Source organism: Neofelis nebulosa, chromosome 5 (genome assembly GCF_028018385.1).
Source record: "Neofelis nebulosa isolate mNeoNeb1 chromosome 5, mNeoNeb1.pri, whole genome shotgun sequence".
Classification (NCBI taxonomy): Eukaryota; Metazoa; Chordata; class Mammalia; order Carnivora; family Felidae; genus Neofelis; species Neofelis nebulosa.
In genome coordinates, this window is record NC_080786.1 from 16,084,506 (window position 1) to 16,206,401 (window position 121,896).

The 121,896-nt window shown below is 39.7% G+C and overlaps 1 long non-coding RNA gene across 1 annotated transcript; it reads right to left on the minus strand.

Annotated features, from left to right (window-relative positions):
• Positions 1-25,044: 25,044 nt before the first annotated feature.
• LOC131511726 (uncharacterized) lies at positions 25,045-112,949 on the minus strand. Its single transcript, XR_009261693.1, has 3 exons — positions 112,761-112,949; positions 106,397-106,476; positions 25,045-25,163 (listed from the first exon to the last, which is right to left on the minus strand). It is a non-coding gene; the product is annotated as an uncharacterized LOC131511726 (long non-coding RNA).
• Between the last annotated feature and the right edge of the window lie 8,947 nt (positions 112,950-121,896).

Below are 121,896 nucleotides of genomic sequence, written 5' to 3' on the forward strand. Positions count from 1 at the left end.
CATGACCCCAAACAGACCCCAAACCTTACTGGACAGAGGAACCCCTGGTTTGCTCTCCTGTACACATGCCTGAATGTGTGAAAGCAGCCTAAGGAGATCAAAGGAGGCAGAAAGATCTTGCAGTAAGACAGAGGATGTAAGAGAGTCTGAGTCAGACAGATGTATGTTCAAACCCTGACCTCAGTACTTACTTGTTGTGTGACCTTGGACAAGCTACTTAACCTCTCTGAAAAACAATTTGTGTGCTTCTAAATGGGCTTGGAAATACCCCTTCACAGGGCCATTTCAGCATTAAAAGAGGTAATAGATGTGAAAGTCTATAATGATTGGTCACGAAGCACATGCTTAGTACACGTAGGTTTCTCTTCTTGTTCCACTGGGTTTGTGATAACAGATCCTGAGTCAGAGGAGTTTTCAATAACCTAGTGATCTTTGGGACCTTGGGCCCTGAGGATGTTGTACCAAAAAGGTTGTGCCTTAAAGAGATACAGCTTGAACTTATTTGCCCACATTACTTGCATCTAGAAAGCTCCAAAAAAAAAAAAAAAAGTTCATTTTCTCATCTTTGCTCCCCTCTCTTCAAATCTGTCTTTTCAGTTTGTTTTTCTGAATTAGTACAATAATCTATTACCTTTTCTCACATGTCACTGAGTAAGAAAATACTCTACCTGAAATATTGATTGGGAAATATTGATTATACTTTTATTTTAATTTTTTAATAAGTAGTCACTTAGGGGTGAGATCTGAAGGACACAGAACTCTTCCCTATCCCCTCCCCGAAAACTTCCTTTAATCAACAGATAGGGTGATAAAGATTAAGATTCCCAATATTTAGGGGCACCTGGGTGGCTCAGTTGGATAAGCATCTGACTCTTGATTTTGGCTCAGGTTAATTTCTCACAGTTTGTGAGTTTGAGCCCCAAGCTGGGCTCCATGCTGATTGTGCAGAGTCTGCTTGGGATTTTCTTTCCCTCTCTCTCTGCCCCTCCCACCCACCCCCCCACCCCCCATTGCTCAAGCTTTTGGTCTCTCTTTCAAAATAAATAAACAAACATTTAAAAAAATGTTTTCATGTCCATTAACTAATTCAGTAAAGTCTTGTTTTCCTTCATCCTTTTAACCAATTATCTCCAATACCATTCCCACATCGATGGATTGTCACGAAAGACAATATAACATAGTGAGTAACACAGAAGCCTGGTTGATAGGAGAATGAGAAAGTATCATATCTGGGTCTCAGTTTCCACATCTCTAAAATAAGGCTATTAAATCAATGTTTGTTAAGACTAGAGTCAACATTTAATTCTGTATGCTTACACATTAAATGTTTCATTTAACTAACATTCTGGAAGATAGGAATCCTGATTTAACCTTATCAATATAGTAAAATATTAGTATAATTTACAGGCAATACAAGGTTTTAAAGTACGTTCAGAATTAAAAATAAAAGAACATATATGTATTTCACTGTTTGTGTTGATCATATTTTATTGTATTGATGAGAACCTGTCATCCATATATGATGTCACTTATGTGATACTCAGTGATGTTTAATTGATAAAAAATGTTTTTCATTTCAGAATAGCACACAATGAAGTTTATAAAAACAGTATGAAATTCTTATAAGTAGCCACCCTTTGGCTTTGTTTAGAGCCCTCTGAAAGTCCAATTTCTAGATGTGTCTATCACGTATTCGGTTACTATTTTCATTCTTCCGACCTTCAAATGCTTTGCAGTTTAAGGGGTGTTTAGAAACAGATGTAGTCTCATTTCATGGAATACGTTGACGTGCAAATAATGCATCTAATTCGTTTTGCTCAGAATCAATCAATTTCATCCTTTTTTCATATCTTGACAGATTCCTTCCCGAGTTGAATTACTAGTTTCCTTAAAAAAAGAAAAGAAAAGAAAAAGAGCCCAAGAAGGATAGAGCATACACTGCCTCTCCAAACCTTTACAATCTCACAATGGCAAATATTCAGGCAGCAGCAAAAGAAAAGTAGATGTGCTCACTTTCTGATGCTCATACTTTCTGTTCTCCCAGCAGAGATAGGAAAATACTTTCTTCTGATGACCCCCAAACATGTGTCTCTCATGCTCTTTCTGCCAATATTAAGTCTACTAGCAACAATGTTCTCTCCTGAGAAAACTCTCATCTTAATGGACTGGAGTATGGAGAAATGGCATTACTCGACAGGTCACTGTTTTTCAGAGCATGTGTGTGAATAAACTGCTTTTTGGAGAGAAAATCACCGAAAAATGTGTAACTAATTTGGCTTCCACATTTACTCCTAAATATTGAGATCAAAAGAAGCTCTTTGTGTTATTCTCTGCCTAGATTGGGATTGTAAAAAATAATAATAAAATAAAAATAGCTACTATGTTAAGAACTGCATGAAGGAAGGATACATCCATTCAAGTTTTGCAAGACGTGATTTGCATTGGAATAGAAATGATTTAATACCACTACAACCAAGTGAAAGAGAAGTGTTTTTATGGCAGTTCTTTATTCTATTTCTAACCACCTTTTCAGTGGAAAATAATTTCCCAAACAATGATCTACCAGGTGAAAATATTTTAGTTATTCTTGTCATAACTTTCCATTGCGATTTTATTCTATTTTTAATGAAGAAAAATCTTAATTAATTACCCTTCCTACCCTTTTACGCAGACATTTATAGAATGCCTTTCCAGTCTTTATTCAAAAATAATTCTCTGTAACATTTCTAATGAGCTTTGGAAACTTTTCACAAAGTTCAGTAAACCTTGGGAATTTAATTCTGTTTATTTCCCAGATTTCAAGCTGTAATCATAAATTAAGTTTGATCTAAATTTCAATAAACTGGAACAATGATTTATCCCATAAATAAGCCTCAAGTCATAAGTAGTGATTAGAATATGACTTTTTAAATTTTAAAATCATTTTTATCATTTTTAAGTTATAAAAATAAGATAGCCATATTAGGTTAGTTAAGAAAATACTTGAAAATTTCTAGTTAAAGCTGATGGTGTTTTGATCAATGATAATTTTATCCTATGTCTCTAAAAACTGAAAGGACAGAAAAAAGTAGAAAAGAAATTTCTGGATTAATTAAATGATAAAAAGTAACTGTCATAAACTCAAATCATATTTATAGAGTGCATCCCAATTAGAGTGAAGTTTGAATCCCAAAGAAGTACAATGCCAAAAACTGACACAAGCTTTCATGTGCCTCAAGAAAAACAAACATCTTTGTGAAAGTAAATGTTATAGTCCTGAAATCTATCTAACAAAACTTTGATTTCAAGAATAGAAAGGAGGGGCACCTGGGTGGCTCAGTCAGTTGAGGGTCCAACTTCAGCTCAGGTCATGATCTCGTGGTTCACGAGTTTGCATCCCATGTCGGGCTCTGTGCTGACAGCTCGGAGCCTGGAGCCTGCTTCGGATTCTGTGTCTCCCTCTCCCTCTCTCTCTGTGCCTCCCCCACTCGTGCTCATTCTCATTCTCATGTGCTCTCTCTCTCTCTCTCAAAAATAAGTAAACATTAAAAAAAAAAGAATAGAAAGAAATAGGTATGGGGCAGCCCAAAGAAGTAGAGATATAACTATACCGATCCAGATTTAAACCACAAAAAGAAATGAGTGGAGGAGGTGAAGAAGAGATATGATCACATCCTCCTTTTTCAATGACCTGGCCTCCAACGTAAATAAAATGGCCATTGGTTAAGTGAGGAAGATGGTGGCTAAGGTGAGATCACTATGTGACGTCTGTGACTTAAGAGGATTCGCTGAGAACCACTGTAGACCTTTGAAATGTCTAACACTAAAAGAAGACATGACCTTCAGAAAGATAATATATTTTTTAGAGGGGGAATAAAGGCCAAATAAAGCAGAAAGTTGCCCTCATCCTTGTCTGCAGTATGTCAGCAAAAACTTGCATGACTAGACTTTCCCCCATCAAAAATTAGTGACAACCAGAAAATAATGTGTAGCTTAGTCTTATAGACTGATAATGTTACTACCTCTTCCCACACCAAAGAAACTGAAGCATGATGGGAAGGGAGAGAGAGAGAAATAAGAAAAGGCAAGGCAGTTGGCAATGTATTAGAAGTGGAAATACTCACCTCCCAAGAAACACACAATTAAGATAGTCTCCAGAGTCTGAAAAAATGTATGGTAACTTATCATCTAGGAAATAATAGATGATAAAGAAAGGCTAAATAAATTGAAGAAGATAAACGAAAAAAAGAAAATTCCACTCATTTTATAGATGAAACACCCATTAGAAATTGCAACATGAAGGAAAGGAAAAAAAGAAAAGACAATGAAGATCTATCTTAGATTTCAAAATTGAGAAAAATCACACAAAAGGAAGGTATCAAGGAGATTTCAGATGATTAAAAGGAAGACAAAAGAGAAGATTAACAAGAAAAGCTGTTCCTAAAAAAAAAAAAAAGAAAGAAAGAAAGCAAGGAGCAGGGCAAATAGAAGTGAAAATATCTGTAACAGAAAGAAATAATTTGGAAAACTAAGTAAAATTTAATCATCTGATGAAAGCATTTACTGTGTAACTGTGTCATACGATAAAATTAACCGAATAATCAACAGCAACACATATTTGGTGAAATTGTTAAAAGTGATGCTTAAAATAATCATGTAGTAGGGGCACCTGGGTGGCTCAGTCAGTTAAATGTCCGACTCTTGATTTTGGCTCACATCATGATTTTGTGGGGGAGATTGAGCCCTGCATTCGTCAAGGCGCTGAGTGTGGAGCCTGCCTGGGATTCTCTCTCTCTCCCTCTGCTCCTCTCCACACCGCCCCCCTCAAAAAAAAAGAGAAATTAAGTTCTGAGCATCTACTGTATAGCAAGGTGGCTATACCTAAGAGAACTATATTCGATATTTGATTTGCTAAGAGAGTAAATCTTAAGTATTCTCACCATACACATACACAAAAGGTACCTATGTGAGGTGATGGATGTGTTGATTAATTTAAGGTGGTAATCATTTCACAGGGTACACCTATACCAAATCAACACACTGTACGCTTTAAATATGTATACTTTATTTGTCAATATTATCTCAATAAAGATGAAGAGAGAGAGAGAAAGAGATTTCTACCTGAAGATTTAAAAAGGGTGCCACTGAGAAAGAAGGAGGAGGAGGAGGAGGAGGAAGAAGAGGATGAGGAGGACGATGTTTGCTTAAAAAAGAAAGCAAAATCCTGTCTCTGCTCCCTGTCTCCACCTCTCACTCCTTTGCAAGCAATATCCCATTCTATTCATTCTTTTTTTAAATGGATTCATACAATATGTGGCATTTTGAGATGGGTTTCCTTCACTTAGTATATTTTGAAATTCAACCGTATTATGGCATGTATGAGTAATTCATTCATTTTTAAATTGCTGAATAATATTCTCTTATATATATAAATCACATTGTGTTTATGACCCCACCCCTAAAAAAAGAAGTGAAAAAGAAAATTGTGTGCAAGACTTATCCAAGTCATTAGTCAAGGCCATAAAACTATGTAGTCATATGTAGGAAGGTCACAGGAAAAGAAAATGCAACACAAAAATCTTATACTCACCTAACTTTGTCTTTAACTAGAAAAGAAAGTCACACTATCTCAAACATGCAGCAGTTCAGAAAATATAGGCTTCGTGGCTTTTTGTGAAAAGCTCCTTGAAGACAAAAACTTCGTTCAGTAAGAATAAATGATCAAAGATGAAGAAACTATGATAAAATAAAAAGAATTTTGATAAAAATGAATTCACTTAAATACAAAATTAAGACTAGATGACTGAAAACTATGGTTACAAAATAAAGTGTGCTATGAACCTGCGTGATATAAAATAAGTAACAGAAATCATAACAGAGGAAAAGAAGCACCAAAAATGAGGTAGGTACTAATTTTCCCATCTTTAAAAAACAGGGATTCAATACATACAACCTAAAAATACATGGGCCCCAGGGTGGCTCAGTCGGTTGAGGGTCCAACTTCGGCTCAGGTCATGCTCGCATGGTTCATGAGTTTGAGCCCCATGTCAGGTTCTGTGCTGACAGCTCAAAGCCTGGGGCCTGCTTCAGATTCTGTGTCTCCCTCTCTCTCTGCCCCTCCCCTGCTCACGCTCTGTCTCTGTCTCTGTCTCTCTCTCTGTCTCTCGGTCTCTCTCTCTCAAAAGTAAAAATTAAAAAAAATAGATATAAAAATAAAGTTTAACTTAAAAAAATTAAAATATGTGAGGATTAACAATCTCTTCGTGTGTGCCATAATTTTAAACTTTAGAGAAAACTTTTCACGACTTGCTTCACTTGATTTACAGAAACAAATGAAGTTCAACACGTCTTGTACCTTCAACTCAACGTCCTGTTTGTGTTACAACACAGCACACCACAATCTAATTCTTTGTTGTTTGCAGTAAAACTTGGGTACAATCCGTATTTAGAAAAACATTTCCATCTATACCACAGGCATATTAGGAAGGACTTTACTATTTAAAGTCATACAAATGAGTACGAAAAACATCTTGTCAAGGTGCATAGGTGGCTCAGTCAGTTAAGCATCTAACTCTGGATTTCGGTGAGGTCATGAATTGCGGTGAGTTCATGAGTTCCAGGTGTGGGGCTCTGTGCTAAGAGCACAGAGTGTGCTTGGGATTCTCTCTCCCTCTCTCTCTGCCCTTCCCTCACTTGTGTTCTCTCTCTCTCAAAATAAACTTTAAAAAAGAAAAAGGAAAACATTTTGTCCCAAGTGAGAAACAAGCCATGGTAGGAATAATTCCAAACTAAAGAATATTAAGATCCCATAAACAATGCAAACATTTTCAATTCGTTAATAGTCTAAGGAATGCAATTTTAAATGACATACCATTTTTGTCTCTCAGATTAACTAGATTTACAGATACACACAGACACACACACACACTCACACACATACACACACCATACCCACTTTATGGCCAGAAAGACAATATGAGACTCTTATATTTTCCTAGTAGCTATATGTGGTATTAACAGAGTCTTTTGGAAAGCAAGTTAGTAAGTTAGTATTTATTAAGTATTTATTAAATTCCTTCACATGCCCTATTGTTTGATCCACTAATTATATTTGTTAAAATATATCCCAAGAAAATATCATAATTAGAGAAAAACTCTAGGTGTGTCTAGAGCGTTTATTCAGATACAACAGAAAAAAAAGCACAAAGTTTCAAGTTAATTGAAATGGCCAATTTTATCTACTATTTAGTGACTGTGATCATTTATATATTTCAGTCATTGTTTAGGAAGCAAAGACAAATTTAAATCTTGTGTTTTATTTACAAACGTGGTCACGTACTCACATGTAAGTTAACATTTTCAGTTTCACAAGTTTACAATACAAAATGTGGTCCTGTTTCATATGATATTCGAATTAAAAGACTGGAGTCTCATAAGTATGGAAATGCTTATCTTTCATCTTTTGTTCCAAGAAAAGTACTAGAATGGAGTCTAATGGACTCTGATTGGCTTTGCTGGGTCACATCTCCATCTGCCTAGCAGAATGACCAAAACACTGTAATACTCACTCAATAAATGTTTAACCAAAGTGAGTTTCTTGAGATGGGTGACTTTCACATTTGAGATTAATTGATTTTCAATCAACATCACATTTTTCTGCCTCTACACAATTACCATTTCTCTCTCATTTGACACATGTCTACATACAAGAGCTTTTTTATAGTATGCTAATTATCCTAAATTAGATCCTAAACTTCCACATGTTCTTAGTTATCAGTTCACCGGTTGGTATAATAACCTTTTATTCTCTATGCACCTTTACTTCTAAATCTACCATATCCCAAGAAATAGTTTTAATGCTTATATCTGCAAAGGCATTCCATATTTCTTTTTATGCTATGGTCTCAGGATACCTTTTATCTACTTTGGTCTTATGTCTTTTTTTTTTTTTTTTAATTTTTTTTTCAACGTTTTTTATTTATTTTTGGGACAGAGAGAGACAGAGCATGAACGGGGGAGGGGCAGAGAGAGAGGGAGACACAGAATCGGAAACAGGCTCCAGGCTCTGAGCCATCAGCCCAGAGCCTGACGCGGGGCTCGAACTCACGGACCGCGAGATCGTGACCTGGCTGAAGTCGGACGCTTAACCGACTGCGCCACCCAGGCGCCCCGGTCTTACGTCTTTTTATGGATCCTAATTTTTGATCAAGCAATAATACATCTTATTATTTTCCCCATCCCTTCTCTCTCCCTTGGGAAAAAAGAGACATTTAATTCCTAAATCTGTTGTCTAACTTATGTGTTGAATTAATTATTCTTAAAGGAAAGGCTCCTCTTTTTTTAAGTTTCACTTTTTATCATTTTCACCAGATATTTTAATGTCATTGAGTGTTTTAATTTGACTCTGAAATAATTTTACTGAAGGAATAACATTTCCTAGAGTCAATTGTTAAAAATAAACTGTAGGAAATACAATAAAATTCCAATTTATGATGAGCTAAAGTTTCAGAAATAAGTAACCCTCTACTTAGTAACTATCAGTACTGCCCTAGTTGAAATAATGTCATTTATTATTTATCCTGATAAGAGGGTTCTAAGTGTACTTGAGGGGGAAAAAAGTGAAAATCTGGAGATCTTAACATAGAAGAAATGTTCTGTCATTTCTGCATTACTTTCTGAGCAAATAAAATACTTTTTTCCAAATACAATTCAATTATTTTAATTTTCAAAAAAGGATATTTTTTGAAATACCTAATTATTTATCTCAAGTCAAAAGAAAAAAGTTTGTGTCTTATAACAAATGCAAACTGCAGAATCAATTATAAATTCTGAAACCACAGCACATCTCCAGAAGATAAGGAAACCGAAAATCTGTCCCTTACTCGCAGCCCATGTATGGAACTCCTTGTCAACCCAAAGAAAAAGGGCTGTTTGCTGAGTGGACACTTGTATGTCATATGGCCCTCCAGGCAGGACTGAGGCACTGATTCCCCAGCTGCTGTGAGTCTGGGTTGCGATGGTACAATGGAGTTCCTCTCCACAAATTGCCCTTGGCCAAAGAGAATTGCCTCACCCATGTCTTCCCCAGCCTCACTCAAAGTTGCCTTCCTTTCAGAGAGGCAGCTCACATCAAATCAAAACCCGAGTTTATTCAGCGGGTACCAAGGCCCAGCCCCGGTCCTTTGAATCAAGACAGCTCTCAAAGGCCATCCCTGCTGCAATGGTCCATGGGATTAGGAGAGCCTTTATTGCTACCACATAACAGCCAGTGTTGAACCTTCACTCTCCCATAGGTACTAGTCGAAGGGAACATATCAGTTAACTTTATTATGCATGCTGATCTCTCCAACTTATGGTCTATTTTCCAGGGAACCTGACCTAAGACTCATTGTTACTTATCTTTCCATTCAATCACTCAAGACATATTTGTGCTAAGCACTCCACTGGGTGTGGAGACAAATCAGTGAGCAAAACCAACACTGTTCCTGCTTTAATAGAACCTACTGATTAGTGGAGTGAATAGACTTTGATCATAGAGTGTTCACAGTTCTAACAGATAAACATGACTCTCAGAAAGAAGGGTTTAGAGTGAGACATCTGTGCTACTATCTGAAGGCTCAATGGGAGTTAAATTGAGGAAGAGGGAAGGGGAGAGGAAGAGGATTGCTGTGGGCAACAGAACAATTGCCCCAAAATATGTCTATATCTTAATCCTTGGAAACTGTCAATATGTCACCATACAGGGCAATGGGACTTTGCAGATGTAATTATGTCAAGGATCTTGAGATCGGTGTATATCCTGTATCATTCAGGTGGACCCAATATCATCATCAAGCCTCTTTATAAGAGGGAGGTAGAATGGGCAGAGTTTATGAAAGAGATGTGATGAGGCAAGCAAGAACTGGCAAGGAATAGGCTAAGGAAGGCAAATGGTCTCTAGAAGTTAGAAAAAGCCAGGAAATAAATTCTCCCCCATAGCCTCCAGAAGGAATGTAGCCTTGCCAACACTGATTTTAGGACTAATGAAGCCCAGACGGTAAGATAATAAATTTGTGTTCTTTTAGGCTATTAAGTTTGTCATATTTTTTATGGCAACAATAGGAAATTAATTCAACACAAGTAGAGGAAAATAGCATGTTCTAAAAATTGGAAGGCTTTGTGATGGTTGGTGAAAGATTCACAAAGGTCAGGGTTGGGGACCTGGAGAGAGGTGGAAGAGGCAAACAATACAAAGGAGGTAACATCAACAGGGTAGAATGGATATGGTAAGGGTCTGGGAAGAAAGAGGAGGCAAGTCCAACTTTTAGCTTACTGGCTTGCAATCCCAAATGGATGGTGACACCATCACCCATAGAAGAAACAAAGAGGCAGAACAGGTATGGAGGAGAGGAGTTTCATTTAAAGCATGTTGTATTAGAGGTGTCTTTAAGATATACAGGTAGTTTCAGTAGATCACTCTACAGTGTTCTGAGAAATCTTGGCTGGAGATCTACATTTTGTTGTTTGAAATCGTGAACTTGGACAAGTTAATCTAGGAACAATGCTATAAAGTGAAATGAAAAGAGAGTCTAGGCAGTCTTATGAAACTGCAACATTTGGCTGACTAGAAGATGAGACTGAGGGGGTGGCCAGGAGCCAATTGAAGCCAAGGTTTCCATAGTCAACAAGTAGGATGTTGTAGAGATCAGGTAAGATGTTGACTGCAAAGATGTCCATTGGCTTGAGCAGTACTAAGTCACTAGTAAGAGGTAGTTTAAGACCAATGGGAATCCCAGCCAGAATGGAGCACACTGAGAAGTCAGATTTGACTTAGAGAAGTTTGATAATGAGCATAAGGGAAAGACGTGTGGAAGCTGGGTGGAAATTTGAAGGAAAACTTTTGAGAATATGGCTAAGACATGAGTATTGTTACATACCGATGGGGAAGATTCAGTTCAGAAGGGGAACCTGGATATACAAGAGACGTAACAATTAAAAGTGGATAATTCCCTATTGGGTGAGATGGGATAGAAGCAGGGAAACTGCCTCTAGGTTAATATCATCAGCTACAGCTGTTCTAAATGAAGAGGTGTCCCTAACAAGTTCCTTGTATACATCAGCTCAACTTTTAACTAATTAGTTCTGATGATCAATAATAGCATATGGGTTATCTCATTTCTGTCTCAAAAGGAAAGAATTCACATGTTATTCTGTGGGTTTTTTATATTGTCTCCTTTAAGGTACTCTGAAACAGTATGAACAATTCTACTCAAAGAGAGATGGATGTTGCCTACATACGTCAAAAGACCACAGGGAGCCTTTTGGCAATGAACACAGTAGGCCATTTGGTTAATCTGTAAGTGTTAAGAGCAATATAGATTAGCCACCTGTAGGACCCTAAGGACACCAAAAAACATAAATTAAGCATGCTTCCCTTAAAAGACTGGCAACTGACTGTGGAAATAAGTATCCCATTAAAATATAGCTGACATTAGGCAATACCAAGTACTGGCTAGAATGTGGGGAAATGAACACTCTCACATTGTACTGCTGGAGGAAGTAAAAATGGGTACAACTGCTTTAAAGGGCAACTTGGCAGGATCTAGTAATATGGAAAACGCCATACCCCACATCCCAGTAATTCCATTTTTAGGTATATACTCTAAAGAAATGTTCACACATTAGAATAAGAGAACATGTGCAAGAATGCTCTATGCAACCAAATATTCAAAACCATCTCAATGAGTATCACCAGGGAATTAGATAAATGAAGTATTTTACATTCATAAGATAGGATACTATCTGTTAAGAGAAATCAACTATGTAGTTATATCTCAAGAAGACAATGTTAAGTTAAAAGAAAGCAAATTACAGAAAATACGTAATGAGAGGACATTTATGTAAGCCAAAAACCACACACTGTGCCATGTATTATTTATGAAGAAATATATATGAAGTAAAAGTATAAAAGCATGAGCTAGAAAAACATATATCAGGTTCATGGTAATGAATGTTTCTGAGAATGGGCAGAGTGGAGTAGGACCAGAATTTGGGCACAGAGGGTCTTCAACTTTATTATGGCTGGTCCTTTATTTATTTTTTTAAGAGTACTATAGAAAGTAAATCATTGTCAACTCTGAGTGTTTGGTACACTGGTATGTTTTACATTATTCTCTAAACTTACCTGAATGTTTTAGGGTTTTTTTCCCAAAAAACACAAATTTAAAAAAAGAAAGCAGGCAACACAGGTAGGGTTAAAATGCAATGAATAAGATGGATAGACCCAAATCTATATGAATGTAGGAGGCAAAATCAACATAGGCTAGATGAGAACAAAAAGGCCTCTGGGAGGAGATGACATTTAAGCTGGTGTGTAGGATTCCAATAGACTAATGGAAATCAAGAAGGTGATTCTGGGCAGACACACTGCTTTGACGAGCATGGGACTTGGAGTTAGAATTCCTTGACCCCAAATTCAGCTTTGCTACACTGGCTGTGTGACCTTAAGGATTTGTGCATGTATCTGAGCGTCGGTTTTCTCCATACCTGTGTATGGGATAGATTAAATGATAAATGCATGTTAGATCACCTAACGCATTCTTTGGCACATGGCAGGTGCTTTAAGGCATTCTTTGGCACATGGCAGTTTCTTATCATGGGAGGAGGTGAAGAAAACCTAAAGAAACAATCTCTTCTTCCCAATCTGTTTTTTTAAAAGTTTATTTACTTATTTTGAGAGAGAGAGAGCATGAGCAGGGGAGGGGCAGAGACGGAGAATCCCAAGCAGACTCTGTGCTGTCAGTACAGAGCTCTATGTGGGGCTCCATCCCAGGAACCATGAGATCATGACCTGAGCTGAAATTAAGAGTTGGGCACTTAACCAAGTGAGCTACCCAGGTGCCCCTCTTCTTCCCAGTCTTCATTCCCAAACAACCATCATGAAATTGATGGCCTTTGGAAATCAAGATGGCAGGTATTTCCTGGGCCTCATACTTGTGTTCCCAGCATGCTTTTGCAACAAGGCCAGAGAGGCCTCCAAACAAGGCTGTGGTAACCTGATCCAGGGATATAAAAGTTGGCTATTGACAAACTAGACCAGGCCAAATGATTATGATTGTGTGTGTGTGTGTGTGTGTGTGTGTGTGTGTGTGTGTGTGATACAGACAAGTATACTTCATATCTATTTTCTTTGACACTGCGTACTCAACTACTTAAAGAGTAACCTTGCTGGTGGTCTTATAATTCTGAACATTTCCCCTGATACAACAGGAGCATCCACCTGAATGGTGATTAATCAGCCATGTCCTTCCTTCTCCTCCACCCTTGATGTAGAGTGTGCTATTTGTTCACCTGTAATTAATTTTTTATTTGCTCTTTTAATTGTCCCCAGTAAAGATGACTCTCAAGTGTCTTAAGAATGTTTATATCCAAAATGAACCTCTGCTTCTGCTAAGTCAGAAGCCCAAATAAACCCTGATGTGAAATGGCCTCAGCCCTGTACCTTCCATAAGTGCTCAGTAAGCATTCATAGACTTCAATCTCAAGCAAAGGTACAATCGGAGCCAACTGGTTTTCTTTCCAAACACTGATGTTGGCCAGTTATGGATGGTTCTTTGCCAACGTGGAACCCACATGCTGGAACTCAACAAGGAGGCTTCCTCTGGGGAAGTTTGGTCATCAATTTCCGGTGGCATACCAAGTATTTTTACAGTCCTCAATTACCTGATAGCAGAGTAAAAACTGCCATGGAACCCTTATGTAAAAAAAAAAAAAATCACTAACAAGAGCACTACAAGATATTTTAAAAATTAACTGAGTTTCTATTCTAGCTGCCAGAATTATTTCCTTTATCTTTCTTCGTCTCCTTTTCTCCATTTTAGAAAGATGATGGAAAAAACAAAAACCAAATTGGAAAGAAAATATTCCAAAGTGGCATTTTGATTGCCTGGGGCATTTTAAGAGCTCTATATATTTGGCACCTGGAAAAAAACAGAAGTTTATAATGCCAAACAGTACATCATCACGAGTTGTTTTGGAGGATTAATTGCAGATTTATGCTTCAGAGCGGTATGCTATTCTGGCAAACAAACACACAAAAAATGTTACCTTGGCTACCAGAAACTGCAAGAGTCAAGGCCCAGCAACTGAATTTCTCATTAACATAATAACTGACAAGAAGGCAAGTTGCAGTTTTCTTTGGGGCCATTTCAGGTAGGGATGAGTTAGTTGCCCCAGTGATATGAGCAAATGTGTGTATTGCTCCCAGTGGATTACTCTACATCATACTCTTTTTGGGGGGAGGCAGGGGCAAAGGGAGAGAGACTCTTAAGCAGACTCTGCACTGGGCACGGACACAGGGCTCCATCTCACGACCATGAGATCATGACCTGAGCCAAAATCAAGAGCCGGACGCTTAACTGACTGAGCTGCTCCAGGTACCCCTCGACTTCATATTCTCGCAGTCCCCTTAACTTGCCCACATGCCAACCTCTTTCTACAGCCCTGATTCTCCTTCTGGCACACCTCAGCCTCTTTGTAAGCAGCGTTTTTCTGGGCAGAAAGTGAGTTAGCAAGAAAGGTTTCTGTTCTTACCCATTCTAGGTCATAATCTAATCTCTAAAGTCTTAGGTTCCTCTTGGCCACGGCATTAGGGAAAATATTCTGTCTTTTTTACTCCACATTATAATATCTGAATTACTTAAGACAAGTTTCGCCTAGTAATAAAAAAAAATCACACAAAATGGACAAAAACACCCTGGGGAGTTTCCTTAACTTGTAGTCCATCTAGGAGATTCGATTTGCTTTTCCATTGTCCCCACTAAGATTGGAGGAGCTGGAGACTGTGGCACGTTCAGGGACAAAATCTTAGATACTCCTTCCATGAAAAAAATAGAGGCTCTGTCCTTTCCCCCTTCAATCTGGGCCGCCTTGTGACTCTCTCCACCAGTCAAGTATAGCAAAAGTGATGCTATGTGACTTCTGAGGCTGGGTCAAATAAGGCAATGCAGCTTGTGCTTTGTTTGCAGGGACATGAACTTTGGAACCCCGAGCCTCTGTTTTGAAGTCCAACTACCCTGAGGCTGCCAGGCTGTGGAGATGCCCATGTCACATGAGAAAACCCTATGCATGTGCTCTGGTTAGCAGCCTCTACTGAGTCAAGCATTTCCAAGTCATCAGAGCACAAGCGCCAGACTGGTGAGTCAAGATGCCTATAGAAGATCCTAGGCCCAGCTGTCGAGTCACCCCAAATGTTCGCTTCCCCATTTGAAGCCCCGGGTGTCCCGGAGCGAAGGCACATCCTCTCTCCTGGGCCTTGTCCAAATTCCTGACCTATAGAATCCATGAGCATAATAAAGGGGTCCTTTATGTTATTAAGGTTTTGGATGATTTATTGTGCAGCAGAAGTAACTGGATCGTATCTTCCATATCTTCCTTTTTATGCCTATGATGAGGCCCTCCTGCATCAAGCAGTCCCCATTGTATAATGAATAGCGGCTGCCAATGAGAAAGTCCAAAGCCAGTTGAAATAGCATCAGAAGAACATTATATCAGACTAACATATGCAGCAGGATCACCCTTACTAAGTCAGACAGACACATTGTGTTAATTGATGGGAGATAATAATGTCCTTTTTAAGAGATCAGAAAAACAAATGAAAAAATGCACAACACCGACCCACAAATTCACACAGATTTACTTAAGTACGTGGAAAGTAGAAAGTAATAGGCAGCTAGGCATTACACTATAAACAGCCATTCCCCCAGGATGGTGAAGTTACGGGCTATAGTTAATGCTTTCATACTCATTTGTATTTTAAAAAAATCTACCAAGGTGCATGCATTACCATTACACGTTTTTGAAGAACCATCTCTTTAACTCATTTAAAGTAATATGGACGCACTCTTGTCCTTCACCAGCACCCCCTGTTGTTTTCCTTGTTGCCAGTCAGCACCTGCCAACCCTCATCTATCTACCCTAAACTGAATGAATTAAATTAGAGCCTCACTCTAGGATCTGGGGTCATGGCTATATCATACCCTTGTGGTAGATCCATCTGAGTTAGTCAGACTCAACTGTAGCTCACACCTGTGAACCTCTTATTTTCTGACTTGCTGTATGTCCATCTCCTCTTATCTGAATAGAACTTGAGATGCTAAGAGACAGCCTACCTACTTAGAATTTACAGTCCACCTGCTAACTGGAAATGGCGAAGCATACTTGGAAAATGCCTTATCTGCGGGCTCCCCTGGTGTTAAGACTCAGCGCTGTCCTCTAGTTTTAAGGTGCAGGTAAATCGAACTTTGCTGCGAACGAGTTTTTACCAATCACACCCATTGTTATAACCTAGATTCGAGGCTCTGGTGCATTGCAGTCAACTCCATTTGGCTCCTTATATCTTCCCATCCATTGCCCCAGTCCAGTGATTCTCAAGATTACATTCATGCATAGGAAGTCACTATGGTCATGTGATTTAAGAGACCAGAAATGTTCATCCCCTAACTATTTCCCCCATTGGCTAATGAACAGTTGCTAAAAATACATCCTTAATAATTCACAACTTAGTATTCAGTTTTGTGTTATGTCCATTTGTTTTATTTTACAAAAGATGTGTTAATCTTTATTATTTTGTTTAGACATTTCTTAGAAAGTTAATTTATATTAAACTAACATTGTGTTTTTATTAAGATTTCCAGATCAGGTCTGCACTGGCGAAGAAAGAATGTGCACAGCACAAAAGCTCTGTGCAGCTGGGGACGGCACTGGCAGGGAAAGCTATTGAAAGAGAGCAAACAGATACAGAAAGAGGAGGCAAAGAACACAGGGGGCCAACTTGGCCTCCTCATCACGTTGCCTCCCTGGATCCAATTCATATATCAGGATCCTATCTGTTAAAGCTCTGCAGACTGCCTTTGGGGCAGAAGGTCTATCTTCTAACATAAAAATGCAGAGACTGATCTGAATACACTAGCATTTTCACAGTTCCGAATTAAGCAACATACCAAAGTGCTTGGGCACTGTTTTTGTTTGTTTGTTTGTTTATCTGTTTTGCCTTTTTTTTTAAGTTGAAAAAAAAAATGAACTCTTGTTTTAAAGTGGGAAATTCTTGGCTGCCAATGCAAATTGACAGACCAAGCAAAGAACAGAATGTTTTCATCAGAACATTCTAAGTTAATGTGGCTCCCTAAGCCTGTTCACAGAAAACTGTCTAGACTATTGGTCTCTAAGCAGATGTCACCACAGAACATAAAAATATGAAATAGTCATTGTCCTCAAGGAGCTAAAAACTGTCAATATGCACATTAAAAGAGTCAACGCACTGAGGCATAAGCACTTTAAATATGACAAAATTTTCACAATAATCAGATATGATCATAAAAATTTCCCTTGGTCTCTGATCTCCAAAAGACTGTCCAATTTAGACAGAGCAGGAAGACAGAATCCCACAGAAGCAGCCTACTGATCAGGGGCTCCACATGATGGCAGGCCAGGGGTAGCTGCCTCTATTCCCTTACATATCTGGTATGAAAATGCATAAGGAAAAATCATCCCATAATTTCTAGTTATTCAGTAAATGATAGGTTCCTCATGTTTGATTCCAATTCTATTAATCGTACTCTTGTGATCTTTGACATTATTTTATCAGTGTGAGTTTTGAAGGCTGGTTGCTAGAAGTTACTTGGTATCAGTGTAACCGTAAGTCACGCAACATTTTCTGGAACTGAAGCCTCAAAGATTCAGTAATTAAGTGAGAAAATGATTTTCCTATAAACTCTAGTGTAAAAATTTGAAGAACTCTTCCTTAAATGTAAATATTAATGGATATCATGTGCCTGAAGGGATGATACACTATTTAGATAGTGATTTAGAGCAGGGGCTGAGAAATTTCTTCTGTAGAGTCAGATTGTAGATATTTTAGTCTTTGCAGGCCATATGGTCTCTATTGCAACTACTTACCTCTGCTATTATAGCTCAAAAACAGCCATTGACACTTCATAAATGAATGGGTGTAGCTGTGTTCCAATAAAACTGCATTTGCAAAAATAGGGAGAGGGCTACATTTGGTCCATAAAACCACAGTCTGCCAAATTCTGATTTAAAGAAATAAAGCATTTATTTAGGAACCTCATAATTATGAAATGTGGTTCTTTCTCCATATTTTGGTCCTTGAGTTTAAGTCTTTCCACAGTAACTACTATTTTAAGAAAGGGATGCTGGTGGAAAGCCAGCTGAATGAGGAATCAGAGCCGAAGATTTTAATAAAGCTCTGGCCCATATCCACCATATGACCATGGGAACTCACATAACCTATATAAGCTTCAGATTTTTTATCTGTCACATGGCAACGGCCTTTCCTGTCGACCACTGTGCAAGATACCAAGGAGATGAAGTACGTGAAGGTGTACTATAAACCATAAAGTATTAAGTAAGCCCAAGCTAGTATCGATGTGTAACAGAAATGCTTTAACATGGTTGGTGCCAATAACAACCCATTAGATAGCATTACTTTATTTTTTATTTTTATTTTTTAAATATTTATTTCGAGAGAGAGACAGCACGTGCATACCTGAGCAGGGGGAGGGGCAGAGAGAGAGAGGAGAGAGAGAACCCCAAGCCGAAAGCGAGGAGTCCTACTACGTGGCGTTTGATCTCATGCTGATGAGAACATGACCAGAGCCAAAATCAATAGTCAGACACTTAACTGACTGAGCCACCCAGGCGCCCCAGCATTACTTTAAAGAAGACATGTTCCTTACGACAGCTTAATGCTAATACCTCATAAGACCTTGGGAATATTCTTCCATACTCAGTGCCTTATATCAATTCCCTCTCATGGTCCAGAACAGGAATGAGACATATGTTATGGCAACAAGTGCTCCAGGTTTGGCTAGCATCAATTCCCTCTGACTATTCTTCACCAGGAAAGATTTTTTTCCCACTTGGCCAGTTCACTGAATTTCAACTCCTTTTTTTTCAAAGCTAATCTTTTACAATTCTAATTTGCACAGAATGTGTAGATTTACCCATCACCCATTTCCTTTAGCAGCTCTGATTCATAGGTAGTCATAAGGCACTTTTCTAGAACACATATTTTGAAACAAAGTTACATAAATCACATGTACTTGATAGGCTGACCTCTCTATCCTCATTATTATTTCCGCACTGGATTCTCTAAAGAAGACTCTAATGTCTCACATCTCATTTTTACGTCCCCATTCCACAACGGGGTCCAGAGGTTTTTACAGTAATATTAATGGCTCTCAAGTTCAGATCCTAAAATGGCCATTATGGGTTTTTCCTTAGACAGACAGAGCCACGAGCCCATCTTATTTTTCATGGGTACTCTGCTACTATAGTCCAGAGTCCACATCCCTACTACAGACACATCAGATTCATCAAATTGTTGTCTTATAAATAAAATTAGGGATGAAAACATTACCTCTGAGTTAAACACAAGAGTTGCAGTTTTAGGACTAAAACAACTGATAAAGTTTTAAACCAGATTTTACGGAACTCTGAACACAAAGAGGCTATTTATAACTGTAATCAGCTAACCCTTTATTCCTCTTGCCAGATGTTCACCCAACAGCCCATTTGCGGATTAGAATCCCACCAACCAGCGTGGAAGGGCCACGCTGAGAAAAATACAAGAACAAGGTAGTGACATTTACATTTTACTGGAGTCAAGGAAAAGAAAACGGAAAGTAAACGAGTCGTAACTGAACTAGAAGAGAATAACAAAATGCAGGGATAGATGAGAGCAAAGGCTTATGCCCCCCACTCATCTCACCCAGGGCAGAAACGCTGTACAAATGAGAGGAGAAGCAGAACATATGTTTTTAAAAAGAAAAGAAACAAAGAAAAAAGCGCATTCACCTTCATGCCTCTTATTCAGTATTCTGACAAATTGAGCCAAAATTACAGGGGGGGAAGAGTTTTAAACTTTTCAAAGCATCTCCCAAGAAGGAAAACAATGCAGCTTAAATAGAAATAATAGAGGCACATCTAAGAGAGTGATCTAAACTCTGTAAGAATGCTGCCTGCTATTTTGTCACGCCAATTAGACTCAGGCGAATGTGGATGGGGATTCACTACAGGCAAAGGAAGCAATTTGAAACGGATCTAAAGATAGACCATCTTTTGGAAAAAGGATGAGGAAACTATCTGTGCATTAAAAGGGTCACCACTCTGAATCTGATGAAGTTGCATTGGGGGCAATAAATAGAAGCCTTGTTTCATTTAACGGATGATGAACTTGCGGAGTCATCATATGCAACAGTTAATGATGACTGAATATTAAAATATATTCCAAAAAATGTTAATGCCTTCAAAAAGTAGACCTAGACTAGGTTACGGAGAGAATTAGGATACTTTAAGCTCCAATAACTTAGGGACTGACAAATACAATAGTGAACAGGCCTGATATTTCAGTGCATGCTTCTTGGTTCTATTTCAGATGCTGAATGTGACAGTGTGGTAATAACAAGACAGCGTGGCATTTATTAGAGGTTGATGTTCTCATTGTTTCAAAAGAGAACACAGTACACTTCAAGAGGACATGGGCAATATGGGTCGGAGTAGAAACAATAGCAGGAATGGAATGTACCTATTGAGTGTGGGGACATTATTTATAGACATGATGGGCTTCATACTAAATTCAGAGGACTTGGCTGGAATGCAAGCGGCCAGCTCTCCTGAACACAAGACACACCCTTCAACTTGCCAGCTGGACTGGAGCTCCACAGCTGTGAAGCTGGGTCCTACCATTGAACAAAGATGAAAGAAGCCTCTGTCGTCTGTTTTTGCTTTTGTTTTTGAGGTAAAATCTTTTCAGTGGTCTCTTGTACAGTCATCGCTACCAGAATGTGGCTACAAAACAGCAGAAATCTAACAACTAGAAAATTCACTGAGGGGTGACAAAGATCCTTTCATGAGCCAAACCCTTAGCCAATTTTCTCTGAGCCCTCTTCTCCACTAGGCCTCCACCTTGGCCTGTAAAGACTTGAACAAAACACCAACCTAGTTTCTAACAGTTCAAGACTACATCCCTAAGGTATCCCTATCCATACCACCCCCCCCACCCCACCTTAGAGTGCTTACTGAGAAAAACTCAAGGCCACCAAAACAAACGTATTGTTTGTTTCAGCCAATACCTGGGGATGGTGCCTCTGTCTCCCAGTCTCTGTGGGAGGATGGAATCCTATTATGGATTATTGATGACTAGCAGGCAGCTGACCTAATCACATCTACACTGATTAACCCCCTCTGTACATTACCTCACTTCCCTGACTCTGCTGTGTCCCCCAGCTTGCCCCCCTCCCACCTTCTCATTCTTCCTATAAAATGCCCAGTCATGGCCGAATAAATAGAGGCTGAGTTCGGTTCATGGTGGATTCCCTCCCTACTGCAACAGTTGTTGCTAATTAAAATCCGTCCGTCCCCAATTATCTAGTCGATGGTTTTGTCTGTCGTTGATATGGATGTTGAGCAAGTCACATCATCTCCAGGAGCTCCATTTTCTTATCTGTCAAAAAGTTCGCCAGAGTAAGGCAAAGTAGCTGCCCTCTCCAATTTTTACACTCTAATTTCAGAAGAGATTTGTTTTCAGATTTCACTCCAAAGAACTGGTCACCATCTGAGTATTTTGAGGTTCACACCAGATTTGCACGTGTGTTTGTGTGTGCGTGTATGTGTACACATGTGTGTGTCTATTGCAAATTAACAAAGGAGCACCTTAAATCTCTACTAGTTTTCATATTCCCTTTTCTTTCTCTTCTTGATGATAGAAAGAGATAGACATAAACATAGAGAGACATACACACGTCTAAATACATACATAACACTAGTATGCTAGGTACTGGGGACGCAAAGATGGCTTCTATGCATAATAATAACCAATAGTTACTGGGCATCTCCTCATGTCAAGTACTGCTCTAAGCTCTTTATACTAGCACCTAGCACAGTGCCTAACACATAAGCCTTCAATAAATGTGCTGAATAAACCTTGAATATTTGAAATTCATCAAAATACCTTTCTCCCTTTGCATCTCCCCTATGAATTGTCAGCGAAGGTTTTTAATCACTGGGAGGAGTGGGTAAGAGCACAAATATCTATTCGCGGTCAGTTCTCTTTAATGTAGAATCAAACAATATAATAATACATTTCAAAACAATCTTACTTTGGTCTTCAGTATCAGCTTAAAAATCTGATTCCATTTAAAAATCTAGCAATTTTATGTGAGAGTAATTACACTTCCACTTGTGTTTTATTAATGATCAATTTATTTCTTAATTCTTAAAGAATTAAGATCTTAACAAGTCTTGTTTAGGAACAATTAATCCCATTTACTCACGTAGCTGAACAGATTTCCTTATATATCTCAAACTATGTTTATAGCTTACTATATCCTATTTTCTCAAACACTTCAAATTTCTGAAAGAAAAAACCTATGGCTTTAATAAGCAAAATATAAGCAGTTAAGAAATTTGAATAAATATAATATATCAAATTTATAAATGTAGTATAATAAGTTATTATCTTAAGTGTAAAAGAATCTTCTACATAGACAAAACATACCCAAAGCAGGACAATAATTATAAAGCTTTTAAACAAACCTACTGTGTAAATAGAATTGTTTTAAGTATTGATATTATATTCATCTCTCAATCATTGCCCTACTTAAGTTCAAGCCCTCCTAAGGTAAAGCATTTACTGAACAAACAAAGGGAGCATTATTACCACCCTTGAGCACTATCAAATGAGGTTATAAATTCAAGGTTATTGGCCAGTGATTTTTAGACAAAGACCCAAAAATCCAGCTGTTCTTTCCAGAAGACTATCATGTGAACCATAGTTCATTGATCTGAACTAATTATTGGAGAAATAGGACTTTTTCAGTCATTGCCTTTTTGAAAACATAGTTCATTTTATGTTTCCACATATTTTTTAAAGTAATAAATTTTGGGACACACCTGAGTGGCTCCGTTGGTTAAGAGTCCAACCCTTGATTTCAACTCAGGTCATGATCTCACACTTTGTGAGTTTGAGCCTCACATTGGGCTCTGCACTGATAGTGCAGGATCTTCTGTCCTTCCCTCTCTCTGTCCCTCCACTGTGTGCTCTCTCTCTCTCAAAATAAACTTAAAAAAAAATAAAGTAATAAATTTTAGAAGAGTATGATGCCTTTTTTCAGAAATTTTTGTTAACTAATTCAAGTTGATAATGTTGCGCGCGCACACACACACACACACACACACACACACACACACACGTTCCTGGTACCTTGAAAGAAGATTCATTTGTTACATCTTGTGAAACACTTTGCGCTTTGTGCCTTTGGGCTCATCACAGTACTAACTGTATTAATGACCAAAAGTTTAGAGATACGAATGGGTTCTTAAGGAATCATTGCATTTCCTCACACAGTTTTGTCTAAAGAGATGAGAGAGAGAGAGAGAGAGACAGGGGGAGAGAAGAAGGAGAAGGAGGACGAGGAGGACGAGGAGGACAAGGAGGAGGAAGGAAAAGTAAGAAACATCTCCCAGTAAGAAGTGACTTTGAAGTAGTTTTGCAAACTCAAACCCAGAGGTGTATGGGTCACCAGTTCATTTTGTTCCTCTCCATCTTCATATGCCCATGTTTCTATCTTGGGAGAACCATTATAACCAGGTGATGACCTAAAAGAAGACTGAGTATCTGGATGATCCTTAAAATCATCCCAGCATTTTCTTGGGTAATTGCTTCACTGTATGAAAGGGAAGAAAGAAGGCTTTAAGTAGAAATCATTTATCCAGTCACCCTCCTCCCAACCCTAAATTCTTATTATTGGAACCTTGTTACGAGAAAACCATTACCAAGACCATTCAGGTCTTATTAGAAGACTTTTCCTGTCTTGACTCCAAATCCTTGATATATCTTGTTCTTTTTTTCAAACAAAGGCAGTGAGAAAGGAAGAGCAGACATTCTGATCCTTTTTCTAACATAAGTAAAATGAAGCTAATGATGCCCCAATATGTAACTACATATTACTAAAAGTATCCTATGTTTAGCAAGTGATGGAACAGCAGTTAGGAAGAAAACTTACAGAAAAACTTTATTCCTCAGGGAAGCAAAAATAATATAAAAACAGGGAGGGGGACAAAACAGAAGAGACTCTTAACTATGGAGAACAAACAGAGGGTTACTGGAGGGGCTGTGGGAGGGAGAATGGGCTAAATGGGTAAGGGGCACTAAGGAATCTACTCCTGATGCTAACTAACTTGGATATAAATTATAAATAAATAAATAAATTAATTAAATAAATAAGAAAACCTTTATTCCTCTATTGCCCACTAGAAAATAAAACATTAAATGGTTTCTTATTCTCAAATTCTAGGTATACTTTGCCTTACCCCATGGTAAGGTATATCTGAAAAGCTGTGCATTAATCAACCATTAAAACCTAAATCATGAGTCATCAGAAACTTACTCGGTGATTCCCAATATTCTTTATCTTCATTTTGAAATATTAGTGATTTTAGCTTCAAGTCTCTGTCTTGTTCCACCTCTTAGTCAAATAACTAATGATCTATAAATAAAAATTGAAATGCAATACACTTAACCCTCTATTTATAGGAATATTTTTGTACTCAGAATCATTTTCAAAATGAACAATCAAAACCCAAATTCTCTGCTTCATAAAATTTCATGTTTACATAATGGGTTTTCTTCCAAGAATGTACACCTGTACAATTAAATAGAAATTGAAGTTACTTTGATGGACTATAATTCTATGATTTATATGGAACCTGGTACAAGGTTGGTGCCTAATAAATAACATCTCCTTTGTTCTATGTTTCTGTTTATTAACATATACTTACACTTTGTTTCCCATCTTTTCTAGACCAGGAACCCCTGCTGTGTCTTATACACTACAACTAAAGGCATATTGTTTGTCAAAAATATCTGCTACCTCAGAAAATCCTAGTGTTGGCACACTTTCCTTATATTGGTCATTGACTTCATCTCATTAAGTATTCCTGTGAAATGAAGCCCTTAACAGCTATGCCTCCATGGTTCTCCTTTCCTCCTCCTCCTCCTCCTCCTCCTCCTCCTTCTCCTCCTCCTTTTGTTCCCCTTCTTCCTCTTCCTCCTCCTCCTCCACCACCACCTCTTCTTCTTTTTCTCCTTCTCCTTCTTATTCTTCCTCCTCCTCCTCCTCTATCACCTATTAAATGTAATAAAGGCTTGAAAGGTCATTGCGGGAGGAAAGTATTTACAGCCTTTGTGCAAGGTGGAGAACAGGAAATCAACATTCATGATTCTGGCTACACAGAATTCTGTCCACTGCTTATTGTGGAAGCCATTCCACACCAGGCTTACTTTTCCTCAATGACTCTCAGTACTGTTATCTTTCCACCCTTTATTTGAGATGAACTGAGAAAGATTTGAAGGCATATGGCATATACTGTAATTTACTTAAAGAGAGTTTGGGGAATTAGTTACATATTGAGAAAAAGTCGAGTTGGGGAGGAGAAGTTTTTCTCTACCTCTCAAGATTCTTCCATCTGGTTTAAGAATTACATTGGCATGAAAGAGATCAATAGGGAGAAAAATAAAACAAAGTTTAATTATGCATGCATGGAGGTCCAATAATGAAATTCAGACCTAAAGAAATGGCCAAGGCAGGCAGTTTTGTTTTTTTTATAGAGAGATAATAAACTTGTTGAAGAATTGACAGGACAAAGAAAACTTATGTTCAGAAACTTCAATTAGGAAGGAATTCTAAAGAGAACTTGGGCTGGGATAGTAAATTCATAAAAGTAACAAGGGCTGTTTATATATCCTTCTCGGCTCTCAATTTCCTATCTCTAGTGATAAGAATGTCTTTTTACCTCCTGGTACAGGGAGGGTACCATTCACATGGGAGATTGATTTCCTGCTTTCTGGAGACAAAGGGCAGGGGGTCAGAGTAGTCTTTGCACTGGCTGTTTTTAAGTAATTTTTATTCAAAATAATAAATGTGCCAACCAAAGTGGCAATTTTGGGGTATGGCCCATCTTTGGCCCCTAAAGTAGCTTAAAGAAGCTTCCTTTCATAAAAGGAGATATGGGAAAATATACACACAGTGGAAAACGGCCAGGGGGAGAAAAAAAGCCAAATTATTTTTCTTGCTGTACATTCACTTTCTCCAGATTTCAAAGTGTGATTCTTCTGGATGATTCCAGCCATCTGTGTAGTATAAATAGATTAGCAGAAGATATGGACTTGGAATGTGATCTGTTGGAAATGGAAAAGCCCCTAGTTTTTAAATCTGACTGGGATTGGAAGCAGTTCAGGGTGCATCTGGACCACAGCCACAAGTTTATGGTCACCATGATCTGGGACATGGAAAGATATCATAAAAGAAGAAATAAATACATCACAAAAGTAAGGTAGGAAGGATGTCTTGTGTCATCAAGATCATCCTCCTGTCTTTAAGTCATTCCAGGTGGATGACTATTAACCCTGTCTCATGCCCATTTAATTCTCAATCCAGCTGGAAGAATCTTGAAGGGCGGGGGCAATTCCAGGAAAATAAAAGAAGAAGAAATATTTTATTTTGGTGAAAATAAGACATACCACTTTAAGAAAGATCAGGAAGCAAGTTACATAGGAAAGAACAAAAGGTGGCAGAAGACAGAGTATTTATTTTATCATGATCCAGTCCACAACCGTAAAAATATTTTCCCTACAGCACTGTTCACAAACTATTGTCCCAGGATCAGCAGTATCAGCATCAGCTGGGACTGCATTGGACACACAAACTCCTGGGCTCTTCCCAGACCTACTGAATCAGAAGTTCTGGAGCTGGGGCCCAGCAATCTGTGTTTTAACAAGTCCTCCAGGTGATTTTGATGCACAGTAAAGTCTGAGAACCAACGCTCTAAGCATTCAGTAAATGACCACTGAAATACAGAACTGTCACTTGAGACAAGTCCCTGCCTGCCTACAGACCGAACTCACATTAGATATACATCAGGGGTGGAAAGATCAGGGGTCTCAAATGCCTACAGCAGCTAAGGAGCTGCAGAGACCTGTGCAGGTTGCACTCAGAGGCCCTGCAAGACATGTAGCATAAATGAGGGTAGCAGGCTGAGCAAGGATGGTGAGAAAATGAAAAGAACATAGACCCCTCCATAGGACCTAGCCATTACTCAGCTCTGACTCCTTGTTGACATGAGGAAATGCAAGCCCAACATTGCCAGGTTTCCCAGTTTTTTTAATAAATTGGAAATCATCATTTGTATACATAACGAACACATTTTAAAATCTTGGCATCTAGTTCAATTTAAAATATATATATAATTGTTTGAGCAAAAGAAAACTGATCACTGGTCCAGATTCCACTGCAGAGGTTGGGCAATGGTGATAAGGGAAGAATGATGTGAGAAAAAGAGGCCAAAGTTGCTGAACTTGGCTCTTCCATTCCATTGTATGTTTCTAAAATTACATTTAAACAGGCAGCAATTATCTTTATACTGTGATTTTAAATACTCTCAAGCTATCAGTTCGCAACAAATCTCTCCACATCCATCTACCACAATGTCTGGAATGTTTTTTTATTAGAGATCATCTCTGTTCATTGAACTGTCCATACCTCAAGTATTTTTTTTTATCCTGAAAATACCTTAGAATGGTGGTCATGTAAACATGGCCTTCTGAGTCACATGATTTGGTTTCACATCCTAATGTTCTCATTTACTAACTATAACTTTGAACATGTTATAGAGGCCCTCTAAGCTTTATTTCTTTAGCTGAAGCTTAAAAATAAAACTCTGATAATCAGTGATACCTTATGGACCATTGTTCAGATTCAGCAAATGATATTTACTGTTCTTCTTGTTTCACTCATAAGCAACTTCCTGTGGAGAGTTTATTAAACTGCTTTCCTCCAAGGATTTGAGAGAAAGTTTAATGGTGAATGAAATATAGTTAACTTGAGAACAGAGCAACAGCTAGAGTAAAATGATTATACTTCCAGATGTTGTAGAAATTGCCTCGACACCCAGCAATTACAGGAGAATTTCTTGGTCTCTATGTCAAATCTGGGAGATGGCCTTGCCCCTGAAGTCTTCAGGGGTGTGGAACAGGTAGAGACATGTTATAGGTTCCCTGCCTGCAGACCATCATCAAATAATCCTCGTTGAAGGGCTTATCAGTCTTTAAGACTCCTTGATAGCAAATGACCAAAATATGTCTTATATCTTTTTTTTAATGTTTATTTATTTTTGAGAGAGTGATCGAGTTGCATGCTAGAGTGGGGAAAGGGCAGAGAGAGAGGGAGACAGAAGATCTGAAGCGGGCTCTATGCTAACAGTAGAGAGCCTGCCCAGTGTGGGGCTTGAACTCATGAACCATGAGATCATGACCTGAGCTGAAGTCGGACACTTAACTGACTGAACCACCCAGGTCCTCCTGTCCTACATCTTTTTACATTAGCCTTAAAAAATATCTTGAAAATATACCCATGCCTCTCGTCACACTTTATGTCTCCTCCCCTACTCTGCCACTCTGCTATGAATAACTGATAAGAGCAAAATTCATTGTGATATATTTTCAGTTGTTTCACATTTTTCTTTTCGTGGATTAATAATGAAGAACAAAAAAATTACCTGACCAGTGAAATGCATTATATAGTAAGCCTCTGTCCAGATTTTTGTTTTGAAAGTTGCAAGTTAGAACCCTTTGGCTATTTGAAATGGAATATAAATGGAAAGATGGAAATGTTGAAATTTTCTGGAGTCGTTTCACCTTTCTGTTCTTACTGTTGACATGGCCAAACAAGTCGACTATTTATTCTTTCAAATGAAACTAGTGATTTTTAACATATAGGAGTGGCATTGTGAAAAGATAAGCTAAAGCCAGCAAAACAAAGATACGCATACTAGAAATTACTTATGTTTGACATTGAGACGTCTGAATGCACAATCTACTGTCATAAAAGTACTGGTGGCCAGGCAGCCTGGGAAGGTTAGTCGGTTAAGTGTCAGACTCTTGATTTCGACTGAGATCATGATCTCACTGTTTGTGAGATCAAGCCCTGCATCTGGCTCCACACTGATAGTGCGGGAGCCCGCTTGGGATTCTTTCTTTCCCTCTCTTTCTCTCTCTCTGCTTCTACCCCACTTATGCTCCCTCTCTGTCTCTCTCTCTCTCAAAATAAATGAACTTAAAAAAAAGAAGTACTCGGGTCAATACAATGCATTAGAACTCTGTACGAGGCACAGTTTAGTATCAAAACTTTCTATACCATAGAATTTTGTGAAAGTGTTAATGATATCCAATGCTAAGCATTTAAGACACCTTTTTTTTTTCTGCTACCACATTAGGAACTGTTGACGGACAGTCCCTTTCAACTTTCTCCAACTCTTGGTAAATTCTTACTTTAATAACTCTTTTATCACAATGGAAGTTTGTAAGCAACATTATACTTTCACATGAGAAATCTAAGTAACTGAGGTGAGAATACTCAACTCTCGCTGACATTAGGTACACAACAAATTCACAGGTATAACCCAGTCGGTATTCTCTGGGGTCTAAATTAAGAGTTAGCAATCATCCAGAAACGTGATGCCAGGTTTTTGCCAATTTTCTAACATGTTTGGTGTCTTGACAGCCCTACTCTGGGTGGTGCACTTAATCAAGTAAAAGCGTTGCTTTGTCAGGGACATAAATGACACAGGCATTTCCATAGAGGGGCCTGTAAAGAGAGAAGGGAAAATCTAAAAGAAGTGTTCAGAGGAGGGGAGAAAGAGAGATGGAGAATATTTTTTTTGTCTCACATGTTTTTCCTATCACAACCCTCTGCATGGGGTCCAATAAACAAATACATAGTGTTCTTGAGCAAAATTAAGTTTTGCCTTCAAGCTGTTTAATCCTGTCCTGCTTGCTTATGAATAGTTACAGAGAATACCAATAAAATTGTTAATTCTCATGGTTGTGATTCTATAGATGTTTCAATAAAGAGAAACTAGGAAAAAAAGACAACCAAAGAAAAATATCAACACAGAGCCTCCAAGATTCAGCAGCGGACAAATAATTTAAATTATCTTCTGATAGAAAGAAGCACGTTTCCATGTGAAGGGTGAAGCCATCCCTGGTCTCAAAACAATGAGGCATAGAGAATGTCTCGAATTAGTCTATTAAATATCTGTTGAATACTATGTGCCTAGCATAGGGCTACAATGATAAAAATGAAAACTGAATTCTCTTCCTGCCCCTGAAAAGAGTTGACAATCTAACAAAGAAGTATCTACTATAAAAAACTCTCTAAGCATATTTTAGATATTTTTATTATTAAGTTTTTATTAAATGCTGAGGCAGCGCTGCATAGTGGCTTAGCCAGTCTGGCGTATCTGGGATGGTTTTCTGGAAGAGAAAATCTCTAATATAATTTGTGGGCAGCTGCAGGTCTGGATGGGTGGGTGTGAGAGCAGGGTGGGGAGGGGGTTGTATATATTAAACTCACTCACGGCATTTCATCTCACTTTCAGTAGCCTAGTGCATGTCACTGACATCTTTGGCCTGGAAAACTCAAACGACCCCCTGATGGTCTCCCCACATGCTCTCTTGCCCCATCTGATCCGTCCTGCATGCAGCAGTAGGGGTCATCTTGTCAAAGCACGCATTTTGCTACGTTGCCCCCCTGCATCAAACTCTTCAAAGGCATTTCCACTGTAGTTAGAGTAACATCAGAGCCCTTCTACACGGCCTGTAACACCTCGTGTGCCCCAGTCTTGCCTCCTTTTCCAGTGCGGTCTCCTCGTGGTCATCTGCTGCCCATCCCTCCCGTCTTTGCCTCAGAATCTTCTCCTCGAGAGGTCCCCTCTGGCTCTGGCTCGGCAGCTGACTTCCCATTTCCTTCGCCTCCATTGTCATCACGATCATTTTCCCATCTCAGCCTTTCCCTTCAGTGTTTTCCCAAGCACTTAATGCAGCTTGTCTAATTTTTAAATATTTTTTCCATTAAATTATAAATTATGACTAAGTTCCTGTTTAAGTTGGCCTCTTCCACCAGGACATTAGGCTGCAGTCACATCTGTTTTATCTCCACTGTTTCCCAGCACCTAGCAAATTCCTAGACAGTCAATAAGTGTTTGCTGAATGAGTGGAAGAGATAGCATATGTATGATAGCATGTGCATTAGTTATGTATTTCTGTGACACAAATGACTCCAAAATTTAATGGTTTAAAAAAACAAGCATACATTATCTCACAGTTACTGGAGGATCAGGAATCTGGGTACATCCTAACCAGGTCCTCTGGCTTGGATCTCCTACAAATCTCTAATCAACATGTCAGCAGAGACCACAGTCGGTCAAGGTTCTGCTCAGGGAGGAGAACCTTCCAAGTATGTTCATGTCACTGTCAGCAGGATTTAGGCCTCTCCTGAGAGCTCCTCGTAACACAGCACTTTGCTTTCCCTAGGATGAAGGCTCATAGAAAGAAAGAAAACAAGAGACTGTGGGCAAGACAGAGGTCACAGTCTCTTATAACCTAAGCTCTATAGTGATATCCCTTCGCTCTGGCTGCATTCCATTTATTAGGAGGGAGCCGCCAGACCTCTGGACCAGCATCCTCCGGACAGACTCTCAGGCCCCGCCCTACCTCCACTGAATATGACTCTGCCGCAGAACAGCATTCCCAGGGCATGTCTCTGCACACCAAAGTTGGAGAGACTGTCTTACATGATAGAAACAGGCAATCAAGCACAGAACTGACTCTGGAGTCTGCCTTTTAACTGTTCTACAGTCTGTGTCTCCAGCGTTGCAGTGCATAGGGTAACAAATGATTTTTTGAATTTGTAGAATCCATAAATTAGAGCAGAATTGGGGTTATTCCTCTGATAATCATAATCTCTCACATTGGTATTCTAAAATACCTTTTGTTGGGGGAAAAGGTTGTGGTTACAATCAGCATACTGGAATTGTGTAGAGTGTGAGTATAGACGTCAGCCTTCAGGTGAGCTACCGGGGGAAAAGCACTGAGAATGTAGCCCTAGAATATATATACTGTATATCTGACCTCAAGTGGCCTCCACATTGCATTGGATTAACACGAATAGGCTTATCAATATGCATCACTTCCATTATATGCCAATAAAATGGACCTGAGTTGGAAGAAGTCCTAGGAGTGGGATGCTGAGGCCCCACCAGTATTTCTTTTCTGCTGTCTCCCCGAAGCTGTGAAATCCAGCAGCAGTAAGTACAACCACAACAGAAAACCTGGCCATATTAAAAAATAATAATAATTTGCAGTAGTCCATTTCCTCTGAAACTCTGGGGCATAACACCTAAGTATCCTCTGAAACCCAAATCAGAGCTGACTGCCAGGCAATGACTCATTGTCATACCAAGGAGTCTCAGGAAATCCTGAACACCTGCTCTGCAAAGAACACCTATCTGAAAAAAGCTGCCAGGAGGATTGCTTTCGGTGTAGATTTTCATGTTAATGTGGATTTCCTGGTGGCAATTCCAGCCACCTTTGCCATAGTTGAGTGGAGTCAGAACCAGATTTCTGCCTAAGAGAGAGGCAGTTGCCTATGAGTTGGCTGGCGGCCTAGCATGGGTACTCTGCCCCTCAAGAGTGGCCCCCACTTGGTAGTGACAAATGTAACTGTCACAGTGTGCCAGTCACAATTGTGGACCCAATAAACAATGCCTCTCAGCCTTCGCTCTTGCGCAATACCCTCCCTTTGAATCTGGGCTGGGCCCGTTGACTTGCTTTAATCAACAGAAGGCAGTAGAAATGAAGCTCTGGGGGCGCCTGGGTGGCTCAGTCGGTTAAGCGTCCTACTTCAGCTCAGGTCACGATCTCGCGGTCCGTGAGTTCGAGCCCCGCGTCGGGCTCTGGGCTGATGGCTCAGAGCCTGGAGCCTGCTTCCGATTCTGTGTCTCCCTCTCTCTCTGCCCCTCCCCCGTTCATGCTCTCTCTCTGTCTCAAAAATAAATAAAAAACCTTAAAAAAAAAATTAAAAAAAAAAAAAAAAAAAAGAAAGAAATGAAGCTCTGGAATTCGGGGTCTAGGGCTTAAGAATGCCGGGCAGTGAGAACTACAAACTTCTGAGCACTTAGCGGGCCCATCCAGACCCCTGCACTGTAAGACGTGCTCAAATGATAACATGGCTTCTCGCAGCATAAAGTCATAAAAATGCCAACCTGAGGGGTGCCTGGGTGGCTCGATAGGTTAAGCAGCAACTCATGATTCCAGCTCAGGTCATGACCTCACTCTTCGTGGGTTTGAGCTCTGCATCGGGCTCCGTGCTGATAGCACAGAGGCTGCTTGGGATCCTCTTTCCCCCCTCTCCATCCGCCCCTCCCCTGCTTGTGTACTTTCTCAAAATAGATAAACTTAAAAAAAAAAAAAAAAAAACACGCCAGAAAGTTCAACACTGTCAGGAGAGTTTACTGTCTGTTCCAGCCAAAACCTGGTGATAGACAGGTAGGCCTGAGAAACTTGTCTTAGTATAAATCCTTTCTCTGCCTTTTGAGACGTAAATCTACTGTCCAGAATATTTCCTCAAGAACCTGAGAGCCAACATTCAGGGAGATTACTGTTGTTCTTGCTCCTAGTTTCTGGGGAACGATAAGGGCCTAATTTCAGTGGATCCCTTGCTTCAACTTCCAGCACCGCCTCTGGTTGCAAAGATACAAAAATTCTGCTTCTCCTCTGGATAAGTGCCAGTTACAACACACGTGAACTCAGTCACACAGACTAACCGGCATTCACCCTTCAGCGCCTTTCCCCTAGCACACCCCAGCCTCCAAAGTCTCCTGCCTTTGCTCTGGTGAGGTTGAGTTCAGTCCATGCCGGACTCTCTTCCCTTCTGCAGCAGTGACGACTGAATAAATCTGTCCTCACCACTTTAATGTCCAGCTTTGTTTATCTCTGATGGCAGCGTCAGCCTTTGCTCTCTGTGCCACTGAACCACCACAGAAGTCCAGACGCCCTACTGGACAAGGAGAGAGAACCCACAGGAAGAGAGAGATCCTGAGGCTGCTTGGGGAGAAATAAAGAACTCAGCCAACAGGGGAGAAATGGGTCCCTACAGACAGGACTAGGACCCCAGGCTGTCCCCCACCAGCCCGAACCTAGGGAACTGTCCTATCTCAGACTTCACTTGCATTGAAGAAGCACCTTCCCATTCCCATGGACATCAGGGAGGACACAAGGGCCATCTCTACAGACCCCGTGTGAAGTCCTGACCCACACAACCACAAGTGAATAACATAGTTCTGGTTTTAAAGATAGTTTGATACACATCAATAGATAACCAAGTAGTAACCAATCAACTCTTCTCTCCTGGAGAGGAGAGAAGGTAGTCGGAAAAATTCCACGAGTCAATAACTGAAATAATGGGTGAAGAGGAGAGAAGAGAAAAGACTTCAAGTAGCAGCAAAGTAAATAGATTAAAAAAAACAACCAACCAACCAAACAAACAAACAAAAAACCAGAGGCACCTGGGTGGCTCAGTCAGTTAAGTATCTGACTCCTGATTCCAGCTCAGGTCATGTTGCAGGGCTCGTGGGTTCGAGTCCCGCATCTGGCTCCACACTGGCAGTGCAGAGCCTGCTTTGGATTCTTTCTCTGCCCATCCCCAGCTTGCATTCCCCCTCTTTCTCTCTCTCTCCCTCTCTCTCTCTCCTTCTCTATCTCTCAAAATCAATAAAGAAACTTTAAAACCAAAACACTCAGTGGGAAGCTAAATCATGCTAAGCAGGGAGCACCAGAGTGCCCTGAGCCATGAGACTGCTCCTTGGTCCCCAGGAACATTCCACTTCTCCACTGACCAGCAGCTGAAATATGTCATGAGGTTACCTGAGTTCTCTCTGTTTCTTGCATTCTTGCATTCTGATATCAACCACTGAAATGGATGAGCTCCTTCCAACCTCAGAAGTGCCTGGGGCAGGTGCCATTCAATCCCCAGGAAGGTAAAGACTGAGGGTGAGGATGAATTGTTAATATTTCTATTTCCATTCTCAAATCCTTCAGGAAACTGCTCTGACCAGTGTTTTCTCTTTCGTCAGAACTTCAAGCACAAATTAATGACATCACTTATTTACCACTAACTATATGCTCTCTGGGATTTTCTCTTAAATGACCTGCTGTTTTTTTTTTTTTCTCTTAAACTATTACTTCTATTTTTATGTATGCATCTGTGGATGGAAACAGATTCCAATCTGCCTGTAACTGCCTTGAGCAGGGAGACTAAGGTTTGGATCATTTTCTATGATCTACAGAACATAGCAGCTTCAATACACATTTGGCTGAACAGAAGCAGGTATCAAGCTTTCAAATTCCAACCTGGAGGGGCCCACAATAAAGAGTAGAAGCCCAGTGTAACTAGTGTGTGACTGACCAAGTAGAAGAACATCCAAATCTGGCACCTTTGGCCTCAGACAAACCTGACATCTGTCAAAGGGACTAGAAGCAAATTCTCAAGCTAGTAGTTCACTTTTTAAAACATTTTTTTAATGTTTATTTGTTTTTGAGAGAGAGAGATAAATAGAGAGACAGAGACAGGGCAGGGACAGAGAGAAGGAGACACAGAATCCAAAGCAGGCTCCGGGCTCCCAGCTGTCAGCACAGACTGCGAGATCATGACCTGAGCTGAAGTCTGACGCTTAACCAACTGAGCCACCCAGGTGCCCCACTAGTAGTTCATTTTTAATTGAATTCATGAGAAAATGGGAAATAGTTTATCGACTTGTTTTAATTTGTTTATTAATGGAATTAATTAATTAATTAATTAATTATTTTTAAATGTTTATTTATTTTTGAGATGGAGAGCGCCGGCGGGGGAGGAGCAGAGACAGAGAGGGACAGAAGATCCAAAGCGGGCTCTGCGCTGACAGCAGCAAGCCCAATGAGGGGCTCGAACTCATGAACCGTGAGATCATGTCCTGAGCTGAGGTTGGACGCTCTCAACCGACTAAGCCACCCAGACGCCCCTGATTGATTTTATTTTTAAAATTTGTATGTTTTTTATATACTTCAGCCAAAGATTTGAAGCAGAAATGTACCCAGGACACCAAGATTCTTCTTCCAGAACGTGACGAATGAAACTATCAAAGCAACCAGCATTTTCTTTCAAAACTATTCGTGAACCTGGGCCCCACTGAGCATTATCGCTGATGTTATTCATGCATCATTCATCTCTTACAATGAACTACAGTTTCTGAGTGAAATTGTCAATACATGCTAGTTCCTCGGGGGAGAAACAACTTAGAAATGCAGCCTGAGGCAGAACGCGCTGTTCCCACATTGGCTTCCTCTCCCCTTTCTCTCAAGCTCCTAACAAACATATACTTTTTGCATCCTTTCCCCCCGCTCCAAAGCAGATGATTAGATTACAGATTAAAATCATAGCTTCCCACCCCATTTCCACATGACGCATGGCAGAGAGTGGGCCAGAACTTTGGTCATTGTTACATCAGGCATTTTCATCAGCAAATCCTCGAAGTGAGGAGGAAAGCTATCTCCCAGCATAGACATATATGATGCTTTGAGTGGTTCAGTTAGATAGATTCAGCTGATTGTTGAAAGTGGGATAGGGCTGGTGTTTCCTGCTCTCCACAAAGATGTTTCTCTTAATTGGGCAGTTTAATTGCCAGCCACTTAGGAATGAATGCATGTTAGGCCCTGTCAGTAATCAAGTAGCCTTTGCCCAAACCGGCTTCCCCTCTGAAACAGCTACCTTGACCTGTTAAAGCTCCCAGTGTGCTCCAGGGAATCAACCTTTCTCTCTTCCACTTTCGAAGAAATTTATCGAGCAATGAGCAAGTTGTCCATACAGAGAAAATCCATCTGCCAATAATGCCATGAAAGGCTTAAATAAGCTTCTTCGTTATAACGTGCAGATTTAATATCTAAGGCAATTATTCCTATCCACCTCGGATTCCTATATGTAGCCAGCACCAGTCTGGGGAGACAACAGACATCCCTGGGAGCCCAGCTTATCTGATAGAACAACATAACCTTTAGGTCTGATAACCGTGCCAAATATTGAATACTTAAAAGCAAATGTTATTCTAATTAACTGCATTCACAAATGACAGCAAGCTTCTCTTTCTAAAGTTGGTTTGAAGACTTTCCCTCAAGGCTCAAATCAGAAGCAAAGCAAAAAGGTAACACGTGAACACAAAGCCAGTTTGCGCTAGGTAACAGGAAGCAATCCATGACCTTCAAAGTTTAGTAGGTATTGTAGTCCGGTGCGTTTTACAGAGCCCGGTAAGAGCATGGTCACCAGGGAATGCTCTATTCCACAAAGCCAACCACCCTGAGCTGGTGGGGCAGTTTCACAGGATAGGATTATGAGAAAACAGGAACAGGAAAATTGCTGATTTAATTCAAACACTATAAATAAACTTCTGTTCTTCCTGAAATGGGTTTTCTAAGAGGACTCAATGCTATGGTGAGTTACCCATAATTATTCTATCTATCTTCTCTTTATTATTATATTGATCATACAAGCAATACGTACTTGTTGCAGACAAATTAGAAAATACTGCTGAACAAAGAGAAGCATAATTTAATTTATACATATACACACAAATCCTACTACTCTCAAATACCCCACGTTAATATCTTCATATAAATATTTCCTGATTTTTTCTTAGGACATGACATATATATGAATAATAACTGAGTTTTACATGAAACACTTGTAATATTCTTTTGAAAACTGATGTATCATGTTTCCATATAATTGAATATATGTCTACATCATCATTTTAATAACGTTCATTATAAAAGTGACCTATAATTTGCTTACTCACCTTGCTGTTATCAGATATTTGGGTTACGTCTAATGGAAACGTTCCTGATGCCTTGTACCAACTTCCCAAAGTTAACACTTTCAAAGATTCCTGTACATTTCAGTGTCAGCACTACAGGAAGCTATCCATTTATACCAGCCATGCTCTTGGTGAGCAACTTTGGGCATTGTCTTTCAGAACTGCCTCCAGGCTCTGCAGGGTGTGACTATGAATGCTCACACTTTTCCACTATTAGGCACGCTGGCAATCAGAGAGAAGAGAAAGCACAGTGCTCCAAAATATGGTAGGGTAGAACAAAAGATTCCACATGAACATTGAAATTTCTATAAAGTTTTGTTGTACTTCAAACATGCAAGTGAATTTTTACTTCTTTGTTTTCATATTTATTGTTTTTAGCCAGTATTCTTATATTCAACCACTGCTCTTGTCTGTACCGATGCATCATGAATCGAAAACTCATGTACCAGTACTATGATTCCTGGGCTACCTGCCAACAAAGTTTGGATTTGGGTCACGACTGGACTTATGAAAACAATCTCAGGCCACAATGTGAGTAAGAAGGGTAATTAACATAGGGGATTGAATTTAGGTTCAATATCTTCAACGTCTCTTAAGTTTGTGTTCTAGCCATGTATTTTAATATTTCCTATCTCATCTGTCCTCATCCTACACCTGGTTACCTCCTACAATCGTCCTCCCCGTAAGTTCTTAAATTTCACAGTTCCACATGCTTCCCCATAATTTCCCATCCTTCTTCCTCATTTATTACTGCATTTCCACCAGACATAATAGTGGTATCCTTAATTCCACCCTTTTCTCTCAGTCTCTTAGCTCTTCTGAGTTGACTCCTTCCTTTCTCTACCTGAATTTGATGATATGTATCCCTTCACCTGTGCTCTGGACAGCATCCTCAGCCCCGCAGTGCTTTGGCCTGCTGCCTTAGTTGTGCCACAAATTCACACCTAGAATTTCCCATGGGAATCTCAACTAAGTATATCCAAATGAAATTCCTTTCAGACTTGTTAATTTTCTCCTTCTTTAGTTTCTGTACCTGAGTGAGGGGCCCCACAGTCTACCCAGTAACTCCAACCAGAAATCTAGAAGTCACGCTCTATCCCCAAGTGGCCCTCACATCTTGCATTGTACATCTTCAAACTCTCTCTTGAATCCTTGTTCTTTCTCTTTACGTTGCCAGAGCCACCACTCTGGTATTGGCCTTTATTATCTCTACAAATGACAAAGAAAACCCCCTAACTTGTTTCCTAGGCTTGAGTCTCAATCAGTCCTCCTAATTATGCTAGTGATGAAAATATCCTGCCTCTCTCCTTTCTACTCTCCCTTCCAAAAACACCAAACCATGCAGAATGCTACAAAAATACTCAGTTCTTCCTTTTGCAATTTGTTCGCAAGGAATTGAGATGATTTATAGAGAACTATACAAGAGGATTTAAAAATAGACGAAGAAAGAAAAAGAAGATGTGGTCAGAGAGAAAAAGAGATTAAATCAGAGGTGAAGATACATGCCATAAAAACATGTACAGTTGGGGCGCCTGGGTGGCGCAGTCGGTTAAGCGTCCGACTTCAGCCAGGTCACGATCTCGCGGTCCGTGAGTTCGAGCCCCGCGTCAGGCTCTGGGCTGATGGCTCAGAGCCTGGAGCCTGTTTCCGATTCTGTGTCTCCCTCTCTCTCTGCCCCTCCCCCGTTCATGCTCTGTCTCTCTCTGTCCCAAAAATAAATAAAAAACGTTGAAAAAAAAAATTTTTAAAAACATGTACAGTTGTTTGTTGGGACCCCAATCTGCATGTGTACCTCTTGTCAGCCAAAGCAAAGAAAGAAACTTAGTCAGTTGTATGCTTCATCATTATCAGTGGCGTAAAACCAAATTAATTGCTGGTTGTGAGACCTTAGAGAAGTGTCTCCCGTGGTAGCCCAGGCTTCCATGCCCCAAATCCTTACTGTTCAATACTCAGGTCTAATCTTTATTTGGTGTGGATTCTTCCCTGATCCCACCTCCACACCCACCCCTCAGAGTTAATAATTCATTCTTTGTCTCCACTTCAGCACCTTGGACCTGCCTCTCTGTTTGCACAAATCATGTGCACTAAGAATGCCCGCCTCCATCCTATGCAATGGCCTTATTGAGGGAACAGACACTGCCAAGCTCACCTTTGCATCCCCATCAGTATTTGGACTGGTGAAAAAACATCTGAAGGCTTTAAAGTTGTACTTAAAGGATAAAAGACTTGTGCCTTTTAGCATTCCTTTGTAATCCAAATAGGACTGGGACTGACTTTTGTGAGCTAATTCTAATAGTTTGCAACATAACTTTGGCATTTCCCAGCTGATCTGTGAAGTTCAACTGAATTCAGCTTTATTTATATCAAACGTGGACGTCAAAAAGCAGCTTATTCAGTGGGTTTGTGGGCAGAGGGGAGAAGACAGAAATAGGGCCAACCAGCCTTTCCTCCAATACCCTGCCCCTGCCCCCAGTGTGGATGACCCTTAGGTCTCCAAATGCCTCCTGATAGGCTGGGCATGGCTTAGGGCAAACTTGATGGGAACAGATCCTTCCCACTCACACCACAGAGTATCAGACAAATAGGGGTGGGTCTCAGAATGACCTTCTAATGAAATGGCTGTAACACAGTCTGAAACAGCTTTACCTGTAAGCTGAGCTCATATCTGCTAGTGCTCTTTCCCCACGTCTGTTTATAAGAGCTCAACAAGCTTTCTTTTCTTTTCTTTAATTTATTTGAGAGAGAGAGAGAGAGGGCAAGTAGGGGAGAGGGTCAGAGGGAGAGAGAGAAAGAGAGACAGAGAGAGAGACAGAGACAGAGAGAGGGAGAGAGAGCGAGCGATTCTTAAGCAGGCTCCATACTCAGTGCCAACCCCGATGCAGGGCTCGATCCCATGACCCTGGGATCATGACCTGAGCTGAAATCAAGAGTCAGACACTCAACCAACTGAGCCACCGAGGCTCCCCAAGAGCTAAACAAGCTTTTTATTGGTTCATCCACCCAAGATTATAAGAGCAGAAAGGGATTTAAACCCCTTTGGCTTATCTCCACCGAAGTTTTAGCAAGAGTAAGGGAGAAGCAGCAGATATTACCTCACTGATAGTTCAGTTCTCCTTCCCTCCCAGGATATATTACATTTCTACTCCCCTCTTTGCAGTAACTAGGTCTGCATGCGCGTAACTAGTTCTGCCTATCAATTTTGGTGGCAAGCTGATTTTTTACCTATTCTTCCCCTGCTACATTAAACATGTGAGCATATGTTCCGACGGAAGTGACATCAAACCAAAGTATCCTGGAATGCTGAAACACTCCACGCCAAGGTGGCTGCCTGCGATTCACCGCGACTTGCAGACGATTTTTCAAGAGCAAAAAATAAACATCTGTTTCATAAGGCCACTGAGATTTCATAATACTTGTCACTGCAGCATTGCCTACGCTATCCTGACTTAAACCCAGGCCTTTCAACCGCCACCACGGGCTCAATCACTTTACCTTCACTAAGGGAGAGAAACTTAATTAATCAGGACACCCTCTGGCTGAGTCTTCTTGAGAGATACGAAACTATCATTTCGTTCAGCATACGTTTTGAGCCCAAAACAGATTCACTATCTAAACGCTGGCTTTTTGGTCTTTGGTTTTTGTTTTACTCTGTTTTTGAGGGAAGGAAGCACGTCGACATGAGAAGACTGTGTCAGTTTAACGCTGAAAACAGTTTTACCATTTGGATTCCAGTATTCCCAATAAGAAATACCCTTCATATGCCATTACTGATGGTACCTATATAATGATTCATCGATGGATAGATCATGAGGAAGACACTAAAACCAGGTGCTTAGGGTCTTGCTGGAAAGTGTGCATTTTCACATGTCATTCATTTGGAAAGATAATGTGATTTGGGGGTAAAAATGGCAAATTATTATTTTTTTGAAAATCGGTATTTTTTTTCACCCTAGGACTAATAAGGAAACAAACCCTGAAAGCAGGCCAGAGGGCCTAAAGAGCACTTTTGACATCATGAGACGGTGGGGATGACAAATCCTCGGTTTCAGGCAGTCACGGACGGCTTGTTCACAGAGGCAGAGCTGAAAAGGGCCACTTTTGTCAGACGGACCAGTCCGAAGGTGACCTGGACCCCAGGTTTAGACGTGGAAGGGCTGCTGGCCTTTTAATACATTTAATAAATTCTCAGCCTGTGGCAGGTTCCACACAAAGTGTGAGAAGTATTGAAACGGGCGGGATGGCAGACATTTGTGTTTAACTGCCTCTCTCACTTCCTAAGGCCTCCTTCAAACAGAGGCGTTACATGCCTTTCACCCAGCCTGCCCAGCAGGGCTACTTGCCGGTGAGATGGTGCTGAGCAGAGTAAAAACTGAAAGCAAGCAAACAAAACAAAAGGAAGAAAGGAAGAAAATCCTCTTCGAAGAAGGTTCTGAGGAGACAGCCTCTTGGACAATTCAAATGATAAGCCTTTCAAACAAAGGGCTCCTTATTGCTGAACACAGGTCTCAAGACCCATACTGACAGTCCTCACAGCAAAGTATGGGCTGTCACGTGACTTAGGCAGAGCGAGTAATGATTTTACCTAACGGAGTTAGAAAGGGGGATGTTATTTGTAATGCCTGTACATGATTATTTTCATATTTGCCTGAAATAATGGTTTCCAGGAGCTAGCGATTCTACATTTTAGGCCCTTAGACTTATTATATTTCCCCAAGCTAATGTAAGTATATCTAACCTCAAAAATCTGGAGTCGAGATGCTTAACTACCAATAATAACTGCTAAAATATACCGAACACTTACTTTACGTCAAGCACAACTCTAAGCACTTTCTATGCATCAACTGTTCTAATCCTTCACAAAACCCTATGAGGAACTCATTTTATAGATGAGGAAACTGAGGCATCAGTGGAATACCTTTCCCCAGGGCATACTGTTCGTAAATGGCAGGAGTGGGATTCAGTTCCAATCAGTCTGGTTCCAGAGCCTACACGTCTAGCTTCTGTGCAAAAAGATCTCCTATGTCAAATACGCTATGGAGCAATTAATTTTGTGTGAGGCTCCGCACGTAATATACCCCATTTATAGAACATGAAACTCAGGGCTCAAGAAAAAGATTCAGAATTTGTTGAAACCCACTGAAAAGTAGAGAGGGAACCTACACCGGGGTCATCAAATTCTAAAGCCCAAAGAATCCCATGAATTAATTTACACCATTCCACTTGATAGCGATGTTGCCTTAAGATAGAGTATAAACAACTCTTTAAGGCGCATTTTTTTAAAGTCACATGCTATGTAGGAATTGACATAGATGAAAATGATGTAGAATGGAAGAGAAGCACAAAGATATACATATTTACAAAAGGTTTAGTGAGACGCACTGCTGAGTCTAGTGCCTTGCATCACAGGATGAGCCCAGGGACATGACACCCTTTACATCCTACCGAGAAGAAACACATCCTTGCTCCTTGTCATTTTCCTTCCCACCTGGGGATCCAACTTGGTAAGTGTCCACTCAGTGACTAGAAGGATACCAATGGTGGAGAAGTGCTCACAAAGCATTACCTTTTTTGTGAGCTTTGTCTCTTTCTCAGGGTTACTGGATTCACAATGACATAGTGGATGTGAAAGTATTTTATAAAATACAGAGTGCAAGGAATGTAAAGTGCCACTTTCCAGTCCCTTGTCTTGAAGATGATGATCACAGGCAGTTGGCTGTGTAAGATGTACGTTATTGCAGACCTTCTGCCTCCCTCAAAAGAAATCAGAAGTCCGTGAAGATTCAAGGAGTCCCGATGTGTGAATGCCAAATTATTCTGTCAACTATAATCCACAAAGTCATTTTCTTAAGTCCATAGACATATAAACTTTGGAGACTCAGTTCACGCAGGGAACATGAGCTTTGGTGACTGAACACAGAGTACCCAAAGAGGCAAAAGAAAACCCATACTCAGGTTCCTGTTGTTGGGAAATTAGATCCTTAAGGAAACTTTCTAAATGGTCAGGTGGGTTGCAAATGTCACTTTCCTATCACAAATGTAGGCACTGTGCCTTCTAAAGTATGGGAGCAGAATTAGATGGGCTCTAGTGAATGATTGATGGACGAATAAAGAAGCATATGCTTTACATTATTAAAAAAATATACCATCGAAGAGGCAAATACACAAGATATGTTCCCAAAATGTCAAAACAATGGTAGGATGTTAAAAAAGTGTAATATCTGAGACATCCTTAAAAAGAAATTTGTCTATGGTTGGTGTTACACACAAAATGAGAACTAAAACAAATGTTGAACTCTGGGCTGGGAACCATAGAATGGCTTAGAATGTAATACAATATTGGCATTATAGGAATCTTCACAACAACATTATTATTAGTTTATTGATCACAGAAAGGTTATGGAACTTCCTTAAAGCCACAAAGCAAGAAGGTGGTGGAGGCCAAGTTTAAAATCAGACAATCTGGATCAAGACTCTACTGTTGGTATACTATCATGCCATCTTTTCCCACCTACAAGTTTAATCCCACCAGTAAAAATATTTATGAAGATACTATAATAATTCCTATTTCATAAATGAAGAAATTGAAGATGAGAGTGGGTTCAATAGTTCACCCAGGACTGCACAGCTAATACAGATAGTAATCAACATACATGTCGACGTGTCCATGTACACTTATGTACATATATGTGTTTCCTGAATAATATCATTATTCTTTTCATTCTCCTATTTCTTCAATGGCTCCACATGACCTATAGGATAAAATTTAACTATTTCATGAGACAGGTGGGACACTTAACGACCTAGTCCCTATATGTTGGATAAAAAGGGATTAATTTTTTTTTTAATGTTTATTTATTTTTGAGACAGAGAGAGACAGAGCATGAGCAGGGGAGGGTCAGAGAGAGAGGGAGACACAGAATCTGAAACGGGCTCCAGGCTCTGAGCTGTCAGCACAGAGCCTGACGCGGGGCTCGAACTCACGGACCGTGAGATCATGACCTGAGCTGAAGTCGGCCGCTTAACCAACTGAGCCACCCAGGCGCCCCTAAAAAGGGATTAATTAAAGAGAGAACACAGTCACCACATGGCAGATAACTTTGGGTTATTTTCCTAAGGAAGGGATCTTCTTTCTAACGCATTCTGTGGAAAGTTTGCAGCCTTCTCTGCTTATGACCCTAGAAAGGACTCTCTCCAACCTGAATGATGCATCATGCCAGCATAATTTTCATCTCTGCAAGCTAAGTGTGCCACCTCTGTGTGCTATGGGCTCAGTTTCATCAGTATGCTCAATGAGAGAGCTGGAAGGAAAAAATAAATTCCTTCAGGTAAAAGAAGTGATTTCTGGATTGAGGTCCTAGAAATGGAACCCCTCTCTCCACACTGTCACTTCTTTGTACCACTGCTGAATATCTCACTTTCGTTACCTCTAAATATATTCCTGTTACCCTTGAAAATGTCAGCTATTTGCCTACTGGAAACCCTGTGTAGTAGGTTGAATTACTCATGCTTCTTTTTCCTTCCTCTACAAAGGGATTGTGGCAGCATGCCCTTGTCATTCCTTATGGGAAGAGTCCATTTCCCTAACCTACTTGACCCTGTGTCTTGCTTTGGCCAATGTGACAAATCTGCCAAGAAGAAGCTTTCAATTTGATTGTGTATTTATGCTTCTCTGCCCTCCATCATGAGAAGGACATGTGCTAGACAAGGGTCCTTGAGACTGGGTCCTAGAACGTGGAACAGATCAAAACTCACAGCTGGGAGAACACCACAGCAAATAATCCAAAGCCACCAACATGTAAAGTGAATGAGAAAAAAATACTTGTAAGCTATTGGCATTTTAAGGCTATTTGTTATACAGCATCACATAGCAAACAATTAATATAGCTCCAATGACTTCCCACATCTAATAAACTTTTTAACAATTCAACCACCCCTTACATCAGCTGATCTCTTCATCTCCAGATTCTATCACTCTGCCTCACCTCCTATCTGCCACTATTTTCAAGATGCACGTTGCCTTGCCTTGTCTGTTCCTTTGCTTCTGATGTCTTCTTAATCTGGAACATCGCCCATACATATTTTCATCTGATTAACTCAGTCCATACTTTCTTAGGTACCTTCCACCAGCCCCTTACAAATGGGCTTAGATATTCTGCCTCTATACCTGCATAATATCTTGTACTGTCTTGACTATTCAACCAGCATTTATTGTGCTAAGCACTGAGTCTCTAATGGGAAAAAGACAGTATCATTTTTTCCTAGTGAAGTATACAGTCTATTAATAATCATCAAACTGACTTCACCATAGGTAATCAGCTGTAAACATATGTCTACCTCTTATGCTAAACTAAAGACTTCTGGGGGACAAGGACTATGCAGGACACTCCAGAGTGGCCTAATTGCTTCACATACTATGCCCTCAGTTCTACTTGTTGAATGAATGAAGTAATGAATGGCTAAACAAGCATACAAATAAACATATGGGTAAATAAGTAACAAACAAACAAACAAACAAGCAGCTCCTGCCATAAATTAGTCTTGTAGATTTGGGTAATGTCATTAGATATCACTAAGTCTCCCTTTCCTTCTGTGAAAAACATGGATGCTAATTTATATAAATGCTGTGTATTTTTCAAGTACAAACATTCAAAGAAACAGTATTGTCCAGTAAGCTAGTTTATCTACAAAATTACTTTAGCAAGAGAAAACAAAGCAAGGAGAAACTTTTACCTTGCTCACTTGATCAAGCAGACAGGCTTGCACATATAGATAATTCTAGTTATTATTACTTCACAATGCTGTGATATCTTAGTGCTAAAGCCTTCACCAAAACCCCGAAAGTGACGATCTTCCATTTTCAATGATGTGTTAAAGTTTATAGCTGAATCTATTTATTCCACTGTATTTAGCAGTATTTTATGGTTTATTTATCACTGTCTAAGAAAATACATAGCTCCATTGGATTTTTCCAAGCTTGTCTACTGAAACTAAAGGAATAATTATTCCAAAATCCTCTGAGTTTTAATAAACATTAAAAGATTCAAGCACTAACTCAAATGTTTATGTTATTTTGGCCGCTGGGTTTTCGTTTTTGTCACTGGTTGATTGATAAGTTGGTGACTTTAGAGTTTCCTTGAAAAGCTATTCTGAAAAAACTTTAAAGTTTATCTCAAAAGCAATCTGCCATAGCGTGACAATTTATAATCAGCATTATATAACCACTTTCTTCTTCTAACAGCTATGGTTGGTAATCAATAGTTAAGGTATCTCTTGGAATTGAGGGAATAAAGAAAACAATTATCTTGTTTGCATCAACTGTTTCTACTATTCTACAAGTTAGATACTTTTAAATTTATTCAATCTAATGGTGACATGATTTAAATGTAACTGAATGCACATGCACACACATACACACACATACACACCCCTTAAATTTCCCAATAATGGGAAGAAAAGGCAGAGAAGGTTAGAACACCACCTCCATCTCAAATAGAGACTATCATGTTAAAGTATTGTCAAATAGACACTATCATGTTAAATTTGACCTTTTGCCCAAGGGGTAAAAATACACTTTACAAAGAGAATATCATGGGTTCTAGAACAGGGTCCAACTTTTCCAGAAATGTTATTAAACACTTAAAGCTCCAGTGTCCTGAGATTTTACAGAATTGAAACCTAAATAGCATTAAGTTAATTAAAAACATCTTGTTGATGTTAATTATAACAAAAACTATTTTGTATAATAAGAGAATATTTTCCATAACAAGATCCTTTTCTTTTTTTTTTTTTCAACGTTTTTTATTTATTTTTTTGGGGACAGAGAGAGACAGAGCATGAACGGGGGAGGGGCAGAGAGAGAGGGAGACACAGAATCGGAAACAGGCTCCAGGCTCCGAGCCATCAGCCCAGAGCCTGACGCGGGGCTCGAACTCACGGACCGCGAGATTGTGACCTGGCTGAAGTCGGACGCTTAACCGACTGCGCCACCTAGGCGCCCCTAACAAGATCCTTTTCTTAAGCCCATGCCTGAAATGGACAATTAACCAAAAAACGTATCTTTTCACCTTCTAAAACCATGAGCAAAAATGAAAGCAGAGGAACTTAAAAAAGGTGTTACTGTACAGCCAACACAGAAGAACCAACAGTAGCTGAGAGAGCTCAAAGCTTGGATATGGGCAGACACTGGAAAAGTGCTGACCAGGGTAGAAGATGAGGCATTGGGAGATCAAGTGGCTATGAACCTAGTCACTAAGGGAAAAACAAAATTTATAAAGATGGGGAGTCATCTGGTTCATTATCACTCTAAAGAGCAAACATAAGGAGGGCAAAAAATTAAAAGCTATGAACCTGCAGGGAAGCTTCCTTGGTAGTTCTGAAGGAGTCTGTCATTTCTACTGATAACAGGGAAGATATGGCTAATTGATCACAAAATCGATAAAGATGAAAGAGACTAGTAACTTATTAAGTGTTGTTTGACATTTATTGGCAAAAACATTCTTGGTCGTCTAGGAAACAAATTAACTCAAGTTCTCATGGTAGAGATCCTGGTCTCTCACCAGTTTTCATACTAAATCAATTCATAGACCCCTAGCCCCTCAATAGAAAGGAAGGTCCATCTTCTTGTGAAAGGATCCTATAACCTGACCAAAAACATATTCTTTCTCCAAGATTTTCCAAATGAGACTGATTTGTAGCCACTTTCCAGGATGACTGTGCTCTGGAAAAAGAGAAAGAACCTGACCTTTGGAGGAGCTATTCGATATTGGCAATGAACTCATGCTAATTCCTGAAGGCCCTAAATACCACTGAGAAGGGGTTTGTGGAAATGTGGTGATAGATGGAAACTTGGCCCAATCCCACCTAACAGTGGTAAGCAAGGACACCTCCTGAAATTCCTCCTCTATTCCCCAAAAAGGAGATATACTTGGTAAATGGGCAGAATCCACATTGGATCCCAGACCCATGAAACAAGGGCTATTATGTTAGTAATGGCCAAATGTAAGCCAATGAAACTCCCTCTTCTTGGGAATTTGCAGATTAATGTCACCTCAAAGACCTGAGTACGTGGGGGTAACTGTTCATATACATACTCATTCAATTCATCAGTGAATAATCCAAGGAAAAGACCCTCAATATTTTCTGTCCTTTATCTCACCATATTCCCAATATTTCATATTTTTATTGGTTACCTATAAGAGATGGGCACCTGTGTGTTTATTATTCTTTATGCTTTAAAAAGAGCCCATGTTTAAAATTTCTCCATTAACTTTTAAAATAATAAAACAACATATTTTAGAAATAAATAAGAAAATTTGAACCTTAGTGAATTTGTAATTCTAAGGAAAACAAATAAAAAAGTATAAAAATAACATCAAACCGTAGTACACTACTCAGCTAAGCTATTCTTAGTTAAAATTGCATAATAAGTACTATTGTTTTCAAGTCAACATAGGTTTAAATATACCAGAGATACTCTGGGGAGAGACAAAAGCATAGCAGGAAAATAGTTGTGCTACAGATGAGGAAACTGAAGCACAGAGAGGTTATGCAGCTTAACGAGTTTGGAGCCAGGCTTCCAATTCAGGCAACTTACTCTTGCCTGACACAGAACAGACCCAGGTAAAATTGCATGCAAGTGCATGAAAATATTTGTTCTTCCACACATCCCTCCAGGAAATCTGGAAAGGAGATAGATTTAAGATTTTATACAGATGACTAACACTTTGAAAGCTGAGTTACTAATAATATTTATTCCTGGAACATTACTTTCAGCTCTTGGTGGATTACTTCAAGGAGAGGAGGGCAAGTTATTATTACAAATTATACCATAAAGTGGTAGTTACCACGGGAGTTCTCTTTGTTTTGTTTTGGTTCTTACTTTGGTTCCTTATTTTAGTTTTCACGTTGACTTCCTTTTTCCAGTGGACGAGTTCTCTTCAGCAATGCTAGCTGATATTCCTCGGAACACTAGAGACATATTAACCAAAAATTGGATATGCTTGTATTTTACAACAGGAAGCACATACATGCAAAGACAAGAACTGAAGTGGGGGAAATCCCTTGCTTTACAATGGTCACAGTTAAGACTGTGGTTAGTGTCCCCTAATTATAATTACATTTTCTGGCTTGACAAATTATCAAAACTGAAGGGCTCAGGGCAATGCAGCCTCATTACAAAAGGTGGGAATGGAAATAAAGCAACTATTCCATTAGCAGGAACACAGAATGCTGAGAAGTCCTTGGTCACTGAAATTTGTCATCACTAGCATGGAAATGGGGCAATTTTATCTTCTTTTTAGTGAATAGTTTTAGATGCTGAAGATTCACCGATGGGCTATAACCCTGATGATCTTCGTCTCTGATCATCTCGTCTCTGATGAGAAGATTCCTCCTCATCACTTTTTCCTCTCTCTTTTGCCTTCCTCCACATCAATAATTCTAAGGAAACTCAGAGGTAAGAAATAATAATATACAAGAGCATAAGTAACATAGTGCCACATAGAGATAAGCTTTCTATCCAAAGCAATGACAGGGTGAAGGGAAGATATAAAATGATTCAAAACAGATGTGATCCAGTTAAAAATTTTTTTCTTTTCTTTTTTTTTTTTTGCTCAGCTTGCATTCTCAGCTGTTTCTAATCCAATCACATCTAGATAATCTGATTACTCTTAACTTTGTTGACACATTACGTGGTCCACGTGGACAGTAGATACAACATCCTTTTGGTTTTTTCTTTCAGTGTTCAGAATCAGTACAAAGTACTATGGCAGGGATCACAAACCCACATCTCTACAGGGAAAAAGCAGCTAATGGGAATGATCAAAGCAGACTTGGCCTTAGAAAACAATAGCAGGGGCGCCTGGGTGGCTCAGTTGGTTAAAAGGCCGACTTCGGCTCAGGTCATTATCTCACGATCTCATGGTTCATAGCACTGGACCCACCACTTCTGTATTCAGGGAACATGATGGTGGGATGGGGACATGCCTGGAGTGTACATATCATCTCCGAAAGAGTTGTCCCACCTACCCCCCAGCTAAGTGTTCCCAGATCTCCTGATTCTTTTTTTTTATTTTTTTTTTAATGTTTATTTATGTTTCAGAGAGAGAGAGAGAGAGCACGAGCGGGGAAGGAGCAGAGAGAGAGGGAGACACAGAATCGGAAACAGGCTCCAGGCTCTGAGCTATCAGCACAGAGCCCGACGTGAGGCTCGAACCCACAAACCGTGAGATCATGACCTGAGCGGAAGCCGGACGCTCAACCGACTGAGCCACCCAGGCGCCCCCCAGGTCTCCTGATTCTTAAGAAGAGCCAGAAAATCTGATCGTTATATAAAATCTGGTGTTTACATGCTACATTGTTTTCAATCTTCTTAAAATAACACATGAGCCATAAAGAAAAACATGTGGGGGCACCTAATTGCACTTACAGGGCACAGGTTTGTGAACTCTACATGAAAGTGAATTCACCACGTTGAACAACAAACTACATATCTAACTCAAAAGTCAAATAAAATGTTAGACCATCTGGAGAACTGAGAAACCATCATGTCCTGTCTCATCATTTTACCTTTGAGGAAATGAGTCCCCACCTTTTTGTAGCCAGGTATGAGCAAATGCAGTCCAAGAATCCATATGAACTGGCCCACAAACCACACATCAAATTAAACGTATTTACTCAGTGTTTCCTTTGTGAATAGCCCCCCTCTCCTTGATCATTTTTAATATCCAGAGGAACTTAAAGTTTGTTCCCAAAGGAAAAAAATGGGATCTCCACACTAGAATAAAAACAGGCTGTGTAATAGCAGCTTGGTGAAAATATCCTGCTCCCCTGGGCACCATAATCTTTATTGGGTGGTCTGATAGAGCCCATCCAGTACAGATATCTATCATAATATCATCACATGGGTCCTTTAACATAAAGCGTTTTAAAGACGGCAGAGTGCAAAGGCCAGGGCCAATGATGAGAATCTTCAATGATCCAGCTCTGGTCGTTGCCACACTTCTGAAGGAAGGGAGTAGCAAGGACACTGCAGGTGAATACGCACCATTTATTCCTAGCTACTGCTTCAAAACAAGTTCATCTCTGATCTCATTAGTCCGCCCCACTTCCATGGATGTCTTTCCTCTCGAAAAGAAAGTATTCTAGCTGCCACCACGGCCTTTTCACCAAGAGCCTACTCAAATTCCCAACGGGCTTTCTAGCCAACATGATGTCATCTCTCGACACAACAGGAGGATTCTAACTGACCCAAAAGGAAGGATTCTCTGAGCAATAAAAGTATCTCAAAAGTGAAGAGGCATTTATACCAAAGAAAAGACAGTAAGCCACCTTGTTATTTCCACAGAAAGCACAAACTCCAACCTCAGAGTTAAATTCTGAGTGCTTACCTGAATCAGAACCTCTCTTATTCAATGTTAGGGTGAAGGGGTGGGTTTAAAGAGTAATATGGCTCTCCCCCCGCAGAGTTTTCCACTAACATTTTTTAAGACTAAAAATATAAAAAACCTACAGACCATATTGAAAAGCTAATTTAAATGTAAACTACAAAGAGAAACACATACAGATACACAGAAATATACATACAGAAACACATACACATCCATATATGTAGAAATGAAAATATTGTTGGTGGAAATATTAACTCCTACTATTTTTGAAGGCAGTTTGTCAGTATCTGCTAAAATTAAAACCACATAGTTCCTCTGACCAGGATTTTCCATGTTTGGGACTCTATCTCATATATATACAAGCACAAGTTGGTAAAGACATACATACCAAACAAAACATGGAAAAAGGTGAGTGGCCATCAATAGGCTATGGATATGATTACCTGAATAATCACATCAGATACATACAATTTATTACTATACAGTCATTCATAAAATCAAATAGAGCTATATTAGATGGCTTGAGAAATTATTATAATGTACAAGTTTCATGAGGACAGCAAGACACAGGGAAGTGTGTGCATGATCTGATCTCATGTGATCCCACCATTTTAACATTAATAATTACCAAAGGTTCTTTGCCTTCAAGTCTGAGTGTGCATATTCGTGTGTGTGTGTTTGTGTGTGTGTGTGTGTGTATAGAATTATATGAGTGAAAAGAAAAATAGGGACAGGTACAAAATAGGTTATTAATATGGATTATCTGGAAAAATGAGGAGGTTGATGGAGATCAAAGAAGGAGGAGAGAAAGCCAAATGCTCCCATGAAGAAAGAAGAGAAAGAAAAGGAAAAAAAAATATTGTCTTTATATGAATAATCATGCATTTAGGTAAAAGTATGTATATATAGATAGGTGGATATCACTATAACCTTTTTTTTTTAATTTAAAATCACACACAATGAAATAGATTCACTCATTCATATAACAAACATAATACAAGATCTGGGAAATGACACATTGGTATGGGCAACTGCAATCTTTGTTCCAATTTTCTCTCTGTTCTCAATCTGCAACTGTTCAAAATCTGCACTTCAATTACTAATTCTCTCTGAAGAAGATTTCTCTACCTTTCACACTCTCCTTTCTTCTTGGCATGCATGTGCTCGAGAAGTTTCTCCTTGATTGAAGAATAGGGACATATCCTATTTGCATGCCTATTTTATCTGGACATGAGCCTCCTTCAACTTACAGGACAATCCAGGAGTCTGTTCCTCTCCTTGTCGCTCTCTCCCCCTGAGCACTTTCTGTTCCTCCCCTGAGAGTCTCTAGCACACTATGACAATGCAAGAGCAATTTTAATGGTGCTTGCATATTTCTTTTGTTTTTTTTTTAATATGAAATTTATTGTCAAATTGGTGCTCGCATATTTCTGCCAGAAAAGTAGCTTCACAACTGGGTCCAAGCTGAAAAATACTCACAAAATGTGCCAGAGACTCCAGTTTCTATGTCATTTCATTAACCTCCCACTCCATAAGTCTATAATAATCTATGAACATTGAAGGTTTTGTGTTATATTTGTGGTAGGTTTCATAGGAACCAATCCTATTTCCAGCCTCTCTGGTGATGATTACATATGCCAATGGACACACAGACAGTAAGGCCCACCACGTTTTCATAGGACGTTTCAGTAATTATGAAACTGTTTCTCTACGCCATGCAGAATATTGTTAAAAATAAAGAAGTTTTTTTTTCTCTTTGAGATTATAGAGAAAAGGAAGGAGAAAATTGGGATGTGATTCACTATGGAGAATAGTTTATCTCTAGGATCCTCTAAATTCAAGCTGTCAGTATTCCTCTTCTCCAGTGTATGTGACACACATTTACTCACCTCTACATTGGGAAGAAGAAAATTTTACTATAGATACATAGATAAGTTTTTTCTTTACAAAATAGAGCTATGCTTAATTTGATAGTGCATCTGTTATAAAGTATAATAGGATAATACATGCCTAATTATTCATTCAAATAAGCAAGAATGTAATTTTCATCCATCATATAGACAAAATTAATTTTTTAAATATTTTATTTTTGAGAGAGAGTTCAAGCTGGGCAGAGGGAGAGAAGGAGACTGAGGGAGGATTCTAAGCAGGCTCCATACTCAGTGCAGAGCCCAATATGGGGCTTGATCTCACGACTATGAGATCACGACTTGAGCTGAAATCAAGAGTTGGACACTTAACCGACTAAACCACCCATATGCCCCTAGACGAAATTACTTTTTAAAAAGGCTCATTTTTGAGTGACAGGGGTGTTCTCATAAAGCAATAATGAGATTGTTTATCATTATAACCTTTCTAGAGGGTAATTTTGTAACATATCTTGAAAGTCTTAAACTCTCATACCCTTTGACCATTATACACTTAGATATTTATATTAAGGACTGATTCAAAGTGATCACAATAATTCATGATCAAAACAGTTTATGAAGAATTGAACCAAATATCCAATTATGGGGGGATGATTAAATAAAATATAGTATAATCATGTGATATTAGTCACAATAATTAAAATTAATATTTTATATCAGAAAATCATGCACAAGTAAGACACTATTCATGAATAATACTGATTGGAAATTATGATGTGCAAAACTGAACTAATACTGTTGGAGAAACTTCTCTATCTAATTTACCAAATAATTATATATATACAACTAAACATATATTTTTAGAAAAAATAGGAGATGAATCAAACTAAGAAATATCTCTGAATGGTGTCACTGATTATAGGAGATTCTTTATTTTACTTTTTATTCCAAAAAGTCTACAATACATATGTATTACTTTAACAACTTACTTTTTAAAAGGCAATCAAACATAAATAGAAGATGTTATAGATAGAGAAAAAGTTTCACTACCCCACACTTTCTTCCTCTCCTTTCCCACATTTAGGAAAGTTGATCTCCTCCACTGTTTATGAATTCCCTGATAGATGGACAATTGTTTCCTCCCACTTTTCTGCTACTAACAAGAGGGCTTCAATACCTATGACTGTGCAAGTCTCCATTGTCCACCATGTAATATTTTTGTAGCATGTGCTTAAAGCAAACATAGCAAAATGTTAATATTTTAAGGGAGGACTCATGGATTCCTGTCGTATGATTTTCTGACTTTTTGCTATGTTTGAAATATCCCATGAGTAAAAGACACATTAAAAGTAAAGCAGAGGTATGAAATAGTATTTTATATTTTTTGTTAAATTTGAAGTTAAATTGTTATTATTTGGTTAAAAGTAGAAATACATTTTAAAAGCAATGTGCCATCCTGGTAATGAAAACATCAATTAAATCAAACGCTCTCTTAGGAAAACAGAAGCTTTAGTGCTTGATACTATGTGTCTGGATTTATTACAATAGGACATAGGCAAAGGCCATCTCTCCACTTTAATTAAAGTCAATTACTTGGTAATTGCCCCGGAAATTTTTCAAAAAAACTTTAAATCACATATACCATATATACATATAAGCAACTACTGAACCTATGAGAAATGATTTCCTTCATTTTGTCCAAACATGAGAGATACTTTTCTTCATAAACAAGAAAATGTATTTCCAAAACTAATTCTTCAAGGCAGGAAATGGAAAATTAAAAAGAAGAGTGTTTAGACCAGGAATCAGCTATAGGAGACCCTTTCTGTAAATTTGCATCAGACTTAGCGTTTTGTTATTGGTTGTTGTGATAAGCTAGCCAAAATGTCCCACCAGGGGCCATAGAAGTCCCTGGTGTTGACAATCTAGCACTTATTTGCCCCCTTTCTCTAGGGTAAAGGAAAAACTAATAAACTGTAATTATTAAGCTGTTATACCAGGTTGTATGTGTCACCTATAATAAATTAATTATACATAATGCCAAAGAGGCAAGCTACAAGTGTAGTGTTTTAAAGTATTAGCCAAAAAACAAAGTTTATCAGAAATGCAGCTTACTGCCTGTTCAGTGTTCTAGAGAAAGAATTAAGGAGAACTGTCTCTTGGTGCTTCCAATGGGGTAAAAGAGTTATAACTGAATATCACCTCTCCTCTCTGCCATAACAGAGGTCACAAAGATCAGAACACCCCCTCACTTTAAAATCATCTAGTCATCATCTCTCCACACACTTTGTGACATAATTGTCCTGAGTAGGAAAAAGAGGGACAGTAAAGGTTATTTGACTAGGCTTTGTCTCTTGGTTTCCTTATACTTCCATATTTTTGCACTTAAAAAAGTATCAAAGTAAGGCTTACTTCAAAGAAGGCAGGTACTGGGGTGCCTGGGTGGCTCAGTCAGTTAAGCGTCCGACTTCGGCTGTGAGTTTGAGCCCCGCGTCGGGCTCTGTGCTGACAGCTCAAAGCCTGGAGCCTGTTTCAGATTCTGTGTCTCCCTCTCTCTCTGCCCCTCCCCCACTCGCGCTCTGTCTCCCTCTGTCTCAAAAATAAATAAACATTAAAAAAAAAATTGAAAAAAAAAGAAGGCAGGTGCTGTTACCTCTGACAAGTTTCTAAGAGAATGATGTAGTATCATGCACCCAGAAAGAGAATCATCTTAGTGAGAGAAACTTCTTGTACTCAGAATAATTGAATTGTAGAATTTTATAGCTCAATAAATGCATGCTGAATTGAATTTTTGAGCTAAGAAGAACACATAACTTGGAATTCAGGCTCTAGGGAAGTAGCTTGCAAAAGTCCAGCCCTCTCACTGAGAGCAAGGAGAAAAGGTAAGCAAAATTCAAAACCAGGAAAAAAAAAAGTCTGAACATATTCAAAGAGTTAGTGCGGCAACCAGGTCTTGAGACATCAACAGCCCAAAGAGAAAAAAACTGCAGAGTGATGAGCTGTAATTCTGTGTAAGGTTCTTTTTCCTCAAGCATTTGCTGATTCTAGGTACAATGCTGAATTATGTAGAGCAAAAATAATTGGAAATATGGCAAAGAGCACAGGACACCTATTATAAACAGTGCGAAAGGTCCAGCATATATGTAATTGGAGGCCTTGAGGAGGAGGGGAGAGATCATGGGATGCTAACAATATTGAAGAGACATTGTCCCAATACTTTGCCAAACTGGTGAAAGATATTACGTTACATATTTTAAAAAGTGTTAAAAACTCTAAGCAAAGTAAATACAAACAAAACTATACCCCAAAATATCCTTATAAGACTACCGAAAACCAAAGACAAAGAGAAGTTCTTAAAAGCAGTCATAGATAAAAGAAATATTAGCTTCAGTGGAACATTAATAAGAGTATTACTGACCTTTCAATGAAATTATGAAAATTAAAAAGACAATGGAGTGGCATCATTTTTTGTTTTAATTTTTATTTAAATTCCAGTTAGTAAACATACAATGTAATACTAGTTTTTGCAATATAGTGATTCAACACTATGGAATGGAATCTTTAAAAGATTTGTAGACAATAACTGCCAATCTTGAATTCTGTAAGAAGTGAAATCATTTCCTTTTTTAAAAAAACTTTTTTAATGTTTATTGGTTTTTTAGAGAGATACAGAGACAGAGTGAGAGCAGGGGAGGTGCAGAGACAGAAAGGGAGACAGAGAATGCACAGCAGGCTCCAGGCTCTGAGCTGTCAGCACAGAGCCCAACACGGGGCTCGAACTCACAAACCCTGAGATCGTGACCTGAGCTGAAGTCAGATGTTCAACTGACTGAGCCACCCAGACACCCCAAAGTGAAATTGTGCTTCAAGGTAAAAGTAAAATATTGGGGTGCCTGGGTAGCTCATTCGGTTAAGCGTCTGACTCTTGATTTCAGCTCAGGTCACGATCTTATCGTTCATGAATTCGAGCCCTGTGTTGGGCTCTGCACTGACAGCACTGAGCCTGCTTGGGATCCTCTGTCTCTTTCCCCATGTCTCAAAAATAAATAAATAAGTATGAAAAAAGATCAAGGTAAAATATAGAAATATCCAAATAAGCAACATCTGGGACAATGTGTTGTCGGCAGACATCCACCACAGCCCAATAAAATGATGTCATGTGGAAACATGGAAATTCAAGAAAGAATAAACATAATGAAAAAAGTAAATATGTGAGTATGAAAAAAAAAATTATAAACAATAACCATATGGGCCCAAACAGTTATCAATAACAGAAGTAAGTACTTAACTATAATGACTATCTACAAAACTCCTACATCAAACATCCTACTTAAGAAAATATTGGAAGTATTTGCCCCCAAATTAAAAAGGAGATTTAATAGGTTCACAAAAATGTCACAGATTCACCTTATTATATAATGGTTCATTACAAAAGTTTTAGTGATCACCATTCTATCCATGCTTTCAAACCTAACGTGTTAAATGAGGTCAACGCTGGATAAATAACTTCTCTAAAATCAAATATCCTTGAGATGGCAGAGGGGGATTGTAGTCCAAAACTCTTGGCTGTGAGTAAAAACCACTGTTTACAAACACACCTGTCTGAACTCAGTGAACCTTCTAAAGATTTCCTATTAACATCTTAAATGACCCCTATAGTCCTGCAAAACATTTTCACTTATTGCTTTAAAAAAGAGAGAGAGAGAGAGAGAGAGAGAGAGAGAGAGAGAGAGAGAGAGCTTATTACTATTTTCATTGAACAGAAGGTCCTAGCCAGTATTGTTCGGCTAGGAAAAAAAGGAAGAACAAGAAAGAACAGGAGCACCTGGGTGGCTCGGTTGGTTAAGCATCCAACTTTGGCTCAGGTCATGATCTTGTGGTTCATGAATTCGAGCCCTGCTTTGGGCTCTGTGCTGACAACTCGGAGCCTGGAGCCTGCTTCAGGTTCTCTGTCTCCCTCTCTCTCTCTGTCCCTTCCCCCACTCGTGATTTGTGTCTCTCTCTCTAAAATAAATGTTAATTTTTTTAAAAAAAGAACACATTAAAACTATTATTTACATAGAAAAACCCAAAATACACTATAAAATATTTGAATTAGCAAATGAATATAGCAATGTGGCTAGATATAATGTCAATATGCAAAATCAATTGTATTTATACTCCTGAAAAAGAAATAGAAAATGAAAATATTAAAAGCTATTATTTAAAATAGTTTAAATGGGGCGCCTGGGTGGTTCAGTCGATTAAGCGTCCGACTTCGGCTCAGGTCATGATCTCACGGTTCGTGAGTTCAAGCCCCGCATCAGGCTCTGTGCTGATGGCTCAGAGCCTGGAGCCTGTTTCAGATTCTGTGTCTCCCTCTCTCTCTGACCCTCCCCCGTTCATGCTCTGTCTCTCTCTGTCTCAAAAATAAATAAACGTTAAAAAAAATTTTTTTTTAATAAAATAGTTTAAATGTCAACATTTAAAATAAGTCAAAACAAATACCTAGAAATAAACATAACAAAAGATATATACAAATCTACACCAAATATTACAAAATAGTATTGAAAAATTTTTAAGAAATTTTAAATTAATGGAAAAATATGCTTTGTATATGAATTTAAAAACAGTATTTAAAAATTTTTTAAAACATTTATTCATTTTTGAGAAACCGAGAGAGACAGAGCACTAGTGGGGGAGGGGCAGAAAGAGAGGGAGACACAGAATCCGAAGTAGGCTCCAGGCTCTGAGCTGTCAGCGCGCGGCCTGACGAGGGGCTTGAACCCATTGACCACAAGATCATGACCTGAGCCAAAGTTGGATGCTTAACCAACTGAGCCACCCAGGTGCCCCAAGAAACAATATTTTAAACACATCATGTCTCTCCAGACTGATCTATAAACTTAGGACAATTCCAGCCAAAATCTTAGCAAGTTTTTTTTTTTTTTTGAGTTCTTGAAATTTGATTCAAAATTGATAAATAGAAGAAAATGCAAAAAAAAAAAAAAAAGCCAAGACAAAGGTGAACAAAGCTAAAGGACTCACATAAGTTGTCATCAAGTCTTATTTTAAATAACTTTACCTTCTAGTATAAGATACAAGAATCACAAACCACAAATAGAACAATGGAACAATTGTTGGGTCAATTGGATATCCATCTGTAAAAAGTAAAATTTGAAGCTTACTTCACAATCTATGCAAAAATCAATTCCAAACAGGTTGGGGATCTAGATGTTAAAAGTAAAACAATAAAGCTTCTAGAGACAAAAAGCAAAACAAAAACATTTATCTTGATGAGGGAAACAATGAGTTTTTAAGCATGATATGAAAATCCATAGCCATAAGGAAAAATTATAAATGAAATATTTAAACAAAGAACTAATCTTCATTAAAAGACATGAGTAAGAGAATAAAAAACTTTTAAAAAGGGAGTATAAAAAATCAGCTCAGAGACTGGGAGAAGATAGGCACAATGTAAATATCTAACAAGAGAGTTATATCTGGAATATACTAAGAATTCTACTAATTAGTAAGAAAAAGTCAGAAGACTAAATACTAAAACAGGTAAAAGACTTAAACAGTCATTTTACAAGGAGTACATCTAGTTTAAAAGCACATGGAGGACTGTGTGGAGTGACTAGAATTCTCTTCTACCTACTTGCATACTGCTATAACCACTTTAGAAAACTATACAGTAGAATCTACCAAAGTTGAACATATTCATAACTCATGACATAATATTTGCACTCCTACATATATGGCCACAGAAATTCATAAACACGTTCACTAAAAATATGCGCCAAAATATTCCTTGCAGCACTATTTGTAATAGCCAAAAGAAATTTTAAAAAAGAAAAAAAAAACTGGAACTAATTCAAATGCTTATCTAAGAACAGAATGGGGAATTAAATTGTATTTTAGTCAAGCATGAAATACTATATGGCAATGAGAACCAGTAAATTGGTGTGTGGGGTAATTAAATGAATAAATCTCACAAACGAAATTTTGAACAAAATGAACGAGACAAAAGAGAACTTACTGTATGATTTGACTTATGGGTGGGTGGGGGATGGGAGAAAGAGGATGGAGATTAAAGAGTACATGTATCATGCTGAAAAATAAATAAGATGATAAAAAAAGAAAGAAAGAAACTTATGCTATGAAGAGAGAAATTAGATGATCTTTAGAAATATTTATCACCATACGATTTTGTTGCCCAAAATAATGTGTTAAACCAAGATTTTCAAAACAATGAAACATACTGAATTACATTGTTTTCAATAAAATAAACAGTTATCTTTCTTTACTGAGATAAATTAGGATTTTTTTGCTGTTAATAAGTTTTTTTTAAAAAAGTTCAGAAGCAAAACTGATCTATGGAATTAGGAGACAGGATGGTGGTTACCTTTTGGAAGTTAGTAACCCAAAGGGGCAGAAAGATGGCTTTGGGCTGTTCCCGGTTTTCTGTTTCCTGATCTTTGTGATGGCTGCTTGTCTGTGTCTGCTTTGTGAAAATTCACTAGGCTAAACACCTCAGAAGTGTGCAATTTTCTACATGGAGGTTACACTTCGATGAAGTTTTAATTTAAAAAATAAGCTTGGAAGACAGAAGTCCCTTTGTTATTCATAATCATACGACATCAAGAGGAATATGTCCCATGGGGCCTTGAAAGGTAGCAAACAAATGGAAAAGCAGAGGGTATACGAATATGGTGAGGCAGAAACTGTCAATACTGAAAACTGATTCAAACCTTCCCCTTTCCTCAAATTTCTTAACAGATTTCCACTTTCTTTTTATTTTTTTATTTTTATTTATTTATTTTTTTTAGTATTTTAATGTTTATTTATTTTGGAGACAGAGACAGAGACAGAGCATGAGCATGAGCATGAGCATGAGCATGAGCATGAGCATGAGCAGGGCAGGGGCAGAGAGAGAGGAAGACACAGAATCCAAAACAGGCTCCAGGCTCTTTGCTGTCAGCACTGAGCCTGATGTGGGGCTCAAACTCACCAACTGTGAGATCATGATCTGAGCCAAAGTCAGACGCTCAACCCACTGAGCCACCCAGGTGCCCCTCCACTTTCTTTTTGTTTTTTAAATATAATTTATTGTCAAGTTAGCTAACATACAGTGTATACAGTGTGTTCTTGGTTTGGGGGGGGGGGGGGGTAGATTCCCGTGATTCATCACTTACATACAATACCCAGTGCTCATCCCAAGTGCCCTCCTCAGTGCCCATCACCCATTTAGTCCATCCACCCACCCAACATCCCTCCAGCAACCCTCAGTCTGTTTTCTGTATTTAAGAGCCTTTTGTGGTTTGCCTCCCTCTCTGTTTGAAACTATTTTTTTCCCCTTCCCTTCCCCCATGGTCTTCTGTTAAGTTTCTCAAGTTCCACATATGAGTGAAAGCATATGATATCTTTCTTTCTCTGACTTATTTCACTTAGCGTAATACCCTCCAGTTCCATTCACATTGTTGCAAATGGCAGGATTTCACTCTTTCTCATTGCCAAGTAGTATTCCATTGTATATATAAGCCACATCTTCTTTATTCATTCATCAGTTGATGGACATTTAGGCTCTTTCCATAATTTGGCTATTGTTGAAAGTGTTGCTATAAACATTGGAGCACATGTGCCCCTATGAATCAGCACTCCTGTATCCTTTGGATAAATTCCTAGTAGTGCTATTGCTGGGTTCTAGGGTAGTTCTATTTTTAATTTTTTGAGGAAACTCCACACTGTTTTCCAGAGCGGCTGCACCAGTTTGCATTCCCACCAACAGTGCAAGAGGGTTCCCGTTTCCCCACATCCTCACCAGCATCTGTTGTTTCCTGAGTTATTAATTTTAGCCCTCTGACTGGTGTGAGGTGGTATTTCAATGTGGTTTTGATTTGTATTTCCCTGATGATGAGTGATATTGAATGTCTTTTCATGTGTCTGTTGGCCATCTGGATGTCTTCTTTGGAAAAGTGTCTATTCATGTCTTCTGCCCATTTCTTCACTGGATTATTTGTTTTTCAGGTGTTGACTTTCATAAGTTCTCTATAGATTTTGTATACCAACACTTTATCCAATATGTCATATGCAAATATCTTCTCCCATTCCATCAGTTGCCTTTGAGTTTTGACTGTTTCCTTTGCAGTGCTGAAGCTTTTTACTTTGATGAGGTCCCAATAGTTCATTTTTGCTTTTATTTCTCTTGCCTTTGGCAGATCTCCACCTTCAATATAAAGCAAGCTATGGGAGAGAGTGTCTATATAGTTATAAATATTATCTATGCACAATCTAACAACTCTCCAGATAACTTTCTACCCAATATTCTGTGAAATTTCATTATTGAGCTCAAGGAAAGGGGAAAAGATCTCTGGAAATTCCCGAGTAGAAGAGGAACTAAATTTGAACTACGTAATTCCCAGCAGCAGATGCTAAAAACAGCCAGGATGGATGACTGTTTGCAAAATATTGAGACATATATTTGTATTTCGAGGAAATGCATTCAAGGAATTTCTATCATGACTTCTATTTGAATCAATAGAGTGATCTTCACAAAATATTTCAATCACCAGATAATTTAGGTCACTATACCTACTTGGTGTTAGTATACGCTATAAATACAATTACATTTATCAAATTTTTACAAGAGGAAGCTACAGGGAAAATATTTAAATATATATATTTTTTGTTTCCACAAATTAGGCATTTGCTTCTCAAAAGCAATCTGATGTTTATAGAGATTTTGACAGAGTAATGAATAAATACATTTTTATGGCAGGACAAGTACCAGTTTCAAGATAACAGAGCAACGCAAAGTAATAAAACATTCAAGTAAGACAAACATTTCATAGAGGTTCTGATTTTGCCGTCTGACCATCAAGAAAAAATGGAGAAAGCACACCAGCTGCATGTCAAATAGGCACCCTGATAACCAAATGGCCTTAAGCATTCCACTGCAGAATAAATTATTTAAGGCTTCTGAATTTTGTTGTCTATTACAGTAATTACTCAACATAGATTATACCTTCAATTTTGACTTCAAAGCAGTCATTTCAATTTTGTATCTCACGAAATTTCATAACAGAAAAACCTGGAGGATTGGGTAAAGAAGAATGACCTTTTTTGTCTTTTGCTACCTAGAGAATTGTTTAGTCTTCTTTCTGTAATATGTATGTCTTCACTAAGGAGGGTTTGCTCCTAAAAACCCAGGATATCAGTTTCCTAACAGTGCACAAGAAAAGGAAGGCATAGCTCTTGTCTCCTGAATGATAAATCAATGAAACAGATCTCATAATTATTGAGTAACAGGCACTTAATTCTCATAACAACCCTCTGAGGGCATCATTATCACCCTATTTGACAAATGTAAGAAAAGATGCTTAAAGAAGCAAACACCGTGTGTGAGTTACATCGCCACTAAATTCCACATCTTGAAGGAACATGGCCCCATTACCTGTACTATACTCAGGCTACCTTCCTGTCTCTGTATTTAATACAGAGACATGAATAAATACCTTCCTGTATTTAATACAGAGACATGAATAAATACCTTCCTGTATTTAATACAGAGACATGAATAAATACCTTCCTGTATTTAATAGACCAGCAAAATAAAGGTAGCTCAGTATATTCAAAATTGTGTTTACAAATTTGCTACTCAATTCAACTGATCTGGGACATTATCTGAAGGTAGATCTATTACAGTGTGATATAGAAAGTCCTGAACTTTGAGTCAATTCACCTGTGATCTAGACCCATGTCTTTCTGTGTCGCCCTGAGGAAGGGACTAGTCTCTCTAAATCTTAGTTTTGCCCATTTGTAAAATGAAATGATTGGACTCAATGCATGGGTTTTGAACTGCTTGATGTTGTTTCATGAGTTACACAGAGTTGGTTCAGAGATCACCATGGGTTAGGATTACATGGCTGACTGAATTTATAGTCCAGATCCTTCATTCTCCTGGAACAGAATTATATATACACTCTTTAGCAGTGGTCTCATGGTGACTAGGGTGTTCCCTGAATCTTGAGTCTGGATTTGGTCATGTTAATTGTTCTGAACAATGAGATATTAATAGATGTGATGTGACTGGAGGCTTGAAATGTGCCTGGGGCTAGAGCTTGTCCTCTTACACTTCATGATCTTTCATAAAAACAGCTTCTCGCTGGTATTGCCTGTCCTTTTAACCTGGGACCCACACGAGACACATGAAGACTGCACCTGAGCCCAACCAACAACCTGGAGCCCAGACCAGAAAAACAGCCATCCAGGAAGCCCAGCCTACATCGTCAGAGTTTCACGAGGACAAATGCTTGCTGGTGTAAGCTACTGAGATTGTCGCGTTGTATGCAGCATAAACTGCCTAAGAAAGAGCACTAGAGGAAGCCTCGTTGCTTGGGCTCTGTTTATATATTTGGCAGCCTCATAACATTTCCCTCGAAGAATAGGTCCCCAGCCAAAAGTCTGAAAAACACTGACGTAGATGGTAACTTACATCCCTTTGGGAAATAAGATTTCATGATTCAAAGTCCATTTTTTAATAAAAATACAAAGTAACTATTAGAAAATGCAGTATATAAGACCGACTACTCTAACTCCATAAATAAGCCCATCAGGAGGTGAACGTGAACCAAAATATTCCCACATAACAAGGATTGCAATGTGGTGGTCCTACATTTCGACATCTATCAGTATGTGGCATTTTATCCATGTTTTAGTGGACAAAATTATGGCAGAGAAGACAATAAATTAATTGGAAGTTGTTGGTAATTTGAATAATGCATTTCCTTTTTGGCTAGCATTATCCTCTTAATGATTTCATCATCTCTGGGGTGAGGGTTATTGGATCGTTATTAATGGTTTTTTTGTTTTTGTTTTCACTTTGTGTATCAGAAACTGACACTCACCTATTGAGAGGTATTCAGAATCAGGGGCCTAGCCTTCCTGCATCTCTGAAGGCCCAATAGTTTCTCCAATGTACATGGTATTGCATCGTAAGCTGTAAGGAACCAGGACTTAGACTCAGGGGTCCGAGTTTCCACACCAATTTCTGCCCCACAGCTAGTTGTTGACCCCAGTCAACTCACTGGATCTCCCTTCACCTGTGTGCTTACCTGGGAGTAAGGCACCTGCCCCAGAGTATCTCTAATGTGCTTATCAGCTCCCAGCTCCCTTCAGTGTTTGTGACAATGACACTAGAAATGGTGTCAGAGAGAGTAATATCAGACTCCCTAAGATTGATATGCACAGTTTGGAAAAGCAAGAATTCTGAAAAAGTGGTGTTGGCTAGGTAGAGTAAGGGTCAGGTTGGCTAGGTACGGTAAGAGGAAAATATTGTCTGACCCATCCTGAAACTCATACACGGTCACAACATAGCATCTCTACGTTCTCTAGAGCTGGGCGTTTCCAGTGGAAAGCTATAGTAAACTGAGGCTACACTCTCAAAGGTAGTAACTACCTGCCTTAATCCCAGGTAGAAAGTGCTTCTTGGGCAAATCTTGTCATCAGTCACGATATACGGTCAATTATATGACAGAGGTCAAGAGCTAGTGACCCACACACCGTTTGTATTTGGCATGCATGGTGTTTAAAAATATGAATTTATCGCTAATATTTAAAAACCAGGAATTTCCCCCCCCAAAAAATTCAGACTTCAGGGTTTTTTTTGTTTTTGTTTTTGTTTTTGTTTTTTTTTATGAAAAACTAGAAGATTTAGCAAGTGCTGAGTCTATATTCCAACGTGGCAACAAATGGCCAGAGGTACGAAGGAGCTGCCTCCTTCAGATGGGGCCTGTGGTTTCTGGTTATCAACAACTTTGCTGCTTGTCTACTATTCATTCTGGCCACCTGCTTAGGCCCCATCCATGAACTCTGAGAGAGAACCAAGGAAAAGACACGAGGGTTGGCCTGCAGGTTTCCAAAGATCATACTTGAAAGCAAAACCAGTGAAGCATGAATTGTGCTGGGCAAAAGCATTGTAGATCACCAGAGAAGCCTACATACATTGTATAAGAAATACTCATCTATACAGGGTGCCTGGATGGCTCAGTCGGTTAAGCATCCAACTTTAGGTCATGATCTCACGGTTCATGGGTTCATGGGTTCATGGGTTTGAGCCCCGCGTCAGGCTCTGTGCTGACAGCTCAGGGCCTAGAGCCTGCTTCAGCTTCTGTGTCTCCTTCTCTCTCTGCCCCTCCCCCACTTGCTCTCTCTCTCTCTCTCTCTCTCTCTCTCTCTTTCAAAAATAAAGAAACATTTAAAAATTAAAAAAAATATATATATAGAGAGAGAGAGTAGTCTAGTTTGAAAACATAAAATAAAGGTGCATTTTTCAAGTCCAAAAAGATTTTGCAAAACTGATTCATTTTACTTTTTGCCTACAACTGTATGGTTATTAGTATGGAGAGCCCAGCTTCCCTCAAAGTCCATTTTAACGTAGGTGCTAATGATGGGAGTTTTCTCAATTGTCTAAGCAGTGGTCAGGAATACGTGTAGGTGTCCCCCTCAGCTCTATTCCCAGATTTTTCACCAGAAATTACAGAAAATATGACTTCCAGCAAGGAAAAGTGGGTTCTAGCTGTTAAACTTTTATTTTCCCCCCATAGTACAGGTAGCCGTTCTCAAATTTTAGCTGTGTCAGAATCACCTGGAGGGTTTGTTCCAGCACAGATCGCTGGGCACCGTCCCTACAGCTTCTGATTCAGCAGGTGGGGGTGGTGGGATTGGGAATTTGCATTTCTAACAAGTTCCCAGGTGATGCCCCCGAGCTGCTGGCCCTAGGGGCACGCCTGGAGCAGCACGGAAATAGCACAGCTACCTATCCGGCTTCAACTTTTCCATTTGTAACACAAGGGTGAGGTCTAATTCCCTCTGAAGTCTTTTTTTTTTTTTTTTTTTGGCTTATCAGAGAAGAGTGTAGAAAACCAGTTTTCCTTCCTTGCAAGGTAGCCTCGTGCAATTGTGTTTTCTTTCTTTCTGGACATGCAATGAGTTTAACACCGAGTAATGGCAAAAAGGCTCTTAATGGGAAAACCACATTTTGTTTCTCAGCTTTTCTATTGTGTTCTTCCCGGGGAAAAGCAGTCTTATTTTCTTTCCCTCTGTGCTTTAGAAAGTAGAGGGGCGCCTGGGTGGCGCAGTCGGTTAAGCGTCCGACTTCAGCCAGGTCACGATCTCGCGGTCCGTGAGTTCGAGCCCCGCGTCAGGCTCTGGGCTGATGGCTCGGAGCCTGGAGCCTGTTTCCGATTCTGTGTCTCCCTCTCTCTCTGCCCCTCCCCCGTTCATGCTCTGTCTCTCTCTGTCCCAAAAATAAATTAAAAAAAAAAAAAAACAAAAAAAAAAAAAAACAACGTTGAAAAAAAAAAAAAAAAGAAAGTAGAAAAGGATGGAAAAGTTCTAAATCCACACACATTTAAGAAGTTTGAGAATAATTATTGCTGAGAATAACAATTTTAACTTCAGCCTTAATTTAGGAGTCAAACAATAAATCATACGATTTAAAAAAATAAAGCGGCATCCGCTACCTTTTAATTAATGAACGTCATTGTGCCTTTTAGCACAAGGATTCCACATTTTAAGATGGTTCTGAATGAGCCTCAGTGATAGATTATTTACTGTAATCTTTCCTGTGCTAATGAGGCCCAGACTGTTACTAAGATGTCAATACAATTTGATCCTGTCAAAATAAATTTCATTTGACTCATATTCTCCCTTCAGGGTCACCAGTCAGAGACTGATCAATAATTTAGTAGGGGTTGGCCTTCCTCAGAAATAATTTCCTAATAACCATAAATATAAACTAGCCTCTAGGCATCTAAATCCAAATGCCATTTCTTATTGGTGAAAACGCTACTAACACTACAAGGCAGCTCATTTTTTGTAGCTATTTGCTCACTGACGAGACCTTTTTATTCCCCTTCATATTTTCCTTTGTGGTGAAAAGAAAACATATAAATATGTATCTGTCCATGTGTGTATGCATGTGTGCATATATATATATATTTCCATATATACACACAGTATGTGTGTGTATATATATATACACACACATAATCCAAATCACTGAATAACTGTATGAGTATATATACTTACACATACTTTTATTGGGATACAACATATATTTATTGCACTAATATTAAGATATAGCTTGATGATTCTGCACACGTGTAAACACTCAAGTGCCCACCACCAGACCAAGCTACAGAGCATTTCCATAACCTCATGCCTAAGTCCTTATCCAAGTCATTGTCTGCAACTCTCCACCCTCAACCAAGGTAATCATCAGTCTAACTTCTGTCATTACCAATTAGTTTCCCTCATTCTTTAAATTCACGTGAATAGTATCAGACAGTAAAGATATCCTCTTTTGTGTCTGATTTCTTTCACCCAGCCTAATGTCTATTAGACTGATCCATACTGTTGCATATATCAGGCATTCGTTCCTTTTCATTACCATGCCGTAGGAATATACCACAACCTCTCTGTCCATTCTTACGTTGACGGACATTGGACTTGTTTCCAGTGCAGTGTAGCACGATTACATGCTACAAATGTTTGTGTACTTGTCATTCAAGCACCTTCTCTGTTATCCACCCGAGAAGACACTGATAAAATGGCTTGTTCAATGGTCCTATATTTTCTAGTTTTCATCTATCTGCACGTGGCTCTGACATGATGTTTGTTTGTACCTGTATATAGCCAAGGTTAGGCAAGGGGGATTTGAAAGGAAAGTGGAGTCAACTGTAAGAATACTACCAATATGTCCCCATTTAATTACTCAAAATGAATCAAGACTGGGTCTATCTGGAGCAGTTTTATGATATGACAATCTGAGAGCCACAAGAGACATCAAGAGGCCAAGTCATGCCAAGCACCTACAGGCAGATATGATGTTTCAAGTACAATTAACACCAGAGAGGTTTAGAGACTTTTTCAAAGTCACACAGCTGGTAAGTGACCTTTGTAGTCATGCTAGAGCCCAGTAGTGTTGGGATCACAAGTCAAGTCTTTGTGTTGTTCAAACTGCCCTGTACTGGGGTGCCTGGCCAAGAGGGTGGGAGTGAGGGTGAGAGCCAACAAATGATTGCCGGTAAAACACTAATTGGGGAACTCAACTCACTTTTGCAAAGACTGCTAGATCACTCTGGTGAATGTAGTTGGTCACTCCTGGGTGCCATCTTGGCAGGAGAGCCTTGGCCAAGTTCTAATCATTGATGGTAGAAGCACAGCCATTTCAAGGATAAGCTAACCTGAGGAATTGTTCTAGATGCTGAAAGGAGCAGTCAATTCCCTTCAATATCAGACTGTCCCTTCTTTTCCACCCTGCACTGTCAATCAGAAAGCAGTCTTTTGGAGGAAAGAGGGCAGCCAAACTAGCTGGTGTTTAAAAGGGCCCATGACTCATGTGTTTACATAATCAGCCCATTCTAGCACTACCACTCCCAATTAAAGCCAATCCCTTCTTCCAGGCACTCTCTCAGGCTGCCTATTATGCTGATGTGAGTGATCTTCTCCTTCCAGCCTGTCCTTGATGCTCATTTCCACTGGCATAAACAAACCCACGACCGGTAAGGAAGCAGGGACAGAATATGATTTATTTCTTCCACCTGTCACAATGTGCTTGTGGGGGCTGGGCAGGAATTAGCAAGGGCTGTTGTTGGGTCTTACTGGGAACAATAATTCAGTATTTATTGAGTTAATCCCTCTTGTCTTCCTGTTGATAGATTCTCATGCCAGGTTCCACAATAGAGACTAGAAATAAACCAAATCAGACAGAAAATAGAAGGACCAGCAGAAATGAACTCAGCTCATTGCAATTCTGTAATTAAGTCACAAATCCCTTCTCTCAATTTTAACAGAATAAATTCAGCGAATGTTTACTGGACACCTATTAGGTTCCATGGATACAAAAATAAGCCACAGTCTCTGTTATCAAGAAAGTTTCTATTTAGAAGGATAATTGGGACAAATGCAGCTTTAGTTTCTTTGCTCATTCATTTAATAATAGATGTTGAGTTTCTCCACTCTTCTAAACACTGTGCTAGGTTCTCAGCATGCATATATGAATAATGTTGGCCTCGTGGTCCAGAATGGCAATAACATAAGGCGGAATAATAGAATCACAGCAGTAGCAAAGACATATTCTACAAATATTAGCCCTACTCTGTGTTGGACACTTGGGATAGGATAATAAAAAATACACACAAAAACCTTCTCATGTTTTTCTGGGGGAGAAAGCAAATAAACAAGAATATTATAGATTTTGGTAAATGCTCTGAAAGAGCACTAATAAGTATCATTAACAATGAATACGTAAATAATAATAATCAAAAACAGCCATCAGTAAATTGCTATATGCTCAACTGTGTGCCTTTAACATCTATTTTTTTAAAAGTTAGTCTTCAAAATAAACACTATGAGCTATTTATTATACCAGATTTGCAGAGGACGAAAATGAGATTCAGAGAGGTGAGGAAGTTTCCCAAGGTCACATAGTACTGCAGTGGCTGAGCCAGAGATTTGAACACAGATCCCTCTGCCTCCAGAGTCAGGGCTCTTAACCTTAAAACTGTGAAGTGCTTTGGCAATTCAGTGGAGGGAAAGGGGATGGTGATGAGGGGGAGGAAACATCACACATGGTCAGAGGTAGGATTTGAAAATGTCTCCTAGAGAAGTTCTTTTTTTCTTTTTTTTTTAATGTTTATTTATTTTTGAGAGAGAGAGAGAGACACACACACACACACACACACAGAGTGTGAGCAGGGGAGGGGCAGAGAAAGAGGGAGACACAAAATCCAAAGCAGGCTCCAGGCTATCAGGACAGAGACTGACACCGGCTCAAACCCACGAACCAGGAGATCATGACCTGAACTCAAGTTGGAAACTTAACCACCCGAGCCACCCAGGGAGCCTGAGAAGTTCTTTAAGACAAGACTGATGGATTGCCTCTGAGATAGAGCACAGGGAGCTCACCTACAGAAAAAAACATTTCCATTCTCACTGATGGCCAACACTTACTAAGGAACTGAATGGTTAATTTAAGGATGTGGGGGGATTAATTAAACTTGAACTTCTTTATATACGGCCTTGACCACTGTCCTACCCTTTACAAGTACAAAGAAGGGAAACAAGACTGGATGGCTGATTCAAGACCTTTTGTCTACATCAGAAGGGGAGAGTAAGGAAAAATTTGTTCTATCAAGTCAATCAGGGATCCAGATTTCTTCGATCTTGTCAAATTCCTGAGGCATTTAAAAGCCATATTAATAACTGGTTCCTAAAGCAAGCCCAAGCAAATAAACTAGCCAATTAAAAAAAAAAAAAAGATACTTCTTAAGTAAGAGAAATTCCGAAGGAATTCAATACCCAAAAAAGGCTTACATAGTGAGTTTGCTGACTCCAGGTTTTGCCTACCTATAAAAAAAAGACACATACATTAGTGGCCTTTTACAGTTTTCAGCGGGTCCATTCAGCCTATGGAAAAATTAATTCCTTATAAATCTTTATCTCCATATTTATCTGAATCATCAAGAATGCAACTAGGGCTCCTGGGCAGCTCAGTTGGCTAAGCGTCCAACTCTTGATTTCTGCTCAGGTCATGATCTCATGGTTCATGAGTTCGAGCCCCACATCGGGCTCTGCACTGACAGTGAGGAGCCTGCTTGGGATTCTGTCTCTCTCCCTCTCTGCCCCTCCCCTGCTCGTGCTCTCTGTCTCAGAATAAATAAATAAACTTAAAAAAAATAAATAAATAAGAATGCAACTAACCACCAGAGAAGGAATGGTGGGTTATGGTGGGGCGAACGGCTCATGCTCCCATAACTTACTTGCTGGCTGCACCCTTGTCATCAGCCTGTGACCCAACCCAAATCCTGAATTGCATTTAGAACTTCTATATGGAATCCAAACACCATTTTTCAGTCTTTGAACTCTTGACTACTCTGTGGCATTAGCCACCGCTCACTTGTGGAGTCAGAGTTATGGATCACACAGATGACAGAAACGAACTCCCTGACAACTGACAGGAAAAAAAAAGACATATAATTGGGCATGTGGTGCCTCAGAGTGGAGAGAAGGCAGGAGACTGGGGCTGGAAGCAAGACAGGAAATAAAACCCTCACAGGAATTACTGGGCTGCCTCAGTTGGGAGCTGCTACTTCCTTGGAAGGAATAAAAATGCTTGTCCTCATATACCTCTAATCGAGGTGTTAATGACAGCAATGAGGGGGGTATCTGTCCTTGCTTGGAGTACCTGACCGCTGCTGGGCTACACAGAAGCCACACATAATCTAGTGATGTCATCCCTCATAAGAAAATCAGACACTATTAGGAAAGGAGAGGAATGGAGGTGGGTAGCCAAAGGAACGTCAAAAGTCCATTGTGTCTCCTTTTGTGAAGTTTCCCCCTCCCCGTGGTATATAACACTGTTCTGATTTTTCCCTTACCTCTCCATCCATTTCTTCCTTTATCTCTAGATTGTAAGATTCTTGAGGAAGGGAAACATGTTTCACTTGGTTTTGTATTCTCCAGCACCCAGTACGTTGCCTGGAAGGTAGCAGGCACTCAGTTTCCGGGTGAATGAAAGAGTACAAAAATGAATACATTTCTGCCATATGTAGTCTCTATCCATAAAGAATTTAACGATCAAAGTTTATTAAGTTTAGGCATAGAAAAATAAGTCCAAGTAAGTGATGCAGGATGAAGTACGCACAGCCTGTGATGCAGGCAGAAAGGAAGGTGGTAGAAATTCATGGGAAGAGAGGTGGTGCCCTCAGGAAAATAACACAAGACTGGACAGTCTGGAGGTGGCCAGAGCAGACAGGACCTTTCCAGTGGTGTGAGGAAAGTAACAGAGCTGTAGATAGTGTGGTGTGGGCACAAGACTGCAAGCGATTTGGTTTTGCTGAAAGTTTGCTGAAATTTCTCGAAGATTCAGGAAAAACAAAATGTAGAGAAATGCGAAGAGGTCACATTCTGGAGGCCCTTGGATGGCATGTTAAGGAGTTCGGACTGAATCCTTTTAGGCAGAGAGAAAAGCAATCACGTTGGCATTTGAAACAGCAAAACTTGAGAGGAGCCAAAGCTGGAGGGAAGGGCGGGCAATAAGGAGTTAAGGATCAGTTTGGGGGTTGGGTACAAATTTGTCTATTCTCTCAGGTATCTCCCTGCTTCCTGCACTCGAGAAGCTCATCTCAGCTCCTCCTTTTGCCTATTTGAATTGTTCATTAAGACATCATTTTATAAAAATTTAATTATATGAGGGGCACCTGGGTGGCTCAGTCGGTTAAGCATCCGACTTCGGCTCAGGTCACGATCTCGCGGTCCGTGAGTTCGAGCCCCGCGTCAGGCTCTGGGCTGATGGCTCAGAGCCTGGAGCCTGCTTCCGATTCTGTGTCTCCCTCTCTCTCTGACCCTCCCCCATTCATGCTCTGTCTCACTCTGTCTCAAAAATAAATAAACTTAAAAAAAAATTTTTTTTTAAATTTAATTATATGAGTAATACAAATACACATGTACGTATCAGCTATGGTGATATCACTTTTAAACATAGGCCCAATCCTAGGTGTCTCCCTAAAAGGATCCACGGCCAACAATCTGGTATCTTCTTCTATTTTTTTTAATGTATTTGCATGTATATGCATATTGTTTTATGCGTTTCTTTAAGCATAACTGCTATCATATTACACATGACTTTGTTTATATAGCATTTTGTTGTGGATGTCTTTCCATGTTTCCAGAGTGATCTGATTATGTTTCATACCTGCATAAAATTCTAGAGGGTGGCTACATGTCCGCTTATTCCCTTAAGTTGTTCTCATCTGCACTGTTAGATCCACAGATGCAACTAACATCCTCAGACTTGTGTCTTCATGCGTGTGTGTTTTCCAGCGAAGCGTCTAAGAAGAGCTATTGCTGGATGGAAAACTGTGCCCATATATAATTTAATAGATTTTGCCAAATTACTCTCCTAAATGGCTGTAGCAATTTATGGTTCCACCCACAGTGTGAGATGCCGTTCCAAATTCCATTAATTACTGCCCCTCCTCCGTGAATTAGTCCTCTCCCCACACATCGGTCCGCAAAAAGCCACCCATCACTTTGAACTATTACAGCACTTTTTTTTTCTCTACTACTCATCTGACAACTAATGAATCCTGTCTTGTATTCTACTTATTTTACATATTTTTATCTTCTTTCCCCAAATAGACTGCAAATGTATCCAGAACATGAGCCTTATTCTACTCATGTTTACATCTTTGAGTGTCCGTGTTACCAGAAGTAGAACCAACCCAGTAGTTACAGGGTAACATTGTGAAGACAGAAATTAGTCGGGCTTCCTAAACTGGAGGAAGCTTTATAGAACTCAGAATGTCAGCTGGCATCATGAGAGTTGACAAAGTATTACTGCCATCACACTTCAAGGAAATCGGGATTCCTAACACTTCCAGTGGAACAAACCCTTCTCCACTTTGCTATCAGGATTTTAGTTAATTACTCTTGCCAGTCACACGTCCTTCCTTCCCTGATTCTGCCAATGGGGTGATAAACACTAGAACACCAGTTTCTTAATGACTGAGGAAATACACAATAAACAGGCCCCCCTGCCCATGGCCGGTGGGTGTTTCATAGATCGCGTTGCTGGCGTGTTAAATTTAGGCTTGTGGAGCTAAATGCTGCTTTCCTCTGTCCTACCCGGTTTAGCCCACCGGGTAAAATGTGGCCCAATGAAGGCACCAAGTTTACCAATCACTTTAGCAGCTCCACCTACTGTGAAAAGTAGTTAATAATGCAGTAGAGATTCTCTGTCTCCCCAGGGTGGTAAAGGTTGATAACTTAATCTTAAGAATTGTAGCATTCACCATCTCCCCAGATCAGGGACTTCCTATCATCAGTGTTGAAATGCCCGTGTATAGTAACAAGAGACAAATGTTACCCCTGTGAAACCGAGGGGCTCATTAGGAGAAAGATCAATGTAACATTTGTCTCAAAGGAATACATTTGCACCCAGTTTATATAGATCAGAGAAACCTCTTTTTCCACTGGGATAGCCACCTGCGTGCTGGCAGAGGGTGAGGGCAGGGTGAGGAAGGAGGCAGCATCTGATGTCTGTCTTTTCCAAAATCATATATCTTGTATGACGCACAAAATATGATGCACCTTCCGTAATTTCTGACCATCTTACACTTGTTAGAACCAAGGTCAGTAACTCTTTTTAATTTCAATAGGCCTCACTTTTATATACCAAGGGACCACTATATGTTCTGATTAGGCACTCTAAAAGGCTATATGAAAAAAAAAAAAGAATATGAGGAATTAACATGCATAATCTTTAAATTAATCTAGGTGGATGCACAGGAATAAAGGAAAGAAAGAAAGAAAGTCTTAATTCTGAAGCCTGGATATGTAGTCTACTCTGTTTCAAGGTAACATCAAATGCCTGGTAGTTACTTAGAGAAATAAGTCCCTCTTCCCAATTTGCCTACCTACTTCATTCAATTCAATTCACTTCGTTCATCCAAGAATTGAATGAATGAATGAATGAATGAAGAAAGAAGTAAAAGAAATAAACTTTTTAAAGTTTATTTATTTATTTTGAGAGACAGCGAGAGCATGTGCATGCATGCATATGAGCTGGGGTGGGGTAAAGAGAGAGAGAGAGAGAGAGAGAGAGAGAGAGAGAGAGAATCCCAAGCAGGCTCCATGCGCAAAGCCCAACGCGGGGTTTGTTCTCATGAACCGTGAGATCATGACCTGAGCTGAAACCAAGAGTCGGATGCTTAACTAACTGAGGCACCCAGGCGACCCCTCAATTCTGTTTTTATATTAAGTTTCTATAACTTGAATGTTTATTAATAGTCTCCATTGAATAATGGGAATGATGGTGAGCATTGGGGTTAATACTTGGGGTGTTCAAATACAGTGACCCCAATCTTCCTCTCCTGCATCCTGGAAACTCCACTTGTGCAGTTCCAGGAAGCCAGGCCTGAGAGCCTCTGTCTGCATCTGCAGTGCCCCTGTGGCTTCATGGCAGACGTGGCACGTGATAATACATACCCTCCCAGAGAGCACATCCATGCATCGAAATTATATGTCCTTCCCAGCAAATGTGAAGACAACCAACAATTTCTACCGTATTTAAAATGATCAAAACCAGAAAATAAAACTATAAAGGAAGTGGAGAATGCCATCAGAAGCATTCATCAGAGGGTCCTCCAAAATATGAACCAGAATAAATGTTCTATCTTATGGGAGAAAAGTGAAAAGAATGCAGAACAAATGGGTAAGTTGACAGACACGATCTTACTTCTTTGTTCCTTTTGTTAGGCTGTTTACCTCAATGCTATTTATGAATTCCTCTTGTGAGCCTCTATCAGTAAGTGTCTAGTAGCTGCCTAATACCTGTTGATTAATTATTGAATGTCCTATAATATTCACCATTCAAATACTTTCCCATGCAAGAACTCTGCACATTTCTTTGAAGAGTGACCATAGTCAGGTCTAACTGCCATCATCCAAACCTTGGAGGTATATTCTGTCTACTGCGCTTGCTGCTACTATTTATTAGAAGATTAGCAGTTATCCACTATTACCCTTTGTTGTCACTTCTTATAATGGCAATCCATTGAGAGCCATAATTTTACACAGATTGGCATTTCTTCGCATCTTTCTAGCCACTAAAGTGTTGACCTAAGGGGTAAAATGAGAAACTGAATTTCTTATCTTGGGAAAGGTTTTTGGAAATTCACATTCAAATTGGGAACAAGAGGGGCACCTGGGTGGCTCAGTTGGTTGAATGCCTGACTTCAGCTCGGGTCATGATCTCCTGGCTCCTGAGTTCGAGCCCCGCATTGGGCTCTGTGCTGACAGCTGGGAGCCTGGAGTCTGCTTTGGATTCTCTGTCTTTCTGCCCCTAACCCACTGGCATTCTGTCTCTGTCTCTCTCAAAAATAAATAAACATTAAAAAAAATTTTTTTTTCAAATTGAGAACAAGAAACCTCATGTAAATATTTTCCAAGATTGTATCCATTGTGGTAATTTGCACACGCAAAATAATGGAAAAAATACCATTGTTCTGGGAATTCAAGTTAGGAGTTCACTAGAGAATTGCTTTTGATTATTTATGTCTTGGTTGATAGAAGGTGCTCAGTGAGCTCATTAGACATTCTGGTCATCACATGAAATCAATTCAAGCAATTGTTCTTCAGCATCTATCTCATTCCAAATGGCATTCGAGACCCTGAGGTTATAAAGATGAGTGAGACGTAATTCCTGCTCTCAAGGTGTTACAGTTTAGTAAAAGTGTAAATGATTTCACTGGATCATTGGAAGATATAAATATAGGTGAAACCTGTACAATTGATGCTTAGGATTTTAGTGTGGAATAACAGGATACTTTGAGGCCTTTTTGACTGGTAAAGGGTTTTATTTTCCAGATGTGGTATTGATTGCTCTGAGTCCCTAACCCAAAGTGTTGACCATGACTGCCACAGACAGTGGAGAAATGTTATAGATGGTAGGGAGATAGAAAAATATTAAGGTAAAACTCATCTGTCCCCCTAGGAAAAGATTTCTCATGATAGAATGGGAATTTTTCTTTAGAACCCTAGCTCCAAACTGGACATAAATTCTTAACATGGTCCTATCTCAAAGGATATTGTAAAAATAAAAATGCTTCCAATCAAATTAATTTCCTGCTGGTGTTATGATATCTTAAATAATTAAGAATCTGTCTTAAATAATTAAGAACCTAGATGCTAGAATTTATTAATTCTAATAATCTACAGCTAACTTGGCATTAATGGAGCCCTACATACAATGGGCATGCAAACAACAGTTTTAAATGTTTAAAACCAGTTGGAAATAAAATACTACTTTAAGAATCCCAGTCGTGCTTTGTTCCTTTAGAAAATCAAATCCTTTCCTCAGAGATAATGCAAAAGTAAGTTTTAGTCCAGTCCACATTATAATTATGAAAAGATTAATGAGACCCAAATCAATGACACTTTGGTATTCTTTTAAATGATTAAATGGTTTCATCAAAAGGTTTCAAGTAAATGTTGAGATACCATGCAATTAAAACAAACAAACCAAAAATCACTTCCCCTCCCCCAAATCCTCAATTACTTCTATAATACCCAACTACTTGGTTTTTCATTCAAGGTTTTTTCTTATTGGGTCAATCTCTATCTTTCCACTATTCAAGTTTTATATCAAAATTTAAGCCAAGTCAGCCTAAATATCCTCCAGACACATGCTATGGACTTTCCCACCATTAGATTAATATTTCCAGATACTATTTCATGCATGTCTCTATTCCTAGGATCTAGCACAGTATTTAGTACATGGGAAATAGTCTGAAAACTGACCTGTAATCCTATATCCTTCTCTGATATTTATTCCGTCCAAAATTCCATTTCTCTCATTCCTTCTCCAAATACCATTGAATAAAATACTAAAGACACCTGCTTCTGAAAGCTTCCACAATTTCCACTTTCTGTGCATTTTACACACACTATGAGTACAATACACCTGAGTCCACCTTACAATTAATTACAGGCAAGTCCTAACCTCCCCTATTAAAATATTAGTGCTATGAGTTCAGAGATGGCTTCATTCCTCTTTACATCCCTAGCAAAGCTCATGCACACAATTGATGGGCGAATCTTTTTATTTGCTGAAGAGTCTCCTATTTCTGAATTCAGTATTTCCTCAGATGTGAAACACAGATTTGTTGGCCAATATTTGGTCCTTTTAGATTGAAGCCCCATCCCTTACCATCGCTTAGAATATTATATTTGAGCATAGCCCAAGTAACTATGTCCCTTTATTTCTGTCCTTGGAGTTAGAACTTTGGAGCATAGCATCCCAGTTTATATCAGTTTTCATAGAACATTTGCAAAGATCTCCCTTGTCGTACTAGGTAGGGAAAAGCTGAGTGCTCTGGTTATCTGTCTGCTATCTGATAAATTAACCTATTCAACCAGCTCTGAATAGTGGGAAGAAAATAGAGTTAAAGCCAGCCCCTTGAAGACTTTGCAGGGTAAGGACAAGAATGATGGGTGCAGATCCACAGTGGACCCACCAGTTTACTCCTCTAGGCTATCGTGAGAATTTAAGCACCTTGAGTCCAGGATTACCCTGTTGTTTAGAACACCCAGTCTCAAAACACAAAGGTAACTTTCTGAAGTTTTACCCAGGAGCTTCTGAGAATGATCATTGAACATCTGCTCCTTGATACTTAACAGGGTTTCAGGCCAGAAGAAACAAAACATGATGATTTTCCCTGCAAAAAGAAAGCATCCATTAACGTAACTTCTATACTTCTATCGCAACAGTGATGGCTGAGAAACAAGTTACAAAAGAAGAGAAAGAGTTCTTGGAGATTTGATCAAAGGGTATAAATCTTTCAAAGAAGCTAGGGTCAGAGAACTTGATTTGGAAAGTACATTGACAAATTTGACACTTGCAGTTCTGCCCAATGCAGACATCACTAATCAATCAAGGCATTAGGTTACCTCTGCACCATAGTCCAGGCAGTCATTGATACAGATACTATTTTCCCTCCTGCAGTTAGAGAACTGCAAACATGCAACCAACAGGACCCTCGTTTTCATTGCACATTCAGTTCTGCTCAACAAACTGAGTTTCTTGCTGCTCACTGGGGATTTAGAGCTGAATAAAACATAGTCACTGTCTTTAGTGGCATCACAGTCTAGAGGAGAAGACAGATTCTGAAATAATTGGTTTCACTATCATGGAAGGAATCATTGATTTTAGTACTAGAAGCAGTAAAGTTGGGTGCTTAGTTAAGTCTATGGTGGGGATAGTTATAGAGTGTATATCATACACATGAGCTGGGGAGACGTGAGCACAGAAGAGTTAGAAAGATACTCAAGAGGGAGGAGATAGCATGAGTAAAGCACTGATTGTGCAGCAGCATGGTGTGTGTGTGTGTGTGTGTGTGTGTGTGTGTGCGTGTACGTGTTGCATATGTGGGAGGCATAATATAAAAAGTACAATATTTCTGGAGGGGAAAGTCTGAGATGGGAATTGCTATAAATGAGGTTGGATAGATAATCCAGGATCGGTTTAGGAAAGGCTGCTAAAAAATTTAACTTCATTCTCCACCCCACCCCCCACCAAAAAAAAAAAAACTATAAAGCTGCATGGAAGGACTTTAAGGATTAATGGATGGGTGGATGGATGGATGGATGGGTAGATGGATGGACAAATGGATAGAGATAGATAGATAGATAGATAGATAGATAGATAGATAGATAGATAATAGACACAGAGATACAAATATAGATTTCCAAGTTACATATTTAAGAGAAATCAGAACAGCTTGGGTTACAGATTGGAACCAAGGAGTACAGAAGGTCATAGGAAGAATCAGGTAAACTCAACTATAGTTACAGCTCTCTAGGAGTCTACCTAAGGAAGTTCCCAATAGCCATCCATGATAGAAATTGTCCAAACTACCATTTACGCTCTTTCTTCTAGCCTAAAACCATTTCAAATAGAATCAGCACTTTGGATAAAACAGGCCTTTGTTAAAATGAGCATATTACAGGGGCGCCTGGGTGGCGCAGTCAGTTAAGCGTCCGACTTCAGCCAGGTCACGATCTTGCGGTCTGTGAGTTCGAGCCCCGCATCAGGCTCTGGGCTGATGGCTCGGAGCCTGGAGCCTGTTTCCGATTCTGTGTCTCCCTCTCTCTCTGCCCCTCCCCCGTTCGTGCTCTGTCTCTCTCTGTCCCAAAAATAAATAAAAAACGTTGAAAAAAAATTTAAAAAAAAAAATGAGCATATTACATCTGGAGGGACAGTGAGCTAGCTTTGCAAAGAGGGAAGCATGGAATTGCAATTCCATCCCATTTCATGAATTTGTCTTGCCTCTTAGATTAATTGCCGAAACAGGGTGTGATGGGATGGTACCTGAAAAGAGAAAGAGTTTGGCTAAAGGGAGTATAAAGTGGGAGGGAAATGGTAATACACAGGAAAATGCCTCCCAAAAGTGCCCTTTGCCAGAATAAGTGCATAGTTGAACAGCTGTACCAACACTTAGGGCTGCCAATAAAATACTGTATTCAATAGATTTATCAGCAAACATTTATCAACACTCACTATGTGCCATTGCATTCTATTAGGCTCTATGGTATCATAAGGTCTGAGCCTCATTCTCATGGAATTTTGGCTTTAAGTCGGAGATAGGCAAACATAAAACCGAGAGTGAAATTAAAAACCATGGGGTGCCTGGGTGGCTCAGTCAGTTAAAGTGTCCAACTTCGGCTCAGGTCATGATCTCATAGTTCATGGGTTCAAGCCCTGGGTTGGGCTCTGTGCTGACAGCTCAGAGCCTGGAGTCTGTTTAGGATTCTATGTGTCTCTCTCTCTTTCTGCCCCTCCCCAACTTGTGCTCTGTCTCTTTTCGTCTCTCAAAAATAAATAACCGTTAAAAAAAAAAAAAAAACAACAAGCTATGTACTATGTTATATTGCTGGATGGTTCACAGGGAACTAATAGAAACAGATCTTTCCTGTGGATATTTGAGAAAGCGAAACAGCTACAAAGGATGGTAAGATTAAAATAGGAAGAAGGATCCTGGGGACAAGAGAGTTTAAAATAACTTTCAAACTCCTCTCCATAACATAGGAGGAGATCAAGAAGGAAAGACAGGCAGGGAGAAGACAGCCAATGCTCACCGCACATTGGCTATATAAGGCCTGGACTTTCCTATATATTTTCATTTGATTCCAACGACAATCATCAGTCCTATTTTATAAATGTGGAAACTGAGGTTCGCAGAGCTTAAATGTCTTATGCAAGGTCACGCACGCAGCTGGCCAACAAACAGGCGGGGACAGAGACCCAGGGATGTCTGCCTTTAAAACGGGGTTTCTCCACCTCCACACAATTGAAATTTAGGAGCGTATGATTCTTTGTTGTGGTGAGCTGTCTTGCTCCCCCAATAGATGCCAGCAGCACACCCTCCACTGTGACAACCCAAAATATCTCTAGACATTGTCAAGTATCCCCCAGGAGATAAAACTGTCCCCAGTTGAGAGCCATCAATTCAAAAATGCTTCACATAATAGAAAGCTAAGAATGTAGTTTACTTTGAACATGGATTCAGAAGACAGTAAGAAAATCAACTTTGACGGACCATAAGGTACATATTAAAAGATGTAGAAAATCATGTTAAATAAATGCCTGAACACGGCAGCTTGAGTTAGGAAACAGGTGGGAATAGAGTAAGTTCTATAGACCCAGTCCGGTGGGTATGTCAGTTGCGACAGTCACATACCGGGTCCCCCAGCTGATGCAGCACGCCCTCCTGCTGCCACAGGCCCTGGCACGCTGTGGCCGGCAGTGTACCCTGAAAAGGATACTGATGGACCGACAGAAAGGGTTCTCCCCCACCGGCCTCCCCGGTAACCCTCTCTGGATTCAAAGTCGGCTGCAAGTCCATCTGACTGTCAAATGCCCATCACGTGGCTGAGCCCTTCCTCGGACGAGGGTCTCCAATTATATATTTCTATAGCAGAAGGAAAGAAAAAGACAAATGTCCACTGCAGGGGTTTTACCAGAGACAACAGACAATATGAACCCTTTGAAGACTGGAAGGAGATAATGTGTAATTTTTGCAAGAAGCAACATTAAAGAACTTGTAATTCCCACTCAGATAAACACTGAAGCAAGCTGAGAAGAGCTAAGAGGGCTGCCGTATCACAGCATTGTAATGCTGTGTGGTTTGCTCCCCCACGGGCCTGCCAGAAATGGGGAGATGTCACCACGTAAATGCAGATGGATTCACTCTTTGTGTGAGAGGCTGGAGGGAGACTGACGGCTGGCAACACTCTTGCAGGACATTTTCAGATGCTCCATTGTCCCCCGCTCCCCCAAACCCTCATTCTTGCCATTGTAGCCAATACTGTCGCCTCCCTCCACCTTCTCCTTTCATTGTCGGGCAATTTCAATTGTCTAAGTGCTGTTAAAACAGAGTGACTACATTTCAGGGATGCATGATGAATAACCAAACAGTCTTCAAAGGAATGTAGATTTCTCTCTCATCTACATGTTCCAGGAAGAACTTTACAGCCCAATTTCCTATCCTTTTCAGAGGACAGAATCAAGACCTGGAGAACTAAAACTGCCATCCACTGTGGTCTCCTAGATGAAGGCTTCTCCAGAAGGAATACATCAAAGGATGCATTTCCTATTTCTGCATAAGTTCTGAAACAACGAGTCAGCTTTACAATCAGTGCTTTCAAGTAAGTTACACCTTGAATTACGCAAAAGACCCGACCTTGCAAAAGTCCTTCACTTTCAGCCTTTGATCTCCTTCCCTCCCCCACCCCCCCTGGTTTCTCCTGTACAGATTGTCCCTATCTGTGGCTAGTGATTCAAAGACAAACCTAAATTGTCCAATCGGTCATAGAGAATGGTTAATGCTTCCTTTTTTTTGCTTATTGATGCAGATAGCTCTTTCTCTGGGTAGAGATTTTCCTTTCTGTTGTAACCATAAAGTCCCTTTGACTTATTCCCTTGAGTATTTTCCCTAAAGTGTTGAAGCTGGCTCTACGGTCCAGCTGCCCCCCCTCAAAAACAGTCGTCTCCCTGACATGATATTATACATGGAAAAGCTGATAGACTCCACCAAAAGTCTGCTAGAACTGATACATGAATTCAGCAAAGTCGCAGGATACAAAATTAATGTACAGAAATCAGCTGCATTCTTATACACTAATAATGAAGCAACAGAAAGACAAATAAAGAAACTGATCCCATTCACAACTGCACCAAGAATCGTAAAATACCTAGGAATAAACCTAACCAAAGATGTAAAGATCTATATGCAGACAACTATAGAAAGCTTGTGAGGGAAATTGAAAAAGACACAAAGAAATGGAAAAACATTCGTGCTCATGGATTGGAAGAATAAATATTGTTAAAATGTCAATACTACCCAAAGCTATCTACACAGTCAATGCAATCCCAATCAAAATTGCACCAGCATTCTTCTCGAAGCTAGAACAAGCAATCCTAAAATTTGTATGGAACCACAAAAGACTCTGAATAGCTAGAGTAATATTGAAGAAGAAAACCAAAGTGGGAGGCATCATAATCCCAGACTTTAGCCTCTACTACAAAGCTGTAATCATCAAGACAGCGTGGTATTGGCACAAAAACAGACACATAGACCAATGGAATAGAAGAGAGACTCCACATCTCCAAAGGCAAGGGAATTAAAAGCAAAAATGAACTATTGGGACCTCATGAAGATAAAAAGCTTCTGCACTGCAAAGGAAACAATCAACAAAACAAAAAGGCAACCAATGGAATGGGAAAAGATATTTGCAAATGACATATTGGACAAAGGGCTAGCAACCAAAATCTATAAAGAACTCACCAAATTCCACACCCAAAAAACAAATAATCCAGTGAAGAAATGAGCAGAAAACATGAATAGACACTTCTCTAAAGAAGACATCCAGATGCCAACAGGCACATGAAAAGATGCTCAACGTCGCTCTTCATCAGGGAAATACAAATCAAAACCACACCGAGATACCACCTCACGCCAGTCAGAGTGGCCAAAATGAACAAATCAGGAGACTATAGATGCTGGAGAAGATGTGGAGAAACGGGAACCCTCTTGCACTGTTGGTAGAAATGCAGCCACTCTGCAAAACAGTGTGGAGGTTCCTCAAAAAATTAATAATAGAGCTACCCTACGACCCAGCAATAGCACTGATAGGAATTTACCCAAGGGATACAGGAGTGCTGATGCATAGGGGCACTTGTACCCCAATGTTTATAGCAGCACTTTCATCAATAGCCAAATTATGGAAAGAGCCTAAATGTCCATCAACTGATGAATGGATAAAGAAATTGTGGTTTATATACACAATGGAATACTACTTGGCAATGAGAAAGAATGAAATATGACCTTTTGTAGTAAGGTGGATGGAACTGGAGAGTGTTATGCTAAGTGAAATAAGAGAAAGGCAGATGCCATATGTTTTCACTCTTATGTAGATCCTGAGAAACTTCACAGAAGACCATGGGGGGAGGGGAAGGAAAAAAAAAAGAGAGAGGGAGGGAGCCAAACCATAAGAGACTCTTAAAAACTGAGATTAAACTGAGGGTTGATGGGGGGTGGGAGGGAGTGGAAAGTGGGTGATGGGCATTGAGGAGGACACCTGTTGGGATGAGCACTGGGTGTTGTATGGAAACCAATTTGCCAATAAATTTCATATTTATTAAAAAAAAAAGTCATCTCCCATTAAAAGAAAAACAGGAAGGAAGGAATAATGGAAATTATGAGTTAATCTAGAAACAGCAAAGGACTGACCCTACCAGTGAGCTGTAGGAGATGGAGGGCTTATCTCTCCTTTCCTCTAGCAAAGAAATCAATATATATTGGGTTGAGCCAAGAAAGCTGTAGGCTATTTTTTCCAAATGATTTTTCCCTGCCTTTAAATCAATTCTCTGAATGGATTAAGAGTAGAAAAGAGAGAGAGAGATGCCTCGCACTGGGGAGGAAAACTTTTCCTTTCTTCCCTTCTAGCTTCTTTGGCTAGCCTAATAACTAAATTGACAGAAGACAGATTAACAGGTGGAAAAAAAAAAACCAAAAACAAGCTTTGATTCGTACATACAACAGCTCATATAAGACTCAAAAAAGTGACAAAAACAGGCAGCTGTCATGCCTTTTAGACACATTTGTGAATAGTTGATAAGACAAAGAGGTAGCAAATTATTGAAGTAATAATGTTTGATTATATGGCCTATGTGGCCCTGAATTACCTCTCTCTGGAAATAAAGGTGCCTTCTGCCCTCCAGGTGCAAGGAGGATACCTTTCACATGGGGAATTCATTTCTTGCTTTCAGGGGAACAAAGTTTAGAGTGTCCTTCCAGCACTGGCTATTACTTGAGTGACTTTAATTCAAAACAATTAAAGTGGCATATTTTGCGTCAGCCTGCCCTGGACACCATCACTTTAATACAGATTTGGCTTTCCATCTCAGAAACAAGAGCTCTCTTTTGAACATTTCTTTCTTCCGGTGGGTTTACGGTGCAAGCGTATAGATTATTTAGGGTGCTTTCAGCAGCAGGTAACAGAAACTCCACACCAGGCTGATATAAGTGCTAGAAATTTTGTTTTCTAACAGAAAAGGAAATCCCGGGATAGCATGGGCCTCAGAGCTTTCTGATTTAGAAAGCTCGGGGTTTTGTTATTCCTCCAGCCCGCCAAGACTGGAGACAGTTTCATTTTGAGGATGGTAGCAAGGCAGCAGTTCAAGGTGATCAATGTATGTACGACATAATCCAGAGGCAAAGGAAATGTCTTCCTGTGTCCTTCCTGATGATGTGAAGAAAATTTTCTTAGGTGTTCCTCAATGTAATTTTATTTCTTAATAGCCAGAATTGAATCACATGCCTTCTCTAAACCCTTAGACTCATGGTTCACAAATTAGACAACAATACTATGATGTATTTTTGGTTGTCACAGTGATTGGGCAACGTTTAATGTTTAGCAGGAAATATTTAGGCTGCTAAATGTCTAGCAAATACATAAACGGCCCCGCACAACAACAACAACAACAACAACAACAACAACACAAATGATACCACCCAAAATGTTGAGAGATTCTTTGTGAGAAACATTATCCTTAACCTAATCAAGTAATCTTTGGACCAGGGAATGCTTTCAGTTTTCTCTTAGGCATTTGCCTGCAGAGAGCAAAGGATGGATACCTGAACAAAATAAAAAAGGATTTTCCTGTTAAGAAGACAGAAGTTGTCAATGTATTATACACTAACAATGAAGCGACAGAAAGACAAATAAACAAACTGATCCCATTCACAACTGCACCAAGAATCATAAAATACCTAAGAATAAACCTAACCCAAGATGTAAAGATATCCAATAATGCTTGCTGTATTATATTATCAACATCTGATTCCAAGACAAATGTCATTTATTCACTTACTAGTGCACTGAAATGTTTCACATTTTTAAAAAGCCTGCTTTGGACTTTTAGAGACTTAGGAGACCAATTATGAAGCCGGTGCAATAACCTGGGTTGGAAATTAAGTGACTATTAACTGAGGCAGTAGCACAGGAGATGGAGAGAAGTGAATGGATTCTAGACCTATACTGGACAGAAATCAATAGATCTTGGAGTGTCACTAGATTGAAAGTGTTTAGGATGGCTTTTTTGTTGGTGGAATTCTGATGCCACCCACTAAATCCCAGTCACTCTCATACCCATTGAAAACTGGCATCCAGCTTACCATTCTATTCTTCACCAATATGCATGCCATCCTCCCTGATGACGTCAATAACCCCACAGATAGTACATGCAATGCTTTGGCTCTCTATTTGTCACTTTCTCACCTCCAATTTTCTTGTTTTTCTTGCCTCTTCTTCCATTCATTCACATACTTATAACCTACGCCTCATTACTGATAGCTGGACCACTTTCAAAATCAAAGTTCCAAACTTTTCTATATTTATAGTTTACTCTCCTTCTGAAATCTTGGTTCTAATAATTATTCACTTCTGCCAAAGTCCAATCTAGTTACTTCATCCCTTTTCACTGTCCAGTACCGCTCATTCATATCATTTTTTTTCTTTACCTAAGTAAGATTCAGTGGTCTATTATTAAAATTAAACCTTAGCGTACAATTTTAGCTCATTTGTATCTGTCCACAGTCACAGCTAAATTCAAATCTCTACATGCTTTTGACTTACACTAACTGGAAAATAGTGCCACCTTGCTTCTGTATTTGCTGTCATTCTAATTACCATGAGGTCTTAATCCCATTAATGATGTTAGACCTCAACGGCTTCTGAATTGGGTGAGTGGCACCATCATCTGAAACAATGCACACGGAAGAAAGAGGAAATGGGTGGGTGGAGAATTAAAATCTCAACATGTTGAGGTTCATGTGTCTTTGGGACACCCACATGAAACTATCCCTCAGGGGCTTGTATGTTCAAGTTAGGTCCAAAAGAGAGAGATAGAAGCTGGGGGAGGTGGGGGAGAGGAGCTTTGGGAGTCACTGTGTAGGGCTTATGTGAAAGCCATATGAGTGCATGAGATCATCCAGAAAGCCTAGAGGAAGCTTTCCTGGATTATACTGAATAGCAGGTGATATGTGCTAAAGCAAAAAAAAAAAATGGAGAACAGAAAAAGGTAATGAGCAGTGTGGTAGTGAAGGGTAGAGATAGACGGCACTAGGAAATAAGATGGTCAAGATAGTTAGCACTGGGAAAATGAGATTTAAGCAAAGACTTGAAGAAAGAAAGTGAGGGAGTGATCTAAGTGGATATGTGGTGGAAGAGTATCGCAAGCAGTGGGAGAAGGTACACAGTCATCAAGGTCGGGGTATCCCCTAGAGTGTTTGCTGAACAGAAGGAAGCTGGTGTGGCAGGAAAGGAGAGAGCAATGAGGTCAAATTGCCAAGTAGAGGGAAAGCAGATCATGAAGAGCTCTGTGGCACTGAAAGAGCTTCGGCTTTTGCTAGGGAGAACTATTCCAGAATTTGTAATAGAGGTGCCAGAAGACCTAATTTACATCTTTGAAATGAATCTTTTTGGCTACTGTGTTGAGAATAAGTGTTAGGGCAGCAAGAGTGGAAAATAAAGCAGTTGGCAAGTGAGGGCAGAAACCCTGGAGGGAGATGATGATGACGGCCAGGGTAGCATCCACGTGGATGGTGAGAATTATTGAGATTCTAAGTATATTTTGGAGACAGAGCCAACGTGTCTTTTAAAAAACTGGACATACAGTACAAGAGAAAGACAGGAGTAAGGATAACACTCAGGTGTTTGGCCTTGCACGTTATAGCCTGAGCAAATGGAAAGATGATGTTGTTATCGACTGAAATGGGGAAGGCTAGAGGAGTTTTAGTGCAAAGATCAGAAGTTCAATTTTGGCCATTTTGATTTTGACATAGGTCTTAGACATCCAAAGAATGATCCTGAATAGAGTTGGATATTTAACTGTAGGCAGAATCTAACATAGGGGCTGTTGGTATATAGATGAAGTTTAAAGCCACTTTAACTGTCTTGCCTCAAAGTTGCAGAAAATAACCAGCCAATGAAATGCCAGACCTTGGGTGCACTGTATAGTTTGTGATCTCTTCCTGAGTAGGAAAGAAAGGATACAGATTTGGGAAGGTTGCCAAGAGTAGCAAAATTGATTTCAGTCTCACATAATGCCAAATTCCTACTTTAGAGGAGACAAAGCAGATGGCACAACTTGAACCCCAAATCTAGAACAATGTCAATACAAAGAATATGTGTTCAAGCCCCTTCAAAGACAGTATGAAATAATAGGAATGATGAAAATGATAATAACAATAATAGAAAGAATCATTGTCACAGAAGTTGTACCAAGCTGTTATTGAGAATGTGCTCATTGCCAAATGTCATAATAAGCACTTAACTTTCATTAAATCACTGAATCCTTACAACACACTTTAAAGAATATCATTGCCGTCCTCAATTTACCAATGGAGGAACTGAGGCCTCAGAGAAGGGAAAAAAATTTTCCTGCTGTAACAAACAATGGACTAGATAGGAGATTAATTTTCAAACTCAACTCTATCATGAACTGGGTGTCCTTCAGTAAATTATGCTTGTCTTTGGGTCTCAGTTTCCCTAAATGGGGGAGGTTGACCAGATAACCTTTAAAGACCTATTTTTATGGCACCTATATATGTTTTAGTGTCTTAAGCCTTAATCTTAGATGCCCTGATGCCATCTATAACCCACTTTCATAGTACACTAATATCAACATTAATGACAACTGAATAAAGGCTTAGTATGAATTAATTTCTGTGTAAATGCTCAAATTTTACTTCATTTAATTATTTATTTTTTTTTTTTTATATAAATAGTTCTGTCTTTATTAACAAACAAAATAAATGGAAAATACATAAACTCACAGGTTAGAGTCACAACATTTCTCCAAATCTAGGAGTATTCAAAGCACATAACAACAATTCCTATTTATTTATTTATTTATTTTTTTAAATTTATTTATTTATTTTTTAATATATGAAATTTACTGTCAAATTGGTTTCCATACAACACCCAGTGCTCATCCCAAAAGGTGCCCTCCTCAATACCCATCACCCACCCTGCCCTCCCTCCCACCCCCCTTCAACCCTCAGTTTGTTCTCAGTTTTTAACAGTCTCTTATGCTTTGGCTCTCTCCCACTCTAACCTCTTTTTTTTTTTTTTCCCTTCCCCTCCCCCATGGGTTTCTGTTACGTTTCTCAGGATCCACATAAGAGTGAAACCATATGGTATCTGTCTTTCTCTGTATGGCTTATTTCACTTAGCATCACACTCTCCAGTTCCATCCACGTTGCTACAAAAGGCCATATTTCATTCTTTCTCATTGCCACGTAGTATTCCATTGTGTATATAAACCACAATTTCTTTATCCATTCATCAGTTGATGGACATTTAGGCTCTTTCCATAATTTGGCGATTGTTGAGAGTGCTGCTATAAACATTGGGGTACAAGTGCCCCTATGCATCAGTACTCCTGTATCCCTTGGATAAATTCCTAGCAGTGCTATTGCTGGGTCATAGGGTAGGTCTATTTTTAATTTTCTGAGGAACCTCCACACTGCTTTCCAGAGCGGCTGCACCAATTTGCATTCCCACCAAGAGTGCAAGAGGGTTCCCGTTTCTCCACATCCTCTCCAGCATCTATAGTCTCCTGATTTCTTCATTTTGGCCACTCTGACTGGCGTGAGGTGGTATCTGAGTGTGGTTTTGATTTGTATTTCCCTGATGAGGAGCGACGTTGAACATCTTTTCATGTGCCTGTTGGCCATCCGGATGTCTTCTTTAGAGAAGTGTCTATTCATGTTTTCTGCCCATTTCTTCACTGGGTTATTTGTTTTTCGGGTGTGGAGTTTGATGAGCTCTTTATAGATTTTGGATACTAGCCCTTTGTCCGATGTGTCATTTGCAAATATCTTTTCCCATTCCGTTGGTTGCCTTTTCGTTTTGTTGGTTGTTTCCTTTGCTGTGCAGAAGCTTTTTATCTTCATAAGGTCCCATTAATTCACTTTTGCTTTTAATTCCCTTGCCTTTGGGGATGTGCCGAGTAAGAGATTGCTACGGCTGAGGTCAGAGAGGTCTTTTCCTGCTTTCTCCTCTAAGGTTTTGATGGTTTCCTGTCTCACATTCAGGTCCTTTATCCATTTTGAGTTTATTTTTGTGAATGGTGTGAGAAAGTGGTCTAGTTTCAACCTTCTGCATGTTGCTGTCCAGTTCTCCCAGCACCATTTGTTAAAGAGACTGTCTTTTTTCCATTGGATGTTCTTTCCTGCTTTGTCAAAAATGAGTTGGCCATACGTTTGTGGGTCTAATTCTGGGGTTTCTATTCGATTCCATTGGTCTATGTGTCTGTTTTTATGCCAATACCATGCTGTCTTGATGATGACAGCTTTGTAGTAGAGGCTAAAGTCTGGGATTGTGATGCCTCCTGCTTTGGTCTTCTTCTTCAAAATTACTTTGGCTATTCGGGGCCTTTTGTGGTTCCATATGAATTTTAGGATTGCTTGTTCTAGTTTCGAGAAGAATGCTGGTGCAATTTTGATTGGGATTGCATTGAATGTGTAGATAGCTTTGGGTAGTATTGACATTTTGACAATATTTATTCTTCCAATCCATGAGCAGGGAATGTCTTTCCATTTCTTTATATCTTCTTCAATTACCTGCATAAGCTTTCTATAGTTTTCAGCATACAGATCTTTTACATCTTTGGTTAGATTTATTCCTAGGTATTTTATGCTTCTTGGTGCAATTGTGAATGGGATCAGTTTCTTTATTTGTCTTTCTGTTGCTTCATTGTTAGTGTATAAGAATGCAACTGATTTCTGTACATTGATTTTGTATCCGGCAACTTTGCTGAATTCATGTATCAGTTCTAGCAGACTTTTGGTGGAGTCTATCGGATTTTCCATGTATAATATCATGTCATCTGCAAAAAGCGAAAGCTTGACTTCCTCTTTGCCAATTTGGATGCCTTTGATTTCCTTTTGTTGTCTGATTGCTGATGCTAGAACTTCCAGCACTATATTAAACAGCAGCGGTGAGAGTGGGCATCCCTGTCGTGTTCCTGATCTCAGGGAAAAAGCTCTCAGTTTTTCCCCATTGAGGATGATGTTAGCTGTGGGCTTTTCATAAATGGCTTTTATGATCTTTAAGTATGTTCCTTCTATCCCGACTTTCTCAAGGGTTTTTATTAAGAAAGGGTGCTGGATTTTGTCAAAGGCCTTTTCTGCATCGATTGACAGGATCATATGGTTCTTCTCTTTTTTTTTGTTAATGTGATGTATCACGTTGATCGATTTGCGAATGTTGAACCAGCCCTGCATCCCAGGAATGAATCCCACTTGATCATGGTGAATAATTCTTTTTATATGCTGTTGAATTCGATTTGCTAGTATCTTATTGAGAATTTTTGCATCCATATTCATCAGGGATATTGGCCTGTAGTTCTCTTTTTTTACTGGGTCTCTGTCTGGTTTAGGAATCAAAGTAATACTGGCTTCATAGAATGAGTCTGGAAGTTTTCCTTCCCTTTCTATTTCTTGGAATAGCTTGAGAAGGATAGGTATTATCTCTGCTTTAAATGTCTGGTGGAACTCCCCTGGGAAGCCATCTGGTCCTGGACTCTTATTTGTTGGGAGATTTTTGATAACCGATTCAATTTCTTCGCTGGTTATGGGTCTGTTCAAGCTTTCTATTTCCTCCTGATTGAGTTTTGGAAGAGTGTGGGTGTTTAGGAATTTGTCCATTTCTTCAAGGTTGTCCAATTTGTTGGCATATAATTTTTCATAGTATTCCCTGATAATTGTTTGTATCTCTGAGGGATTGGTTGTAATCATTCCATTTTCATTCATGATTTTATCTATTTGGGTCATCTCCCTTTTCTTTTTGAGAAGCCTGGCTAGAGGTTTGTCAATTTTGTTTATTTTTTCAAAAAACCAACTCTTGGTTTCGTTGATCTGCTCTACAGTTTTTTTAGATTCTATATTGTTTATTTCTGCTCTGATCTTTATGATTTCTCTTCTTCTGCTGGGTTTAGGCTGCCTTTGCTGTTCTGCTTCTATTTCCTTTAGGTGTGCTGTTAGATTTTGTATTTGGGATTTTTCTTGTTTCTTGAGATAGGCCTGGATTGCAATGTATTTCCCTCTCAGGACTGCCTTCGCTGCGTCCCAAAGCGTTTGGATTGTTGTATTTTCATTTTCGTTTGTTTCCATATATTTTTTAATTTCTTCTCTAATTGCCTGGTTGACCCACTCATTCGTTAGTAGGGTGTTCTTTAACCTCCATGCTTTTGGAGGTTTTCCAGACTTTTTCCTGTGGTTGATTTCAAGCTTCATAGCATTGTGGTCTGAAAGTATGCATGGTATAATTTCAATTCTTGTAAACTTATGAAGGGCTGTTTTGTGACCCAGTATATGATCTATCTTGGAGAATGTTCCATGTGCACTCGAGAAGAAAGTATATTCTGTTGCTTTGGGATGCAGAGTTCTAAATATATCTGTCAAGTCCATCTGATCCAATGTATCATTCAGGGCCCTTGTTTCTTTATTGACTGTGTGTCTAAATGATCTATCCATTTCTGTAAGTGGTGTGTTAAAGTCCCCTGCAATGACCACATTCTTATCAATAAGGTTGCTTATGTTTATGAGTAACTGTTTTATATATCTGGGGGCTCCGGTATTTGGCGCATAGACATTTATAATTGTTAGCTCTTCCTGATGGATAGACCCTGTAATTATTATATAATGCCCTTCTTCATCTCTTGTTACAGCCTTTAATTTAAAGTCTAGTTTGTCTGATATAAGTATGGCTACTCCAGCTTTCTTTTGGCTTCCAGTAGCATGATAAATAGTTCTCCATCCCCTCACTCTCAATCTAAAGGTGTCCTCAGATCTAAAATGAGTCTCTTGTAGACAGCAAATAGATGGGTCTTGTTTTTTTATCCATTCTGATACCCTATGTCTTTTGGTTGGCGCATTTAATCCATTTACATTCAGTGTTATTATAGAAAGATACGGGTTTAGAGTCATTGTGATGTCTGTATGTTTTATGCTTGTAGTGATGTCTCTGGTACTTTGTCTCACAGGATCCCCCTTAGGATCTCTTGTAGGGCTGGTTTCGTGGTGACAAATTCCTTCAGTTTTTGTTTGTTTGGGAAGACCTTTATCTCTCCTTCTATTCTAAATGACAGACTTGCTGGATAAAGGATTCTCGGCTGCATATTTTTTCTGTTTAGCACACTGAAGATATCGTGCCAAGCCTTTCTGGCCTGCCAAGTTTCAAAGGAGAGATCAGTCACGAGTCTTATAGGTCTCCCTTTATATGTGAGGGCACGTTTATCCCTTGCTGCTTTCAGAATTTTCTCTTTATCCTTGTATTTTGCCAGTTTCACTATGATATGTCGTGCAGAAGATCGATTCAAGTTACGTCTGAAGGGAGTTCTCTGTGCCTCTTGGATTTCAATGCCTTTTTCCTTCCCCAGTTCAGGGAAGTTCTCAGCTATAATTTCTTCAAGTACCCCTTCAGCACCTTTCCCTCTCTCTTCCTCCTCTGGGATACCAATTATGCGTATATTATTTCTTTTTAGTGTATCACTTAGTTCTCTAATTTTCCCCTCATACTCCTGGAGTTTTTTATCTCTCTTTCTTTCAGCTTCCTCTTTCTCCATAACTTTATCTTCTAGTTCACCTATTCTCTCCTCTGCCTCTTCAATCCGAGCCGTCGTGGTTTCCATTTTGTTTTGCATTTCGTTTAAAGCGTTTTTCAGCTCCTCGTGACTGTTCCTTAGTCCCTTGATCTCTGTAGCAAGAGATTCTCTGCTGTCCTGTATACTGTTTTCAAGCCCAGCGATTAATTTTATGACTATTATTCTAAATTCACTTTCTGTTATATTATTTAAATCCTTTTTGATCAGTTCATTAGCTGTTGTTATTTCCTGGAGATTCTTCTGAGGGGAATTCTTCCGTTTGGTCATTTTGGACAGTCCCTGGAGTGGTGAGGACCCGCAGGGCACTTCCCCCGTGCTGTGGTGTATAACTGGAGTTGGTGGGCGGGGCCGCAGTCCGACCTGATGTCTGCCCCCAGCCCACCGCTGGGGCCACAGTCAGACTGGTGAGTGCCTTCTCTTCCCCTCTCCTAGGGGCGGGATTCACTGTGGGGTGGTGTGGCCCGTCTGGTCTACTTGCACACTGCCAGGCTTGTGGTGCTGGGGAGCTGGCGTATTAGCTGGGGTGGGTAGGCAAGGTGCACGGGGGCGGGAGGGGCAGGCTTAGCTCGCTTCTCCTTAGGTGATCCACTTCAGGAGGGGCCCTGTGGCAGCGGGAGGGAGTCAGATCCGCTGCCGGAGGTTTGGCTCCACAGAAGCACAGAGTTGGGTGTTTGCGCGGAGCGAGCAAGTTCCCTGGCAGGAACTGGTTCTCTTTGGGATTTTGGCTGGGGGATGGGCGGGGGAGATGGCGCTGGCGAGCGCCTTTGTTCCCCGCCAAGCTGAGCTCTGCCGTCCGGGGGCTCAGCAGCTCTCCCTCCCTTTGTCCTCCAGCCTTCCCGCTTTCTGAGCAGAGCTGTTAACTTCTGACCTCCCAGACGCTAAGTCGCGCTTGCTGTCGGAACACAGTCCGTCCGGCCCCTCCGCTTTTGCCAGCCCGACTCGGGGGCTCTGCTTGGCCGGCGAGCCGCCCCTCCGCCCCGGCTCCCTCCTGCCAGTCCGTGGAGCGCGCACCGCCTCGCCGCCCTTCCTACCCTCTTCCGTGGGCCTCTCGTCTGCGCTTGGCTCCGGAGACTCCGTTCTGCTAATCCTCTGGCGGTTTTCTGGGTTCTTTAGGCAGGTGTAGGTGGAATCTAAGTGATCAGCAGGACGCGCGGTGAGCCCAGCGTCCTCCTACGCCGCCATCTTCCCTTTCCAGCAACAATTCCCAAATTTTACTTCATTTAATCTTTACACCCAATCAATAGAAGATAGTGAAAATGGTGTTATGCTAATTCTGGGCCTAGCCCTTACCTGGCCCAGAAGTTCTCACTTTGTCTTCAGAATGCTTACTCTTGAGCTGTTCTGTCTTATTATCCAGATGCCATGCCATGTGGAGGTGAACCAAGGACCGCCCCCCCCAGTCAACAAAACAGCCCTGTATTCCCAGTCTAGCTTCCAGATGACTCTAGCCTTCCTAGTGCCTAAGCCGATACCACATGAAGCAAAAGAACCACCTAGATACTCCGCACTATCACATAACAAATTATTGCTTTAAGCTACATAGTTTTGTGGTTGTTTGTTTAACAGCAATCAATAACTGACATGGTTACTATGGACACACCCATTTTACAGATATAGAAACTGAAGCTTAAGAGAGTTTCAATAATTGCAGATCACACATCAAGGAACCGATACAACAAACATCTGAAGAGAGTTCTGTTAAATTCCAGAGTCCACACTTGAAAACACTGTGCCAAACTGCTTCCCATTTTAATACCAAGTTATCAGCCATATCTTTCGGTAACACTTGAATGTGGACACTATTTTCTCTTATGAGGATAGCTGCTAAGTCTACATGGACATTACAAAAATCTGCTCTATTTGATTAATTCTACAATTCCTAGAAGTATTTGACAAATAAATAATGGGCACGAAATATACTCTGGGATACTTCCTATAGATTGCAGATGAAAAGCCAGAAACCTGGAAGAACTTCTCTCACTGGAGTTCTTTAATTTCCTAAAGCCTAAGGCACTTACATGCAGCCTTTAAATTCCCTGGTCCGTTCTTCCCAGCAGTGCTGTAGACACCTGTGCATTAAAATACTGCAATATTGCTTTCCGTGTGCGCTTAGCATTTCCAAGTTTTTATCATCTAGAAAAAGGCATCAATACATCAAGACTAAGTCCCAAGCAGATGGTGCCAAATTTATTTACCTGATACTTCTTTTTTTAATGAAGCTAAAGTAAATTTTGGTGAGCAAATGCAGCCATCAGGGAAAAATGGATGGTGGGGGTGGGGGGGGTGGGGGGGAGAAAGGCACATGAGCTGACTCAGCAAAAATGAAAATCCTAAGTATTTTACATTGAAACAAGCCTAGGCAATAATTTATTTTTTTCAATATATGAAATTTATTGTCAAATTGGTTTCCATACAACACCCAGTGCTCATCCCAAAAGGTGCCCTCCTCAATACTCATCACCCACCCTCCCCTCCCTCCCACCCCCCATCAACCCTCAGTTTGTTCTCAGTTTTTAACAGTCTCTTATGCTTTGGCTCTCTCCCACTCTAACCTCTTTTTTTTTTTTCCTTCCCCTCCCCCATGGGTTTCTGTTAAGTTTCTCAGGATCCACATAAGAGTGAAACCATATGGTATCTGTCTTTCTCTGTATGGCTTATTTCACTTAGCATCACACTCTCCAGTTCCATCCACGTTGCTACAAAGGGCCATATTTCGTTCTTTCTCATTGCCACGTAGTATTCCATTGTGTATATAAACCACAATTTCTTTATCCATTCGTCAGTTGACGGACATTTAGGCTTTTTCCACAATTTGGCTATTGTTGAGAGTGCTGCTATAAACATTGGGGTACAAGTGCCCCTACGCATCAGTACTCCTGTATCCCTTGGGTAAATTCCTAGCAGTGCTATTGCTGGGTCATAGGGTAGGTCTATTTTTAATTTTCTGAGGAACCTCCACACTGTTTTCCAGAGCGGCTGCACCAGTTTGCATTCCCACCAACAGTGCAAGAGGGTTCCCGTTTCTCCACATCCTCTCCAGCATCTATAGTCTCCTGATTTGTTCATTTTGGCCACTCTGACTGGCGTGAGGTGATATCTGAGTGTGTTTTTGATTTGTATTTCCCTGATGAGGAGCGACGTTGAGCATCTTTTCATGTGACTGTTGGCCATCTGGATGTCTTCTTTAGAGAAGTGTCTATTCATGTTTTCTGCCCATTTCTTCACTGGGTTATTTGTTTTTTGGGTGTGGAGTTTGGTGAGCTCTTTATAGATTTTGGATACTAGCCCTTTGTCCGATATGTCATTTGCAAATATCTTTCCCCATTCCGTTGGTTGAAGCCTAGGCAATAATTTAAAGGGGCCAACGTATCCTTTCCCTTTAAGTTACTCCCCCACATCCGCCCCACACAAAGTCAAAATATGGTTTAAATGAAAATATATTGGTGTTTTCCGTGGATGATTGTTGAAGATTGGGGTGAATGGAAAATGTGCTAGAGTATGGAGTAAGGATAGGGAAATATATATGCTCAAGTGTAAACAATTCACAATTTTTACATGAAATCAAAGTCATGGTAGGAACATAGTATGCCTATTTTAAGCATGTTTTAACTGGTATTTCCTTGCCTTCCAATTCACAGACAAAAATTCTGATTGAGGTTTCTGTATTCACTTAAATAACAATAATAGCCATAAAACACACGTTCCTGTATTATTTTATGATTTATAAGGCACTGTCATATATGACACTTGATTTGCTCCTCATTAACGACAGCAGACTAGGTATTGGCATAAGCAAGATCATACAGTTAAATAACAGACCAGGAGTTAACTCAACTCTAAAATATCATAACTGCAACTGAAGTCTTCAGTCCCAAGTGTCTTTAGAAAAAGAACGGTGAATCATTTTTTTAATGTCTAACTGATTTTTATGACACATGTCTGTACTAATCTGATATTGCTGGTTGTGTAAAGCACACAATCAGCTCTCTATATTAAAAATGACTTTGGGGCGCCTGGTGGCTCAGTTGGTTGGGCATCCAGACTTCAGTTCAGGTCATGATCTCATGGTCTGTGAGTTCAAGCCCTGTGTCAGGCTCTGTGCTGACAGCTCAGACAGATCCTGGAGCCTGCTTCAGATTCTGTGTCTCCCTCTATCTCTGACCCTCTCCGCAGCTCTCATTCTCTCTCTCTCCCTCTCCCCCTCTCTCTCTCTCTCTCAAAAATAAGTTAAAATGTTAAAAATTTTAAAAATAAAAAATAAAAAAAATAAGAATGACTTAAAATGTCATCCGCATAGCCAGTGGCAAATTATGCAAAGAGTTATGTTTCCTAGTGTCTGTCCCCTAAGAAAACTACCCAGCACTCTTTTCAGTGGAATCCAACGTGGCCAACAAAAGTAGACATGGTCTTGGAGACAATGCAAATAATGGCAACTGCCATTCTTTGACATTTCCATCTGCTTCCATTTCTCCATTCCTTTATTAGAGCTTCACTTTTTTTATTCAATGAATTTATTTTCATGGAGGTAAAATTTAGATGCAGTATAATTCACAGATATTCAATGCAAAACTCTGTAATTCCAGGAAGTTCTCATGTGCCCTTTTCTAGGCAGTTCTCCCCCTAAAGGCAACCACTTGTCTATGATTTTTCACCAAATGCTTGTTTTGCCTATTCTAGAACTTTGTACAAATGTACTTTTTTTGTACCTAGACCAGCACAATGGTTTGAGAGTCCTCCGTACTAATGTAGGCATAACTAGTTTGTTCTTTTATACTAGTACATAGCATTCGATGCACGAAGGCACCACTGTTTCTTTATCTATCCCCTGGCTGATGAACACTTGAGTCGTTTATGTTTTTGTACAGCTTCATTTTAGGCACTACATTTGAAGCTCTTAAAACGAATCCATAAATTAAGAAATCTGTCAGCAAATGCACATTTTGCTCTGTGTCTGTGTGTGTGTGTGTGTGTGTATGAATGTATGCGCTAAAGTAAAATTTACCTTATGAATCAGTGTAAGTACATTAAACACTTTGCACTTGAAACCTAAATAAATTGGTCTGGTTCCCAGACTTCACGGCTGTGAGGTAGACAGTATGAGGAAGATGATATGCTAAAAGACCCCGACAACACTAAGAGCTCTGCTGCCTGGGCTAAATGGTAGGTGGTAACCTCACGAGAAAGACATGTACACTCAACTCTGTCATCACAGGATGCTAACTCTGTGCACAGTGCTTTGGCTGTGAAAATGTTCCCGTCACATTCACCAGTGAGATTCTGGCATCATGTGTGTAAACAGATCAGCAGTTCTGGTCGTTTAAAATCCCAGTTTCAACTGCCTCTCTCTCTTTCTCCAAAGCGCTTAGGTTCATCACGATTTGCTAATTAAAGCACAGGACTTAAGCCTTTCAGCCTCGTGTGTGCAGCTAATTCGACCTTGAGGGATGCAGCAAATGAGTCAATTAACATTCAGTAGCATGCATTTATCTAGCACCTGCTGTGTGCCAAACACTGCACAGCGTTGGCTGAGATTCCTAACAGGTTGCAAAGAGGAAGCGGGATGCTGTGAGTTAAAGAACACCGGGGCTGGTGTCGGAAAGCCTGAGTCTGTCCCGCTTTCTTACTTTCTTTCTGAGATCTAAGACAATTTGCTTCAACTTGGAACCTCAGTTATTTATTAATGTGCAGAAGGTTCTAATTTGGGGGGGGGGGCGGGAATCACAAATTAAGCTGTAAAGACAAATGTATGCACCTTAATTTTTCTACCACCCAATTACCTTGGGCCCCTATTACTCAAGATGGTAGGAATTTAACCCCAGGGATTCGGGTAATCCCACTCATCTAAGAGATTCTCTGTCAATAGAAGATCCTTCCTGTTTCTTCCCAGAGTTGTCTCCAAGTCCCCAGGGTTTATAGAATACTCAGAGGGGAAACAATGTTATCCACTTGACATCCACTAATTCTCATATCATCTTGACTGTTGGTTCCTTACTTCTCCAGAAAAGCCCCTTCTTCTCCTTTATGGCCTCTTCAGGTTTTCTGGCTTCAGTACGACCTCAGTACTGTTCTGGATATCAAGGGGAGAAAATCTAGACCTCCCAGCACCATAACATGAGACCTAGTAAGAAAGCTTCAGGACCGTGATTATAAACACCCCACCTGATATTCATTTTCTCCTCAACTGTACCTGGCTTGGATAGAGAGCTTCTGAGACCTTGTGATTTTCTCAGACTCCATCCAAAAAGCAATGCATCAGCAGCCTCCCTGCTGGTGTACAAGGAACTTTGTGAATTTGAAAAAAGAAAATGTCCCATCCTTGTGGACAAATTGCCAAGATACATCTCTTCTGGGCAAACTAGCTAGAAAAAAACTTGTCCCTTGGTAGCTTATGGAGCCATGTATAAGCTAGATCGCAGACCCACACTCAGCCCCTTGGCCAAGGGCCTGAGGACAGGGCACTCTGAACAGGCATGTGCACAGTGCTATCCTTAGACCAGGCTCTCACACGGCTTCTCTGTCTGGTTTCTCCCATTCTGTCCTCTTCTCTCCCAGGATTCAACCCAGTGCCTTTAGCCTCTTCCACTTATTCCTCTACTCTTACTGTCCTCCCTCTCCATCTTGAAGGTGGTGACAACTTTCTCTAGTTACAGAGTTGTCCTCTTCTGTCTTTCATCGGATAGAAAAATACAATGACTTTTTTGGAAAAACACGACTTTTTCCACAAGTAATTGTCACAGCCAAGCATATCAAAAGTTTATTTCTCTCTGTATTTCTCGGTGACATCTCTACCTAAGGGGTGCTTCGAGGTCTAGTTGCCCCAGGGGAGGGGGGATCACAGGCTGAGGGACATGCTTAGGGATCGTGGCAGCCATGGATCATACTGTTCAGCTCTCCTTCAAGAAAGACCTTACCATTCAGTATGAGCAATGAGGTCAGCTGAGAGCTTCCAGCTGTGGCAACTATGGGATCTCCAGCCAAGGCCTTGTTCTTCTTGCAGACCTTCCAAACAATGACTGATCACCGTGGCTGCTTAGGGCTTGGCTCTTTCCTCAAAACAGGACTCCTCTTAAGGGTGACCTCTTCTATGCAGCTCCCCACTGGGCTGACACTTGGCTGAATCTCCGTCAAATCTGAGGTCTGAGGCTCTGCCTGCACCATCCGGTCCCCCTTCCGTTATTTTGCACAAATATCTTGCGCAACCCTTTCCCCCTACATAAACCTCTTGTGCTCCTCAGTGCCAGCTTCTCGGAGAATCCAAAGGTCTGAAAATACTTCTGCTAATCAGTTAAATCATATTCTACCAAACAACAAAGTATCAAAATAACCGGTCAATGTAATCCCCATCGTCCCTTATCTATTCTCTCTTCCCCCTCCCTCACCTCTTCCTAAAAATTGTGAGTGAACGAGAAATTATGTGCCCAGGTAAATCACTCCAATTTGCAAATGTCCAAAAGCAGGGATTTAATCATTCCTGCCCTTCTTCCTGCCTTCCCATCAGTTAGCCCGATTAATGACAATAAAACAACAAAGGCAAAACCACCCAAGAATTACCTTGCAAAGCTGAAACTAACCCCACAGCAACAGTTCTACATAAATAGAATCCTGTTTTATTTGGGTTATCTTTCAAAATGAGTGGAAGTGGATAAATCAAAGTGAACTGGAAGGCATCAGAACTGCTAGTTTGGTAAATAATTATTTGGCAAAGACATGAAAAACATGATGTTCCTCATATGGAAAGCAGAATCCATTGAGGGTAGTAACATAATCTTTTAGTTGTATATTCAGTGTATATTCTGTTATAAACTCCGTAACTAAAGAGGTCAGGTTTAATTTGTCTACTACTCTATACCTAGTCTGGATAAATAAATATATATTTATTTTGGAACTCAAAAGCCAAAACTTGACTGTTTCTGTTTGTATTTCTCCATGTCATCTTTACCTAAGGGGTGCTTCAAGATCTAGTTGTCCCAGGGGAGGTGGGATCACAGGCAAGTAAACAAACAAAAAACAAACAAAAATACGTGTGTGTGTATGTGTGTGTATATGTGTGTGTGTGTGTATGTATATATATATATATATATATATATATATATATACACTAATAAATGCATTTTAGACACAAAACAAACCAATTAAATGATGGAATTACTCAACCTGGTCACCTGAATTATTCTTTAGATTTGGTCTTTAATGACATTTAATTGTTTTCCAAAATGAAATCCATTTTAGAAAAATACCCTTTTCTGGGAGACAGCCTGTCTCATTAATTATCGTGTGTAACCCAGAAGAACAAAGGAGGGATTCATTGGGTCCCACTCCAAAATAGAGCCATGTTTGAATCCCTAACTGGCCCTTCTACAACCAGAAAGGATTTTTCTCTTCTCAGAAATTTCGATGAGAGAAATAAAGAGAGGGAAAGAGACAGACAGACAGATCGGGAAAGAGACATTGAGGCTATGGTGAATATTACAGAAAGTCAACACAGTGATGGTGTGGCCGAGATGAATCTGAGTGGGGTTTTTTGTTGTTGTGTTATTGTTTTTGTTTTTATTTCTTTCTAAAAACAAACATGTGCCATTGGCCAGGGCCAGCTCCAGAAAGGAAGTAGGCAAAGTCCCCCACGGAGAAAATGACTCACAAAAGTCTTAGAGAAAAAAAAATGGGCAAAGTTTAGTAAAATCAGGAAGAAACTGCACACCTCCTAAGGTAAGGAGCCAAGAATAAGTTAAAGTGAGGGAAGACAATTGCTGTCAAAATACTGAGGTTCCTGGGATTTCTTAGCATGTATATATTATATGCTTGATACGTGTTACATAATGCATTGGTTTAATAGATAGGATAAGAGAACTTTGTGTTAAAGAAGCTATAAGGACACACGTGTGGAAGAGAACAGTGCCCCTTCAGTATACTAACAAGTGCTAAGTGTACTGCAAAGTTATGACCTAGGTTCTCTAGGGTGGTTGCTGGCAAAGGGAGATGACGTCTGTATTCCACATTAGTACGAGTCCATAGTTGTTTCACTATAAACATGAGTCAATGAAGATTTTTGCTACTTAAAAGGATTGTACGAAACTCTGCTATAGGAGCATAAGACAGTTGACCAGGTGGAGGATTCAAAATGATTTCAGCATGGACATGATTACTGTAATACATGTAGCACTGCCTAAAATCACACTGAAAGTCAAGGCGCATTTGGATGTAAAAGCTATAGGCTGTCTGATCATTATCTGAAAATATAATGCTGACGCTTCGCACTAGGTATATGATGTGGCACGGAAGGAGGAGAGGAGAATGAGGAAGAATAGTCCATCAGTCCATGCCTTCTAGAAGTTTATCATCTACTTCAAGGATTTTCATAGGTAGAAAAGAGTAAACAGTAACCAAGAGGCAATGGAGCAGGGGGAGAAAAAGAGAGAGACAGGAAGTAAGCAAATTGCATCACATGCAAACTAAAAGAGTTCCCTTCCAAGAGTCTGGATTAGAATGCTTCAACTATGTACTTTCACCTTGAAACATTTTACCTCTGTCCTTACCTCTCTGGTACTGGAATCTGTCAAATTCCAGAGTGGCAAGGACAGAAAAGAAAATGGAAAAACCCAGGCATAAATGATGAGTCTTTACCAGAATTTGGAGGCTTTTCCTAAAGTCTCTTTCATTTTTTTCATATTCAGTAGAAGTAGAAAGGCAGTCTCCACTGTTTACCAATGAGCTATTTCAACCACCTCTGTTTTTGTCATAATCATGTATGCTTCTTAACTTTTTAACACATAGTATATAATTTCATAAGGATGGCCCAACAAATTAAAAGGAAGCAAAGCAGTCCAACTGGTGACTGATTGTTCTAGGGCCTCCAGAAGTTCCTTCTGTGTCCACAGGATCGTACATCTATTCTAAACTCACAACAGAACTCATTTTTGTTATAAAATCTTGAAACAGCCAATGACGCCTTCCTGATGAGTAGAATCATTTTACTTCTTTTATTTTGTGATCTCCTGTTCCCTGCAGACCCAATGATCCCCTTTAGCCTCTTCCTGAGTGTCTTGATGAGTAAATTAAGGAGGAAATTGAGTGGTTGTCTTATTTGATTTCCTCAGGAATTAGTGTAATGACTGATAGGCTATCTAAATGTGCAAATAGCTTTGAAAAAGAGAGATTTGTTTTCTAAGGGCTCTGTTCTCTGGCTCATTCCTTGTGATAGCTTGGCCATTGCTCTGACCAAACATGCTTCATAAAGTGACTGATCAATTATTGACCCAGTGGAAAAGTGTCTAAAATGAAATCACCTCTGACTCGCCCCAAATGCCCTTCACTCCAATGTCAATTATACTCAGATTACATTAAGGCAGCAAATATTTTCATTTTCCCTCTGGATAAAAAGAAGGCATTTGAAAGGCTATTTTTTCTTTGTTTTACTTTCAGACAACTGCTTTTTATTCCAATGCCATGCCTTCCATAGCAGACAATATAGAAAAAAATAATGTTATTTAACATGTTATCAACCAGAGTCAACTTGGGGAATACACTAAAAACACATGAGAAATTCTGGTAGGAAGAAGGAAAGTGAGGAAGTATAGTGGCAAATCACTTACTGGGAAATCAAGCGACATCTCAGGGGCTCAAAGTCACTCTGATCTCCACTTCCTCTTTTCAAAGAAATCTATGTTCCTTTCTGCAAAAATATGTTAATTAACATTTACTCCAGGGATCTATAAGTCACTGAGGGACAAGTACTAAACAACAGTGAGAAACAAGCATGACTTAATTTCAAATCCATATTTATCACTAATTTTTGAAGACTAAGGCTATTGAGATTTCCAGAAAACACTGAAGCCCACTTGACTAGACACAAGGGGCCAATGCCCAGACAGCCACGGCTAGTTCCCAGCATAGGTATGACAAAAGAAAGAATAAAATCAGAACTGCCACAATTTATTTTTTAAATGTTGGCCTGAACCAAATTTTCTAAGGACACCTAAAATAAAAACCCAGAATCTTCTTAGACAGTGTCATTCTGGATCCTTTCTAAACAATTGGACTAATTTTTGTTTCACAAAATTATAGAAACTATTCCCTGTTCAAAGCTCCATTAAAACAAGACATTATTCATAAATCACTCAATATTATCCTTACTGTAAATTCACTAGACAGATTACTAAGGACCAAATAACCACAATTTCAAATTCGGGGGACAATAGTGAAAATTGAAACTACTACATACCAGTACTTACGGAACATAGCTGTTATTCATGTTCAGAGGAAACCCCAAAACCCAAAGTACTCATATTAATTAATAAGAAATAAATTAATTAATTATTAGTCATTTAAAGTAACTATGGAAAAAAGTAGATAAAACTAAAGCAGAAAAATTGATTTAACAGAGCTAAAAGTTAGAAAATACAAATTAGAAAAAAGCAGAGATAATAAATGAGTCAAAAGGCTGGTATTTGGGAAATAAATTACTAAATAACTATTAAGCCATAAAAGAAGATCCAAATATAAATATTAAAAATAGAAGAATGGAAAATAACTGCAGATAAAATGGAAAGTAAAATAATTATAAGGGATAAGGATATTTGACTATTTCTATTAATTTGAAAGTCTATGAAAATTAATTTTTCAACAAAAACGTAAATAATTAAAATTGGCCCCATGTAATATGGGAAAACAGCAAGAAAAGTATATTTCAACTTGGACTTCACTTGAAAATCATCAAGGGTGGGGCGCCTGGGTGGCTCAGTCGGTTAAGCGTCCGACTTCGGCTCAGGTCACGATCTCGCGGTCCGTGAGTTCGAGCCCCGCGTCGGGCTCTGGGCTGATGGCTCAGAGCCTGGAGCCTGCTTCCGATTCTGTGTCTCCCTCTCTCTCTGCCCCTCCCCCGTTCATGCTCTGTCTCTGTCTCAAAAATAAATAAAAAACATTAAAAAAAAATTAAAAAAAAAAAAAAAAAAAAAAAAAAGAAAATCATCAAGGGTGTTTTTTAAAAGCTGATAACCCCACTTTAGACTATATCAGAACTTCTCCAAGTACCTTTGACAAAGTAGCATGTGAAAACAAAATGATACCGTCAAGGATTAGAGACATCAAACTACACCACAAGGTACATCTTTATGAAGTTACTACAGAACTTCACAAGCAACCTGGCCTTAAAGGTGAGGCCAGAGAGAGGGAAACTCCAAGAGGTGAACTGTTGTTTTAACCTTCAGACACATGCTGATGGATGGCACAGAATCAAAAGATCAGAAATATAAACAAATAAATGCTGCAGAAACGCAGAAAAGCCAGCAAGGCTTTGGCAATCTCACAGGACTGGGGGGGAAAATTAGAATTCAGAGCTGAAAAGGCAGTCAACATCAGAAAGGCCAAGATCCCAGAGAAAGGTAATGCAGAGAAGTAAAACTTATTGGATTCCCCCAAAGACATTTACTGAATTCTCAAGCTGTTCAAGCTAGGAGATTAAAATTCCATGTAGAAAACCCAAGACATGCAGAGAGCTATTTCTGGCAATCTTATGATGCTGACCAGATTAAAGTTAGAATTTGGGACTTGCCTCTGAAAGAGTCAATATAGGCTGTCAGTTGAAAATCTTAGAAGGCTACACCCTAAAATTAAGAGGGTATCAGAAAAACTGAACTTTCCTAAGACCTTAGTCAGTTCAGTCCTTGGTTGGATTAAATTGATTTGCTTCAACATCACCCAGAGTATCCACATTTTTTCATACATAAAATACAGATTTGAATAAAAAATTATGAGGCATATCAGGAAATAAGACCAAGAGACGGGCACCTTGTGGCTCAGTCAGTTAAGCATCTAACTTTGGCTCAGGTCATGATCTCACAGTTCCTAAGTTCGAGCCCCAACTCAGGCTCTGTGCTAACAGCTCAGAGCCTGGAGCCTGCTTCAAATTCTGTGTCTCCCCCTCTTTCTGCCCCTCCCCCACTCACACTCTGTCTCTCTTTCTCAAACACAAATAAACATTAAAATTTTTTTTAAAAAAGAAGTAAGACCAAGAGAAAAAAATACAGACAATAGAATATACCCACAGTTGATCCAGTTATTAGTAATTAGGCATGTAGTTTAAAATATCTCTGATTACCTAAATGTCCATCAACTGATGAATGGATAAAGAAGATGTGGTTTATATATACAATGGGAATACTACTTGGCAATGAGAAAGAATGAAATCATGCCATTTGCAGCAACTGGATGGAACTGGAAGGTATTATGCTGAGTGAAATAAGTCAGTCAGAGAAAGACATCATGTTTTCACTCATATGTGAGCCTTGAGAAACTTAATAGAAGACCATGGGGGAAGGGAAGGGGAAAAAATATTTACAAACAGAGTGTGGGGGGGAGGCAAACCATAAGAGACTCTTAAATACAGAGAAAAAACTGATGGGGGTGGGTGGGGGAGACAGGAAAATGAGCGATGGGCATTGAGGAGGGCACTTGTTGGGAAGAGCACTGGGTGCTGCATGTAAGCGATGGACTACGGGAATCTACCCCAAAAACCAAGAGCACACTTTACATACTGTATGTTAGCCAATTTGACAATAAGTTATATTTAAAATAAATAAATAAATAAACAAAAAAACATTAACTTTTTTTCTAAATAAAATATCTCTCATTAATACATTCTGGAGGATTTCATGAGCCAACTGAAATGTATTTTTAAAAGAATTAAACGGGGGCGCCTGGGTGGCTCAGTCGGTTAAGCGTCCGACTTCAACTCAGGTCACAATCTCGCGGTCCGTGAGTTCGAGCCCCACATCGGGCTCTCGGCTGATGGCTCAGAGCCTGGAGCCTGCTTCAGGTTCTGTGTCTCCCTCTCTCTCTGCCCTTCCCCCGTTCATGCTCAGTCTCTCTCTGTCTCAAAAATAAATAAATGTTAAAAAAAATTTTAAAAGAATTAAACAGGAATTCTAGAAATTAAAAATACAGCAACTAAAAATAAGAACTCAATAGGTTACTTTTTTTGGGTTTTTTATTTGTTTGTTTTTGTTTTGTTTTTATTTGTTTGTTTCTACAGCAGGTTTGATACAGCAGAAGAAAGGATTCGTTAACTGGAATACAAATGAGTAGAACATCCACACTAAAGTACAGATGCCAAGATATGAGTTAATTTCCTCCAGGATAAAAAAAAAAAAAGAACAACATCTGGAACAACTATTACTATTAAAATCACTATTAACTTTTCAATATTCTGTCTTTCTTAAAATCTATCTACTTTTGGGGTGCCTGGGGGGCTCCGTCAGTTGACTGTCTGACTTCAGCTCAGGTCACAATCTCACGGTTTGTGAGTTTGAGCCTCGCATCGGGCTCTGTGCTGACAGCTCGGACCTGGAGCCTGCTTCAGATTCTGTGTCTCCTTCTCTCTCTGCCCATTCCCCACTCACACTCTGTCCCTCTCCCTCTCAAAAATAAATAAATGTGGGGCGCCTGGGTGGCTCAGTAAGGTTAAGCGTCCGACTTCGGCTCAGGTCATGATCTCACGGTCCGTGAGTTCGAGCCCTGCGTCGGGCTCTGTGCTGACAGCTCAGAGCCTGGAGCCCGTTTCAGATTCTGTGTCTCCTTCTCTCTCTGTCCCTCCCCTGTTCATGCTCTGTCTCTGTCTGTCTCAAATATAAATAAACGTTAAAAAAATTTTTTTTAAATAAATAAATAAATGTAAAAAAAAAAATCTACCTACTTTCAACCGAGGCCAAGCATGGACTCTAAATGAGGATAGAAAGGAAAGTTTCTCTTATACCTTTTAATCTCTAAATATTCTTTAAAAATTATATTAATTTTTATGACTCTCCCCTGGATATAGCATCCACTTTGGGTTATGATTTTTATAGTCCAAGGGCTTTCACTTGTTCCTTCATTCCATTAAAAACCCATACTTCATAAATCAGGAAGCCAATGTGGCAATTCTGTCAAATATACATTCAGAAACTTGGACAATATCTTCAGGATTGGTTTATTAATCTGATGAGCCTCTCATGAGAGAGATTTGGGGGGAAAATTCCCAATGTCCATTGGGGACATTTGGAGAATCGTATTCCAAACCTAAAATGCTATAACATGGCCCTTTTCAAGGGGACCCAGTTGACAATTAAGGAGATCTGAGTATGACAATACAAATCATCTTATCTGTTCAGATTCCGCACCCTACCCACCCCCCCACCCCCCGACCCCCGCTGCCTCCCACTATTCAGACCAAGAAAGAGTATAATGGACTCATCTCCTGTTTTGGTCTTGAGAACTCCATGATCTACTACTCACTTTGAAAATTCTCTGAGGGTCAATTCACTCTGACGATTGGTCCAGCTTTGCTACTTTCTGTAACTATTCTTGTCTGGCATTTTGCAGGCAATTTGACTCTCTCCATCCTCAAAATCCTGTTATTCTGACTGAAATCAGGAAACCTATTTCAATAACAGTGTGTCTCATCTTCATAACCATCAAACTAAATTTGACAGGCAAAATCCGTGATGTTTAGCTTTCCTGAATCCTAGATTATGTCAGGAGGATCCAGAACTTCCTTCAGGCCCTTGAGGAAGATTAGAGGCAGCCAAGTTGAAAGCCATTATCCTTGCTTTGGAATAACAATGGTGAGGAATGAGGTGGCCTAAAAAGTGAGGGTGAATACTGCACAGACTTAGAAGCCAGTGCAAGACAAACGTCAGCTTGGTTACTAGGAGAGAGCTATCAATTTTCTTCACCAAGCTGAGAGAGACAGATGGTAAGTTCCAGTGGCTGATTTAAGTAAGGAATGCCTGCCAGATGAACAATAGGCAGATATAACAGAGACATCACCTTTGAGAACCATTAAGCCCTAAGTGAACACATCTAAGGATTCTGACCATTCTCTTCACAGAGTCATAACCTTTGTTTCCCCCATGGCAACAGGCCCAGATGTCACTTTAGCAAGAGACCAGAACAGAGATCTGGAAATTAAGAGCATTATTGAAAAGGACTACTATTTCTAGCAGAATATACCAAATGTGTAAATTTAAAGGGTTAAAAGTTATTTTCCTATGACAAGCAAAGAAGTCTAGGCTTTTGAGGATGATCAAATTAGCTGAATAAATAATTTTTTAAAAAACTACGTTGTGTACAAGTGGACTTACTGTGAATTAACTTTGCGAATATGCTACACTTTCACAATAAATTTGAAAATACAAAAGAAAAGATCCCATTTAGAGCACCACTGAAGATCTAAAATGCCCATCCACCTGTTCGTCCATCCAACCAACTACCCAATCATCCTAGGAATAAACATAACAAGGTCTGAGAAGAAAAGATATAAAATTGTACTTGAGTGACAGTATTAGAGAGGATTTTTTAAAAAGACAACAAAAGTTTCTGCATGCAAACTATGTAACTATATTCCCTGGACATTTAAAAATCCAAAGAAAAATTTAAAAAGCAATACCATGGAAATTTCCTAATCTAACAAACTCATTTGTTATCATTCCAAATCTAGCAAATGTGCCCTATTTCTCTTTGTTCTCTTTCATATGCCACTAACCATGCCAGAAATTTCCTGGAGTAAATCTAATTAGCTTGTTCAAGATGAGTACCTAAAAAGAAACTTTTTTTACTGTCCAACATTTGCAGTTCCTAATTTTGCCCTGCTGCTTAAAAACCTAGAGGTAACATAATTTAGGCACTATATTTAGAACAACTTGATGAGATTTTCGGGTCTCAGGATTCCTTTTAGGAAATGAACTCAATATGTTATATATTTTAATACGCCTCACTCATTCAAACTCTATTCTAACCTACTTCAAGATCATAGGCTGACTTTGCTAAGCATGCCAAATATAATTCTCCTGGACATATGGGTAAGGAATGCTCAACACTTAATAATTCGTGCTGCTGGGAAAGGAGCAGCAACTTGTGTTAATAAAATGTAAAATTCCTGACCAATTATAGAGCATGGCTAATAATAGAATAGTATCAGCTTACTTCCATCAGCTTGGTGATGATCAGAAGTTGAGAATGAAGAAACACAGATGCCTTTTACTCTAACTGAAACATGGGATTTAGGGGCGCCTGGGTGGCTCAGCTGGTTGAGTATCCAACCCTTGATTTCAGCTCAGGTCATGGTCTGATTGTGAGATCAAGTCCACATTGTGATCTCTTTCTCTCCCTCTCTCTCTGCCCCTACCCTGCTCTCACACACACTCTCTCTCTGTCTCAAAAGAAATAAATTTAAAAATGTAACACAGGATTTACAATAAAATTGAGCCCTCCCCCCCAAAACAGGAATGAGCATTCAGAAAGAGAAACCATTTTCTTTCCCTATTCAAAAGCACCGAAAAAAACAATCAATTCATTCAAATAGTATTTTACTAACAAATCTACCAAGTACAAGTTCCTATACCAGTGTGCTGAAGATATTGAGATGAAGAAAAGTCTATGTCCAAGGAGAGAAAGATCTATAAATAGAATCTAAAAGGTAGTATATATTATGAAGTAAAATAGAAGTTAGGTAGATGGATGGATGGATGGATGGATACATAGACAAAGTTAGGAAAGTAAGATATTTAGGATAACTAATTTTACCTGTAGGTTTGGGGAAATCTATACAAATAAAGATATGCTTGAAGAGGCTCAAAGTTGAACAGAGTAAAAGATTCATGGGAATATATCACGTAGAAAAGAGTAACGTGGGGCAGGCATCCCAGCCAGGCAGAGCAGCAAGTACACAGTCAGGCAGGGGTGAAGGAGGATGGTGTGGAGGGGGTGCATGTGCAAAGGTAGCAGGAGACAAACTCAGAGAGGCAGGCCGACAGTGATGTCGTGCAGGGCTTTCTGGATCATATTAAGAGATTTGGTCTTTTCATTTTAAATAATAAGGAGCCTGGGAAATTTTTAAGTGGGAAAGTAAAGTGATTAGATTTGAGTCTTAAAAGAAAATAATGTTAGAACTAAGATGAAGAAGGAAATGGGATGGGAGGAGAGGAAGGCCTGAAGATGAGTTGGGGTTCGAGCCATAGGCAGGCAAGAAAACAAGAAGGGCTGAAGAAACACACCAGGAGAGGGCTCAGAAGCTGTTCAGGTGACATATTTATGATACTAGGTGACTGGTCATGTGGGTATAAGACGAGCAATGAGTTGTAGGTAATTCTCAGGTCCCTATCTTGGGTAGGAAAGATAAACTATGCAGGAGAAATAAGGACATTGGTTTCAGACATTCAAATTTCTCTCTTTAAAGGTTTATGTATAGATCTATCTATTTGGAAGCAAGTTAGTCATAAAATTCAGGTCGTACCCAGTTGCCATGCAGAGGATGTGATTTCTGCTTCTACCATCGTGGTGTTCTGTGTTTTAATGAAATTGTGTAACAAAATTGGTCAATAGTTTCCATCAACCAAAAAAGTATAATGCTAATAGCATAATCCATCAAAAGTTTGCAAAATGTGTAATGCGACCTAACATGATTGTAAATTTCTTTGAGCCCCTCAGAAATAACTGTAATGCTGCAGTAGAATTTTATCAGAGCTCTCAGGGAATGAGTCATGGGTGATTTTCTCATTCCTTTAAACAATAATTTAAAAGATATTCTAGCGACTTTGGATACAAATTTTTCTATTTAAAATACTTCTCTGCCTTCTTTAATAGCATGTATTGAATGTAATTTAATCTTTTACTGATCGATAGAAGTAGTTTTCCTGGATATCGATTTGAGTCATTTTTATGATAATTCAAAGTCTGACAATTTGTCCCAATAGTAAATAATCCCAAACTTAAGTTCATTTTTGTGTAATTTGCCTAGTTTTCCCAATAGTTGATTATCAAATTTTTCAAACATAGACATTTGCCATTTTTATAGGTTTTTGTTTCTTTGTCACTCATCTTTTGGTATCAAGTTATCAGCGTTCTCATTAGCCCTTTGGATGTACTTAACACTAGCATTCCTTCTCTTAACTTTCTCTTAACCTACTACTGCAAGAAGACAACTTTGTGTAATGGTACAAGTGTCTGGAACAACCTCTTTGGTTTCTCTGCCCTTGCCAAACGCCTATTTTTCATGAAACATTCTCCTTTGGTGACCAGAGCATGTCTCAGGCTGATTAAAGCTCATAGTCCCTCCATATGAAACTACTGGTGCGGCTTCATACAATAGAGCCATTTGAATTTAGATACAAGAGTGTGGCTAAAGTTTAAGAGTATGTCAGCTTTTTAGCTTAGGAAGTTCGGTAGGTTTCCTGTCAAGCAGCACTGGCTAAGATCCAGGGTCACACCAGTCCCTTTCCTCCAAGGCAGCCAAGCACAATGGTACCCAGCTTGTCCTTCCCTTGCCATTGTCCCCAAGGCCACTCCTAGGTGGTACTCCTCTTCCTGCCTGACAGATTGAGGTGAGACCCAGTTTTCTGGGGAACTGGCAAGCCATGGGAATGAGACGCACTGCCTTTCTCCATAATGGAATCCGTCAGGCTCCATGTGTCCCTTTGGCCTAAGCTCCCCTCACTTTTCTTCTTCCCTGGGCCTTGGGAAGGTTGAAAGGTAGCAGTAAAGCTTGCTTTTGTTTTTTCTTGCATCTCATGAGTCTATTTTCTCTCATTTAAAAGCAAAAGAACCCACATTAGTTTCACCCTAGCCTCTGGTAAATTAGTATACCTTAAACACGCGTATATGCCAAGGTGTGGTTACAACTCAGTAAAAGAAGCAGCAAGTCATTTGTGCACCTTAGCCTCAGAGCTCTTTACTCAGGAGAGTGTATAGGCTTGTCACATTAATTAGGGCAGCCAAGTCATTCTTCCTGTGGCAGAGACTATCCACTCCCTACCTACTACCCATTCTCCTTGTCTTCCAGAGAAATAGCATCCTGGTCTCATTTAAGGGAACCCGGCTAAAACACCCCATTTCCTGGCCTGCCTTGTAGTTAGGAAAGGTCATGTGACTATATTCTGACCAGTGAGACAGAAGAGGAAGTGCTGAATGAGTCTTTCTTGAATGGTTCTCAGAAAGAGGATAAGTGGATAGTATGTGCCCTTTGGCCCTTTCCCCGCTACTTAGGTTTCCCAGCATTTGTCTATGACGGCTGGAGCGCCAACAGCTATGTTGTACCTTGAAATGACCGTGTCTAAAGATGGTGGGGCAGAAGGCTGGGTGGAGCCTGAGATGCTGATGCCCATGGGCCTCCACCAACAACCTGAAACTGTGCACCTTCAGACGTATTTTATACGAAATAAAAACGAAACCTTGTGTTTGAGTCATGATTATTTTTGTTTTCTTTCATATGCAGGTAATCCTAACGAATACACTGATTTCACCTCTTTATTCTCAGCAAAGTTTCAAATAAATCGCACTGCTGGGGATCTGACTTCTACATAAGTGAGGTTTTACTCTTCTTTATATTACCGTATTAAGAAGGTAGGGTTTTAGTTAGCAGCCATCAGTAATGGGCTCACTCCTGAGTCTTCCTCTGGCTGAACTGTCCAGTGAATTTAGCATGAAAACCCTGATACTGGTGGAGTTTTCAAAAATAGATGTTTTCTACCACCACAATGATTAAAGGCATTCCTAACGACATCTATGCCTTAATGATAAAAAAAAAAAAAGTCAGTTACATGTGTATTGAATTTAGAAAGATCTAACCATTAAAATTCTGAGTCTCGATACCAGTCTATTTTCCTATTTAAAAAAAATGAATCATGCAGGTTTCATCTCATACTCAGGTGAGACTTGAAGTGATAAAATGAAGTGAGTAAAAACTATTCTTCTTCTATGAGACACTTGACCCACAGGCTTGCTCACAGCAGAGCCACCGTTCTCTCTGAACCTGATCCATCTTTCTTGCAAATCGCTTTCTCTGCTTTATCAATCGGGGCAATGTATTCCCTACAATCTTCTTGATTTCCACACTGGCTTTCCAGAGAGATCAAGAAAACTCCCCACTATCTCAATTCAAATCCCAGCTCTGACACACACTGCCTGTGTGACCTACAGAAAGGTACTTATGCTCTCAGTGTCTTGGCTTCCTCTCTCCAAAACATGGATAGAACTAGTAATCTAGCCCATCCATTGTTGGGAGCATTTGAGGTGTTAACAGGAAAAGCGCTCAGAGCTGAGTTTGGCTCATGGTGAATGTTCAATAAGCACGAGGTCCTGCAACTGTGCAAGAGAGAGAGGAGGCAGCTCAGGAGCCATGTGGAAGTCATGAAGAGGCTAAAAGAAGGGCAAAGACAATAAACTCAATATTACCTTACAGTATGTCTGGCCAGTCTTAAGAACCAAGGAAAGCAGGGATCAATTAGGGGGAGGAGGAGAGGGAAACTGCACCAAGGATATCATACACATATTTACTCATATTCTTTTAAAAGCAGAGCAAGCGAAAGGGACCACAGATAAATCCCAACAGTGAGTACGCCCATGAGAACAAGTGGCACGCCTCGTTTTGCTCTGACAGTCCTGATGGTGGCAAGAGGGCAGGGAGCGGACGCATGATTGTCCGTGCCAGCAAATGGAGCCTTGTCCTTCCCTGGTTGGCCTTCCTGGGCTACCTGGAAGGTATCAACACCTTGCAAACTGATCACACTTTCTTGGACAATATGACTGATCCTGGAGCAAGGTACCAGAGAAGTGCCCACACAGTTTCAGGAGAGTCAGTTGGGAGTATACCTTTACAACTCCAGGTTCAATGATGTCACACCAAAAACTCGAATTCAGCACGGTGACAGTATGTATACCATAGGAATCAGCCAATGCTACAAATGGAAGGACTTTTTTTCTCCTGGAGAGTCAGCTGCTAAACCGGTTGTAGTGTTGCTATTCTTGCTTCACTGGAGGCAGAAGCCAGGACACTTGTTGCTGAGTAGGTGGTCAGGACCTAGAAGCATCTATGCAGTCACAGGTCCTCACTATTGAGTGGTGAACCACAGAATCTCAGGGACAAGAAGGAAATCAAAGGCTAAATGTCCCAGTGCCCATGTGCTGCCTGAATTTCCCCAATAACCACCATCTATAATGGCTCCCCAGCCTCTATGTGAATAACTCCAGTGATGGTGAATCTCTAGTTACTGAAACAGCCACTTTCACTTTTAGGCTAGGCTCACCTAGTTTTCAGAAATATCTTCCTTAGCCTGGAGTTACTGGTTGGAGCAACCAGCTTTTCTTCCTGAATTTCACTCATACAGCTTCTCTTTGTGACATATGTATTTACAAATGCACACGTTTTACCTAAGCCTACGCCGAAAAAGGCCTTTTTATCCATTGGCCAACACAAGATTTTCTTCCAAGACAGTATCACGTTTGCTCCAAATAATTGCCTTGCCCACCTATAATCCTATTACTCAGACCTTGTTCCACCATCCCTTTTCCTCTTTCTCAAACATGACTGAGTTATTTTTTTTCAACCATTTTTCCTCTCTTGTTTTATCCAGTTTCCTATCAAAACTTGGCTCTTTTTTTTTCTGTTTGTATCTTTGACTATTACTTATAGTTACACCATCTAGTTTCTATCTTGATTAATGTACGTAATGTTTCCCTTCTCCGTCTTTTTTTCAAACAACGAACATTTATCAAGCAACCACTGTAAGCCAAGAAATTGTGAAAGGCAAAGAACTATGAGATATGGGCTCTGCCTCAAGGAGCTACTATCTACTTGTTGAGTTTTACTCCCAGATTTATGGTTGCCACCATGTCCCCAGTATCTCTCTCTTCCTACTGCTTGTATTAAATAGAGGGTTTTTTTTTTCCTTTATGTATGCATGTTTGCCTTAAATGTCAGGGTCATCTATCACCTACCAATTCCTAACTTATTGTGTAACTTCTTATAGAACAAATCCCTAGTTTTAGTCCATTCTGACATAATCACTATGGACACTGACATAATCACTACCATTTTTCTAAAGTGAAATTTCCCTTATTTTGAGATAAAAGCATCAACTTATCCTGCAAACCACCACTTAAGGAATCTGGCTTCACCCATTTGTGTATGTACCTATGTATCTGGCTACCTCTCCACCTTCTTATCTTCTTATAGGTACGGCTTGGTTTTTTTTAATGCCATGGCAATATGGAATGTAAAAATGTGATATAAAGAAGCAGCTTTGTACAAAAATACCCACTAATAAAGCTACCTCATCTAATATTATCTGCTTCTCAAGGGGTCAAAGCGTTTTAGCTATGTCATCATATTTCGCCTACTCTAATCGATGGCCTGTGTACAGACAGAATTTCTCTCCATCGGCAGCTGATGTTTCAAGAGTTGAAAGAACTGAAAAGGTCACAGTTTATAACTGGCAGGCTCAGGTCTTGGGCTGCTAGTTTGAGTGGCACCCTTACTCCCAAGGTCTGTGTTTACTTTCCGAGTTTCCTCCTTCTGTTCTTTCTAGAACTGGTCTGACTAACTCAGAAACCAATCCCATCTGGAGGCATGGTCCATGCTCGATGATAGCAATGTTTACAGGACCATAATGGGGAGAAATGGCTGGATTTCCTGAGCCTATTTCAAGCTAGGTTGGTGTGGCTGGTTCTGGACACATTCTTGAGAATAAGGAGGGAATAATTGGAAAATTTTAAGGTAGAGACCTATCCCAAGGTCCCACCACACAAAGACATCTGAGCACTAAAAGGGGTTAAAGGTTGGGGCGCCTGGGTGGCGCAGTCGGTTAAGCGTCCGACTTCAGCCAGGTCACGATCTCACGGCCCATGAGTTCGAGCCCCGCGTCAGGCTCTGGGCTGGCGGCTCGGAGCCTGGAGCCTGTTTCCGACTCTGTGTCTCCCTCTCTCTCTGCCCCTCCCCCGTTCATGCTCTGTCTCTCTCTGTCCAAAAAATAAAAAAAATAAATAAAAAAAAAAAGGGGTTAAAGGTAAATTAGACTGAATAAGAAATGGTTTCAAAAACCCAGGATGTGAAGCCATTAAGTTGGCCAAGGGGATAAGAAGTACAAGGCTAATTCAGCAAGACCTAAAAGAGGAGAAAAACACAGCCTTTTCTTTTTCTTTCAAGGCATTTTATCTATTTTATCTCAGGACACGTATTAACCAAACAAACTTAGAATAGTTTGTTCCCTACTTCAGCCTGAAAGGTAACTCTGGAAGACTGAGTGATTACTGATATTAGAAAAAGGAAAAAAAGTAAACCTGTGAGAATACACTAGCACTACCTCGTGAATCACAGTCATTCGGTTCCATAAAATGTGTTCTGCTCTTCTCTTCTTACTGTTTCAGGATACCCTGCAGTACTGTACTTGCTTAGGGACATCCTGCTTATCATAACAAATTTCTAACCACTAGGGACATCCTGCTTATCACAACAAATTTCTAACCACCATGTGTGGATTCTCATTCCCATTCTGACATTTTTTTTTTTTTTTTTTTTTGCTAGCTTCTTCTACCTTTGTGCCTCCCTATCCATTCACCATCACTGAAGGGATAGTCTGTGCTTTTTTTTTTTTTTTTTTTTTTTCCAGATTTATTACCAAGGCAGGTCTTGCATTTCTCCCTGCTCTCTTTTCACATTCAAGTTTGGTGAATCAAAGGGGTGACTTGAGTCCCTTCCTTCAGTCCGAAAAGCAAACCCACACATGACACACACAGCCTTCTCAGCCTGTCCAAGTCTACATCCCACTTAGGAGAAGTTCTAGAACTTAAATTTCCTGAGAGGTACTTGCATGTGAGGCAGCAATGACGTCTGAGAGTAAAGGATACTTGTGAATGCACTTCTTTGTCTGATTCTAGCTGCTCCCTGAAGAGAGCTGTTTACGTTCCCAAAATAAGCTCTTGTAGTTTTCTTTTTATCGTTAAGGGTGTACCCCAGCCCCAAAGGCCATTCTATGTAAAATAAATGCAGTTCTAATGACTATTGATTGGGAAATCCCAGCCTTCCATTTGGCTGCCAGCTACCTCCGGCAAGTCAGAAATAATCAATAGCAAAGTGGGCACCAGCTCCAACAACAGAGAATGTGTCTCCAGTCAACTGTGGCTGTGATGAGAGTGGTCCCTTGGATTTGGGGGAAGGAATCCTGATTTACGGTGCTTTTCGAAACACGTGACTTCCAAAAACTTGTGAAGCACTCTCAGAGAGAAGACCTGTCCAAAGGAGACACAGCAGTATCTCACAATAATTCCAGAACTGTGTCATAGCAGCAAAGTGTCCATGGCAGTGGTTGTCAAACGATGGAGTAGGCTCCTGGGGAAAGTGCTAGTACTCATAATGGCAAATCAGTCTGAATGGGCCGTCAATAAAGTACTATGATTACACCATACTTTGTAGAATCGAACACCCTGACTTGAACTCTCAACAACACCTCATAAACTGCAGGACCTTGGGCAGATTACTTTATTTCACTAGGCCCCAGTTTTCCATCTGGAAAATGGAATTGCCATTAGTACCTACCTCACAAAATCTTTTGAAGATGAAATTATCCATGTAAATCACTTAGCTATACTTGGCACTTAGGCAACACCCTACAAACATTAGCTGCTGCCTCAGTTGTTATCATTGATAGTAGTGGTAACACCAGCCAGCAGGTACTCTATGGCCAACTGGAGGCTTTGGCCACACTATGCCTTCTAGACTAATCCTGACAGGTGATGCCCAATCCAGTTTATGAATTCTAACTCATGATATATTTAACCCAGAATCAAAGAGTCAATAAAATACAAAGTGTTTGCCAGTTTCTTTTTTTCAAAACATAATTCGTTGTCAAGTTAGCTAACATACAGCTCATACACTGTGCTCTTGGGACTAGATTCCCATGATGCATCATGTACATACAACACCCAGTGCTCATCCCAACAAGTGACCTCCTCAATGTCCATCACCCATTTTCCCCTCTCCCCTGCCTCCCATCAATCCTCAGTTCGTTCTCTGTATTTAAGAGTTTCTTATGTACAGATTTTTACTTAAAATATAGAAACCATGAAATTGTAAACCCAAATGTATAGCATTTTATTTATCCCTTTGAAATTTCCTCTTGTTGGATATGGCCTATCGTGACAATTAGAACTTTGACTCTTCATTTCCTATTCTTTCTGCCCCTCATTGTGGTAAACCAACTACAAATATAACCAATACACTCAATAATCAGCTAATGCTAGATAGAGTCCTCTGCACACATTTCCCGCCAAAGGATGATCTACACTCTGC